The 105,081-nt window shown below is 51.8% G+C and overlaps 5 protein-coding genes, 2 non-coding genes and 3 pseudogenes across 8 annotated transcripts; 4 read left to right on the forward strand and 6 right to left on the reverse strand.

Annotated features, from left to right (window-relative positions):
- Window positions 1–7,819: 7,819 nt before the first annotated feature.
- Window positions 7,820–8,473, forward strand: LOC132597052 (serine/arginine-rich splicing factor 3 pseudogene; annotated as a pseudogene).
- Window positions 8,474–13,315: 4,842 nt separating this feature from the next.
- On the forward strand, window positions 13,316–14,788 carry LOC115865511 (CAP-Gly domain-containing linker protein 1 pseudogene; annotated as a pseudogene).
- A 132-nt stretch (window positions 14,789–14,920) lies between these two features.
- LOC115865509 (thimet oligopeptidase-like) lies at window positions 14,921–16,016 on the reverse strand (annotated as a pseudogene).
- A 5,511-nt stretch (window positions 16,017–21,527) lies between these two features.
- On the forward strand, window positions 21,528–25,892 carry EIF3G (eukaryotic translation initiation factor 3 subunit G). Its single transcript, XM_030879619.2, has 11 exons — window positions 21,528–21,594; window positions 21,734–21,780; window positions 22,281–22,364; window positions 22,476–22,564; window positions 22,715–22,774; window positions 23,764–23,868; window positions 23,958–24,147; window positions 24,874–24,981; window positions 25,095–25,231; window positions 25,318–25,424; window positions 25,775–25,892. The coding sequence occupies exons 1-11, from the start codon at window positions 21,575–21,577 to the stop codon at window positions 25,788–25,790; spliced, it is 963 nt and encodes a 320-aa protein (XP_030735479.1). The 5' UTR covers window positions 21,528–21,574; the 3' UTR covers window positions 25,791–25,892.
- A 10-nt stretch (window positions 25,893–25,902) lies between these two features.
- LOC115865176 (suppressor of SWI4 1 homolog) lies at window positions 25,903–33,461 on the reverse strand. 2 transcript variants are annotated; one of them, XM_030879618.2, is made up of 13 exons: window positions 33,359–33,461; window positions 33,100–33,270; window positions 32,509–32,610; window positions 32,266–32,316; window positions 31,988–32,158; window positions 31,242–31,318; window positions 30,939–31,046; window positions 30,707–30,830; window positions 30,536–30,614; window positions 30,287–30,416; window positions 30,047–30,213; window positions 29,870–29,956; window positions 25,903–27,307 (listed from the first exon to the last, which is right to left on the reverse strand). In XM_030879618.2, exons 1-13 carry the CDS (start codon window positions 33,374–33,376, stop codon window positions 26,202–26,204), a joined length of 2,391 nt encoding a protein of 796 aa, XP_030735478.2. In that variant the 5' UTR covers window positions 33,377–33,461; the 3' UTR covers window positions 25,903–26,201. The 2 variants fall into 2 exon arrangements, with proteins under 2 accessions (XP_030735478.2, XP_030735477.2); XM_030879617.2 differs by lacking the exons at window positions 29,870–29,956; window positions 30,047–30,213; window positions 30,287–30,416; ... (7 more) ...; window positions 33,100–33,270; window positions 33,359–33,461 and adding an exon at window positions 29,179–29,305.
- Window positions 31,125–31,204, reverse strand: LOC115865573 (small nucleolar RNA U105B). The gene has a single exon (XR_004044356.1). It is a non-coding gene; the product is annotated as a small nucleolar RNA U105B (small nucleolar RNA).
- Window positions 32,379–32,464, reverse strand: LOC115865571 (small nucleolar RNA SNORD105). Its single transcript, XR_004044354.1, has one exon. It is a non-coding gene; the product is annotated as a small nucleolar RNA SNORD105 (small nucleolar RNA).
- A 6,045-nt stretch (window positions 33,462–39,506) lies between the features above and the next one.
- ANGPTL6 (angiopoietin like 6) lies at window positions 39,507–43,589 on the forward strand. Its single transcript, XM_060297155.2, has 6 exons — window positions 39,507–39,651; window positions 39,729–40,311; window positions 41,132–41,309; window positions 41,865–42,052; window positions 42,132–42,402; window positions 42,909–43,589. The coding sequence occupies exons 2-6, from the start codon at window positions 39,736–39,738 to the stop codon at window positions 43,097–43,099; spliced, it is 1,404 nt and encodes a 467-aa protein (XP_060153138.1). The 5' UTR covers window positions 39,507–39,651; window positions 39,729–39,735; the 3' UTR covers window positions 43,100–43,589.
- SHFL (shiftless antiviral inhibitor of ribosomal frameshifting) lies at window positions 43,300–47,858 on the reverse strand. The gene is made up of 8 exons (XM_030879615.3): window positions 47,517–47,858; window positions 46,925–47,048; window positions 46,687–46,736; window positions 45,272–45,310; window positions 44,993–45,142; window positions 44,409–44,512; window positions 44,126–44,280; window positions 43,300–43,593 (listed from the first exon to the last, which is right to left on the reverse strand). Exons 1-8 carry the CDS (start codon window positions 47,535–47,537, stop codon window positions 43,388–43,390), a joined length of 849 nt encoding a protein of 282 aa, XP_030735475.1. The 5' UTR covers window positions 47,538–47,858; the 3' UTR covers window positions 43,300–43,387.
- Window positions 47,859–67,115: 19,257 nt separating this feature from the next.
- Window positions 67,116–88,884, reverse strand: LOC115865507 (complement C3-like). The gene is made up of 29 exons (XM_060295595.1): window positions 88,768–88,884; window positions 88,310–88,471; window positions 87,790–87,919; window positions 86,222–86,299; window positions 84,660–84,857; window positions 84,366–84,477; window positions 83,962–84,047; window positions 83,719–83,858; window positions 83,111–83,317; window positions 82,385–82,436; window positions 82,121–82,207; window positions 81,772–81,975; window positions 80,554–80,629; window positions 80,157–80,325; window positions 77,141–77,236; window positions 76,827–76,980; window positions 75,502–75,674; window positions 75,140–75,298; window positions 73,841–73,900; window positions 72,702–72,792; window positions 71,032–71,077; window positions 69,877–69,964; window positions 69,470–69,556; window positions 69,143–69,248; window positions 68,591–68,680; window positions 68,090–68,173; window positions 67,921–68,010; window positions 67,676–67,811; window positions 67,116–67,248 (listed from the first exon to the last, which is right to left on the reverse strand). Exons 1-29 carry the CDS (start codon window positions 88,882–88,884, stop codon window positions 67,116–67,118), a joined length of 3,411 nt encoding a protein of 1,136 aa, XP_060151578.1.
- Between the last annotated feature and the right edge of the window lie 16,197 nt (window positions 88,885–105,081).

Consider the following 105,081-nt stretch of genomic DNA (forward strand, 5'->3'; position numbering starts at 1 on the left):
CAGGCAGAGCCCTTATTTGTTTAAGCATCTGGGAGGTGGGCTTTCCATACTTTCACCCTGACTCAGTCCTACTGAATTCTGAGATGAACGACCCTTTTCTTTGATTTGTCTTTGGGAAAAGACCTGCTATAAAATGACGACAAAGCAGAAGCAGACAAAGACATGTGAGTCACCAGCACACACAACCCAAAGGGCCGCTGTTAGAATGTCAAGTAACACCTGCCCCACCACCTCTACGTGTGCTTTTAGGAAAGCACTTGGTGGCAGCTCAACTGTAACTGTCCATGTAAGTCACGGGTGCCTTAATCATAAGACTAAGGGACTAGGACTTCCCTGGTGGCGCAGTGGTTAAGAATCCACCTGCCAGTGCAGGGGACACGGGTTTGATCCCTGGTCCAGGAAGATCCCACATAACGCAGAGCAACTAAGCCCGTGCACCACAACTACTGAGCCTGCGCTCTAGAGCCCGAAAGCCACAACTACTGAGCCCTCGTGCCACAACTACTGAAGCCCGTGCACCTAGAGCCTATGCTCCGCAACAACAGAAGCCACCGCAATGAGAAGCCTGCGCTCGCCGCAACTAGAGAAAGCCACGTGCAGCAACAAAGACCCAACGCAGCCAAATCAATCAATCTATCAATCTGAAAAAAAAAGACCAAGGGACTAGAGATAATTCAAATGTAAAATTTAAGCTCCTTCATGGTAATTAATATGTTCCCTCTTCTCTTGTAAACGACACTGCACTGAACATCCTTGTATGGACTCTTCCATTGTATCCTTTAAGGAAATATGTAGAGAGCTTCCTGGATCACTGAGTATAAATGTTTTCATATTTCCCTTTCAGGTCATGTGGCTGACCTACCCCCCTGGAGAGGTTTTAATGCTTCTCCCACCAACAGTGCCACCTGGACTTTACCCTACCCTGGCTTTTGCCTCTTCGATCCTTGTCAATGGAATAGTGAGTCTTGTTAGCAATTTTTTCTTTTTTTTTGGCCACATGCATGGCTTGCAGAATTAGTTCCCCAGTCAGGGACTGAACCCTGGCCCTCGGCAGTGAAAGCACTTGAACCCTGGCCCTCGGCAGTGAAAGCGCGTGGGGTCCTAACCACTGGAACACCAGGGAATTCCCTTGTTAGCATTTTTTAGGAGTGATTCAACACTCCCAAGTGTCTGGTGGCCACTGGAATTTGTTCCTTATCTCCGTGGTGACACATGCTGTAACCTTCGTCCTTGCTAGGGGCTGTCCCCTGCTTGTGTTACTTTCATCTTGAGTCATCCTATCTTTGCTGTAAAGAGACTTTATTTTTAGGGATTAGATTTATATTTGTCTGCTCTTCTATTTTTTTAGAGCCTACTCAGAAAGGCCTTCCCTACCCCTAAATCAAACTAGTGTTTTCTTGCATTATTTCTATGACGTCTTAACATATGAATCATTTTTATGTGGCGGGAAATTGACATCTCAACTTATTTTTTCAACAGGTAACGAACGCACATGGTAAACACAACAGCTCGACATGGTAAAGTTCCCCTGTCAGATTTTATTTTTTAGCTATATGTTCTGTTTTGGTTTTTTTTTTAAGCTAAAAACACATGAAAAAGTATATCGTGAGTACAGTGAAAAGTATGCTAAGTCTTCATTCCCAGGCCCCCTGACCAAGACACCAAATCCTTGTCTTTCCAAAGTCCTTCTGTGCCCGAGTGCAGGTGTGTGTGTCTATCTTTGCTACAAATAAATGGTGGCATCGATTATAAGCGCTTTGCACTTTGAAGGTTGTTCTACCTAGGAGTGTCTCACTGGATTCCCATTGTAAACTGAGGTCTAATATGAAATGCACAAGTCCTGGGTGTGCAGCAGCTTATTCCGGTAAATGAATCAGTCTGAGGACCGACATCCTTATCAGACTATAGAATGTTTCCATCACCCCAGAAGTCCCCTGTGTCCCTTCCCAGTTCAGTATCCCCCTTTGCCACCGCCACCAGGCAACTTCTGGTCCACGTCCATCTTCATGGATGACTTTCTCCTGTTGGTGCAGTGTGGGCTTCTCTGGCTGCTTTCACTCAGCCTAATGGTTTTGAGATTCACCCATGTTGCTAATGTATAATCGGTAGTTGGTCCCTCCTTCTCACTATGCAGAAGGAATGCCCTTATTTTAAACCTCATCAGTCTGTGTTTTAAAGTCTTCATACAGATATTACAAGTTTCTTAACTCAATTCCTAGGTATTTAATCCTTTTATTACTAATGTATGCAGGATGTTATTTTCCACAGTGGTCCTTTGCCTACAGAAAGATTATTGACTTTGTATTTTCTATTTTTATATATATATATATATATATATATATATATTTTGTGTGTGTGTGTGTTACGCGGGCGTCTCACTGTTGTGGCCTCTCCCGTTGCGGAGCACAGGCTCCGGACGCGCAGGCTCAGCGGCCGTGGCTCATGGGCCCAGCTGCTCCGCGGCACATGGGATCCTCCCGGACCGGGGCACGAACCCGCATCCCCTGCATCGGCAGGCGGACTCTCAACCACTGCACCACCAGGGAAGCCCTATATATATATTTTTTAACTTAGCCAACTTACTGAATTCCATCATTTTTGTGATACTTTTCCAGTTGAGGTCATCGTTTCAGGTATTCAGTATGCTACCAGGAAAAATCTGAGGAGCACGTTAGCATAAAGAGTGGAAACAGTGTTCTGTGGCTCAGCCCTTGGGTCTCAGCTGGGTGGTGGGCTGTCCCTCAGGGGTGCAGTTCCAGGGGTGGCCCAGGGTATACCTGCCTGTGAGGTATACCCACCTCCATGCACCCCGAGCTCGCTGGCCTGAGCCAGGCTTGTGGACCTAGGGGGTGCTGCTGTGCTTGGGTGGGCCAGAGTGAGGGGACACTGCTGCCAGCAGGTAGCTCCTGCCACCCTGGCCGACTGGCAGGGAAATTGTTCCTTCCATCAGGGTGGAAGTTGAGCCTTTTCTGGGGAGAATAGTGATGGTAGTAGATTGGCGTACATGTACTCTATTTTTGTAAATTGAAGTATAGCTGATTTACAATGTTGTGTTAATTACTGCTGTACAGCAAAGTGACTCAGTTATACATTTATATACGTTCTTTTTTTATATATATTCTTTTCCCTTATGGCTTATCAAAGGATATTGAATATAGTTCTCTGTGCTATACAGTAGGACCTTGTTGTTCATCCAATCTATATATAAAAGCTTCCATCTGCTAACCCCAGCTACCCACTCCATCCCTCCCCCAACCCCCTCCTCTTGTAGACCACAAGTCTGTTCTCTATGTCATGTCTGTGAGTCTGTTTCTGTTTCGTTGATAGGTTCATTTGTGTCATATTTTAGCTTCCACATGTAAGTGATATCATATGGTATTTGTCTTTCTCTTTCTGATTTATTTCACTTAGCATGATAATCTCTAGTTGCATCCATGTTGCTGCAAATGGCATTATTTTGTTCTTACTTATAGCTGAGTAGTAGTCCATTGTATATATGTACCACATCTTCTTTCTCCATTCATCTGTTGATGGACATTTAGGTGAATAGTGACATTTATTGTGAATAGTGCTGCAATGAACATAGGGGTGGATGTATCTTTTTGAATTAGAGTTTTGTCCAGATATATGCCCAGAATTCCTGGATCATATAATTTTTTTTAAAGATTTTTTTGATGTGGACCATTTTTAAAGTCTTTACTGAATTTGTTGCAATATTGTTTTTGTTTTATGTTTTATTTTTTTGGCCACAAGGCATGTGGGATCTTAGTTCCCTGACCAGGGAACGAACCCACACCCCCTGCATTGGAAGGTGAAGTCTTAACTACTGGACCTCCAGGGAAGTCCCAAATTGTAAGTAACCCCCTAGGTAATTCTATGTTTAGTTTTCTGAGGAACCTCCGTACTGTTTTTCACAGTGGCTGCAGATTGGCATACATTTAATCAATGGAAATCCACTGGTGCTCAAAACCTCATTACCGGACTTCCCTGGTGGTGCAGCGGTTAAGAATCCACCTGCCAGTGCAGGGCACACGTGTTCGACCCTGGTCTGGGAAGATCCCACATGCCATGGGGCAACTAAGCCCGTGCACCACAACTACTGAGCCTGCGCTCTAGAGCCCGCAAGCCACAACTAGTGAGCCCACGTTCCACAACTACTGAAGCCCGCGCACCTAGAACCTGTGCTCCACAACAAGAGAAGCCACGCAATGAGAAGCATGTGCACCGCAATGAAGAGTAGCCCCCGCTCACCTCAACTAGAGAAAGCCCGTGCGCAGCAATGAAGACCCAGCACAGCCAAAAATAAATAAATAAAATTAACAAACAAACACACACAAAAAAACCTCATTACCATTTGAGGTGACTATTCACAAATGCCCCCTTTTTTTTTTCGGCCACACAGCACGGCTTGTGGGATCTTAGTTCCCTGACCAGGGATCGAACCCGGGCCCCAGCAGTGAAAGCACTGAGTCCTAATCACTGGACTGCCAGGGAATTCTCAGAAGTTCCTTCCTTTTTTTTTTTTTAAATAGTTTTTAAAATTATTTTTTAAATAAATTTATTTGTTTATTTTTGGCTGTGTTGGGTCTTCATTGCTGTGCGTGGGCTTTCTCTAGTTGCGGTGAGTGGGGGCTGCTCTTCATTGAGGTGAATGGGCTTCTCACTGCAGTGGCTTCTCTTGCTGCGGAGCACAGGCTCTAGGCGCGCGGGATTCAGTAGTTGTGGCTTGTGGGCTCTAGAGTGCAGGCTCAGCAGTTGTGGTGCATGGGCTTAGTTGCTCTGTGGCATGTGGGATCTTCCAGGACCAGAGCTCAAACCTGTGTCTCGTGAACTGGCAGCTGGATTCTTCACCACTGCATCACCAGGGAAGTCCCTCGTTTTTAAAACTGAATAGTATTCCATTGGATGGATGGACCACATTTTGTTCATTCATCCGTTGATGGACTCTGTGGTTGCTTCCACCTTTTGGCTAGTGTAAATCATGCTGCTATGAATGTGGATGTACAAATATCTGTTTGAGACCCCCCCCTTTTTTTTTTTAATCTTTTGGCCATGCCGCATGGCATGTGGGATCTTAGTTCCCCGACCAGGGATCGAACCCGTGCCACCCGCAATGGAAGCGTGGAGTCTTAACCACTGGACTGCCAGGGAAGTTCTGAGACCACACTTGCAATTCCCAGTAGAATTGCTGGGTCGTATTTCTATTCTACAGTAATTCTATTTCTAATTTTTTGTGGACCTGTCATACTGTTTTCCACAACAGAAGGGGTTTTTTTTTGGTCTTTTTTTAAATGAAATAAATATTCAAGGCACAGCGGAAGCCCATTTGTGTAACTCTCGGATCCCCGTCTGCTACTTCCCCAGACACAACCACTATGAAAGTGTTGGTCTGTCTCCTTCCTGTCTATGTTTTCCCACAGTTATCATGTCCCTAAACTCAGTTATTCTCTGTGTGTTCAGAAACATTAGGTTAATCTATTCTACCACACATATCTATCTGCAACCTGCTTTTCTCCCTCAAGCATGTTGGCAGTTTTTAAAAAGCAAGCTATAGAAAAAGAGACACTGAATCTCACGACAGCCAAAACGAATGGTCAGCACTTGTTTCCTCTTTCTGTGTCATGAGGAAGCCTTTCTAACACCCCATCATCACCACAGTGACCATGATCAGGCACATGTGTAATATGCCTGTCAGCTTTGTCCACACTGACATGCAATCGTTTGCAACTACTAATCAAAAACTTACACAGACATCGTCACACAGCCACTGATCTACCGCTGACTATTCCAGTCCTGGTTCCGGGGCTGGGCATGCACGTAGCAATAAGACAGACCAATGCCGCCCCTGTCTGTCTCAAGAACAAGACAGGCAGGCAAACTCCACAACGAACAAGGGGATTTGAAAGAGTGAGAACTGCTACAATCAAAATAAATCAGAGAATTGGGATGGAGTGACTCTGATCTTTGCTTTGTTCCTCTCCAGATTTTATTATTAAAATGCACAGATCTTACATGTGCACCTGGATCTTTTTAAAGGATCTGACCCTTTTATTTTTAAGGGTAGCTGGAGTTTTTATGTGTGTATTTGTCTGTGTCATCAACCGCCCAGATCAAGATGGAGAAAAGTCCCATCACCTGCCTGGAACCCCTCGCAAGTGGGTCCCATCCCCATTAAGAGATGGTCACAGTTCTGATTTCTGTTACTATGCATTAGTTTCGCCTGTCTGAGAATTTCACACCAATGGAATCATATGGTATCTATTCTTTTGTGTCTGTGACATGCATCCATGTCACCGTGCATCAATGTCATTTGCCCCTCTTTATTGCTACGTGGTACTCCATTGTAGAGATGGAACACAGTTTTTTGTCCATCCATTCGTTGATGGACGTTGGAGTTGTGTTATGACCTGAACTGTGTCCCCCCGAAATTCATACGTTGAAGCCCTAACCCCCAGTACCTCCGAATGTGAGTGTATTTGGAGATAGAGTCTTTAAAGAAGTGATTGAATTAAAATGAGGTCATTAGGATTTGCAGCAGCATGGATGGACCTAGAGATTATCATACTAAGTGAAGAAAGAGAAGTACCATAAGGTATCAGTTACATGTGGGATCCAAACTGTGATACAAATGAACTTACGAAACAAAAACAGATTCACGGATATAGAACACAAATTTATGGTTACCAAAGGGGAAAGGGGGTAGGGGAGGGATAAATTAGGAGTTTGGGATTAGCAGATACAAAGTACTATATATAAAATAGATACAACAGGGAATTATATTCAATATCCTATAATAAACCATATTATAGGATATAATAAAACCTCCCTGCCTCCCTGTCTCTCCCTCTCCGGGAGGGAGGGAGGGAGAGGGAGAGACAGAGGGAGGCAGGAGAGGGAGAGAGGGAGAGGGAGGGGCAGAGAGGGAGGGAGGAGAGGAAGCAGGGAGAAATCAGAGAAAGAACACACCATCTACATTTCTGTCAAATGACACCGGGGATCCTTACACAACCAGGAGAAAATAACACAGCGAGGCTCTTTCTCAGCTGGAACTGGAACTGCAGACGGGGCCAGACACCACCAGGCTGGCCACACATGTCCAGCCGCCGCCCCAGCCCCGTGAGACCGGTCACCGGGGCTCTGAATGTCTGTTCCAGGGAGCTGAGGTTCACCCTCTCGCCTGGGAGGCCGGGTGAAGACAGCAGGGCCCCGGACTGGACACACAGGGGGAAAAGCAGCCCCACAGCACAGCTTGTGCGAGCAGATTCAGCCGCCAGATTCCAGAGGCCTGGGATCCCCCTGTGGCCCGTGAAACCCAGGAGCCACGTGGGTCTTGCTGCCCGGGACAGCGGCTTGGGGAACAGAAGTTAGGGCAGCAGAAGTTGGCGTGATGGACCTGAAGCATCTGCCTGGGTCCGCGTGCATCCGTGGCTGTCCCCGAAATCTAGCCGCCCAGAGGCAAACGAGGTGTCACATCTTATGCAGCAGCCTGTTACACAGAAGCGGTGAGGATGCTCAGCCCCGTCTGAACCCCGGGCAGAGCTCACAGGCCGATGCCCACCTGGCCTGGAGTTTGCAAAACTGTCCACGGGGGCGAGATGGAAGCAAGTTTGTAAAAGGCTGAGGAACCGATCAACTGGGAAGGAGCCTGTAGAGGCAGGAACTAAACGCAGTGCCTGAGGCCTGGCTCGAGCCAGATGGGGCCAGGAACATAAAGACTGCCATGGCGGGGGTGGGGTGGGGGGACTTCCCTGGTGGCGCAGTGGTTAAGAATCTGCCTGCCAGGCCATTTCATGGACGACGGGTGTGAGAGAGCATCTGCGGGTGCCAGGCGGGAGGGGACAGGGAAGACCCCGCCAGGGGTGTGTGGATTTGAGCCTCTGCATTTCTAACCCGAGATCTCAAAATGCACCGTGATTCCTGTCCATTGGAGTGTAAAGTTTATGTAGGGAATCTTGGAAACGATGGTAACAAGACTGAATTAGAACGAACTGTAGGCTATTAGGGACCACTCCGAAGTGTGTGGGTAGCTAGATACCCTACCGACTTCACTTTAGTTGAATTTGAAGATCCCCCAGATGCAGCCGATGCTGTCCGAGAACAAGATGGGAGAACATTACGTGGCTGCCTATTAAGAGTGGACCTGTCGAATGGGGAAAAGAGAAGTCTTAATCGTGGCCGCCTACTTCTTGGGGTCGTCGCCCTCGATATGATTATCAGAGGATTCCTCCATCTCGCCACAGATCTCCAAGACGGAGAAGCTTCTCCCGCAGCCGGAGCACGTCCCCTTCTAGAGATAGGAGAAGAGAGAGATCACTGTCCTGGGAGAGAAATCACAAGCTGTCCCGATCTTTCTCTAGGTCTCCTAGCCGATCCAGGTCAAATGAAAGGAAATAGAAAAACCACTTTGCAAGAGGAGTGGTGCACAGGAAATAACTTCATTTGACAGGAGTATGTACAGAAAATTCAAGTTTTGTTTGAGACTTCCGAAGCTTGGTGCATTTTTAAAATGTTTTAGCTGTTCACATTTGTTTGTCTCTTGGAATAGTGACACATAAAGGTGTCATTCTCTATGGTTTGAAATGGATCATATGAGGCATGTAATATGAAGAATTGTTACTTTACAATGTTCCCTTTAGCAAAATTGAATTTGCTTTGAAGTTTTGGTCTTGCCTAGACTGATAATAAAACTCTAACTCCTGCCCACCTAAAGTGTGATGTTTATTATTATGGAAACAACACTGGCAAACATTGAAAAGACTTTCTGTAGCTGGGATATGGTATGCAGCTGTAGTTAAGCAAGCAGTCTTTAAAAGCTGCTGTGAACACAAGCCAGCAGGTAGAAATTAAAGCCGCACCCTTACCCTAGATTAGAGGTTTAAAAATTCCACCAGTCTTCACACCGGACAAGAGGTTGTCCAGTGGGTTTAGAATCTAAGGAGTTTCAAGAAAGTTAGTTTACCTTTGCTTTAGGTCATAAGTTCCTTCTGTGATTGCTGTATATGAATACATAACTCTTTGTAATATTATTCGGAAATTTGAGACTATTCAAGATACCAATGTCCTGCCCGTTTAAGGGTCCATTGTAGAGCTGAACTTTTAGGTTACTGTGCAAGATTTTTTTTTTTTCATGCTGTCATTTGTAACATGTTGTGTGAGAATCCTTGGGGATTAATGTTTTGGTTACAAAAAACAAACAAAAAAAAGAATCCTCCTGCCAATGCAGGGGACAGGGGCTCGAGCCCTGGTCTGGGAAGATCCCACGTGCTGCAGAGCAACTAAGCCCGTGCACCACAGCTACTGAGACTGTGCTCTAGATCCTGGAATTCACAACTACTGAGCCCACGTGCCAAAACTACTGAAGCCCGGACACCTAGAGCCCGTGCTCCGAAACAAAAGAAGCCACCGCAATGAGAAGCACGTGCCCACAACGAAGAGCAGCCCCCGCTCGCTGCAACTAGAGAAAGCCCGCGTGCAGCAACAAAGACCCAACACAGACAAAAATACATAAATTAATTAATTTTTTAAAAAGACCGCCATCGGGACGGCTGGGGGACAGCTTCCCGCTTCCCGAGGGGGGCCTGCACCCGGGGACTCAGGAGGCGCCCTTGTTCCTGGCGATGTGTCCGGAGGCCCCGGCGCAGGAACAGCACACATGGCATCCACGTAGGGAGGCCGGGCCCGAGGAGCACACGGGGTCTCCCTGGTACTATTCTTGCCACTTTCCTACAGGTGTGCAGTTTTCAAAATAAAGCATTCGGGGAAGAGGGCAGAAGCTGAAAAAGCCACCCAGGCCCCAGCCTTTCAAGACCCCACGCCGGGTCAGGTGGGGGAGGACCCTGTGAGATTAAAGAAACATCACAGAGAGCAGGGGGGGGCGGAGTCTCGAGGGACCACTCCCTTTCGGGGCAGAATCTCGGTAGACAGACCACCACATTCCCCTAGGAAGGATCCAGAACCTTGGGACCCAAACAGTCTGAGCACCTCAGGGGAAGAAGGCCCTCCCGGGGGTCAGGGGCACACGGACGCCTCTCCACCCCCGCGCGGGGCCCGCACGCACCCAGCTCCTCGCGAGTGAAGGGCAGGAAGGTGGTGTCCTCGTTCAGGTTCTTGTTGAAGTCGATGCACAGGAGACTCAGCTGCTTCTTGATGCTCTTGATTTTCTGAAGGAAGAAGACGGCCGTGAGATCGGGGGTGGGGGGGTGGTGGGGGGGTGCGGGGGCACGGAGGGGGGTTAAGGGAGAAGAGGCGGATGAGAGGAGGGAGATGGGAGAGAAAGGGCCTCGGGTCCTAACTGTTAGGACCCTCCTCAGGAGTTACCCCAAGGTGACAGCCTAAGCTTCAGCCATTTCAACGGAGCTAAGTTTCTGCCCCTTCAGGGTCTATCTGGTTTGCAGAAACAGGTAGAAATGGACCTGCCTGGGGAAGGGAGCGACGTGGGGTGCAGGGGAAGGTGCCGGTTCCCCGGGGCCCCTGCCGGGCCAGCAGCAGGCGGGGCGCCTCGAGGACCTGCCCAGGCTGAGCGCCCTGCCCAGCCCAGGACTCAGCGCGCCCGCCCCGCTCCCGGGCTGAGCAGACGTGCCTGTCGGAGGACAGGAGGGGCGCTGGGGGACCGTGCCCGCTGGCTCTGCCAGGAGGAGGGGCTCGTCGGGCACGCTTGGCTCAGAAGCAGCCCGAGGGACACCGGGCCTCTGTGGGCAGCAGGCGCCGTGCCGGGTACTGGCCTCCCTGCAGCCTCACGGCCCCACCGGCCACTGCTGGGCAGGAGCACAGGGCGCCCTGGGAGGGCGGGGCGGCACTCAGGACCCCGCCCCGCGCCAGCAGGCCGCCTCTCCTGGGCGCCCCCCTCCACGGGCGTCCCCGTGGTCCCTCCGGCCAGTGGTTCTCAGGTGCCAAGGCAGTCTGCGCAGCCCCACGGTCCACACCCCCGCCTCCCCCAGCCTCGAAGCTCCATGCGCCTGCCGCTCCGGAGGACTTCGGGGCCCCCGTGCCCAGAACCCACCCTGGATGCCAGAGTTCCACAGTCCTCTGAGTCCCGTTTCCTCCACCACAAGGCACAGCACCGGCCAAAGCAGGACAGCATTTGTGTTGAGTAACAAGAACTGTGGCTGAACCCTGGGTTGAACCTTGTACCCGCGTTAAGCGTTAACCGTGTCTTGCATTTTTGACGCAAACCAGCCAGCGCAGGGCTGCACCCCAGCCCCTTCTGTACGGGGCTCCCACACTCGGGGCCACCGTCCCCCTGCGCTCATCATGCCCGGTAGGCCCGGAGCCCCGGGTCATTCTAGCCGATCCTGAGCTGCTCTTACCGGGGACCCACACCTCAGGCTCCAGTCCCCAGCCACCCCTCCCCTCCTTGCTGCTGAACCCTCGTGCTCCCGGGAGGCCCTAGGGGACGAGGCGGGCCCCTGCCCAGGACCGCGAGTGACAAGCTCTTTCCTCATCTGCTGGCCTTACTGTTCTCTGTCCTCCACACAAACCGACTCGGTCAGCGCTCACGACCACCTGTGAGGGGGTCCTCGGGTCACGCACGTTGCAGAGGGTGAACAGGGACAACGGGGTCCAGTGACCGGCCTCCGGGGACCCAGCCGGTTGGTGGCAGAGCTGGGTCTGATCCCGGCCATCAAGACGCGTGCAGCCACGGCGCCACACGTCCCCCACCGAGGTGACGCGCTCGACCGTGGGTGGCTCACCATGCCCGCCCCCCTCCTCACCCTACGGGGCTGCCACCCGGGAGGGGCTGGGCTGCCCATCACCCGCCTGTCCAGGGCGCCGCAGGGACCCTGTCCGGCTGGACCAGGGGTGGGAAGAGCTGAGGGCTCTGGGGTCCACACTGGGGGCAGAGGGGTATCAGGCAGCTGGGAGGACCTGAAGGGACGGGCCCTGGGGGACTGGGCCCACTGGGACCCCACGGGGCCGCAGGGCTCAGCCCAGAGAGGAGGGAGGGGGTGAAGGCAGACGCCACGCTCGTCAGCCTCCCATCGCCATGCAGGAGGAAGGAGACGCCATGCACCTCCATGCAGGAGGAAGGAGATGGGGCCAGGGGCTGGCTCTGCATCCAAGCCACGCTTTCCAGCCGGGCGGTCCGGGAGCCCCCTTCCCTTCCCTCGGCCTGGCCGCACCTGGGTTGGCCTGCTGGACTTGGTGAGCTTGTCCAGAAGCTCCTGGGGGACGGCGCTGCCCGTGCGGTGGTGCTGGGACATCCTGAGCAGCGGCTCCACCTCCCACACCCCGTTCTCCAGCGTCTGCGAAGGTGCCTCCACGAAGTCCCGCTCCCTGTGGCGAACTCGGCCTGCAAAGCGGCCTGTGGAGCTGCAGGAGGGCCCTACCCTGGACCACAGATCTGCCCGGGACACAGTGAGGCAGAGAGCCAGCCGTCCTGCGGGTCACCGTGCCCCCTCCCCACCCACGGAGCCAACAGTCTCCAGCCAAAGCCCCGCGCCCAGGAGGCAAAGGCACAGACACGGAGGATCCGGATGGCGGCCGTTGGCAGGTGCTCGTTGTTCCTCTTGCGTCTGAAATTCTTCCTGAAGACACGGCACCTGATGCAGTGCGGCTGGAACCCAGGCCCGGCAGGTGTGGGTCCACACGAGCCCAGTGACCCCGGCATGTCCTTCCCAGGCCCCAGGGAGCAGGGCAGAGGCTGCCTCCTCACTCCTGGGTCACTCGACCCCCAACTTCTGGTTCCAGCCCCAACTGCAAACAAGCGTCCTTCTCTCGGTCTGCTGAATGCCCCGATGTGTGCATTTTTGTGTTTTCGGGGTGATTTCTCTGCTCAACACGGCTCCGAGCATAGAGCTGAAGTGTTGGCCGGTGTCCCAAGTGCAGGAGGGCGGTGACGTGCTCACGGGGACAGTGCGTGTGTTAGATGAACTTCCTTTAGGCGAGGGTTACAGCCCCGCCGTGACTGAATCAACAACTGCTATCAGACCAGGTGTCTCTAAACAGAAACGCATATCACATGTGACCGCGTGGGGATCGGTGGCGACAACGTGGTGACAGAGGGTGACCCCCAGCCTCACACCACAGAAAACACTCCACCACAGTGGACAAGAACAAAATGAAAAGCTTGACTACAAAACTTCTAGGCAGAAAATTTAGAAGAAACTCTTAGTGCCTCGGGTTAGAGAAGGATTTCTTCCACAGGATACAAAAGGTGCAAGAAAACAGTTTAATAGACTGAACTTCAAAGTCAAAACCTTCTGCTCATAAACATACTAGTAATAAGATGTCCCTCCACACACGGGGACGTCCCTCAGCCACGCAAAGGGGTGAAGCCCTGACACTCGCTGCCACGTGGATGGACCTTGAGAACACGATGCTCAGCGAGAGAAGCCAGACACAGAAGGACACACAGGGTGTGACCCCACTGAGGAGAAACGTCCAGAACAGGCAGATCCACAGAGTCAGAGAGTGGGTTCCTGGTTGTCAGGGGCTGGCGAGGGGACGGAGTGATAGCTAAGGGCGTGAGGGAACATATTTGGGGTGATGGAAATGGTCCAAAACATGGTAGTAGTGACGGCTGCACAGCTCAGTAAACTGTCCCCACGTGCTCCGGTGCAGCCTGTGACAGCATCGCTCTCGGGACGGAGGGCTGACCGCAGGAAGACTGAGCGAGCAGTGGGTCCTGGGCCCAGCCGCTCAGCTGGGGGCCCCAGGTGGGGAAGTCACTGGGACTTGCTGAGCCTCCACCGAGACTGGCAGCAGCCCCAGGGCCTCACTGGGCGCGGCGTTCCCGGCCCCAGAGCCTTCCCTCTGGTTCTCATCACCGGCTGTCACCAGACTTGCAGGCAACAGTTCCTTTCTTTTGTCTTTTTTAAAGGCAACTCTTGAGTACATGTATTTAACATGTAGGGAACTAGCCCTGACACCTTGATCTGGGTCTTCCTGCCTCCAGAACCTCGAGGACATCCATTTCCATTGTTTACGCACCGAGTATGTGGGGTTTGATGATGGAAGCTGACCCACGTGCGGGGTGACATCAGCGGAAGAATCCCGTGGCGAGGGCCTGCCTGAGGACCACGGGCGCCCGGGCCCTCCCCGCCCCCTGCCTGCAGCTCTGCGCCCGCACCGACCTGGGAGCAGAGCAGGTGCATCGCCTGCCGGAACTCGTGGAAGTAGGTCTCCAGCTCATCGTGCTGCAGTAGGGAGGGCGGGTCGGGCGTGGGCCTGGTGAAGTTGGCCACCGTGGCCGCGATGGCGATCTGGCGGCTCCCATCCTGCTGCAGGCAGCCCGGCTGCAGGCTGAAGCAGGCCGTCTGCTGAGACACAAGAGGAGTTTGTGGATGATTTTCAAGTTGGGGAGCGAGTTTGGGTGAATGGGAATAAGCCTGGATCTATCGAGTTCCTGGGAGAAACCCAGTTCGCACCAGGCCAATGGGCCGGGATCGTTTTAGATGAACCCACAGGCAAGAGCGATGGTTCAGTGGCAGGAATTCGGTATTTCCAGTGTGAGCCTTTAAGGGGCATATTCACGGGACCTTCAAAGTTGACGAGGAAGGTACAGGCAGAAGACGAAGCGGACGGCCTGCAGACAACTCATGCTTCCAGAGCGACTTTGCCTCTGTCCACTTTGACAGCCAGCATGGTGTCCTCTTCCCCAGCCACCCCCTCAAATATTCCCCATAAATCGCCCCAGCCAACCGCAAAGGAACCTTCAGCTACGCCTCAGACCAGCAACCTTACAAAAACCACCAGTGAATCTATTTCCAATCTTTCGGAGGCCGGCTCAATCAAGAAAGGAGAAACAGAGCTCAAAACTGGAGACCGAGTAGTGGAGACGCGGGTTTGATCCCTGATCTGGGAACTGAGATCCCACGTGCCGAGGGGCAACCAAGTCCGGGCGCTCTGGAGCCCGTGTGCCACAACTAGAGAGAAGACTGTGCGCCGCAACTAAGACCCGATGCAGCCAAATAAATAAATATTAAAAAAAAATACAAACAATACAAACTTGGACTTCCCTTCCCTGGGGAGGGACGCGGGGTGAGGCCCAGCTTCTGCAGAGGAGCCCCAGCCCATGGCCGGCAGGTTCCCCCACGCACGCACCGACGTAGAGGTCCAGGTAGAACTTGTCGATGGAGGACCTTGCCCGAGGCCGCATCCCGGACCATGTAGAGCCTCACGCCTTCGTGCCACACGGTGGCGCCCTCCTCCAGGTCGAAGGTCAGCCCCAGCAGCTCCTGGGAGATGCCCAGCAGCCCGCGCGTGACCGCCTGCATGGGGAAGTACTCCTTGAGCAGGTTTGGTCCACGCGGTAGCGCGTCTCCTCCCCCTGGTTCATGTAGTAGCGCAGGTCCCAGGCGTTGATGGGGCCGTCAAAGTGCAGGCCCCGCCTCTGGCACTTGGCCTTCTTTAGCTCCAGGATCACGGCCGCTCCTGGCTCCCCGAGGGGCTTCAGCTCCTGGGCCAGCTCATCTGTGGGCGGAGGGGAGAGGCTCGGCTACGTCCCCGGGGCGGTCCCCCAGCCGCCTCCCACCCCGCACCCCTCGAGGCAGAATGAAGGGTCTGGGAAGGTGACCCCCAGGCTGACACAGTGGGTCTCAGGCAGCACCACGTCCGGTCAAGGTCCACCTGACCCCGTCCCCACTGGGACTCAGGGAGAGGCGGGTTTACCTAGGACAGTGGCCACCACCTGGCTGGTCTTGGCCACGTTCACCTCCAGCACGTAATCGGCATGCGTGCGGAACCCCAGCAGGTGGGACTTCAGGGCCTGCAGCCTCACCAGCTCCCCGAGGATCGCGCAGTTCTCCTGGAGTCGGACCAGGTCTCTGCGGGTGGGCAGGGCTCTCAGGCCGCTGGCGGGCACAGCCAATCCCCCTCCCTCCTCCTCCTGGCCCGGATTTCTAGACACTTTGGTGCTGTCCTAACACGTGGTCTTTATAAACACAGGTCCTTTTGGAACCAGAAAGGGCATGAACCGTGATGGGTTCTAAGGCCAAGGGCAGGAAGAAATGTGGCCAGCCTCTCCAGGAGTCACCAAGGGGCCTCCCCGGGCTCAACAAGACAAACTCGGCTGCCATGCAGACAGCAGCTCATCCCCACGGCGCCCGAACACCCAGCGCCTGGACGGTGAGACACCTGTTGCTGCAGGTGGCCCGTGGCTCGCTGGTGAGGCCCGGCCCCAGGCATACGTCCCCTTCTCCGGGGCCACCTCTTCGGTTCTGTGGTGGGGTTCTCCTGGGAGCCCCCAGTCACCACAGGACCAACGTAGCCTGTGTGCAGCCCAAGAAGGCGGGGACACAGGACTGTCCCCGTGCCCCCCGCATCCCCCGCAAGGCCGAGCGAGCACCAGTGGTGTCTGCGGGGAGGATGAAGGGCTCACGCACAGCCCCCATCTACTGAAGATGCGAAACGGGAGAAGCACAGACTGCAGCCACACGCGGTATGGACCAAACACAAGTGTCCATGCAGGACCTGATGTCTGAATGTCAAGGCTGTGCCCGGGCCACAGCGAGAAGGCCCAGCCGCCACGCAAGGCACAGAGAGGGGGTGGGGAGGCCACCTGTGCATCTGAGCTCATCGGGCATCACCCCAGAGGGAGAGGGAGAGGGAGAGAGGGAGAGACGTCTCTCCCTTCCCTGGGGGTTCTCTAGTGCAGCCAAGGCTGAAAACCACTGCATTTCGGGAGATGGGTCCTCGTGGAAAAGTTAAATAGTAGCTCATGGCATTATCGACACATATTAAAAAGGCTCAAATTCTTGGGGAGTCAGGGAGGGTAGCTGGCAGCTGCCTCGTAAGCAAGGAGAGATTGGGCATCAGAGGAGGTGCCTGTGCAGCCCGCCGCCCAGGGCCCCGCAGACCTCAACTCCCAGCGGTGGTCCCGGGCTGGAGGTCAGCGGGGAGGTCAGGCCGTCCAAGCATCAACGTTGACTTCAGGGCTGATCTAAAAGGCGCCTGGTGGTTGTTGAAGCAGAAAGAAGAGAAAGCAGTGGGGAGAGGATGGGAGGGGGAGGGAGTCCCCCTCCTCTGCCCCTCTCCCTCTCTCCCTCCCTCTCTCCCTCTCTCTTTGCTGTACACCTGAAATTAACACAATACTGTAAATCAACTATACTTAACTATATTTTAAAAAATAGATAAGTAGGGCTTCCCTGGTGGCGCAGTGGTTGAGAGTCCACCTGCCGATGCAGGGGACGCGGGTTCGTGTCCCGGTCCGGGAAGATCCCACATGCCGCAGAGTGTCTGGGCCCGTGGGCCATGGTCCCTGAGCCTGTGCGTCCGGAGCCTGTGCTCCGCGATGGGAGGAGCCACGGCAGTGACAGGCCCGCAAAAAAAAAAAAAAAAAAAAGATAAGTAAAATGAGGTCATTAGGGCGGGCCCAAACCAATATGACTGGTGTCCTTATAAGGAGGATGTGAAGGCACAGGGAGAAAACAGCCATCCACAAGCCAGGGAGAGAGGCCACAGAACGACATTTTGATCTCAGATCCCCAGCCTCCAGAACTGTGAGAAAATAAAATGCTGTTGTTTATAAGCCATTCAATCTGTGGTATTTTGTTATGGCAGAAACGAATTCAAATTGTTCCCAGTTTTGGCCATTGTGACTAAATCTGCTATGTACACACTCTAATGCGTGGTCTTTTGTGGACGTGTATTTGTGGCTCTTCTGAAGAATACTGAGAAGTGGAATTCCACGTGGACATCCAGTGAGTCCCCGAAGCTGCTGCTGAATTTCCAAGGGATGGCACACCCCGCATGTCCACGCTCTCCTCCTCATGCCTTTTGCAGGGGTTGCTTCTGCCCTTGTCTTGGCTGCTGTCCTGTGGAGATTCTGGATGTGGAAAGAATGTTTGTGCCATGAAAAGGACCAAAAGAAGGGCTCGGGGACGTTTTTCCTTTCAGTCTTGGACTCAGGCTTCTCCCCACTGCCCTATGCTTCCCTGGGCATATTATTCCTTGGAAAATTCCTGATTTTTAGAAAAAAATAATACACACTTGATGTTTAAGAAAAAGTGTTCCAGGGACTTCCCTGGTGGTCCAGTGGTTAAGACTCCACGCTTCCACTGCAGGGGGCACGGGTTCGATCCTCGGTCGGGGAACTAAGATCCCGCATGCCGCACAGTGCAGCCAAAAAAAAAAAAAAAAAAAGAAAGAAAGAAAGAGAAAAGAAAAAGTATTCCATACAGAAAGAATACTGAAAAGGAAGTACATGCATACCTCAGAGATATTGCAGATTTGGTCGTGAACCACTGCAGTAAAGCAAATATCAAAATCAATCAATGGGGGCTTCCCTGGTGGAGCAGTGGTTGAGAGTACGCCTGCCGATGCAGGGGACACGGGTTCGTGCCCCGGTCCGGGAAGATCCCACATGCCGCGGAGCAGCTGGGCCCGTGAGCCATGGCCACTGAGCCTGCGCATCCGGAGCCTGTGCTGCGCAACGGGAGAGGCCACAACAGTGAGAGGCCCGCGTACCGCAAAAAAAAAAAAAAAAATCAATCAATGGATCAATCAGTAAAGAGAATATCATGAGTCACCGTTTTTTCTTTGGTTTTCCAGTACATATAAAAGTCACATTTACACTGTACTGTAGTCTATTAAGTGCACGATAGCATTATGTCTAAAAAAAAAATTAATCTTAGGGACTTCCTTGGTGGTCTAGTGGTTAGAAATCTGCCTTCCAATACAAGGCATGCAAGTTCGATCCCTGGTTGGGGAACTAATATCCCACATGCTATGGGACAATTAAGCCCTGGCGCCACAACTACTGAGCCCATGTGCTCTAGAGCCCTTGTGCCACAACTAGAGAGAAGCCCGCGCACCGCAGCGAGGAAGATCCCGTGTGCCGCAACTAAGACCTGATGCAGCCAAATAAATAAATATTTTTAAAAACCCTTAATTTAAAAATATTGCTAAAAATGCTAACCATTATCTGACAACACACGGTTCCCACAAACGTTCAACTGGTAAAAAAAAATCTGCAAAGCGCAGTGAAACGAAGTATGCCTGTAAAGATGAGGCCAAACTGAAACACCCAGAAGCATCAGTGTTTAGTGGTTAACGTCCTTCTGGGCAGCCAGAAATGGGCACAGTTTTCCCTCAAGGGGTGGTGCTCATATGAGTGGGGCGACATTTAGCTAATCCCTTAATCATGATGGTTGTGCAGCTTTCAATTTTCCAATCCTTTAAGCCACACTGTGCTGGACGCTTTCTTACAGATAATTTAGTGCACTTGGATGTGTATTTCCTTGGGCCAGTCCTGGAAGAAGAAGTGCAAGTTCCTGGATATGAAAAACATATTAAAATACATTTATATGTTACATCTCACATGTATTACATGAATGTGTGCTATATATTAATATACAAAGTATAATTTTATAGTTATGTATGTGTTTGTATTTAAACCAAAAAACATCACATGATAAAAATTTTAAATACAACAGAAAAATCCGAAAATAAGCTGTTCCTTCCTAATGGCTTCCTCTCAAAGCATCCCTTAGCAACAGTTTGATATTTCTTTTCCAAAAATAGTTTGCATATATTTACATATATATGTGCTATTAAAGATTTACAAAATTGTTTCCTATAGCATTTGCCATTTTATATCTTGCTTTCTCTCCTTATCATATATATATATATATATATATATTTTTTTTTTTTTTGGCCGCACCGTGCTGGAATGTGGGATCTTAATTCCCTGACCAGGGATCGAACGTGTGTGCCCCGCATTGGAAGCGTGGAGTCTTAACCGTCTGACCACCAGGGAAGTCCCTCAGATATATTTTTTAACATGACCACAAAGGGATCTACTTCCTTAAAGACTGCATAGCATTTAATAGATTACAGCATAGCATGTCTTAATCTATTTAAACAGCCCCATGAACGGACAGATAGGCGTTGCTAGTTTTTGTTATCATAAACAATACTGCCCGGATAGCTTATTCTCACATCTTTGCATACATTTACAAGTTTTTCTCACAGGTTGAGTTATTAGCTAGTTCAAAGGAAAATACATATGTGCATTTAAGTTTTAGCAGATGTTGTCAATATTCCATCCAAAGAATTTGCATAATTTCACGGAATAACAAAGTGTCGGAGTGTCTTTTTCTCTACATCTTTGCTACCATTGGGTAAGATACATCTTTTACAGTTTTGCCCATCTGCTACATTGTTTGGATTTTGCATTCCTTGGAGTAAACTTGAGTGAGTTTGCACAAATGTTTATAGGTTCTCTGTACAAACTTTATAATAGTTTCTTCTGTGTGGACACTCTCTTTCTTTCTGTCTGTCTTTTTTTTTTTTTTTTTTTTTTTGTGGTGCTGCATGGCTTGCAGGATCTTAGTTCTCTAACTAGGGATCGAACCTGTGACCTCTGCAATGGAAGCTTGAAGTCCTAACTACTGCATGCCAGGGAATTCCCAACCATCCTCTTTATTTACTTACTTTCCCAGCCTCCTTCCTGGACTCCTGCTAATTTATTCCTTTCCACTCTATCCTCTACAGGCTTCCAGAATAACCTTTCTCACAAGAAAATCTGGTCACATTGGGTCACCACTCAAAACATGTCAGAGACCTCACCCACACCCCGCAGCCTGCAGGATAAAGAGCCTATGCTCTTTAGTCTAGTTTAAAAAGTCCTTTATAATATGGTTCCTCCCCCATCCCAAATGCCCATTAATTGAGCACTAAGTTCAGATACCCTGTGGGTGCTGGGGACCCAGAGATGAATGAAACAGGCAGATGTCTGCTTTCTGCAGCAGTCTACAGCAGTTTTTACTATTTTTTTCATTATTGCCTCTCTATAGGAGAAAAATAGAATTATCTTTAATTTAAATCAGTTTTAATCTAATTACATTTAATTTCTCCCTAACAACAGAAATTAAATGTTTAGGAATAAGATTTTGTCAGGGAGGGTTGGCTTTGGAGGGCCACAAGCCATTGTCATGTCTAAGGTTTTTTTGTTCTGTTTTGTTTTGTTTTCGCCACCCAAGAATTAGTTTTGGCCCTCTTGGGAGCCATATCACTCCCATTGAGAATGCATGCTCTAGAGGGAGAGCTGGACAGTAAACAAGTAAATGGAAAAGATCATTCCAGGGAGCCAAGAATGTTACTGTGAATTCCCTGGTGGTCCAGTGGTTAGGACTCTGCGCTTCCACTTCAGGGGACCCGGGTTTGATCCCTGATTGGGGAACTAAGATCCTGTATGCCCCGTGGCGCAGCTGAAAAAAAAAAAAAGTTACTAAAGGAGGAAGAATGGTTGAGGGAGCCACGACATCTTGATCATTTGAATCAGGAAATCTCTTTCCAGACAAGGAAGACGAGCCTTGGTTTCTTCAGCTGCAAAATGGAAATAATAATTTCTCCCCACAGTTCCTGCAAACAGTGAAAGCTCAATAACTGAGCTTTGTTGTTATTATTAATTTTTAATTTTTTAAAAAACGTAAATGAGATACGCTTCTATTCAGCTACCTAGCAGGGTACCAGCTCCCAACCTCTCACACAGCCGGCGCCTCTACCTCCGTCCGTACGGTGGCGCTGTGGGGCACAGCGGTTGGGCTGCTCTAGGCAGCGGAATCGGAAGTCTCGTGCTCCTCCCACTTCCGGTCTTTGGCCCAGGCTTGGGCTGCGTGGAGAAGGTGTCCCAATGCCGACCGGAGACTTTGAGTGAGTCTGGGGTCATGGAGGGAGGCTTGGGAGGCGGACTGGGCGTTCTAGGGGGTATTATAGAATCTGGATGCGCCGAGGCCGCGGGAGCCGGGCCGCGCCTCATCCAGCCCTCCTCCTGGCCAACTTGTCCCCGCAGTTCGAAGCCCAGTTGGGCCGATCAGGTGGAAGAGGAGGGAGAGGACGGTGAGTCTGCCCTGTCGCCCCCGATCACCACAGCCAGCCCTCCAGGCCGTCACTGCTGCCTGTTCCAATCCCCCACCCTGGCACCGCCGTCTGACCCTGCATCTCCCCTCACGGCCAGCCCCTGCCCCGCGCCATCCTTATCCGGGCCAGCCTATCTCCAATTCCGGACGTTCACCTCTTCCTCCCATGCCACCGCCCAAATCCTTGATCCCAGCACAGCTGCTCCCCTTCTCCGGGGAGGAAGTTGTAACAGCCTCCCTCCTGCCTTTGTACTAGCGCCCGGGTGCCAGGGATCCCCTATGCTTGCCATTGCTGGAAGTTGCTACAGCCAGCTTCGTGTCCCCAGACGGCTATCCCAGGACACTTCCTGGCCAGTCGTCTGCCCTCGGTCCCGCCTTTCTCAACTCTTGGTGCGGACATCATCCCAAAGTTCCCTCCATTTCGGTTTGGGAGCTCTTGCCTCTCTATCTAATCCCTGTTCCCTACACTCCCTTTCACAGACAAATGTGTCACCAGCGAGCTCCTCAAGGGGATCCCTCTGGCCACCGGGGATACCAGCCCAGAGCCTGAACTATTGCCGGGAGGTGAGTGACAGACTCCTCTCCGTCCCTGGGCTGCCTCTTCTCCCCAGCCGCCTTCCTGCCTGGTTCCCGTTCCCCAGGGCTCAGTTCCTCTTGTGTCTTCCCCTCTCCCAGCTCCACTGCCGTCTCCCAAGGAGGTCATCAATGGAAACATCAAGACACTGACTGAGTACAAGATAGATGAGGATGGCAAGAAGTTCAAGGTGAGGCTGGGGAAGAGGTGGGTGCCCTTTGCTTGGGGGCATTTGGACAAGGAGAGAATGATGTGTGTTGGGTGCATTGATAAGGAAGATCCCCTGGCCCCAGGAACCTTGAGGAGCTGGAAGCCCACACGTCTTCCCTTCTGTCTACAGATTGTTCGCACCTTCAGAATTGAGACCCGGAAGGCTTCAAAGGCTGTGGCAAGAAGGAAGGTAAGGACTTCCCTGGCAGTCCAGTGGTTAGGGCTCTGCGCGTCCACTGCAGGACACATGGCTTCAATCCCCGGTCGGGGAACTAAGAGCCCACATGCCGCGTAGTGTGGCCAAAAATAGAAAAGAATAAAAAAAAAAAAGAAAGGGGAGGAAGGTAAGACCCTTCTTCCCCTGTCTTGGGGGCGCCTCCAGGGCTGACTCAGAGAAAAATAGGAATCCTTTTCCCCGGTACCTTTATTTTTAGAAGTGGGGTTTAACTGTTTGCACTTGTTTTACTGGAGCAGAACTGAGGCCTGTTTGTAGTCTGTGGGGGGCCCTGAAAAGTCCAGCAGGTGCAGCAGTGGGTGGGCTTGATTCTTACTCCTCTTGGGTTGTCTACCAGGAGGAACAGAGCCAAGCCTTCCCCTCAGGTGGCTGTCACAGCAGAAGAAGTGATAGCAATAAATACATGTGGCACAATTCCCGGCGTACTTTCTCTGTGTTAGACCCAGGTGCTTTGCAGGAAGTATTTTCTCATTCAGTCCCCGTAGCATTCCTGGGAGGTGTGGGGAGCATTGTGGTCCCTTTTTTTATAGGGGAGGAAGTTGAGGTTCAGGTTGTTTAATTAGCTCAAGGCCCCTGGAAGTCTGGGTGACCCTGCACACCCCTGCGCATCACTCCATGGTGGGGGCTGGTCCGCTACCTGCACGGCCCCCACCAGGAGCTGTTGGCTGTGGAGCTGTTTCCCCCCTGAGCCTCAGTTCTCTCATCTGGAACATGGGGCTGAGAGCTGCCCTTGCCTCCTGGAGCTGGTGTGAAGCTAGGGCCTGGCAGGCACTCAGGGAACAGGAACTGTCATCACCACTGCTTTGAGGAGCATTTGGGGAGGGTGTTGAGTGGGGTTCAAGGCCCAGACACCCTGGAGGTGGCGCTTGTAAGTCTAGGGTGCCAGTGGAGGGGGTCGCATTTGTCCTTGCCTTAACCTGTCCCCTATCCCGCCCTGAGCTCAGAACTGGAAGAAGTTTGGGAACTCAGAGTTTGACCCACCAGGGCCCAATGTGGCCACCACCACTGTCAGTGATGATGTATCCATGACATTCATCACCAGCAAAGAGGTAAGTGGGCCAAGAGGCTGGTGGCCAGGGTGGTGGTGGTGTCGGGGTTGTGCCAGCCCAGTCTGAGCTGCTCTGACCTGCCCCACCAGGATCTGAACTGCCAGGAAGAGGAGGACCCGATGAACAAGCTCAAGGGCCAGAAGATTGTGTCCTGCCGCATCTGCAAGGGTGACCACTGGACCACCCGCTGCCCCTACAAGGACACACTGGGGCCCATGCAGAAGGAGCTGGCCGAGCAGCTGGGCCTGTCCACTGGCGAGAAGGAGAAGCTGCCCGGAGGTGCCAGGGCCCGGGGATGCGGCTGGCAGGCTGTGGGGTGGAGGACAGGGATTGTGTGCGCCTCTGGGAGAGTCGTGGGTCGTCACCTGGTGTCTGAACGGGACCGCCACTGCTGGGGCTGTCGTCTCCCACACAACAGTGTCCGCACTGCAAGGCTGTGACCACAGGCCACGTTCGTTTGTGTGAGAGAGACTGGCAGGTGGGTGCTCTGACTGCTGGTGATGTCACCTGACTCTCCTCACTGGGGGCCGTGAGAGCCGCTCGTGGGCACAGCCGCGTGTGTGACTACATACACCGTGAGTGGTGGGGAGACGGTTGTTCCCCGGGTGTGTCTGTGAGTTTCCTGACTTGAGTGCACTGTGTTTGCACGCCCACACCAAGGAGCAGACTCACCCAGGTGAGCAGCCACTTGTCACCTGCCCAGGGGCAGGTACCTGGGGGCTGTCCCTAACCCTGTGTACCTGTCTTCCCATGTGTTGTGAGGCTGGACATTGCTGTCAACCCCTGTGGGTTCTCTTGCTCTTCCTGTGCCGCCGGCAGGGTGTTGAGGTGGTGTCAGCTTCCTGCATATGACCTTTAAGTCGTGACCACGAGGCTTTGAAGGAATCAACCGATCACCTGTGGTTTGACAGATGGTGCTTGGGCGGGGCCGTGGCTGGAGCCGCCAGCATCCTGGGGCAGGTCTGTGCCGGGGAGGCCTGACTGGGCCTTGCTTTTGGTCTCCAGAGCTGGAGCCTGTGCCGGCCACTCAGAACAAGACAGGGAAGTATGTGCCTCCGAGCCTGCGGGATGGAGCCAGCCGCCGCGGGGAATCCATGCAGCCCAACCGCAGAGGTGAGGTGGCGAGCACCCTGGCACTGGGCCGGCGGGCGGGCACCTCCCTGCACCCTGTGATTATCCCGCGGGTGGGGCCGGCCCCTTACAGATGCCTCTCCTTGCCTGCCCAGCCGACGACAATGCCACCATCCGCGTCACCAACCTGTCCGAGGACACTCGTGAGACCGACCTGCAGGAGCTCTTCCGGCCCTTCGGCTCCATCTCCCGCATCTACCTGGCAAAGGACAAGACCACCGGCCAGTCCAAGGTGGGCTGGCGGCCAGGGGGCGGGGAGGGGTCCTCCATAGGTCCCAGTTGTGCCTTGAGCGTCCCTGACCCCACCCCCTCCCCCAGGGCTTTGCCTTCATCAGCTTCCACCGCCGCGAGGACGCCGCTCGCGCCATTGCCGGGGTGTCCGGCTTCGGCTACGACCACCTCATCCTCAACGTCGAGTGGGCCAAGTGAGACCCCTGCCTTCCCCCGCCCCCCCCACGGTGTCACGGCCCACAGACGCTCAGGCTGACTGCAGGTCCCAGGCCAGGTTAACAGCCGCAAAGGCTGTCCTGGGGCGCAGGTCATTTACTGTCCTTCTCCTCTTACGGAGGGGCGCCCGGCCCATGCGCGGCGGGGCCTTCCCGCCGGTCTGGCTCGTCGTGTGCTCTGCGCTGCCACCCGGTCTCGTCCTGCCCTGTCCCCCTCATCCCCGTTGAGTTCCCTGTGGTGTGGGTGTAGGGTGTGCTCTTGGGATTCCCTTAGGGGTCGGAAGCCCCCATACTTCCCATCCTCAGCCACCTCGTGTTTCTCTCTCTAGGCCGTCAACCAACTAAGCCGGCTGCTGCTGCTCGGCCCCCAGCCCCCGGGACCCTTCAGTGGCAGAGGGCAGCCTCCGGAAGCAGGGGGCTCCGAGGGCAATAAAAGATCTCCACCACCCTGTGCTGTTCCATTTATTCGCAGATGTCACTCACACTGTGGTGGGCGGGGCCAGGCCTCCTCCCCGCCTTCCCCCTCTGTTGTGGGTTTGCTCCCTGGCCCTGCCCAGGGTTACTGCTGCGGGTGGCGATTCCTGCTGCTCTGGCTTGGGCACTCCCTGGTCCCACTGCAGGCCTTTCCTTGGGGAGGAAGTTTTGACTCAGGGCCTCTTGGGGGATCAGAGCCAGGGGCCTGCTGTGCTCTCAGCCTCCATTCTGCTGCTGGGTCCCGGTGTCTCGTGATGAGGAGGGGGCTGAAGATGGGCCAGGTCACGGACTCAACTCAGGGGACTGGGGCCCCGAGGTTTTGGGGGTGGCTGTGACATTGAGAGGCAGGGCTTGGCCGGAGCACTCCATGTTCTCTGGGGCCTGCCCCTGCCCGCAGCCAGGGCAGCGTCGGCAGCAGCAGTCCAGGCTGGGCACCACAGCCATGTAGAGCAGCGGGTGTACGCAGATGGCCAGGGGAACGAGGCCCCGTGTTACCTGATGGGCCACGTACGTCCTCCAGCTCAGTGCCGCCTTAGCCTGGGCCACACTTGCAAAGCCTGGGCAGAGGGCTCTCCAGCGCTGCCGGGCATACACGTTGAGCACCCCTGTGACGTAGTAGGGCACATAGGAACTAGCGTAGAGGGCAATGCCACCGGCCACCAGCATCATCACGTGCAGCTTGTTGGCCGCTGTCATGCCGTGGCTCTGCAGCACGGCCTGCCCGAGGGCGCCGTAGGCCACCAGGCTGAGCAGCAGCGGCAGGCCGCAGCCCAGAGCCACGAGCGCCAGGCTGTAGACCCTGTAGGCCTCAAGCTGCTTGTCATCTGCTGTCCCCAGGCACTTGATGCAGGCAAGGGGCCTGTCCACAGTGCACTTTCCTTCCTGCTGTGGCCCACTCAGGTGGGAGAAGCTGAGCATGGGTGCGGCCAGCAGGGCTGCCAGTGCCCAGCCAGCAGCACTGATAGCCCAGGCGTGCTTGGGCCGCAGTTGGCGGTGGGTGAAGAAGGGGTGGACAATGCCCAGGTAGCGGTTGAGGCTGATGCAGGTGATGAAGATGACGCTGCCCAGCAGGTTGCAGGTGAAGAGGAAGCGCTCCAGGCGGCAGGCAGTCTCCCCGTAGCTCCAGTGTTTGGGTGGGTAGAAGTAGGCGGCCAGTGGGGGCAGCGTCAGGGCATAGAGCAGGTCGCTGACTGCCAGCTGGGCTGAGAAGATCACGGCTGGGTGCCAAGGGCGATGGTCCTGGGTGCAGAAGCGGTACAGGGCCAGGCTGTTGCCAGCCAAGGCCACCAGAAACACAGCCACCAGCATGGGCCACAGAAAGTCTTCCTGGAAACCGCTGAGGATGTGGTCAGCAGCCGCTGAGAAGTTGGCTGGGCAGTGTGTGGGACCTGGGGCAGAGAGCGTTGCTGCATCATGTCTCTGACCATGGCTCCCACCGCCTTCAGAGTCGGAAACACTGTGACACCCATACCGGCTGTGCGCCAGGAGCCCTTTGCGGGGCATACTCCGCTGAGTACTTTTCCACACCCAGGAGAGGGGGGCCAACCACAGCTCCTTCGTACAGAGGGAATCTGTACGAAGAGGCCCAGAGCGGTTAGAAGCACAGTCCTTCATTCAGCCACTCTCTGTGTCCCGCACCATCAAGAACCAGTTGGAGCAAGAAGCAGGGATGCAGGCTTCCCCGGTGGCGCAGTGGTTTAAGAATCCACCTGCCGGGGCTTCCCTGGTGGCGCAGCGGTTGGGAGTCCGCCTGCCGATGCAGGGGACACGGGCTCGTGCCCTGGTCCGGGAAGATCCCACATGCCACGGAGTGGCTGGGCCTGTGAGCCATGGCCGCTGAGCCTGCGCGTCCGGAGCCTGTGCTCCGCAACGGGAGAGGCCACAGCAGTGAGAGGCCCGCGTACCGCAAATAAATAAATAAATAAATAAATAAAAAAAGAATCCACCTGCCAATGCAGGGGACACAGGTTTGAGCCCTGGTCCGGGGAGATCCCACATGCCACTAAGCAACTAAGCCTGTGCACCACAACTACTGAGCCTGCGCTCTAGAGCCCGCAAGCCACAGCTACTGAAGCCTGTGCGCCTAGAGCTGGTGCTCTGCAACAAGAGAAGCCACCACAATGAGAAGCCCGCCCACCACAACGAAGAGTGGCCCCCACTCGCCGCAACTAGAGAAAGCCCGCGCGCAGCAATGAAGACCCAATGCAGCCAAATAAATAAATAATAATAAAAGTAAAGGAAAAGAACCAGGGACGCATGTAACCCGGCAGTGACCACCCAGAGCCATCGGGGCCTGGTGTGGAGGAGAGGGAACCCAGGTGAGTATCCCACCCACTACACAACTCCCAGTCCGATCTGACAGTCGTCACCCCCTTAGTGTCACCCAAGTCCAGCCCCCACCATCTACCTGTTGGCTGCACTCGGGTCTCCCTGCTCTGGCCCTCACCCATCTGTTCTCTCACATCCTCCAAAGGACACCTGAGACAGGTCACATCCCTATCCTCCCAGCCCTCCCCGGCTTCCTCCTCACATGGAAGAAAAGCCAGCGCTCACCTTTTCGCACAAGGCCCTGCAGGAGCTATCCCTCCCACCCCACCAGGGCTCTCATTTCCCACTCCCAGCTCCCTGGGACCGCAGTGTCCTGGCTGTTCCTTAAGTCACAGCCTGCCTCAGGGCCTTTGCACCGGCTGAGTCACAGGCAACAGGCATCCTTAAGGCTGTCCCACTCACCTCCTCCTTGTCTGGTCCTGAGAGAGGACCTGAGATCACTCTAACGTTGTGACTGCACCCTTGGTCCCCTACCCTGCTTATATTTTTGCCACAGCTTGTCACTCCATCTGATCACTGTAAGAAAAATCCCCAGAATGTTCCCTCCTGAGGGTGAGGCAGTGCCCTGCTACTGGCTTCCCAGTGCCCAGAACAGCACCTGGGACTGAGCAGTGCGGGGGGAAGCTGAGCTCTGCAGTTGACCCTTTACACACCCCACTCAGCCTCAACTTTCCAACCTGAGAATTGGCCTGTTCCCAGTTGGTCCAGCAGGCTGGCCAGGAGCTCTGTGCGAGGTGCATGTACCCCTTCCCTGACCCGGTCGGCTACCCCACTCTCACTTCTGCCTTCCTATCCCATCCCTCTGCCCTGGGAGGAAGTCGGTCCAGACGTGATTCTAAACCCCTTCTCCCCTCTGCCCTCCAGGAGCCGGCCGCCTCCACCCCCATGGCCCTGGATGTGTGCCTGGCTCACAGCAGTGCTGGCTCCTCACCTGAGGTGGTGGTGGCCATGGCCCGCGTGGCCTGCCTCTGGGTCTGCAGCCCAGTGTGCTGTGCTGCACACGGTCCTTTGCTGAGCTACTAGCAGCGCTGCTGGCCCTTCCCCTTCCCAGCAGCACCTTCTTCAGCCTGCAGAGCTGGTCTGGGCACACGCCTCACTTCCACCCCCGGTTTCCTTCCTCATGACACCCAATCCTCCAGAGCTGGCCCATCTGCTTGTGGGGGCCTTTGCTAGGCTGGGGGAGGGGCCCAGGATGCCAAGGCACCAAAGCAGGGTCAAATCTGCCCGTCACCCTTGCCTGTGAAACAAGGCCCTGCACCTCCACTGCCCAGGGTCGGGGAAATGGGCCCAGGCTTCGGGCAGAAACCAGGCCCCCCATTTCAAGCACAGACTAAGACTCATGAGAAATCAGTTTATTAGAGGGGGAGGTTAGGAAAACAGTTCTCCTTTATGAAAGGAAACCGAGGGCTGCACCTGGAGGCCCAGGAGATGGGGAGCCCAGGGCAGCATGTCTCAGGCCCCAATCTGGGGCATTCCACCTGCCACCCAGGCTTGGCCTCAGGCTACTCTCTTAGGTGGCCACGGTCGGCCTCGCCTGTGGTCCCGGGCAGCCCCTCTGGGTCCCACCTTGGCCTGGGCCCCTGGGTGTCTGCCTTTGGCCTTTGGAGGCCTCCGGTCACTGCCTCGGTCAGGCTTCCGTTCCTTTACCCGTCGCTTCTTGCCTGGGGGCCCGGCAGGCCGCCTCCACTTGGCTGCCTTTGGGAACATGTCTGTGGGAAGAGACTGTGTCAGGGCCACCAGGGCACAGGGACAGACAAGCCCATGGTGCCCAGCTACACTGACCCCTGCCTGCCACACACCCTCATCAGGCTCCTCGCCCACAGCCTGGCGGAAATACTCGGCCTCATCCTCCTCTTCCTCTTGCTGGCTGACCCCCTCTGCCTCTGCAGGGGCCCCGGGGTCCTCTGCATCACTGTCCCCATCAGCCTCTGCCTGTGCCCGCTTCATGCCCGCCAGGCTCTTCTTCCTGGAGGAGGAACACTGGTCAACGTGGCAGCCTGCGCCCAGGACCCCGCCTCATCCGCCTGGCGACCACACACCTGTGGGCCTCTCGCTGCTCTCGCTTGCGCTGAACGTTCTGGGCCTGCTGGTCCTGCCTCTGGGCCTTGAGCCGCAGCTTCTCCTCCTTGGCTGCCAGGGTGGCCTGCAGTTCCTCCTCTGTTTTGTGCACTAAATGGGAAGAGACAGCCACTGAGGCCTTCACCAAGATCCAGGTGAGCCCCCCAGTACCTTGAGACCCACCTTCGATCAGGCCTCAGACCCCGGTGCCCCTCCAGCCCCGTCCTCACCAAAACTGTGGAACAGCACGTTCCCTTCTCCTACACCCTCCTGGATCTTGATGAGCTGCAGTGTCATCCGAGGCCCGATCTGGAGGAACGGGGAAGGGGGTTGGGGGAGTGTGTGTCAGTCCCTCCTTGAGACTGGGGGAAGCCACCGGGCCTGCCTGGGCGGGGCCTCACCTCGGTGAGCCGCACTGCGCTCTGCTGGGCTGGCATGTTGCCGCGCCCTGCCACGGCCTGGGGCAGCACCGTGATGTTGTGCTCGCCGTCCGGCTCTGCTTCACTCTCGGACAGCCCTGCGCCCCTGTGTGGGGCACACACGGGGCTCAGCAGGGGATCCCGGGCTCCTGGGACAGCTCTGGGGCCCGCTGGCGTGCGGTGGCCCCCTGCCCCCACCCTGAGCCCTCCTCACGTGGCCAGCAGCTCACTGACGTCCTGCAAGCGACTCATGTTGGGGAACTTCTCCTGAAGCAGTTTCTTCATCCCACGACTTGCACCCACAGGGACAACTCTGATGCTACTGCAGGGGTCAGAGCGAGGGAGAACGGGGGTCAGGAGCCATGGGGTCGCGGGGCAGCTCCACCCCCACACACCCTTTCCATGGTCCATCGGAGCGTATACTTTGAAACTACCCAATCACAGAGGCTCAGCAGCCGTGCTGTCATCAGCTGCAGAGCGGGGCCACACCCGCCACCCCACCCCACCCCAGACTCACTAATGGCGGAAATCCAGCTCCTGGGAGTCAGGGTTGTAGTTGATGAGAAGGCAGCGCTTGATGGTGTTCAGGTTCACCTGGAAGGGAGAGAAGAGAAAGCATGGCGCCACGTGAGCTGCACCCAGGCCCCACTGTGTGCTGGAGCCCGTGCCAAGCCCCGGCTATGGCTGCACTCCTGAAACCTCACAGTAAAAGGGCACAGAGTGCTGAGAGCACTGCAGGGATGGATGGGGCTGCAGTTGGTGTCCATGGGCTACCTGGACGTTGGCTAGAAATCCTGGGTCCGAGGCCCACTGAGGCCGTCGACACCGGACTTCCTGGTGACTGGCATCTAACAAGGCTAATTTGAGATCCACTGGTGCCACAGATTAGAAGCAGGGGCTCTGCTGCCAGACAAATTTAAAAATCTGGTCCTGCCTTCTTCTCCCTCGTATCTGACCTGAGACTAGTGACTTCACCTCTGTCAGCCTCAGTTTCCCCCTCTGTAAAATGGAGCCACAATACACGCTACTCTACTTAGACCAGCACTCAACGTGCATTTAGGAAATAAAGCACTATGGGCATAGTTTTCCACCTGCTAGATGGGACGGCAGCTCATGGAGGAAGCCTCTTGCGCAGTGTCACAGAACGCTATGAGTGGGATTCGACCTCAGAACCCGGAGTTCTCACCCTCAATGCTAGGAGGTGAAGACTGAGCAATCAACCCAAGGGCCCGTGCGTGGTAACTGTTGCCTGGCCCAGCCCACCTTGTGCACGTTGATGGAGGGGAACAGGTTCTGGAACATGGTGGCCATGAGCTTCACGTGCATGCCGTGGGGGCCAAAGCTGTTGAGCACCAGGAGAGGAGGGTGGGCAAACTGCTGCTCGTGCATGCGGTGACGTCGCAGCGAAGAAACCACATCACGCACCAAGGTGTACTGCAGGACAGGGTGACGAGTGGATAACTGCCAAGCACACGTGGCTGGGGCAATCCCCAAACCCAGCTCCTACCCCTCGGAGGCCTCATACCACCTCTAGTCCTTACCTTGTTGATCCGGAAGGTTAAGGTAGGGCCTCCCGGGAGGCGTATCAGCTTCTACAGAAAAAAAGGATCAGTGAGGGTCAAGGTGTCCAACTAGGGAGCAGAGGGAATGCGAACCTCTGCCCATCTCTTCAGAGCGTTTACTTTGAAGCCAGAATCACGGCAGCTCAGAGGCACAAGGGGTCATCATGAGAGCTGGGGGAGGAGGAGGGGGTGGGGGAGTGAAGGGTGAGAGCATCCACTCACAAAGTAGACACTGGTCTCCGTTTTGCTCAAGATCAGGAAGTGTGTGACCCCAAGGGGCCCAGCCACTGCCACACAATCTTTCAGAGAGTTTTTCTTTCGAATCTGGAAACGATAAAAAGAAAAAGGGATGATGACTGATATCCCCTTATTGAACAAAGCCTATACGCTTAAGCTGTTATGCCCTTTCTTGCATTTAACCCTCGGAAGAAGGGGGGAGGAGAGAAGAGTGCAATGCTCTTGGCCTCTAGAGCCAGTCAGACTTGAATCTGAGCACCGCCTCTGTCCCTCGACAGCCAGCTGAGGCCCAGACAGGTTAAGTAACTTGACCGAGGCTTTTGAGAGAAGCCAGCTTTGCTGATTCCTGAGTCCCCTCTTAACCACCAGTCCTAGGCACCCAGCCAAGCTGCGCGCGGTTCATCTGCTCGCCCTCGCTGCTGCCACTCAAAGCCCTGAGAGGCAGCCACGATGGTCCCCATTAAGGGCTCCTTTCTCCAGCTAGGGAGACTGAGGCCTCGCGCGGTTTCGAGGATGGAGCCATCCCCACAGAGGACGGGGCCCACAGCGGGTGGAGATGGGCTGGGCGATGCAGACCTGCAGGCGGGTGGCGGTGAGCGGCTCCATGACCCGCCGCAAGTCCAGGCTGAGCTGTCGGACGCTGCGACCCGCGCGGCCCCGAGAGAACACGAAAGAGTGCGGCTGTGCGGCATAGGCCTCGAGGTTGCGGAGGTGCGCCTGGGCGCGCGCCCGCTTCTGGTGCCGGGACTGCGGGGGCGAGAGGCAAGAGGTGAGCACTGCAGCCACCGCCGGGACCCCACCCGCGCTGCCCGCTTTCCCGGCCGCCGCGCCTCACCCGCCCCGACTGCCCCATGCCACCGTCTCTTCCTCGAGGCCTCTTCTGCTGGCTGCTTCCGGCGCCGCACAGCTCACTTCCGGCGCCGGCGAGGCGACTACGTGAGGCGCCGCTGCGTGATGACGTCACCACATGGGCTTGCGCACCAGGTCGCGGGAAACCTCGGAGGGGTTGCTATGGAGACACCTGGTGCCTGTTTCTGTGGAAACCGGGGCGGGGGGGGGGGGGCGGCACGGTTCGAAATGAGCCATGGGTTCGAATCCCGCCTCGGCCATTTCCACCAGCTGTGCGACTTTGAGGCACACGTTCTCCACTCCAAGGCTCCTAAAGTATCCCAAAGTGAGGATGATCATCATTTCCTCTCTGACCCGCGAATTAAGAGAGATGATGTATGCACAGTACTTGGCACACTGGCGCCAGGCACTTGGGGACCCGAAAAGGGGATAGCACCTTGGCAGTTACTCATTTAGGCCCCAGGTCCTGAGGACCAGCTGTCCCCCGCGGGGGCCCTGTCTGCGGACGGGCTGAGGGATGGAAATTCCACATCACCTTCTGGAAATTCAGAGCAAGGCGGTAGCTTCGTGAATAATTCACCCCCTCCCAGTTTCCGCTCAAAGCCCCAGCCTTGGCCTCAGGCCTCTGGCTTCTTCCCCAGAACCTTCGGGTGGGGGGAAGAGATCCCCCAACATCTCTCTCCCTGTTCCATCTGTCTCTGTCTCCCTCTCCCCAGCTTTGAACTTGCCAAAAATTGTCTCCTTCGTCATCTGTAAGTTTCCATCTTTCTCCTCTCTCTGTCTGTCCCTATCCCCATTTCTCTCTTCTCATCTCTATCCCCATCTCCCATCTCTCTCCCGATCTCCCAGACGTTTCTCCTTCTCTGTCTCTCTGACTCTCTCTCCCTCCTGTCATCCCCTCTCCTTGACTTAGGAGGTTTCTTCTCTCTCTGCTGCCAGTGGGGGAAGCTGGAGGGGGCCCAGCGTGGTGGTGGGGGGGGCGCCAGCCCAGGCCGGGAGCCCAGCCTGGCAGCCTCTCTCAGATCTGGGACGACCATTTCCTCCTTCAGCCCGGGAGGCCACTCGGGTTACGAGTTCAGGACTGTAGGAAATGGGAGGAGACTGCTAGTCGGGGAGGCCTTCTTACAAGTCGGAGACCCTAGCCTGGTGGGGGCTCTACGTGAGTCACTTTGTTCTGTCTGTTTTCGGCCCTGCAGGACCTGACCTGTGTGAGGATGTGAGAGTGTGTGTGGGAGATAAATGGAAACTTGCGCTGGGCTGTGGGCGGGTATCAGGGGCTCGCCGTGTGCCTGATTTGTGTCTCTGCGCTTGCCAGTGTGTGACCATGTGTACCTGGGTGTGTACATGCCTGATGCAGATTTACAGACACGCTCAGCCCACGGGGTATTTTCCTTTAAGTCGTGGTGTGTGCGTGTGTGACCGCATTTTGTTTTTAGTTTTTGTTGTTTTTTTAATTAATTAATTTATTTTTGGCTGCGTTGGGTCTTCGTTGCTGCGTGTGGGCTTTCTCTAGTTGCGGTGAGCGGGGGCTACTCTTTGTTGCGTTTCGCGGGCTTCTCATGGTGGTGGCTTCTCTTTGTTGCAGAGCACGGGCTCTAGGTGCACGGGCTCTAGTAGTTGTGGCACGTGGGCTCAGTAGCTGTGGCTTGCGGGCTCTAGAGCGCAGGCTCAGTAGTTGTGGTGCACGGGCTTAGTTGCTCCGTGGCATGTGGGATCTTCCTGGACCAGGGCTCGAACCCGTGTCCCATGCATTGGCAGGTAGATTATTATTATTAATTAATTAATTAATTAATTTTTGGCTGCGTTGGGTCTTCGTTGCTGCACGCAGGCTTTCTCTAGTTGCAGCGAGTGGGAGCTACTCTTTGTTGCGGTGAACGGGCTTCTCATTGTGATGGCTTCTCTTGTTGTGGAGCACGGGCTCTAGGCGCGCAGGCTTCAGTAGTTGTGGCACGTGGGATCAGTAGCTGTGGCTCGAGGGCTCTAGAGCACAGGCTCACTTGTTGTGGCACACGGGCTTAGTTGCTCCGTGGCATGTGGGATCTTCCTGGACCAGGGCTCGAACCTATGTCCCCCGCATGGGCAGGCGGATTCTTAACCACTGCACCACCAGGGAAGTCCTGTGACCACATTTTGAACACATAGTTGCTTCCTAAATCTGTGCTATTTCCAGTTGTGTCTTTATTTATTTATTTTTTTTGACTGTACCACGCGGCTTGTGGGATCTTAGTTCCCAGACTAGGGATCGAACCTGGGCCCCAGCAGTGAAAGCGCTGAGTCCTAACCACTGGACCCCCAGGGAATTCCCTCCAGTTATGTTGTTGTAATTGTCTGTGCCGGGAAAATCCACGGACACACACACATACACATACACACACACAGATTCCATCTGTCTATCTTTGCTGCTTTGTGCAGTGGTTTCCATGTCTCATTGGGTATCCGTGTGTGTCTTTGTGCTCTACTGTTATGTGCACACACAGAGGTGTGTGTGTGACTGTTGTGGTATATGTGTGTGAGTTCTGGAGCCATGTTACCTGGGCCGAATACCATTGCCGATCCTTTCTTTGGCTGTGTGACCACAGGCAAGTTGCTCACCCTCTCTGAGGCTCCGTTCTCTGCTGTAAAATGTGGCTACATACAGAAACCAGCTCTGGTTGCTAGGATTAAATGAGATACAAAATGTAGAGTTTAGAGTCATGCCTGACAGGCTGCAGGTGCCGCTGATATTCGCTACTGTTGTTCTCTGTGGGGTGTGTGTGTGTGTGTGTGTGTGTGTGTGTGTGTGTGTGGTTGCCTGTCTATGTCTGAGGCTGGGATCCATGCAGCCTCCCTGGGCCTGCAGCCTCCCACGCTCTGTGCTGTGCTGTGGGGGGAACGTCCAGGGCGCTGAACTGTGTTATCAGGCTCTGGTGGCCTGGGCAGGAGGGTCTGGCAATTCTGCCTCAGTTCTCACATGGGAAATGCTAAATATTTACAGTTTGGAGCTCCTGGGCTCAGCATCACCACTCTAGTCCCAGGCTCTGGGTAGTTACCAAGCCTCCTCCCTCCTGCTCTCCCACCAGCCTATCCCCTTCTCCAGTTCAGAGGCCCTGCTGGACCCTCAGCTCCTCCTCGGACTTCTTGTGTCTGCTGCGGGCCTTGCTGAACTCAGGGTCTTGGTCGTGAGAGGTGAGAGCGCAGGAGGGTGGGAGGGCAGGTGGAGGCTGAATCTGTCTGTTGGGAAACCTGGGTCTTGGCTTGGCTGGGGGACTCCCCAGACCTCCTCTTTACTCCAGGCTGAGATCCTGGAAGGCAGTGGATGTTACACACACACTGGTTCAAACGGGTTTGGTCCATCCCTGTTGTGGAGGGCCTGATGTCTTCGGGCGGGGGGCGGCAATGAGAGGTCCCTGCTCTGCCCTTGGTAGCTAGTGCTTGGGGTGTGAGTACAGTAGTGAATATGCCTTTCTCCAGCACAGAGCCCTCCAAGATTCCCACATGACTCAGAGTAAAACCCCAAGTCCTCCTCAAGGTTCACAAGGCCCTGCACACTTTGCCCCCATCACTTCCTCCTGCTCTCCGCCTCACTAATTCTGTTGCAGCCTTACAGGCTTCCCTGCTATTTCTTGGGAATATCAAGTAAGGTTCAACCTCAGGGCCTTTGCACTTGCTGTTCCCTCTGCCTGAATGCTCTTCCCTTTCTCTCTCTTCCTTCAGGTCTTCACTCAAGTGTCATCTTCTCAGTAATGTCTGACTCCTCTATTTAAAATGCACCCCCAGCCCAGGTCTCCCACCCCCTTCCCTGTTTTTCTACTAAGCACTTACCTCTGGCCTACCCACCATCTGTTTTCCCAACCTGCTCCACAAGGGCAGGGGTTTTGTCTGTGTTGGTCACAGCTGTGTCCCCATCTCCTGGAACAGCTCCTGACACACAACAGGTGCTCAAGGAATGCTTGTAGAGTGTGTGAACAAGGCAATGTGTGTGACAATGAAGCCTGCAGGACATGCGCCTGTGTGGCCACCAGGATGTGTGGGTTTGGAATATGGTGGATCGTGGCGCAGACAGGGCCAGCATGTGGACATGTGGAACATTTTCTTAATGTTGGCATGTGCACATGGGAGGGATGTGTTTCCCCATCAGACAGCCTGCAAGTGTGTGAACCCCAGGAATGAAGACAATGGAGGCCCGCGTGTGGATCCTGCAGGGCCGCGGGTTGGTGGCCACAAGTATACAGCTCACCTGTGGGAGCCAGGGAACACCTGGCGGGGGCGGGGCATGTGGGCAGATCCGGGGCATGTGGGTGTTGCGGGGTGTGTGTGATGCCTGGCACTGTTTTAGGCGCTGCGGACAGAGCAGTGAACAAAAGCCAGGCTCAGCCTCTGGGAGCTTATGTTTTGGTGGAGGAATTCAGATCATAAACAATGGCAAACAAACAAGGCAATTGCAGAGTGATAAATGCTAAAATGAAATGGACGGACTGTGCTAGGGCGTGCCCAAGCAGGGGCGACTCTAAATGGGGTAGTCAAAGAGGGCTTCTTTTTTTTTAAATTTATTTTTGGCTGTTGGGTCGTCTTTGCTGCATGTGGGCTTTATCTAGTTGCGGTGAGCGGGGGCTACTCTTCGTTGTGGTGCGCGGGTTTCTCATTGCGGTGGCTTCTTTTGTTGCAGAGCACGGGCTCCAGGCGCATGGGCTTCAGTAGTTGTGGCACACGGGCTCGGTAGTTGTGGCTCACGGGCTCTAGAGCACAGGCTCAGTAGCTGTGGCACACGGGCTTCGTTGCTCTGAGGCATGTGGGATCTTCCCGGACCAGAGATTGAACCCGTGTCCGCTGCATTGGCAGGCGGATTCTTAACCACTGTGCCACCAGGGAAGTCCCTCAAAGAGGGCTTCTGAGGAGGAGACAGCTGAGCTGACACCTGAATAAGGAGAGACAGGGAGCTGTGATAAATTCAGGGAAGAATATTCCAGGCTGCGGAAACAGCAAGTGCAAAGGCTCTGAGGCTCGAGGGTCCCTTGTGTGTTTGAGGAACAGCCAGGCCAGGGTGCCTGAAGCAGAGTGAGCGCGGTGGGTGGGAGGATGAATGGGAGGAGGGGAGGGCAGGGAGGGGCCTGGGCAGAGCATGCAGGGCCTTGTGGGCTGCAGGGAGGACTTGGGCTTTTCCTCAGAGTGAGGAGGAAGCCACAGAGGTCCTGAGCAGAGGAGGAGGGACGTGACCTGTCTTGGGTGTTCACGGGTATCCTCTGGCCACTGTGGGAGAAACAGAGCAGAGATTGAGGATGGAAGCCTGGAGACCTGGCAGGCAGCTGCTCTAAGGAAATCCAGATGGTGTCTTGAGCTGGGATCATGGGAGGGAGTGAGAATAGGGGGGAATGTGGAGGAAGTCAGGGTCTAAACACAAGAGCTGATAGGCCTGGCTGATGGTTTCCATCTGCCATGAAGAGACATGAATGACTCTGGAGTTTTGGTCTGAGAACATGGGAAATAGGGTGTCCGCTACTAGACTGAGTTAATGAGACTTTCTCTTCATCTCCCCTCACCCGCCCCCCCCCCCCACCTGTTTCCCCATGGCTTCTGCTCCAGTTTCCTCCAGGTTCCTTTAATACATCAGGCATGGTCCAACCTCAGGGCCTTTGCACTTTCTATTCCCCCTGCCAGGGACCTCTTTTCTCCCAGATACCCCCATGGTTTCCTCCCTCACCTCTTTCAGGTCTTTGTTCAAAACTGTCACCTCTTCCAGGCCTTCCCTCCTCTCAAATTGCCCCTGCACATATCCGCATATCTCTGTCTTTTACTGTTTTTTTTTTTTTTTTTGGTAGTTGTTTGTTTCTTTGGCCGCGCCGTGCAGGTTGCGGGATCTTAGTTCCCAGACTAGGGATCGAACCCCGGCCCCTTGCAATGGAAGCCGGGAGTCTTAACCACTGGACACCCAGGGAATTCCCCTCTGTCTTTTACTAAAAGTACCTTTTATCTTTAGTACCTAGGGCTGTCTAATACACTCAATTAATTCTAAGTTTATTTGGTCCTTGCTCACCAGGGCAGGGATTTTTGTGTTTTGTTCCCAACTGTATTCCCAGCGCGTAGAACTCAGGCCAGCACACAGTTAGCACTCAGAGAATGCTTGCTGAATGAATGGACGAGACACACTGACCCGCAGGGAGCCTGGAACTCAGTGGGGAGGCCAGAGCTGGATTCTATTGGCGTATCTCCAGCCTCGGGACAGGGAAAGGGATGGAGGCGGGCGTGTGTGGACCCTGATCTACGCAGGTGTACACCTGTGCATTCCCGCGTGGGACCACATAGGTATGGCCCAGCTTGAGAGTCGGGGGTCGAGCCTGCGTTCCGGGGCCCCCTCCTTCCCGTTCATCCTCTGCCTGCAGGTCCGCCATGTCGGCACCCCGGCTGCTCACGATGCAGCTGTTGCTCTTGCTGGACGCTTGGTGGGCGCGCGCAGCCGCCCCGCGCTGCACCTACACCTTCGTGCTGCCCCCGCAGAAGTTCACAGGCGCCGTGTGCTGGAGCGGGCCGGCGGCTCCGCGCCCAACTCCGGAGGCCGTGAACGCCAGCGACGTGGCGGCACTGCGCGTGCGAGTGGGCCGCCACGAGGAGCTGCTGCGCGAACTTCAGCGGCTGGCGACGGCCGACGGCGCTGTAGCCGGCGAGGTGCGTGCGCTGCGCAAGGAGAGCCGTGGCCTGAGCGCGCGCCTGGGCCAGCTGCGCGCGCAGCTGCAGCACGAGGCGGGACCGGGGGCGGGGCTAGGCCTGGGGGCGGAGCCTGCCGCCGCGCTGGCGCTGCTTGGGGAGCGTGTGCTGAACGCCTCGGCCGAGGCGCAGCGCGCCGCCGCCCGCTTCCACCAGCTGGACGTCAAGTTCCGCGAGCTGGCACAGCTGGTCAGCCAGCAGAGTGGCCTCATCTCCCGCCTGGAACGCCTGTGCCCGGGGAGTGCGGGCGGGCAGCAGCAGGTAACTCTGAAACTATCTCCCTCCCCAAATAGCAGCCACTTCTTGTGAGCATCTTCAGTAGATGGGCCCCCTGAAACCCCGTGCCCTTTTTTTTTTTTTTTTTTGGCCGCGCTGCGGGGCATGCGGGATCTTCGTTCCCCGACCAGGGATCGAACCCGTGCCCCCTGCAGTGGAAGCACCGAATCTTAACCACTGGACCGCCAGGGAAGTCCCAACCCCATGATTCTCAGTTCCGAAATACAAAAAGCTCCAAAAACGGACCCCTACCTCTTCCCCAGTAACTCATTTGGGTCAAAACGCAACTGGTAGCTACTTGAAGTCTTTACTTATCTACCTAATATGAATACTCATAGGATCCTATAATCAAGCATATTATTAATATGTGATAAAGACCAAAGACCTCGTTGGGGGTGTTAGGTAATATAGAGGTAGACCCTGCATTACTGTTTCTAACTCCTGCTATATTATTCTAAATTCTGGATTATGTCTCACCTTAGGTTTTGAATAAGCAATTGTTGCTTTGTGACAGTACCTAACTTACAGGGTGGTTGGGAGGATTCAGTAAGTTAGTAATATTGGATGTACTCATATTATCCCTACTTCACAGAAAAGTTTGGAGGCACAGATCGGTTAAGCTATTAACACCAGAGCAGGAGTTTAAGCCCAGCTCTGTCTCTTCTTGACTACTAGAGTTAGGCTTGGGAAGATCAATACACGCCCCTGCTTGATCTTCCCATCTGGGTGCTAGGAGATTTACGAGCCCAGAGCGTCCTGGGCTAAGGGTTAGTGCAATCACATCTAACTCTCTTGGTTACCCCAGGTCCTGCCACCGCCCCTGGTGCCTGTGGTTCCAGTCAGTCTGGTAGGTGGCACCAATGACACCAGCAGGAGGATGAACTCAGCCCCAGAATCCCAGAGAGACCAGACCCTGAGACAGCAGGGGCCCTTGGCCTCTCCTGTGCCCTCAGGGCACCCTGCTGTCCCTACCAAGCCAGCAGGTAAGACAAGGGCAGGCCTGTTGAGGGTGTGAGGAGCCAGGAGATTCCCAGTGCAGCATGAATAGAGGGAAATATGAGTCAGGACTTTAATGCCAGATTCCTCTCATGCTGGGGGGCCTGGAGGAAATGATGCTTTTATCCTGATAATGGAACAGGGAGATATGGCTCTTACTTTGATAAACACCAAAATTCTTACTATGGTGTGAAAATAAGAGAGGTACTCTTACTTTGACAAGAGGGCAGGGGATTCAGGACTGCTACTTTGGTGAGAATTTGAGGGAATTCAGAGGGCCATGTTCAAGACCTCTATTCTGATGAGGAGACCATAGAAGGAGAATTTAAGAATCCCAGGCTCCACATTTGCTTTAGTGAGAGAAGAATGACTTAGAGTCTTATTTAGGTAAGAAAAGGGGTATTGGGGCTCTTATTCTGGAGAGGGAATAGGAGAGGCAGTTCGACTGTTCTGGTAAGGGGACCAGTGAGAATCAGGACTCTTACTCCAGTAAAGGGTTGACTGGTCCAGGTTGTGCCTGTCCCATATCCCTGTGCCCGCAGGCCCATGGCGGGATTGTGCAGAGGCCCGCCAGGCAGGCCATGGACAGAGCGGAGTGTATGAGCTACGAGTGGGCCGGCATGTGTTGTCAGCATGGTGTGAGCAACAGCTGGAAGGTGGAGGCTGGACTGTGATCCAGAGGCGGCAAGATGGCTCCGTCAACTTCTTCACTACCTGGCAGCACTACAAGGTGGGCACAGGTGGGTGGGGCAAGGCTGGGCAGGGGAAGGAGACCTGCTGCTGACTCCCTGACTTTCCTGCCCTGCCAGGTGGGCTTTGGGCAGCCTGATGGGGAATACTGGCTGGGCCTTGAACCTGTGCATCAGCTGACCAGCCATGGGGACCATGAGCTACTGGTGCTCCTCGAGGACTGGGGAGGCCGCGGGGCACGTGCCCACTATGATGGTTTTTCCCTGGAGCCTGAGAGTGACCACTACCGCCTACGGCTTGGCCATTACCACGGAGATGCTGGAGACTCTCTATCCTGGCACAATGACAAGCCTTTCAGCACCGTGGATAGGGACCGAGACTCCTATTCTGGTAAAGAGCTCTCATTCTGGTGGTGGTGGTGGGGAGGGAGTAGGAGACTGTTAGTGAGGAAATGAAAGGGGGTGGGGTAAGACTTTCCTCTGGTAAGGATCAGGATAAACAGGAGAGTGGAGGACAGGACTCTTATTCTGGTGAGGGGGTGCGGAGTCCAGATTCATTCTCTGATTAGGCAGTAAGAGTCAGGATTCCTGCCTTTGTGAAAGGTGGTGGGGGGGTGGGGGGAATAGGGGGAGGTATGAGAGCTAGGACTCTTATTCTAGAAAGGAAGTAGAGAAGGTTGTTTTCCCTGATAAAGGAATGAGAGGTAAAGCTCCTAGTTTGCAGAAAGGGTGGAGAAAATGTGGCTTGTACTTTGGTAAGGGGATAAGGAAGGAATTAAGGCTATTACTCTGAAGAAGGTATGGGGACAGAGGATGCCTGGCAAAAGCCTTGTACTAATGAGGTGCTGGTAGAGGCTTTTATTCTGGTGAGAAGACATGGATTCTCTCTTCCCTCAGGTAACTGCGCCCTGTACCAGCGGGGAGGCTGGTGGTACCATGCCTGTGCCCACTCCAACCTCAATGGTGTGTGGCATCGTGGTGGCCACTACCGTAGCCGTTACCAGGACGGCGTTTACTGGGCCGAGTTTCGTGGTGGGGCTTACTCTCTCAAGAAGGTTGCCATGCTGATCAGGCCCCTGAGGCTGTGACCATCTGTTCATCTGTCCCCCAGGTCACAGGGGATGTGTGTCCGCAGGAGCCCAAGTTGTCCTGGCCACACCTCCTTTGTGACTCAGTGTGGGCCGCGTCCCACAGACCTCTTCTCGTTGTGGATCTGCTCCCCAGGACCCTGAAAACAGCACCCAGGAATCCCCCTGCCAGCATCTTGGACCCAGACGGCTCCCCAAGGGCATTTAGATCTCCATTTGAGCTCGTATTTTATAACAACACAAAATATGCACAGACCGTGTCTGGTTTGCATCTGCACCTGGCAGGGGTCACTCCCCGTGACCGCCCTCGTCCTCCTCCTTCAGGTCCTCCAGAATGAGGTTGTCCAGGTCTTCCAGGAGGCCCCCCTGGCTCAGGCAGGTGGCCACAGTGGAGCCACTGCTGATGTGGAGGTTGCTGGGGTGCAGGACTTTGGGCAGGTGGTTCTGCTTCCGACTCTTGGGGTGTGCGCAGGACGTCCCAGGCACGTGGGGCTCTGGGGAGGGAGAGGTTCTGAGGTCGTGGGGCTTGAGGCCACGGGGAGCTCTGGGAAGGGGAGGGGCTGAGGCTACAGGCTCTGGGGCCAGAGCTACAGGAAATTCAGAGGTGAAAGTCACAGGTGTTGAAGCCACAGGAGACCCAGGGACATGGGCGTCACCTGAGACTACAGAGGACACAACAGGAGCCAAGAACACAGAGACCACAGGGACAGAGTCCACAGGACACTGGGGTGTGGGCCACCAGAGTGAAACCACAGAACTTTATGTGAGGAGACATGGAAGGTGGATGACGCCATGGGAGGTGGGTGTTAGGAGGGGCAGGGGTCCTGAGTGACCTGGAGGTAAGGAGGCTGGAGGCCCGTGGAAGATGTGGAAGGAGGGGCCATTGCAGTGGGAGATGAAAAGGCCTCCAGGACGGAGGCCTTAGGAGGTATGCGGAAGAAGCAGGTAGAGACCTTGGTTCTTAAAGGCTCAGAGGTGTATGCCCGGAATGGGGGGGTAGGCCATGGGGACGCGCCAGGCCCTCACCTCGCCGATTGTAGCAGTCCTCAGCCGAGCAGGAGTGGGTGTGGGTGCTGCGGCGATCTGTGTCCCGGTCCCAGCGTGGAGGGAGGATCCGTGTCAGATCCACGGGGAAGCCGCACCCGTAGCAGGGGGACCGGGACCCCATCTGTGCCCAGCCCCTGGGGGCGGGCAGGGCCGTGAGGGTCCAAGGGCCAGCTGGGCCAGGGTGGGGCCGGGGCAGGGAGGGGCAGGGCTGGGGTGGGGCAGGGCCGAGGATGGGAGGTGGGGGTGGGGTCAGCGCCCTCACCGGAAGTTGTGCCGACATCTCGGGCAGTGGAACTCAGCCACGCCCCACATCTTATCACTGGGCACCGGCTCGTAGCGCTTCCGGCATTTCCTGCATCTGGACACCTGGGGGTGCGGAGAGAGGGGCAGGCTTGCTGTCTGAGGTGAGCAGTGATAGCCTGATGTTAGCCAGATCGAGATTTACACTATGGAAATTGGCAAACACTGTAAATCTGGGGGTGCCTCCGCCCCACGAGAGCCGGTTATTAGGCATTTACCAGAAGCATACCACTGGTCAGGGGGTTCAGAAGCCAGATTTGGGGTTGTGGTTTGGGGGTCAGGTTTGATTTCTGTGGTAGCTGTCAAACTGTGTAGTCAGAGGTCAGGCTCTGGGATAAGAGTTGAGCTTCTCAAGTTGAATGTCAAGTTGAAAAGTCCAGCTCAGTGGGTTGGGGTTAGGGTCTGAGATTGGGGTTGATCTCTGAGGTTGCAGGTCCGGGGTTGGGCTCTCAGAGGCTGATGTTCTTGGGTCAGAGGTTTGGACACTGAGAGTGGGGCTTTGGAGTGGAGCCGGGACAGAACCAAGGTCAGAGGTTGGGTTATCACCTCCTTCCGCTGGGGCACGCGGCGCCACCAGACATGGTCACAGGAGGAGCAGGCGAACTGCCGGTCCACGGCAGGGATGAGATCTTCCTGGGCACGTTGGAACATGCGTAGGTTGGCTTCTGTTAGTGGCAGGAGCGAGGTCGCCACCGCCTGCAGAATGGAGACGGTGGTCAGCCCTCTTCTCCCCTTCCTGCCCCTACAATGTCCCTCCTCCTCACCTATGAACACCCCCATGGATGTCCTCCCTGCTTACCTCCCTGTCCCACATCCTGGACTCACCTGGATGTCCCGGTCCTGCTTCATGTCCTCTGGGGGGTCCTGGGTGGAAACACCAGGGGCAGAAACTGGAGATGTGGTTCACGCCTCTTTTCTGGGGGCGGGGCTTCTGCACGGGGAGGCAGGGTTCTGGCCCCATATAAGAGTAGAGTGTCCCTAACTCAGGAGGAGTTGATTGAGCAGCATACACTTCCTGAGGGCAGGATGTGTGACCTCAGTTGTCCTTATAGCAACCCTGGGAGGTGGGCACACCTGTCATCCCCATTGCTCAGACGGGGATACTGAGGCCCAGAGCCGGGAGAGGGCTTGCCTGAGATTACCCTGAGTGAGCATGGCGGAACAGGCTGGACCCCATGCTCCCTTCCTGCCAATGAATGCCACACACTTGCTGGCATTGTGACAGGTCACCTCTTTGAGGCCATGCTGCTTTAGGTTAAGTGCTTGAGCTCTGGATTCAGATAGATGCAGGTTGAAACCCTGGCTTCATCACTTCCAGCTGTGGGGGTGTGGCCAAGCCACTCCTCCTAATGAGGGACATCTAAGAGCCCAGGTTCTGACTCTTGGTGGCCTGGGTTCAAATCCCAGCTGCCACCTGCATTCAGCATGAACCTGGTGAGTGACGTCATCACCCTGTGTCTCAATTTTCTCATCTGTAAAATGAACGTGATAAGTAATAGGACCTGTCTCACAGGACCTGTGGCAATGAAATAAGTCAACAGGTAATATTCCTGGAGTCCTGCCGCAGGGGAAGTGCTCAATCAATGATACTCTTGGCTATTTTTATCATACTCATTATATGTATAACTGTAAATATATAAATGTTAAGGGTATAATACGTACTTTATTATACTCTTTAACAACTCTGTGCTGGGTCTTTCAGGCAGGCCAACCGGTACGCCAGCCACCAAAGCCATCTAAGGGGCAAAGTGGCCATGCAAAGCCTTTCATTCATTCATTCATTCATTCACATGGGTTCCCCTGCCCCTCTCTCCTCTCTGATCTCCTGCTCATCCCAGCCTGTCTGTATGTTCCTTTTGTCATGCCACCCCTCTTCCAGGAAGACCCTCTCCAACCCCTCCCCTTCCCAGAGGTCACTCCTCCTTAGTCTTGAAGAACTTGGTACCACCTCCTCCAGGAAGCTTTCCCTGATCTCTTTGGCTCCTCTATAATGACAATCGTGATTCGTTTCACTGCTTAGTTTCTTGTCTCTGTCTTCTATTTAATACAGTCAGCATGTAATGAGCATCTACTGTTTACAGGCTCCCTGGCCAGATACACGACTGAGAGGTGCATAAGTGAATGAGGCTAGACCATGAGTTGTGGACTGACAAGGCACAGAGGGGGCTCACCATGGATGAGCCTGACCCTTCTGTTCTCCCTCCCCTTACCACATCCTTTGAGGGGAGGGCGCAGTTTACCTGGGCATCCAGGTCATTACTCAGTTCCTGTCCATCTTTCTGCTTTACCCCTGGTGGGGAGAGTAAGTGTAAGTGAAAGGCCTTTGAAAGATCTTGTGGGAGTTTCTGGGCCCCGAACCCGATACAGACCACCCCCCAAAGAGATGATCTCATCGCCTCTTCCTACCCTCAGCAGAGACCACACCCCCTCCCCGCTCCCCAGCGGAACCCCCTGCAGGCAGGACCCCCGCCTGCTCACCGTACACGATGGAGCGCCCCACTCCGGTATGGTCGCTGCCAAACTTCCTCATCAGAGTCCCCGCCTTCTTGGAGGATACCTTCCCATGAAACTTCTCCCGGAGGCGCCGGACGCTCTTCTCCAGCTGGGGTGGGGAGACAGGGGCTCAGATGGAGGAAGGAGAGGCGCGATTGCCCCTCCCCCATCCCTAGGCATCCTTTTTTCACGGCCTGAACTTGACCCTTGGTTTTAGCCTCCGCACCCCCCCCCCCCAATCCCTCTACTGCATTTCCTGGAAAAAGCCAAAGTCCCCACAGGGCACTGGGGGAGGGAGCGGACTAAGGCGAACGTCCCACGCTAAGGGAGGAGGCCGGCTAGGTAACCCCTGGCCTCTGACCCTTGACCCAGCAGCCCCCGCTTTTCCTCGAGGAGGCCGCATTTCGCTCTGGGGCATGTGGCGGTCACTCTCCTTTCTGAGGGAGACGAGTGCCAGCCTGGGGGAAGGTCTAGGTTTCGGATGGAGTCCCCAGGAACTGCGAAGCCCCCTCCGCGTCCCCCGGCTCCTCCCCAGCATCTCTCGCGGGCCCCCGGCCCAGTTGTAGCCTTCTCCTACCTCCACACCTTCCTGAGACATGGTGGCGGCGCAGGTCCCGGCGAGGGTCCGCACTGGGCGCTCAGCGCCCCCCTACCTGGGTGCGCCCGTCTGTCCAGCTGCCTCTCAGGGCAGGGGGCGGGGCCTCCAGGCCGGCTCCGCCCTTCCTTTCCAGCCCTCCGTTTCGCTTTCGATTGGAAAGAGGGGGGACGGGGCGCGCTGGCTCCGCCCTGGCTCCACCTCTGCTCTTGCGCCCCAAACCCAGGCGGGCGCCCCCGATCTGCACCCTGCGGCGGAGCGCGCAGACCTCGGGCGGGGGAGGCGGCGCGGCCTCTGCAGTCGGTCACATGTCCCCACGCTGCGCGGGGTCCGCGTCTTCACGTCCCTCGTGGGGGCGGGGCCGCATCTGAAGGCCGCGGTGTGTCTCCCGGTCCCCGCTAGCTCGTGCTCCCCCAGTTCATCGCTCTGTCCCCTCCCCTCCCGTCCCCTCCTCTCCCCCAGGAATCAGGCGCTAATTAGGACCTGGACCCCTTTCTCACTTTGAGCCTCTTACCTCGCCACGTCCCCTCTCTGAACCTCAGTTTACTCCTCTGTAAGATGGGGATGATGATAGTGGCTACATCCTGGAGTGTGTGTGTGTGTGTGTGCCCGCGCGCGTGCGTGTGCCAGGATTCGAGTCCCCGGGTAGAGCACTTAGTAGCTCCTGGCATGCTGTAGACATTCAACTAGTCCCTGGGCCACCTACTATGTGCAAAATATGAAGGGGCAGGCAGTTGGCGGGAAGGAGGAGGTGCTTGCTAAAAATACTGATTCCTGGTCCCTAGCCGTTCTGCAGAATCGGGCTGTCTAGGGGTTCCAGGGGATCTGCACTGTAAAACGTTAAGGTTGAGAACCCCGGGGGGCCAGGACAATTTTAACCCAGCAAGCGGGGGAGGGGCTCTGTCCCAGCCTTGCCGCATCAGAAATGTCTTCTTGGAGGAGTCCTGGAAGTGTGACGGCTCAGCAGGTGAAGAATGGAGTGGGGGAAGGAAGCAGCTAGCCGTGCAAAACCCCCAGAATCAAGAGAGTCTAGCGCTTTAGGCCAGGGCTTCTCAGCCTCAGCAATATCGGCATTTTGGGCTGGATGGTTCTCTGTGGTGGGGGCCTGCTGTGTGCATCGTAGGATGTTTAGCAGCATCCCTGGCCTCAACCCGCTAGATGCCAGCGGCACCCCTGCCCCAGTCATGACAGCTGAAAATGTCTCCAGACGTTGCCAAATGTCCTCTGGGGGTGGCAAAATTGCATTAGGATAAATGACTCCTAAAACTTTTTCAACATGCACCTCTATCAGTAAAAATGTTGAAGCTCAACCCCCAGAGGGATATTTGTTTATAAGTTATATACAAATACAGTTATACTGAGAGATTCTGTAGATCACTTTATAATAATGTATTTATTACATGATGATATTCCTTAGCAAACTTAACAAAAAAGATTAAAAAAATGTTCTAATGTTTTCTACTTGAACCCCAAAGTTTTGTTTGTGGGGTCTATGCAGCCCTCCCTGGGGTGCATGTAAACAGTTCATGGTTCTTTGTGCTGAGTGGTGGGATTTCGGGCAGGGAAGGGGGGGTGGTATAGGCAGCACAGAGGACCTGGGATTTTATCCTGAGGGAAGTGGGGAGACATGGAGGGGCTCTCCCAGTATAGTTGCCAATTACTACTTACCCAGTGGAGGGGGAGGTCACAGCTATGTCCCACCCCTTGGTCAGGGTGGGCACAGAGCAGGCAGGAAACAGGTGGGAGTCTGATCCAGCCCCCACACAACTCAGGTCTGCTAGATTCTCATCCTAATGGCCACCACAGTGAGAGCTTACTCTGTGCCAGGCACTGTTCCACTGTGGACGCAGCATCAAAGAAAACAAAGATCCCTGCCCACATAAAGCTAGCATTCTAGTGGGGGAGACAGACAAGAAACAAATATGTAATAGGATAGGAGAGAATACATGCCAGGATGAAAAATGAACTGGGGCAGGGGGATGGGTAAAGGGAGTTTAGGGAAGCCTGCAGGAAGTAACATCTGAGTGGAGACCTGAAGGATGTGGGAGAAGAGAGTTCCAGGTAGAGGTGGGAGCCTGGGACTCTTGTTACCAGGTGTTGTAGTTCTCTGTTGCTGCATAACAAATAATCCCCAAATGTTATGGCTTAAAACAATAAACACGTATCAGTTCCTACGGTTTTTGTGGGTCAGGAATCCAGCAATGGCTTTACTGAGCTTTCTGGCTCAGGGTTTCCATAAGGTCGTAGTCAAGATGTTGACTGGGGCTGCAGCCATCTGAAAGTTTGACTGGGGCTGGAGGATCTTGCTTCCGTGGTGGCTCACGCACATGACTGGCAGGTGGGTGCTGATTGTTGGAGGGATGCCTCAATTCCTCCCTACTTGGGCTGTTTGTGCTTGATACTCCCAACCTGGCAGCTGGCCTCCACAGAGCAAGCAACCCAAGAGAAGGAAAGCCAGGTGGAAATTATATATTTCCAAGACCTCACCTTGAAAGTCACGTAGCATCACTTCTGCCGCCACATCCTGTGCGTTAAAATTGAGTCACTAGATCCAGACCATGTTTAGGGAGAGGGGAATAAAGACCCTGCCCTCTCTCCCCTCCTCCCCTCCCATCTCCTGCTGGAGCCTCTCACTGGCTGCACCAGCAGGCAAGGAAGGTAAGGGAGCCAGTCGTGCAGTTAGCCTGTCAGGGCACAGGGCAGGGGGAGAAGGGTGAGAGTCAATTCAGAAGGACAAATAAAGATACAACCTGAGTATTCAATTTTGGCATTTGTAGACGATCAGAAAAACAGATTCCCAGGGAACACATGGGGGCGCTACCTACCCACCAACAGTTCTGTTTGAGCTTTGTGGCCATCTTGGTCTGTCGGGCCAGATGTAGCTTGGTTGTAGTGAGTGGTGTGAACATTTCTGCATTTTATCCTTTGTCTTTATAAAAAGGTGTGGAAAGGGAGAAAATGGATGTGCTGATAACAGTGATAAGAAATGTAGCCTCTGACACTTTAGTATAATTGAGTCAAAGATGGAGCCCATTTGATCCATCCATTCATTAATTTGACAGACATGCATCAGGTGCCTCCCATCTGGCAGGCATGGTGTCTGGCACCATTTCTGCCCTTCTGGAGTCATGGTCTTAATGGGAAAGAGAAACATGAAGCACATGATATCACAAGTAGTTATTTAATTATATTTATGATATGTACCAAAAAAGAGAAATTGAGAGATCCATGAGAAAGGACAACACATGGGACCCTGAACTGGGTAGGGTGGTCAGGGAGGGCTTCATGGAGGAGGTGCCTCTTGAACTGAATTTTTTTTTTTTAACCGCTCCACGTGGCTTGCAGGATCTTAGTTCTCTGACCAGGGATTGAACTGTGGGTCACGGCAGGAAAGCTCTGAGTCCTAACCACTGGACCTCCAGAGAAGTCCCAATGAACTGAAATCTTAACACTTTCTGAAACACTGTGTCAAGTGTTTTGAACTATGTATCTCACTTGATCCTCATAGCAATCCTATAAGGGGGATAATATTATTACAAAAGGGAAGACAGGTTCAAGAACCTGCTCAAGGGGGGCCCTCCAAAGGATGAGTAGGAACTAACTAGGTGAAGAGGTGCAGGGCAGAAAGAGCAGCAAGTGCAAAGGCCCTGAGGTGGGATGGGGCAGGTCTATTGCAGAAATCTATAGGCCACCATGGCTCTGGCTTAGTGAGCAGAGGGGAGAGTGGAGGGAGGGGAAGCTCATGCCCAAAGCAGCAAATCTTGATCTTTAGTTGAACCTTTTGAGGCATATGCTGGGTGACCATAGGTTTAATTGTGGAGGAAGTGGACCTGATTGGAGCATGTGTGTACTTTTTGCAACCTAGTCAATTTCCCCCTCAGTTTAATTAATTAATTAGACCATGCTGCGTGGCATGCAGGGTCTTAGTTCCCTGACTAGGGATAGAACCCATGCCACCTACAGTGGAAGCGAAGAGTCTTAACCACTGGACCGCCAGGGAAGTCCCCCCTCAGTTTAGCCAAATGAAGAAATTTGGGGATGCCCAGAATTGGAGATGTTGGGAAATGGGAAATCTCCAAACCGTTGGTTGGAAAGGGCATCCCTTGGTAGAACCTTTGGAGAGGGCAACTCGGCAACACTTACTAAAGCATTGTGTGCTATTTTTTTAAATAACAAAATATTTTTATTAATTAGCTATCAGACATGCCTCTCCAAACTTTTCCCCCACATTTTATGGATATGTACTCTTCTTTTTTATACATTTATTTATTTATATTTTTTATTTTTGGCTGCGTTGGGTCTTTGTTGCTGCGCGTGGGATTTCTTTAGTTGCGGTGAGTGGGGGCTACTCTTCGTTGCGGTGCGCAGGCTTCTCATTGCGGTGGCTTCTCTTGTTGAGGAGCACGGGCTCTAGGTGCGTGGGCTTCAGTAGTTGTGGCACGTGGGCTCTAGAGCGCAGGCTCAGTAGTAGTGGCACACGGACTTAGTTGCTCCGCGGCATGTGGGATCTTCCCGGACCAGGGCTTGAACCCATGTCCCCTGCATTGGCAGGCAGATTCTTAACCACTGCGCCGCCAGGGAAGTCCTATGGCTATGTACTCTTTAATTGACTCTTCATATGACAATGATTTGTAATGTTTTCTATAGAGAGAATACAAAGATAATTTATCTTTTCTCTAGCATGGTTGATCAGTATTTGTTTTTTATTATTAATAACAGAAAAAATTTTTTCATCCTCGTAGTTCATTATTCCTGTGTGTGTGCACGCGCCCATGAAATTTCAGAAGATTGTGTGCTATTTTAATTGTCTCTTTCAACTTTCGTATTCTGATGCTTTGACAGCTGGGGCCTCGCTGATGACCCTCCCTGGGCACACACACAAACCATTTGTGTGCATTTCTGCATGTGGGTCTCCACAACACCTTTACTTTCCACATGGCATATTATTTCTCTAACAATCAGATTTTTGGTTTTTTTTTTTTTTTTTTTTTTTTGCAACAAGCGTCCATAACTTTTGTAATGAGAACCAAGAAAATACACAATAAGACAAATCCAATTACGTTTTAAAATAACATGTACGAAACCCTGGATATCTATCTTTGACAATGACACCTAAGAGGTGAGAAGTAATTTGGGATTTCATAATCTGTGCAGTCCTTAGTAAATGGAATGTCCTTTACAGCACAGAAATCTATTGTTCAAGTTTTGCGAAGTCACATTCAAACATGTTTCCAAGAATGCATTATGTACAAAAGTTGGGTAGCTTGTTTGGGACTCTGCTCAAATGAATTTGGTGAGTGGAGAAATCGCAGCGGCTAAAAGAGCCTGAGTGTACCCAGGGGCCAGCTGGGCGCCAGGCTCTCTATGGGGTGTCCTCCAGGCTTTAGGCTATCAAGTCATCCCTCAGCCTTCTGGCTAGGTGCCAGTGTCCCTTTTTCAGATGAAGAAACTGCATTTCAGAGCAATTAAGCAAATCATGCAGGTACCTGGCTTATAGGTGGCGCAGTCAGGACTTGAACCCAGGCCAGCTAACCGCAATGCTCCTTCCAGCTGGAATTGACGATGAGAAGTATAGAGGTCAAGAGGGCACACGTTGGAACCAGACAGTCTGGGTTTGAGTCCATTCCTAGCTCTTTGAGCAATTTCTTTGCCTTTCTGGGCCTCAGTTTCCCCATCTCTGAAATGGGAATAGAGTTATTGTGAAGGTTCCATAAGTTAATATAGATAAACCGTTTAGAACTGGGCTGTCTGAAAGGGTAGCCACTGGTCACATGTGGCATTTGAGCTCTCGAAACGTGGCAGGTCCTAATCAGATGTGCCGTCAGCGTCAAATGCACGCTGGATTTTGAAGATTTATGTGAAATAACACATCATTGACTTTTTGTACTGATTTCATGTTGAAATGGTATTTTGGATATATTGGGCTAAATAAAATTATTATAATTAATTTCACTGGTTTTGTTTTGCCTTTTTAATGTGACGAGTAGAAGATTTAAAATTACATATGTGACTTGCATTATATTCTGATGGGATTTAGAGGATGCAAAACATAGTAACCCTCCACGGAGCTTGTAGCTATTTTTATGACCACACCACCTTGGTTATGTTGCTTTTCCTAAGGCATTAACTGTGGGAAAACAGTTCTCTGCTCCAGCCCTGGGCCTGGTGGCCCCGTGTCTGCTCCTGGCAGCAGAAATACCCACAGTTAATTATTATTATTATTATTTTTCCACAGTTAATTATTGATCCCACGTTCTGGAAAGTTCACAGGGAAAGTTCATGAGGTACCCTTAGCTCTGGGAGCTGGGGTGGCCAGGTGACTTCATTTCTTTGTATTTCACATTTTGAAATTTCAAATTTGTGGATAGCCCCCTCTAAAAACACAGGACACTCTGCCTTTTTTTTTTGTTCTGATTGCAAAAATTAAGTGTGCTTGTTCTTAAAAAAAAAGTTAAACATTAAGAAATATTTGTTTTAGAAAGAGGAAGTCTTTATATACATAGGAAAATAAAACCTTAAGTTATAGTTTTGCCTGTGGCCATAGAGGTGACCATAAACTGCAGGAAAGAGGACACAGGGTGTGCAAGCAAACCATGGACAGTTCTGGTTCCTTGCGGGGGAGGGGGGATTTGGATGGGGCATCACATTTTCTATCCCATATGCCTGCCTTTTGGGGAATCTGTTTGCTAGATCTTCATGTATGATTAAAAACAACAACAACAAGAAAAATAATAAAGGAAGGGATGGTAACTCCTCATTGCCTTGCTCCTAGGATAAGTCTCATTAAATTTGATGTATTGGATTGGCCAAAAAGTTTCTTCAGGTTTTTCCATAACATCTTACGGGAAAACCTGAATGAACTTTTTGGCTAACCCAATATATTTTTCCAGATCTTTTTCCTTTGAGCTACTTATTTTTCTATCTGACTTCACGATGGTGATATCTGAAGAAAAACAGTAACTTAAAAACATCCAGATTTCCAAACAGAGTTCAGAATCAAAAGAGAAACTTTGTTGCTAGGTACTCAAGGAAGATATGCACCCTTTGGGTGCCTTCCTTTTCTCATTTAGGAAAAGGGAAGAAAACAGTCCTCATTTCCTAGAGTTGCTGGGAGAAGAAAGGCATTCATGTGTGTGAAGTGCTTAGATCAGAGCCTTCACGTAATAGGTGCTCAATAAATGTTTGTTTCGACTCTTGTTACAAGATGCAGGTTCAGACGGATACCGACCAGTGGTCTTGGCCTTCCCCAATCAATAGAAATGGACTAGAGGCCAGACAAAAAATTCAGGCAAGGCTTTATTGGGGCCCCTGCTGCAGCAGCCGGGGCAGCAAGAATAAGCAACAGGTCCCCTTGCTTGCTTGCTCCCTGAAGGGGGGAAGCTTGTTCTTATATGCAGTGAGGGTGAGGGTGTGTCCAGGGGTCGAGCTGGAGGGGTGGCTTAGGTGTTTTGCCCACCCCTCTGGCGGTGTTGTGTGCAGGGGGCATGCTCAGTCCCCTGCTTTTGCTCCCAATGTCCTGTTTTTGGTCCAGGCTCTTCAGAAGTGGCAGTTGAGTCTTTTTAGTCTTTTCTATCTTTTTGTCCGTAACTTTCCCCAACTGCTCATGCACGCAGTTATTTTTCGTCCCATATAGTTTCTTTGTATTTTGTTGCTCGAGGTTTGTCCAGATTTAAGCACTGCAGCAAAGGGTCCCAGGTCCCAGCCCATCTCAAGACCAGAGTCCCAAGATACCTCTCTGCCCATGGCTGACCCCACTTAAGCCCTTTGTTGGCTCATCTGTAAATGGGATCATAGCACTCATGCCTATTGTAGGATTAAGTGAGAGAATGAGACACAGAATATACCTGCTCTGCCTTCAAGGATGCCTCAGGGGCACCAGTAAAAAATAAGCAATCGTAACGCTCCCTATAGATGTCCAGGTTGGGGGAGGACGGAGCATGTGGGCAGTATTCCAGAAGGAGGTGGTACGTGTGGCATGAGAACCTATTGGCCCCGAGGTTGGATGGGGAAGGGGGGAAGAACTGAACTAGGAGTTCTCAAACTCTCCAGAGTGTCAGGGCCTCACTGGGGACTTATTAAAAGGCAACTTTCCAGTGTCCACCCCAGACCTATTAGAGGTGCCCAGGCAGTGAGAAGACACTGGTTCTTGTCTATTCAATAAATGCTGAGCGCCTGGCATTGCTCTGGGAGCAAGGAAAACAGACACAAATTCCTTTCCTGCAAGGAGCTGACATTGTAATGGCAGAGAGAGTCATGTGAGAGTTTATTGTTAGTGGCTGCAAGACAATGGAGACAGTGGCAGGTATGTGGAGAGCAAGAAGGAAACTATGATTACCATTCTTTTTTCGGCCGTGCCGCATGGCTTGTGGGATTCTAGTTCCCCGACCAGGGATTGAACCCAGGCCCTCAGCAGTGAAAGTGTGGAGTCCCAACCACTGGACCACTGGTTATTATTCTTAAGACATGTCTCATTTTTGTCTCCTACCATATCTAGAGAAGCAAGATGCATGACCAAGCACTCAAGATCTGGAGTGAGACAGTCCTGGGATCAAATCCTCCCTTCTTCACCTACTCATTATGGGCCATTGGGTGACCGATATAACTTGGCCATGCTTGAGCAGGACAGTGAAATCAGATCTCTGAGGAGAGTAAGGAGGGAGATAGGTTCATCGAGAGGTCTTAAACAGCCCAGAGATGTTGGACAGGACCCAGGTGGTGGCACACTCTTTTCCAAATGTAGCCACTGTATTAGCTATCTAGTGCTGTGTAACAAGTTGTCCCCATATTTAATGGCTGAAACAGCAAGCCTCTATTATCTTGTGGTTTCCTTGGGTCAGGAATCTGGGCATCACTTAACAAAGTGCCTTTGCGTCAAGGTTTCTCACAAGGTGGCAATCATGATGTTTGCTGGGACTGTCATCATCTCAAAGTTTGATTTGGTTGAATTTAGGTCTACCATTTTATCGTTATTATTATTATTATTTTGGCTGTGCTGAGCAGCATATAGAATCCTAGTGCCCCAACCAGACATCGAACCCAGGCCCTGGCATTGAAGGTACTGAGTTCTAGCCACTGGACCTCCAGGGAATTCCCTACCATTTTATTGTTTATTTCTGTTGGTCTCCTTTGTTTCTTTATTCCTCTCTATTTTTTTTTCTCTCCTGCCTTCTTTTGGATTACAGGCATACCTCGGAGATATTACAGGTTTGGTTCAGGATCACTGCAATAAAGCAAATATCACAATAAAGTGAGTCACATGAATTTTTTCGTTTCCCAGTGCATATAAAAGCTATGCTTAGGACTTCCCTGGTGGTGCAGTGGTTAAGAATCCGCCTGCCAATGCAGGGGACACAGATTCGAGCCCTGGTCTGGGAAGATCCCACATGCCACGGAGCAACTTAAGCCCGTGCGCCACAACTACTGAGCCTGCGCTCTAGAGCCCACAAGCCACAACTACTGAACCCATGCACTATAACTACTGAATCCCGTGCTCTGCAACAAGAGAAGCCACCACAATGAAAAGCCCACACACCACAACGAAGAGTAGCCCCTGCCCACCGCACCTAGAGAAAACCCACGCAGAGCAACGAAGACCCAACACAGCCAAAAATAAATAAATTAAAGAAAAAACTTCTAAAAAAAATACAGGGACTTCCCTGGTGGCACAGTGGTTGGGAGTCCACCTGCCAATGCAGGGGGCGTGGGTTCGGTCCCTGGTCTGGAAAGATCCCACATGCTGCGGAGCGGCTGGGCCCGTGCGCCACAGCTACTGAGCCTGTGCTCTGGAGCCTGCGTGCCACGGCTGCTGAGGCCTGCATGCCACAGCTACTGAGGCCCGGGTGCCTAGAGCCCGTGCTCCGCAACAAGGGAGGCCACCACAGTGAGAGGCCCGCGCACCGCGACAACGAGTGGTCCCTGCTCACTGCAACTAGAGAGAGCCTGCACACAGCAACAAAGACCCAACACAGCCAAAAATAAATAAATAAAAAATAAACTAAATTTATTTAAAAAAATACTAAACAAACAGAAAACAATTACAGTAGTAATATCAAAGATCACTGATCACAGATCACCATGATAAATATAATAACGAAAAACTTTTTGTAAAAATTTGATTGATTGATTGATTGATTGATGGCTGTGTTGGGTCTTCGTTTCTGTGTGAGGGCTTTCTCTAGTTGCAGCGAGCGGGGACCACTCTTCATCACGGTGTGTGGGCCTCTCACTGTCACGGCCTCTCGTTGCGGAGCACAGGCTCCAGACGCGCAGGCTCAGTAGTTGTGGCGCACAGGCCTAGTTGCTCTGCGGCACGTGGGATCTTCCCAGACCAGGGCTCGAACCCGTGTCCCCTGCATTGGCAGGCAGATTCTCAACCACTGCGCCACCAGGGAAGCCCAAATAATGAAAAACTTTGAAATATTATGAGAATTACCAAAATGTGACACAGAGACATGAAGTGAGCAAATGCTGTTGAAAAAATGGTGGCAATAGAATTGTTCGACACAGGGTTGCCACAAAACTTCAATTGGTAAAAAACACAACATCTGCAAAACGCGATAAAATGAAGTACCATAAACAAGGTATGCCTGTATTTGAATATTTTTGAGTATTCCATTTAAATTTAGCTCTTGAGTTTTTCACAACCTCTCTCTCCTTTTTAGAGATGGCTCTATGGATTACAGTATACATACTTACCTTTTCACAGTCTACTTAGAATGAATACTTTAGCACTTCAAGTGGAGTGCAGAACCACTGTTTAGTTTCCTTTTTCCTCCCCTCTCTGTGTTGGAATTGTCACATGTGTTACATCTACATACACTGGAAAACGTCATCAATGTTTTAATTCTTGCTTTCAACCATCAAACATTTTTTTTTTTTTTTTTTTTTTTTTTTTTGCGGTACGCGGGCCTCTCACTGTTGTGGCCTCTCCCGTTGCGGACCACAGGCTCCAGACGTCCAGGCTCAGCGGCCATGGTTCACGGGTCCAGCCGCTCCACGGCATGTGGGATCTTCCCGGGCCGGGGCACGAACCCGTGTCCCCTGCATCGGCAGGCGGACTCTCAACCACTGCGCCACCAGGGAAGCCCCATCAAACATTTTAAAGAGAAGGAAAATAGTGTATTACCAGAGATTTATCATTTCTGTTGGTCTTTGTTCCTGAAGTTCCGACCTTCCTTCTGGTATTATTTCCCTTCTATTTGAAGAACTTCCATTAACCATTTTTTCTTTTAAAAGAGAGGATTTGCTAGCAACAAATTTTCTTAGTTATCCTTCATTTGAGAATGTCTTTACTTCACCTTCATTTCTTCATTTTCATGGGGAATAGAATTTGGGGTTGACAATTCTTTCAGCACTTGAAAAATATTATTTCCCTGCCTTCCATCCTGTATGTTTTTTGATGAGAAATCCATCATCATTCAAATCATTGTTTCTCTGTACACAATGGATTGTCCCTCTCTGACTGCTTTCAAGAGTTTTTCTTTGTTTTTAGTTTTCAGCAGTTTGATTATGATGTGTCCAGCCATGGGTTTCTTTGAGTTTGTTGTGCTTGGGATTTGCTGAGCTTCTTGAATCTGTGGGCTTGTGTCTTTTGCCATTTGGGGGAGTTTTCAGCTATTATTTCTTCAAATATTTTTTTCTGCATTTTACTTCTTTCTCCTCTCTTTCTGGGACTCTCCTGACAGGAATGTTAGACCTTTTAATATTGTCCCACAGCTCTGTCGTTGATACTGGATAATTTGTATTGCTCTATTTTCAAGTTCGTTGATTCTTTTCTCTACCATCTCCATTCTGCTATTTAGCCCATCCAGTGAATTATTAATTTTGGTTATTGTATTTCTCACTTCCGAAATTTCCATGTGGTTCTTTAAAAAAATATTTATTTCTCTATTGAGACTTTGTTTCCATTAGTTCAAGAGTGTTTGCTCTTACTTCCTGGGCATAGATATAATTGCTGCTTTAAAGTATTTGTCTGATACTTCCAACATCTGCATGATTTTAGGGTTGGCATAGGATGATTTTCTTTTCCTTTGTGAGTAGTTGGAAATTTCCTACTGTTTCACATGTTGAATAATTTTGGATTGTATCCTGGACATTTTGGACATTATATACAACATATTGTACTATTATATTATGATACTCTAGGTCTTGTTTAAAACCCTACAGAGAATGTTGATATTTATGTTTTGTCAGGCAGTCAACTCAGTTAGGTTCAGATTGTAGGTTGCAACCCACTTTCTCCAGGCAGTGGTTCCAATATCATTTCAGTTTTCAAAGCTATTGCAGTGCTATTTGGATCTGTTCTGTGTATGTACCACCACTCTCTCCGACCCACAGGTCCTCCTTCCTTCCCTGCTCATCAGACCAGTAAGAAAGGGTTTTTTAAAGAGCCCTTTCTGTCTACATCCAGCGTGCAGTTCTGGGTTTTGGACTGCCTTTAAGTCTAGGCTGGAAAATACCAGAGGAAAAATAATAAGGAGGGGCAGGACACCAGGCAGCTTCAGAGAAAGGAATTATTACATTTATCTATGCACTCAGATGTATAAGTGTAACCTTTTAGTGCCCTGATTCTTATCTCCTTGGCCTACCTGGATTTCAGCTGCATTTGTTGTGGACAACTCCAATATGCGTAGAACTCCTACCTCAAGAATGCATGTGTTTTTCTATTTTCTCCTTCAGGGTCTTTGTGGCCCCCAGCATGTGCAGCTGTTAATGCCCTCTGGAGCAACTGTCAACCCTCAGCCAGACGTGATCTGGTGGGTAAATAATACCAACAAACTGAATCCAACAGTACATTAAATAGATCGTACACCATGACCAAGTGCGATTTATCCCAGGATATGTTCAGGCATTGGAAAACTCAAATGGGTATTTGTATGCCAGTGTTCACAGCAGTATTATTTACAATAACCAAAAGGTCAAAACAACCCAAGCGTCTATCAACAGATGAATGGATAAACAATGTGGGGGACTTCTGTGGTGGTGCAGTGGTTAAGAATCCGCCTGCCAATGCAGGAGCCACGGATTCGAGCCCGGGGTCGGGAAGATCCCACGTGCCGCAGAGCAACTAAGCCTGTGCGCCACAACTACTGAGCCTGTGCTCTAGAGCCCGTGAGCCACAACTACTGAAGCCCGCGAGCCACAACTACTGAAGCCCGCGCGCCTAGAGCCCGTGCTCCTCAACAAGAGAAGCCACCGCAATGAGAAGCCCGCGCACCGCAACGAAGAGTAGCCCCTGCTCGCCGCAACTAGAGAAAGCCCGCGCACTCAGCCAGAAAAAAAAAAAAAAAAGAATTAAAAATAATCCACCTCCAAAATGTGGTATCTCCCACACACAGTGGGATATTATTCAGCCATAAAAGAAACAGAGAACTGTCACATGCTATTAACTTTGAGGAATCTTGAAAACATTATGCTAACTGAAAGAAGCCAGACATCAAAAGTCCCATATTGCATGAATCCTTTTTTATGATGTATCCAGAACGGGCAAGTCCATGGAGACAGAGAGCAGGTTCGTGGTTACCAGGGGATGGGAGGTAGGAGAAAGTTGGGGATAATTACATAATGGGTACAGGGTGTTTTTCTGGGGTGATGAAAAAATTTCGAAACTCGAGAGAGGTGGAGACTCCACATCTTGTAAAGATACCAAGTGCCACTGAATTGTCTACTTTGAAATGGCCAATGGTGTGTTCTGTGAATTTCACCTCCACAAAAAATAAAAACTTCAATCTATGGTGGAGTGGACATCTAAACTGCCCAAACTCTTAGGATCTAATTTAGTAATGCCCATGAAAGTTTAAATGTATTTTCTAGCAGCCAACTGCAAGAGCTCCCAGTGGTCAAACTGGAGAGATTTGCTCATGAAAATCAAGTAGTATTGGATTATAACCCGAAGTATAAAATAAGTATTCATGAATCCATATGGATATAAATAAAGGATTGAATAAATTAATAAGTGGGGGGAGAAGAGACAAATTTCTCACGGTGAATTCCAAATAATCAGTGTAGGCGCTCTGCCCTGGAGGAAGGGGAGTACAACTCCCCGCCCCTTTTGTATGGACCCTGCACAGAGACTTCCTTTCAAAGAGTACGTTATGGAAAAGGGAGCAGGGAGAATAATTTTGCAGTTAAGAAACCTGATAAACTGTACTTCAGCAGGTTGATCAAGGCAACATCAATAGTCATAAACCACGTTGATCATATATACCCTTGATATGATATGATTAAAGCGGCATTTTAGGGGAATTCCTTGGCGGACCAGTGGTTAGGACTCTGCGCTTCCACTGCAGGGGGCCCGGGGTTTGATCCCTGGTCGGAGAACAAAGATCCCGCAAGCCACGCGGCACAGCCAAAAAATAAAATAAAATAAATGGCATTTTACTTCTGTGATATACCTCCCTCAGCCCGTAACCCGGTAAGCCTAATCCTGAGAAAACATCAGGTAGATCCCAATAAAGTGTCATCCTACAGGATTCATGACCAGTCCTCAGGACTGTCAAGGACATCAAAAACAAGGAGAAGTCTGAGACATTGCCTCAGTTAAGTCAAGCCTAAGGAGACACGACATCTAAATATAATATGACGTCCTCGATGAGATCTTGGAACAGAAAAAGGATATTAGGTGAAAACCAAGGAAATCTAAACTGTGGACTTCATGTAATAATAATGTATCCATATTGGTTTACTAATTATAACAAATATAGTGATGATAATGACGATGTTTATAGGAGGGGAAACTGTGCAGGGGTATATGAGAAGTTTCTCATACATGTACAATAGTCTCAATTTTTCTGTAAATCTAAAACCGACCTAAACAATGAAGTCTATTTCAAAAATTTACCCACCTTTTGCCATTGAAGGACACCTGTATAGGGCGGTGAGGGCACAGACTCTGGATCCAGATTGTCTGGGTTCAAACCCCAAGCTCTGCCACTTACAGGTTGTGGTCGGCAGCCTGCAAGATGGCCTACAGTGATCCCTGCCTGTTGCTTGTCATGTCATGTGTAGCCCTCACCCACACGGACTAGGGCGTCCTCATGTGACTGATAGGAGGTTGCAGAAATGATGATGAGTGATTTCTGAGGCTAGGTCACAAAAGGCACTGTGGCTTCCCCTGTGCTTTTTCTCTTGGGTCACTCACTCTGGGGAAAGCCAGCTGCCATATTGTGGGGAGACTTGAGGAAGGTTCCACATGGTGAGAAACTGAGACCTCCCACTAACAACCATCGCCAACTTGCCAGTCGTATGAGTAAGGTACTTTGGAGATGACTCCTCCAGCCCGTCAAACCTTCAGATGATGGCAGCCCCAGCTGACATCTTTTTTTTTTTTTTTTAATTGGAGTATAGTTGATTTACAATGTTGTGGTTTTTAAAAATTTTTTATTGGAGTATAGTTGATTTACAGTGTTGTGTCCAGGGACTTCCCTGGTGGTACAGCGGTTAAGGCTCTGTGCTTCCACTGCAGGGGGCATGGGTTCGACCCCTGGTCGGGTAACTAAGATCACACAAGCCCTGTGGTGTAGCCCCCCCCGCCAAAAAAATGCAATAGTCAACAATGTTGTGTCCAGCTGACATCTTGATTATAACCTCATGAGAGACTGCTGCACCAAAATTATGCAGCTAAGTTGCTCCCTAACAGAAATTGTGAAATAATAAATATTTAGTGGTTTAAGCTCCTAAGTTTGGGGGTAATTTGTTTCATAGCAATAGATAACCAATGCACTAATTCAGGGGTAGGCACACTTTTTTTCCCATAAAGGACCAGATAATAAATATTTCAGTCATTGCAGGTCATGTACAGTATCTGTCAAACATCCTTCTTTGATTTTTAAAAATCCTTCTAAAATGTAAAAAAACATTCTTAGATCAAGGTCTGTACAAAAACAAGCCAGAGGGCTTCCCTGGTGGCACAGTGGTTAAGAATCCACCTGCCAATGAAGGGGACACGGGTTCGAGCCCTGGTCCGGGAAGATCCCACATGCTGCGGAGCAACTAAGCCCATGAGCCACAACTACTGTGACTGTGCTCTAGAGCCCACGAGCCACAACTACTGAGCCTGCGTGCCACAACTACTGAAGCCCGTGAGCCTTGAGCCCGTGCTCCGCAACAAGAGAAGGCACCACAATGAGAAGACCACGCACTGCAACGAAGAGTAGCTCCTGCTTGCCGTAACTAGAGAAAGCCCGGGTGCAACAACGAAGACCCAAAGCAGCCAAAATAAATAAATAAATTTATATATATAAAAAAAGACAAGCCAGAGCCTCCCTGACATCTTTCCTTTCATCCTTTCTACTTTCCTTCCTTCCTCCTTCCCTCCCTCCATCACTCTCTTCTTTTTTTTTTTTTTTTTTCGCGGTACGCGGACCTCTCACTGTTGTGGCCTCTCCCGTTGGGGAGCACAGGCTCCAGACTCGCAGGCTCAGCGGCCATGGCTCACGGGCCCAGCCGCTCCGCGGCATGTGGGATCTTCCCGGACCGGAACACAAACCCGTGTCCCCTGCATTGGCAGGCGGACTCTCAACCACTGTGCCAGCAGGGAAGCTCCCTTTTAAAAAAATATTTATTTATTTATTTATAATTTATTTTTGGCTACGTTGGGTCTTCGTTGCTGCGCGCGGGCTTTCTCTAGTTGTGGCGAGCAGGGGCTACTCTTCGTTGAAGTGCACGGGGTTTTCATTGCGGTGGCTTCTCTTGTTGAGGAGCACAGGCTCTAGGCATGCGGGCTTCAGTAGTTGTGGTGTGCAGGCTCAGTAGTTGTGGCGCACGGGCTTAGTTGCTCCGCGGCATGTGGGATCTTCATGGACCAGGGCTCGAACCTGTGTCCCCTGCGTTGGCAGGCGGATTCTTAACCCCTGCGCCACCAGAGTAGTCCCTCTTCCTTTCTTTTTATCTCTCTCTCTCTCCCTTTCTTTTTTTTTTTTTTTTTGGTGCGGTACGCGGGCCTCTCACTGTTGTGGCCTCTCCCGTTGCGGAGCACAGGCTCCAGACTGCTCAGGCTCAGCGGCCATGGCTCACGGGCCCAGCCGCTCCGCGGCATGTGGGATCATCCCGGACCGGGGCACGAACCTGTGTCCCCTGCATCGGCAGGCAGACTCTCAACCACTGTGCCACCAGGGAAGCCCTCTCTCTCTCCCTTTATCCCTCCCTCTTTTCCTTCTCTCTCACTGTCTTTCATTCTTTTATTTATTCAGTCCTTCATTCAGCAAAATGAACAGCTACTATGTGCCAGGCCCTCACTGAACTGCTGCAATTATATCTGTGACCAAGACAGCCTCCCTGCTCTCCTGGGGCTCCCAGTCCAGTAGGGGAGACAGACAGCAAAGATGTAAGGAAAGAATCTAATTTATCATTATGCACTGTGACGTTTCGTCGGAAGGAAAAAATCAGGTTGCAGACAGAGATAACTTCAGGGAGGGATGCAATTTCATCTAGTGAGGGTGCTTGGAGAAGGCCTCTCTGATGGGAGACTTGAAGGGTGAGGAGAAAGCAGTCATGGGAAAAGTGTTTTGGGCAGAAGGAACAGCTTATGCAAAGACCCAGAGGCAAGAAACAGCTTGGAGTTTCTGGGAACCATGAAAGACGGCCTGTGTCCTGGAGTGGAGTGAGTGGGAAGCTGGGGGACTTGGGGTCAGGGAGGTTGATGGGGCCACATTGCAGGGCCTTGAGTGCTGCAGTGTCAGAGCAGTGGGAACCTGGGAGGGTTTTGAGCAGGGGTTGCTGTGGTCTGACTTTCTTCTCTGATTGTCGTGTGGATTCCAGCAGCTTTACTCCCTCCCCAAGGCCTCTTGTCTGGCTCATTGATAATTAGGCCAGTGAAGGTTTATTGAATAATTACTATGTGCTGGGTACTCACAAGAACTCTCTGAGGGAAGTAATGTTAGAGGTGAGGAAACCGAAGCACAGGAGGTGAGTAAATGGGCTAATGTCACACAGCCAGGAAGAGGTGGAGGCAGAGTTAGAATTCAGGTAGCTGCTGCCATGCCATCCTGTGGCCCCAAACCCCACCTCCTCTTCAGGTCTCTTGCCATCAACTCAGTTTCTGCCCGTCAGTCAACTGGGCCTTTCCACTTCAGAGCTGGTCAATTCCTCTCCTGCTCAAACACCTTCCATGGCTCCCTACTGCCCTTGATAATGACTAAGCCCTCTAGCCTGGTGTTCAAAACCCCATCTTTCTTTTTCTCCCTCTCACCTTCAGCCCGTCCTTGACCTCCCAAGTTCAAGACATCCTGGATGCCTTGCAGTCCCTCCAGCACTCCCTCAACCCCCACGGGCTGCTGCATTGGAGTGGCAGTCCCCTGCTCCCACTCCAAGCCACATTGATGAAACTCATTCACCCTCCCCTGCCCCTTGTCTCCTTTCTCCAGTTGCCTGGGGTTCCCGGTCAAAGCTTACATCAGGACCAACTGCAGAGTGGGTGCTACATTCATTCATTCATTCACTCATTCATTCAACAATCATTCCTTGAACACCTACTATATACCAGCCCCTGCTATAGGAACTGGGAGTACCACAGTGAACAAGACAGACATGGCCTCTGGTCTTAAAGAGCTGATATTGTGGGGCAGGAGAAATACCCAATTAACTAACAATCAAACCAATAAATATCACATACAATATATTTTTAAGTGTTACTGAGAGTGGTGGGAGGAGGTCTATTTTTAGGTATGTTATAAAGCAAGTATCTTTTTTTTTTTTAAAATATTTATTTATTTATTTGGTTGTGCCAGGTCTTAGTTGCTGCATGTGGGCTCCTTAGTTGGGGCATGTGAACTCTTAGTTGCAGCATGCATGTGGGATCTAGTTCCCTGGCCAGGGATCAAACTCTGGCCCCCTGCATTGGGAGCTCGGGATCTTAGTCACTGCGCCACCAGGGAAGTCCCTAAAGCAAGTATCTTAAAAAAAAAATTTTTTTTTAATTTTATTTTTGGCTGCATCAGGTCTTTGTTGCGGCATGCGGGATCTTCGTTGTGGCATGCACGCTCTTTGTTGAGGCATGCGGGTTTCTCTCTAGTTGTGGCGTGTGGGTTTTTCTCTCTCTAGTTGTGGCTCGTGGGCTCTGTACTTTGTGGCTCACGGGCTCTCTAGTTGAGGCGCGTGGGCTTAGTTGCCCCGCGGCATGTGGGATCTTAGTTCCCCGACCAGGGATTGGACCCACATCCCCTGCATTGGAAGGCGGATTCTTTACCACTGGACCACCAGGGAAGTCCCCAAAGCAAGTATCTTTGAGGAAGTGACATTAAAACAGAGTCCAAATAAGGGAAGTGTTCAATCCATAAAGACATCTGGAGGAAGGTGTACCTGGTGGAGGGGACAGTGTGTGCAAAGGCCCTGAGGTGGGAATCAACTCAGGTGTTGGAAGGACACAAAGAAGGCCAGTGTGATTGGAATGGAGTAGGAGTGAGACGGAGGATGTAGGTCCAAGCAATGTCAGGGCAGGTTCTGCAGGGCCCCTGCTGAATGCTGAGGCAGGAACACATGTCTGGAGTTTGAGTATGATATTCCTTGCTCTTTATTTGCGGTGAAGCCCAGGGACCTGGGCATGCTTGGAGACAACCCCCTGAGAGCAGCAGAGGCCTCAGGGTCTCAGGACTCGCAGCCATGGGTGCGCATATATTCTGAAAACCCCTCCAGCTGGTCCAGCAACTCCTTCTTGCCCACTGCCCCATCCACTGGCCAGTGCATGAGGAACGTCTCCTTGCCCAGGACATGGGTGTATCTGTGGGCAAGAGGTGGCCAGGATGGTGAGGCGAGCCGGGTGCCTTGAAGGTGTGGAGACCTTTCTGACTTGCCCCTCTGCCCTGCCTGACAGACTCTCAGAGCCACAGCTTATAGCGTCCACTCCACCAGGCCATCTCAGGTCCCCCCACCTCTAGCCCATACTGCTGGGGATTAGAAAATGCTCCCCTTCCTCTGACTCGTTCCTGCCCTCTGTTGGAAATTTACAACTACATTTACAACATCTCCTTATGAATGGTGTTCCCTGGAGTTGTGCAGTGCACAGCCTGCACCTCCATTCAGGGCAGCCCTGAAACCCAAGACTCGTGTTGACAGGTGCAGTAGAAACTTTGACACCAAGGACTGGACTGGGGTAGGGAAGGGGGCCCAGGCCTGAGTCCCCAGGGCAGCAGGAGCCCCCCACGCACTCAGATTTGACTCTCCACAGGTCTGATGTCTGGCCCATGATGAGGTATGTCTCGTGTTCTTGCAGCCCCAGGGAGTCATGGCAGGTGGCGTGAGTGACGAATTTCTTCATGGTGAGGGGCTTGGCAGAGTCCGTGCCTGGAGGAGAGGAGAACCAGTGTGTGAGCTGGCATAGGCCTGGCCCTCGTCCGCGTTGGGACCCCTGGGGTAGGCCCCCACGCCCCCACCTCTGCCACCTTGGACATACCACTCTTGATGATGGCTTGGAGCTGCATGTTGTAGTAGATGTAGGGGCTGGAGGCGGAGGTCTCCACAGACTCCAGCCTGGCCTTGTACACTGGGGGAGGGGTCCAGGAGGGTGTCGTGTTGGTGTCCAGCCTGCAGGTGGGCCGCCCCCTGCCCCTCCCCACACTCACCAAAGTCCACGCCAACCTCACAGGCTGCTGCCTGGAGCTGCTCCTGCTGCAGGTGGTCGCTGTCCTTTGGGGATGGGCACTGTTCTGGAAGGTTGGGGGAGGGGGGGCGGCTGTTCTAGCTGCACTGGCGCAGGGGCCTTCCTCCCATCTGACCGCCATCTGGCCCCAGGCGGCAGCCGCTGGCTCTCTGGGTCTGGCCTTTCCGATCTGTAGGGTGCTCTCTCCTCCTTTGTCTCTCCGTTTGGTCTTTTTCTTTTCTGTGTCTCTCATCTGAGTGTCCCTCCGTGTCTGTGTCTCTGATTCGCCTGATCTTTGGCTGTGCCTGAGTGTATGTGTCATTCTCTGTCTCCTTTTCTCTGTCTCTCTTTGTCTCTGTCTTGCTATCTCTCTGTCTCTCTCTCTCTCTGTCTAAACTCAGCCCAGAAGGCGCCCAGGAAGTGATGAAAAGCTCTTGAACCCCTAGCCTGGCAGTCCCAGCCCTCCGTAGCCCCATGACCTCACCCTCGGCACATCTGCACACGTCTCTGTGGCAGATCTTCCTCAAGGAAGCGTGCTCTGTGGGCAGGTTGTAGAAGGAGCTGCACCTCTGGGCTGTGAGAAGAGGCGAGTGACCGGGGTTGGCTCGGGCCAGTGCTCCTGGGGGCTGGGTGCACGTCTGGCTCCGCCCCCAGCAGGCCCCGCCCCACCTGACCTGCCCAGCCACCCCTTAACAGGTTCCCTCCTCTTTAAAGAGCCTGCCCACTTCTTGCCCACCCTTACCCAGCGGGCCACGCCAAGTCCCTTCTCAGCTCTGCCACACCCGCTTCCAGGCCCCCCCGCCCCTCCCCGGGGCCACTTTAACCACTAAGGAAGGCCACGCCCCTCATCACCACGCTCCTTGGGTCCCTTCCGGCGCCCTCTTGGCCACCCCTCCCACGGAGCCAAGGACCCCCTCTGCCACGCCCCATTCCCTCTTTTGGCCCCGCCCCTCACCCCTCCCTTTTTTTCTGGCCCAGTCCTTCTCAGGCCCTGTACCCTCCCGGGATAGCCCTCCACCCCAAGGCCCCTGCTCACAAGGCTCGTAGTAGTCGTAGACCATGACCTGGGCAGCCTGCAGGAACTCCGCCTGCAGCATCCTGTGGACGCGGAAGCCCAGCACCGTGTCTACCTCGTGGGAGAGCTGGAGAAGGGAAGTCCTGTCTGAGCTGATCAGGGCCACGGAGCATGGGGTACTGACCACAGGGCCTTGGCCATAACCACTGACCGCGTGGCCCTGAATACTGAGTAGCTGACTTCAGAGGGCATGGCTCTCGGACAACACTGACCAGGGTGCTGATTGTGGTTTCTCCGCCCATCCGGCTGCCCACGGACCTCTGGCAGAGGACACCTGGCCTTCCTCACCTTCTCCAGGTAAAGGACAACAGTGCTGTCGCTGGAGGTCGTCTTGGTCTCATACTGGAAGGCGTACCTCTCCACGTCGCTCGTGAGCTGGGGCAGAGGGTGAGGAATGCGCGTCGGCAGAGATCCTCCAAGGCACCCAGCCCCGGGAGCTCCAGTTAGTGTGAAGCAACTCTCAGAGCTCCCGGCCCTTGTCCAATCAGCCCCACTGTTGGGGAAACTGAGGCACAATCAGGGCAAGAATTTAGCTAAGGTCATACAGGGAGTCCCCCAGAAGTGACCATGGCCGCTGACCTTGGGGCAGGGACTGTGAGGCATTACCCTGGGGGTCTTGACCCAGGTAGATGCTGTTCTGCGCCCACTCGGGGAATGTGGGATGTTGCCAGGGCAATCCCCGCCCTGCTCATCACCTGTTTGAGGTCATCCTGGTTGGGGTAGAAGCCGGTGAGCAGGGAGACCTCCATGATGGTCATTGTGGCCTCTCGATGACCCTGGTACCTGGGGATTTCACAGCACCAGTCTCTTCCCACTGTCCCCTTGCCCCTCTCCCACGCTCCCACTGTCATCACCTCTCGCCTGGACAAGGGCAGTAGCCTTCTCCTGTGTCTGCCTGTCGCTCCTCTGCCCCCAAGAGGATACAGCTTTAGCAAACAGAAATCTGGTATGTTGCCTCCTTGCTTAACTTCCTTGCTTTACCAAAACACCTGGCCTCATCCTTTCACTTCCCCTCCTTCCCCTCTGGCCTCTGATTGATTGCTCTGAAGTGTCAGTCTCTTGCCTGCCACTGGACCTTGGCACATGCTGTTCTCTCAGCCTGGAATTCTTCCTCCCTCTTTGCCCTGAAAAATCCTGTCGCCTTTGCAATTTCAGCTGATGCATCACCCCCTCTGGGAAGCCTTCCCCAGCCGGCACACCAGATCATTCTCTAATTTGCCCTCCTGTGGCTCCGTGGACCTCTCCTTTGCCACATTTAATCACGGTTGTCATTTTGCCTTGATTCTGGGTGATTATTCGGTTATTGTTTGTCTCCCCTGATAGTCTGTGAGCTCCACCAGGCAGGGAGGAGCTGCCTTTGCTCACAGCTGTGCCCCCAGCTCCTAGAACAGAGCCTGGCACCAATTAGGTGCTCAATACATTTAAAAAAAAAAATCTGGGACAGACCTGGGTGAGGGTATTTGGGAGACAGAGCCAGACTGGGGTGGGGGCTGGAATGTCTGGAGAAGATGAAGAGAGGGGAGAGTCATGGGGTTCAGAGCTAGCCCTGGGCATCTGGGTCATGGTGCATGTTCACCGTGCAGGAGCCCGCCTTTCTGGGACAGGGAAAGCTGGGGGGCAGGGTTGGGGTAGCAGGATGGTAGGTAAGCATGGAAGGGTGGGGTAGGGGGCAGGAAGGGGGACAGGCAGGGGAGGGCAGGAGGAGAGGTAGGGATGAGGGGGCAGGCATGGAGAGGCAAGTGTGGCTGGTTCCCTCCCTCCACTCAGTACATAGGGAGAGATGCTAAGGAGTCTGGATTCCAGGAAGTGGGTCCTTCCTCCTGCCCAGTCCACGATCCTGGTGACCTGACCTTGTTTCCATCCGGAGCTGAAAGGTCGCTTCCCCCTTTTTATTATCTGCAGAGAGAAGGCAGGAATTTAGAGGCTGGGTGACACAGCCTCTGGAGCCAGCTTCCTGGGTTCAAATCCTGGCTCTGCTATGACTTTGAGCAAGTTGTTTAACCTCTCTGTGCTTTGGTTTCCTAAACTGTAAATGGGGATCATAATATTCCCAACCCAGCTGGTTAATTTTAAGTGAGTTAATACAAGTAAAGCATTTAACATAATGCCTGATTAGTGCTTGATAGCTGTCAGTTATTATTACTATAGTATTACTACCATTATCATATTACTACTACTACTGCTGCTACTACAATTAAGAAATGGGGTCCAAACCAAAGTCTTGGTCACTTTTAGTCCCTAAAAGTCTTGGGACTGGTAAGACTTGTTTCCCCCTACCCTGACAGTGAGCTCCCAGTGGCAAAGTCCTGTCTCTTCCTTCTTGGTACCCCAGACTGGAAACTCTGGAATCCATTTCTGATCATCTCCACAGCCCCTTCCCTGGTCCGGCCCCATCATTTCCTGCAGGACCAGTGCAGTCACCTCTTCCTTGGTCTCCCAGCTCCCACCTGTGCCCTCTATAGTCTGTTTCCCCCACAGCGGCCAGGGGGAGCCTGTGCGAACCTGTGCTAGGTCATGTCCCTCTTCTACTCAGAACCCTCTCTGGCTCCTATTTCACTCCAAGCAAACGCTAGAGTCCTCACCATGGCTTGTAAGTCCCTGCCCCATCTGCCCCATCACCTCTCCAACTCTTTCAACGAAAAATCTACCCCTTGCTCCTCTGTAGCCACACTGGCCTCCCTGCTGTTGCTCAAACCAGGTGAGTTCATTCTTGCCTCAGGCCCTTTGCACCTGCTGTTCCGTCTGCCTGGAATGCTCTTCCCTCAGATCCTTCCTGGCTCACTCTCTCACTTCTTTCATGTTTCATCTCAAATGCCACCTCCTCAGAGAGCTTCCCCTGGACTTCCTCCAAGTCTGTAGCACCTTTTCCTACTTTATTTTCTATGGTACTTATCATCACCTGCTATTATGCTTCATATTTATATTTTACAATGCAGATTCACTTATGTTATAAATAAATAACAATAAAAGTATAATATACTGTTATTGTATTGTTTGCGTTATTGTTGTATTGTCTGCATCCTTCTACTAGAATGTGGGCTCCAGGAGAAGACGGGATAGTTTTCTTGTTCATGCCTACGTTCCCAGGGCCAAGAAACAGGGTGCAGCACCTAGTAAATGCTCAAAGAATATTTGTTGGGGAAGGGTAAGCTGGGACGAAGTGAGAGAGTGGCATGGACATATATACACTACCAAACGTAAAATAGATAGCTAGTGGGAAGCAGCCGCATAGCACAGGGAGATCAGCTCGGTGCTTTGTGTCCACCTAGAGGGATGAGATAAGGAGGGTGGGAGGGAGACGCAAGAAGGAGGAGATATGGGGATATATGTATATGTATAGCTGATTCACTTTGTTATACAGCAGAAACTAACACACCATTGTAAAGCAATTATACTCCAATAAAGATGTTAGAAAAATATTTGTTGAATGGCTGAATAAAGCCATAGAGATGCTTACTGAATGATAGCTAAAATAAAGTAATAAAAAAGAAGAGCTGGGTATCCCTGAGTCCAGGCTCACCTTTCGGGGCTGTGTGAAGAGTCACATTCAGGTGGTACAGGTTGCAGGTGTCCTCCCAGGACTCTGGAGACCTGTGGTACATGGTCAGGATCTGTCGGAGGGGGAGGTGTCAGAGCCCATCCACACTAACTCCTTTCCTCCTTGCTTCATTCCTGCCTGCCCAGCTCTCTGCCCCATGGGGAATTCACAGCGAGGTCTTTCCCGTTCAATCCATGTGTTCAGTGGCCAGAACACCCTATATAGTCTAGGCAGGCCAGCTCTGTAATAGAACTTCCCGCAGTGTTGGCAATAGTCTCTAACTGTGCTGTCCGTGTGGCAACCACTAGACACGTGGCTTTTTTTTTTTTTTTGGTTGTGCCGTGCAGCATGCGGGATCTTAGTTCCCCGACCAGGGATTGAACCCATGCCCCCTGCGATGGAAGCAGGGAGTCTTAACCACTGGACCGCCAGGGAAGTCCGCACATGTGGCTATCGAGCACTTGAAGTGTGACTAGTTCGACCGAGAACTGAATTTCTTATTTTATGTCATTTAAAATTAGCTGAAGTTTAAGGTGGAGTGTGACTTGCCTGAGGTCACACAACAAAGGCAGGGATTCAACTGTGGCTCGATTGCCTGAAACATGATAGCAGGCTACCTTGAATTTGGTGACAAAGAAGGCTGTCCTCCTGGGTCATAGGGCATAGGGCCAGACGATGTAATGTGTGTAACAGTGTCTGACACACAGTAAGTGCTCAAAATAGCCTTCAGATATTGGGGGAAGGGTGGGGTTGTTCTCTGGGTTTTGAGAGGCACCCTGGCGGGAGAGTCTTTCTTTTAGGGGGCAAGGAAAGAGACCCCTTCAGGGATTCCACATAGGAGGGGCAGAGGGGTCCAAAGATCTCTGGCCTCTGTCTTCCCTGACTCTTGACTTACTGAAAGTGAAAACCTCTATTTCCCCACCCGTCACATGGAGCCCATATTTTTACCAGCTTCTCAGGGGGGTTTTGAGGTGTCCTTAGATTGATGCCTAACAAAGGGTTGCGTCCTAAATGGTAGCTAAGGTTATTGCTTATTTCAATCTTGTTTTGGAGTCTATATGTGCCTCTATTTCCACCAACTGGGGGAGCCCTGGGCTCTAGCTAAGGAACACAAGACCTACCGAGATGGTGCCTCTTCCACTGCCGCTGGCTTTGATCTCTAGGTCATCCTGGGCAGAGAACTGAAAAGAGAGGCGAGAAGGATTTGAGGGGAGAAGAAGCAGCAAAACATGGCTTACACGCAGTGGGGATGGAGAGGAAAGAAGGCACGGGCACTGGGGTCTCAGTTATATCCCTAACTTGGCCTCTAGTTAGACTCTCCCACCTCTCTTCATGAAGATGGTTTTACTTTTCCTTCTTTTTTTAAAAAACTATTTATTTATTTATTATTTATTTATTTAGGCTGCACCAGGTCTTAGTCGCGGCACGCGGGATCTTCGTTGTGGCACGCATGAGGGATCTAGTTCCCTGACCAGGGATCAAACCCGGGCCGCCTACATTGGGAGCGCGGAGTCTCACCCACTGGACCACCAGGGAAGTCCCTGCATCTGCTCTTGTTTCCCTCATTCATTCTTCCCTCAGCGGCCAGAGCAAACTTTTACAAATTCACATGCAATCACATCACCCCTGCTCAAATCCCATTGCTGTTCTTAGAACACTCTTGCCTCAGTGCCTTTGCACTTGCTGTTTGTTCTGCCTAGATATCCACAAGGATCACATCTGCCTTTCCCTAAGGTCTTTGCTCAAATATTACCTTCTTGGTGAGACCTTCCCTACCCAGCCTAATTACAACTCCTTGATGTTCCCACCCCCTCCCTGCTTAATTCTTTCCCATAGCACTTGCCGTCATTTAACACATTACATATTCTACTTATTCACATCGCTTTTTTGTCTATCCCCACTAAAATAAAAAATTCTACAGACACAGGGATTTTTTTTTTCTGTCTTGTTCATGGCCATATTCCCAGAACCTAGAACAGTGTCTGACACACAGTAAGTGCTCAAAAAGGATGATTGAATAATTGAAGGTGACTATCACCTCCTTCATGGAGTAAGGTCATGGAGGTTACCTTACTCCCCATACCCAGGTTATTATGTCCTTTACACACTTATTTCATTCCCCTGTGTTCTGAAAGCTTAAAGTGGAATGTAGAATTATATTTATTGTCTTAATTTCTCTCTAGACTGTAAGTGCTTTGAGAATAGGGACCACAGATGTTTCATAATGTAACCCAGGAGAATGCTTGGCACACAGTAGGTGCTCAGGAAATGTTTGTGGAATGAATGAACCAATACATTGATAGTATAGCCAATGGTGATTGGATAATATTGGTGAGGGGAGATTTCCAGGGACAAGACTCTTGGTCTCATCTCCAGTGCAACTTCCGTGTGGACTTCCCAGCTGCCCCTTAGCTCCATACCTTTGCTGACCGCAGCTGGTAGGCATTGTTCTCATCGATGAGCCATTCCATATTCAAGGCTCTCTTGGGGGCTCTGATCTGGACACGGAGATCCTGGACACCGTCGAAGGGGACAGCTTCCCGGAAGCGTGTGAGGGCCTCTATGGCCACGACCGTGGTCTGGGTGTTGGGATGGGGGCCTCGGATCAGCACCACTGACAGCGCACCGGAGCCCCGTGGGGCACGAGCACCACGGACAGCTCCTTCCGGCGGGCCAGTAATGTCAGCACCTCTGCTAGCGACCCCCCCTCCCCCTCCCCCCTCCCCCTTCCCCCTCCCCCCTCCCCCTTCCCCCTCCCCCCAGTTTCCGAGGCTGCAGTCACCTGGGTGGACTGGAAGCCTCCTCCCAGCTCCCGTTTCTCCAGTAGCCACTTGGCGATGGCGTGCGTCTCATTGTGCCGACCCAGCTCCAGCTTCTGCATCAGCGCATAGGCCGTGGCCTCAATGGTGTAGAGGGAGTCCATGTCCAGGTCGTCCACTGGCCAATGGGTTTTGTCTAGAAGATGGATGCCCACCTTGTCACGCAGATCTGGGCCCACCTACCTAAACCTGCCCTCTCCTCGTGTCATATTGCCCAGTTTTTCTCATCTGCTATTTTATTGAGCACCTACTTTATGTGAAAATCTTTGCTGAGGAGACGTATGGACATTGCATTTTTCAGAACCACTCTAGGAGACAGGGACACTATTTAGAGTTGGGGAAATTGAGGTTCAAAGAAGCCCCTCCACATTCCTCTCGGTCCCACTGCAAGTGAGTTTTTCTACCTCCACTCCTCTTGACTTGGGGAATGGAGAGGATGGGATCAGGACCCTCAGGGATGGGATAGCGCAGGCCACGGGAAGCAAACCCCTCTCAGTTACCTATGTTTTATGACCTTCTTTCCATTCTCGAACATACCAAGCACTTTCCCACTTCAGAGCATTTGCACGTGCCATTCCTTCTGCTTGGAATATCCTTGGCCTTTCACGTAGGTGAGCGTTCTCATCTTTCATTCCAGCTGAGGGGTCCCCTTTTCACAGAGGCCTTCCCAGTTCTCCAGTCTATACTCCCCTCCCCTCATCATCGCTCCCACCCACCTTGTATGTTATTATCTCAGCGCCTGTCTCAACTAGTAATTCTCTTTTGATCTGTTTGTCTTCCACCTGCCTCCCTCAGGAATGCTGGGGACTTTTTTTTTTTTTTTTCTGGGATGGAGATTAGTTTCTTCACTTCATGATTCATCAGTCGAAGAGAAAAGGTTTTGCATCTATACATGTCTATCAGCGGTCTGGCTGTTTTCAATCACTCAATCAACAAAACACTCAACCGTAAGTAGGAGTCCCTCCTCCCTGTGCCTTGCCTCCCTCCCATACTCCCCCCTGCCCCTCTGCCCTCCCCGCACCCCCCATGCCTGGGCTCTCAGTGGATTCTGGTTGGCTGCTGGGCTCATTTCCTGTGAGCCGGCCTGCGCTGGGGACTTTTGAGGGCGGGGACCACATCAGTCTTGTTCACCTTGGTTTCTCAGGGTCTGAGCTCAAGGGTGGGCACACCATAGGTGCTCATAAATGAAGAATCACATTTTGCTGGATTTGAGATCATACAATCCCCCTCTCTCTGCCCCCGTGACTGTGGTTAACACATAGTTGGTTGAAAAGTGACCCCCACCCACCCTGACTGGCAACGCTGTCCAGGCGGTCGTTGGCTCGGGAGCTCCTGGTGAGGGCCAGAGCATAGGAGACTATGGCTACGGCAAAGGTTGTCTGAATGTGGGGGAGTTTTTTCTCCAGGAAGTCACTGGCTTGCTTCATGCTGGCAGCCAAGTTCTAGAAAGTCAAGAGAAGAGGCTAGAGGGAGGTGATCAGAGGAAAGGGGTCTGGGAGTTAGAAGGGAGGAAAGCAGTAAGAAGGACATGAGGGCAGGGGAGTCCGCTGCGTGCAGGGGGCGTGGCACCCTGCAGACCCTGCCCTCGTCTTTGGGTCCTACCGGTATCTTCTGGTTGCACAACTCCTTCCCCTCATTCAGAGCGATCAGGACGAGAGCTGTGAGGGATACATTTGCCTCCGAGCCTCGGTAGCCACCCTGTGGGGATGCAGAACCACAGCCATAATCTCTTTACCATCTTGGAGACACCTTCCCCAATCTCTCCTGACTGACCTTGAAAAGCTCCCAGGTGCTCAGCTCTGGGCTGGATGATGCTGAAAGCAGGATGAGGAAAGGGGTAGAGGAAGAGGACCTATCTTGAGATTTGCCTGTGTGGGGTCTGCTTTACTATAAGAAAAGTTGACAGCCGTGGAGGGTGCTGTGCTAAGCTCTCTATGCTAGCTCAAAACATTCTTGCAGCAGCTCCATTCTCCTGATGAGCAAACTGAGGGTCAGAGGGTGAAGTGTCCCCATTGCTAGTAAATGACCGACAAGGTTCAAACTCCTCTTGAGTCTCCCAAGTTCCACCCTCAATCCCTGTACTGGACTGAATAATTTCCCCCAAAATTCTTGTCCACCCAGAACCTCAGAGTGTGATCTTATTAGGAAATAGGGTCTTTGTAGATGTAATGAGCTAAGTTAAGAATAGGTTATACTGGATTAGGGGGACCCTGTATCCAATGACTCGTGTCCCTATAAGAAGGCACACACAGAAGGAAGAAAGCCATGTGAAGATGGAGGCAGAGATTGGAGTGATGTGGCTGTAAGCCAAGGGATGCCGAGGACTGCCAGGAACCGCCAAGCTAGAAGAGGCAAGGCAGGATTCCCGCCCCATGCCCCAACGAGCCTTCAGAAGGAGCATGGCCCTGCCGAGACCTTCAGCTTGGACTTTTAGTCTCTAGAACTGGGACCAAATAAATAGATTTCTGTTGTTTTAAGCCACCCAGTTTGTGGTCCTTTGTTACAGCAGCCCTAGGAAACTAATACATACCCCAAAGTCTCTTCTTCTCACAGTGGCCAGTGAAGCCTGTGAACTCTTGAATCAGTTTACATCCGTCCTCTGCTCAGAACCTTCTGTGGCTCCCACCTCACTCAGAGGAAAAGCTCAAGTCCTCCCTTTGGCTCACAAGGCCCTGCACACTCTGTCCCATCACCTCCCTGCGCTCCCCTCCTCCCCCTCTCCCCTCGCTCACTCTGTTCCAGCCACACTGGGCTCCTCACTGTTCCTCCAAAATATTGGGCACATTCCAGTCTCAGGACCTTTGCACATGCTCCTCTCTTTGCTTAGGACACTCTCTCCTTAGTTATCCACAGGACTTGCTCCCTCACCTCTCCAGTTCTGTATAAATATCATCTCCTCAGGAAACCTTCCAAAATGTCAGCCTTCCCACCTTGATCCCCCTTTCCCTGCATTTTTCCCGTCTCACTTACAACATGCCACATCACTTATGTCTCTGTTGAGCTACTTGCCTGTCTGTCCTCCACTAGAATGTCTGCCCCATGAGGACAGGGATTTTTGTCTGTTTTGTTTGCCCTGAGCCCCCAGTGCTTAAAGCAGTGCCTGGCACATTATAGGTGCCTGATACATGTTCGTTGGTGGAAAGAAGCTCAGATCTGTGAGCCTGTCTTACTGTGACTGTGTTTGTAACTCCTTTAGGTACCGCCTTCCTGTACCACGTAGGGCTTTCACTCACACAGCCCTCCCTTCTTTTGGGGGTGCATTCTGTCTTTGCTGGTTCATTCATCCATCCAGAGTTTCATTCAGCATCACTTGCTGACTATGATGAACCAGACCTGCTTTTCTCCCTGGAGGACTCACAGTGTAGGAAAAGAAAACCCTGACCAGACTATTGCAAAGCCCCACAGGCTTCAGGACCTGGCGTCTTTCCTCCTTCCTAGGCCTCGGGATGGATCACCTCTTTGCCATCTTTGGGCTCTGATGACACTGGTCTCTCTTCCCCGTCCTCAAACATGCCAGAGCCTCAGGGCCTTTGCACATGCTGTTCCCTTTGCCTGGAGCTCTGTTTTCCATTCTCTCCTCCGCTGTCTCCTATTCCTTCTTCAAGTTGCTGCTTTACCGTCACTTCCGCCTGTAGGCTACCCCTGACACCCCCAGCGCTGGGCATGGCCCCTATTAAATCCTATCTCCTGCTTTTCTCTCCCATGGAACTCGGCGCAATTGTGACTTAAACAATCACTGGTTATAATTATTTGGTGAACTTCTGTCTGCCCCCCACTACCCAGCTTGTCAGTTCTATAAGCAGGGGCTGTCACTGTCTTGTTTACCTCTGTGTCTCCCCTCTCCCCAGCACAAGGCCTGGCACACAGCAGTTGCTGGATGAATGTTTGTTGAATGAGTGAATAAATCACATCCCTAACGTGATAGGTGCACAGGACAGGGCTGGTATTCGGGGAAGACTTAGGGGAGGTGGTGTCCAATCTAAATCTAATGAGAAAACATACTTTGGCTAGGTGCAGGGGAAAAAAGGGATGAGGTGTGACTATACCATGCAGAGAGAGCAGCCTAAGCAAAGATACGGAGGTGAGTTGGAAGGACCTGTGAGCAGGGAGTATTGAGGGGTGAGACTTGGGAGGAGATACAGAAGAGAAGGACATAGTAGAGAGATACCGTTGTAGGTGACTGTGTTTGTCTGTAGGTGACTGCCACAGAAGATGTCTGAGCAGGGGAGAGACCTCCCAGGCTGTTTGAAAGCTGTTTCTGGAGGCTGGTGTGGAGGAACAATTGGTAGGGATGGGTGTGTTGGCTGGCGGAACATGGAGGACTCAGACCCAGAGAGAGGTGGGCCAGGACTGGCAACTCCTTGAAGTAGGGGTGGGGGGATAGGTCCCAGATGTGCCCAGCCTCCCCACATTGTAACAGTTGTGCCCAGCCTCCCCGCATTGTAACAGAGTGCAGCACGGTCCAGAGCAGGGAGATGTGATGCTTGGTGCCGGACCTCAGCTCTTTCCTGTTCTCATTCTACCTGGGAACACGTCAGGGGGCTGAAATTCCCCTCCCAGTGTGCAGAGCCCTTGGGTTTTGTTTGAATGGCTCAGGCGGTGGGGGGGGGGTGGGCACCTTCATGGACCCCATGACCACAGGGCTTTCCTCCAAGAAGCTCCCGTCCTTCGCCTGCCTCTGGGTGACGATCCAGTTGGCAATGGTGCAGAGAGACTCAGGGTTGAACGCCCCCATTGTCATGGTAGGGTAGGCCAGGGCGAAGACCCGGAATACGTAACTTGTGAGCCTGTTGGAAGGGAGACGGGGTGGGTCATGGCTGGCAATAGTCACCAAGGGGGTTCTAGGACAGGGGCGTGTACACTATGGAGAAGTCTACCCCAGAGACCACGGCAACTTGGAATGCTGCTGGCTTACAGGCTGCCTGCCCCAAGACCCCTCAGTGGGGATACTTCTGGGGTCATCAAGCCCCAGGCTGGTCCCTCAGGCTTCCTCCTACCAGGGTCCTCATCCTTACCAGGTGCTTCCTGGGTTTCCCTTGCTGGTGTGGTAGGTGCTATCTGCGCTCCGGTGGGTCAGCATCCGGCTGTACCCTGGGAAAACAGGTGGATGGGAATTTACCGGGAGAGTTGGTGCTTGAGTGTGGCTGTGAAGGGGGGGGGGGTTAGTTACCAGGCATAATCTGGGGGGCAGGGTGTGGGTGGGACTTAGGGGTGCATCATATCTAGATGTAACCTGGAGGAGGGGACTGGTCCAGGTGCCTTAAGGAGGGAGCTGCAGGGCCCAGGTGTACATGAAGGTCACGGCCACATGTGACAGTGGGAGCCAGGGTACAGCTGTATCTGGGGGTAAACTGGGAAACTGTGCCATTGGGGTGTGACTGGGGATTACTGCTGAGGAGGAGTGTGACTGAGGAGGGGTGTGACTGGGAATTACTGCTAGGAGGGATCATGGACGGTGAAACCCAGGAAAGGGCGTATCCTGAGGGGCCACTACCTGGGTGTTTTCTTGGGGGTTGTCTCTTGGCTGTAAACTAGAGATGTCAGTGTGTCTGTGTAGTCAAAGGATGTTACTCCTGGGTGTATTTTGGAGGAGGTACCTCTTGGGTGGATTCTGAGCATTGCTGCTTGGGTATTACCTGGAGGTTTACTGTTTGGGTTTAACACTGGGGATGATAGTGTCTGGGTGTTACTTGGATGGAGAGCTGGTGTCTGTGTGTAACCAGGGAGACGGGGTCAGCGTCCAAACTAACTGGAGGGTCTCTGTCAGGGTGTAACCGGGGTGTGTATCTATGGTTGTTACCTGGGGGGTTTGGATGTAACCTGGGAAGGTATTAGCATTCAGGTGTAACCGGAGGGCCACCACCTGGGATTATGCTGGAGTTTTCCCACCTGGATGTTCCCTGGGGGTGTAGCCCAGGGCGTGGAACTTATTGGCTATAACCTGGGACAATGTCTGAATATAACATAACCTGGGAGGTTGCTGCTTTGGGGTTAACCAGGGTGTCTGTTATGAGACTTGTAGCCTGGGAGAGGGGTCAGGGTGAAGGAATAATGTGGGGGTCACAATTGGGGTCACCTGGGGGACCTGGTGTCAGGTTGTCATCTGGGAGAAGTCAGAGTTTGGGTGCTATTGTCTGGGAAGGTCCAGTGGGGTACCCCAGGGATACCTCAGCCACCCTCCCCAAGAGTCCCAGACACCCTCATCGAGGTCCCAGGAGGGGATCCACTCTCACCGCTGACAATGTTCTTCATCACCTGCTCCCTGAGCTCTACCCCAACCTTGTTCCACTGGCCTGTGCTATCCAAATAGCGTGCCAGGATGATCACGGGTGCCAGGGAGCTCAGCGTCTGTTCGGGGCAGCCAGTGGGGACCCTCAGCAGCCGCCTTGTTTCTTTGGGTGTCAGGCTGCCCAGGATGGTCTCTCCAAGGATGTCACCTGTCAGGGGGGCATGGTCTAAGTTACCATGGCTCCCCGATGGGGACCATAGGTCCCCCCAGCCCCTCCTGCCCCTGTGCCCAGGCAGGCTCTGGAGGAACCGGCCCCTCCTCAGCCCCCGCAGGAGCCAGCTCTGTCTAGGCACCTTGAATGCTGACAAACACTTCTGCCTCTGTGTTGGGCATCTTGTTCAAAAAGTCCTGTTTTGGCACCAGCTCCATCTGGGTGTGACCTGAGCAGGCACAACCTTGTGTGACAAGCGGGTTCTGGGACTGGGGAGGTCAGGGTTCGACTGCAGACTCTGGGAGAATCTCAGACTGCCCCCTTGACCAGATCCCCTCATTTCAGCCCCTCCCTCCACTGGCGCATGGTTCCAGGATCCCACGTGCTCCCTGAAGACCCCACAAACCTTGGGGGTTCAGGAGGATGCTATGGGATATTTGCTGTATCTGACCCCCTGCCTGTAGGATGCAATGAAGAAGGAAGTTAAAAACAATAGTCATAATGACAGTCATAATGACAGTAAGAGGAAGTATTGCTTAGCTATAAAGAGCACAGACTCTGGGACCCAGATATCTGGGTTCAAATCCCAGCTCTTTTGCTTCCTAGCTGCATGACCTCGGGCAATTTACTTCACCCGCTCTGTGTCTCAGTTTTCTCATCCATAAAAGGGAGAGTACAGTAGTTCCGACCTCATAGAGTTGTTCTGAGGGTGCAGTGAGTTAATATTCTTAAAGTGCTATATCCTAAGTGCTAAAAAATGTGTTTGTTAAGTAAATAAAGTATTACTGATGGGTCATGCACTGGTCTTGTGTAATTTTCACAGCTCTCTGATTACTCGTGGGTATGAGGATTATTCCCATCCTGCAAATGAGGAAACAGAGGCTCAGAGAAGTTAAGTAACTTGCCCAAGGTCACACAGAAGAGACAAGGTTTGAACCCGAGCCTGACTCCAAAGGCCCGAAGCGGGGACTCTGTGACTGAGTTTTCAGATCATTGTCTCGCACCTCACTCCTGTCCTGGAGGCCTGTTCATTGATCTTGGGCCCACCTGCCCCTCCCGTGATCACACAGCCTGGAGCTCAGGAGAAGCCCCACTCGCTGCACTGGCAGCAAGGGCTGGGGGTGCCTATTACCTGGACCAGGAGTGTCTTCCTCACGTGGTCCTGGACCCCAAAGCCCATGACCTTGACCTCCACATCCACTTTGCCTGTTTCAAGTGGGAGAAGCACGAAGGGCACCATCTTGGAGGAGGTGGGGGGCACGACAACCACCTGGCGGGAAGGGGCTCCTGGCTTTGCCGCACTGCACAGTGGCTCCTTGTGGGGGAACTCCACTCGGACCTGGGGCAGGGTGGGCAGTGAGAGGGTCCTGATGCATGAGGAGGCCCAGGACCCAAGAGTCACAGTCTCCTCCCTGCCCCCACCCTGAGAATCCTGAGTAGGTGACAGTGTAGCATAATGATTGAGAGTAAAGACCCTGCCTGGGTTCAAACCCCTTCTGTCACTTAGGTGCTATGTGATCTCGGGAAAGCCATATAAGTTTCCTTATCTCCAAACCAAGAACAGTCATAGCAACCATCTCCTGGGGTTCTTGTGAGGCTTAACTGGGAAAATGTCTTAGAAACTTTTTCAAAAAGGCTGCCACTTCACTGCCTCCTTCGAATAATGGACACACTCCATCCCCCTTATAAAACACACTGACAGACATTTTTGGGGGGAGAGGGGAAGGCTGGGGGCTTCACCTTGACCGGGTGGACCCTGAAATTGTACAGCACAGCTTGGATCTGGACCTGCTCGTTCCTGATCACGGAGAAGGGCAACTTAAGGTCCACAAAGAATGATTTCATAACTGTCAGCTCAAAGGGGTCAGAGACGCAAAGACCTAGAACCAGGAGGGCGCTTGACGTTAAGCAGAGGCCAACTGCCCTGGGGCTGGCCAGGGCCACTGTGCTCCTATTCCTTCAGCGCTGGGCTTGTGGGGTCACCTTGTCCAGCCTTGACACTGACGGCCACAAACTTCCATGTGGTGATGGAATCTGGCACGGTCACACGGGTGCTGTAGTGCGAGATGCTGCAGAACGTGCAGGGTAGGGGGAAGGGAACATAAGTGAGTCTGTGCTGCCTGGACAGAGCCTCTGATCGAGGGTTACTGTCTTGGGCTTACCATCGCTATGAAGGGGTCAGTGGGTCACCCAATTAGAGAAATTATCACGAGAGGGACATCATTTGGGGGGACCCACTGGGATCTTTATCCCCATCCAGGAAGTTTCCTGTCATGGGACAATGCTGAGAGCTCCCTGTCACTCCTGGGGGCATTGGCCATGATGGATGGCCCCTGATGCATGGACGGGCCAGGGACCAGAGGCTGGCATGGGGGCCATAGTCCTACCCCGATTCACTTTTGGGCAGAGTAATCTTCTTCCAGAACCAACTTTCAGGGAACAAGCTCCGGACAGGCTGGTCCTCCTGGAAGATGTCATCAAAGTCCTCGTCTTCATCCACTGTAGGGAGGAGATGTGGGGCAGGGTTTCTTTTGCATGTCTCCCAGGACCCACCAGACTCTTCAGTGGGGTCCTCCCACCTCATCCCTCCATGACACATGTCACCCCTTGACCTGTCCATGACACTCCATGTCCCTCAGTGGAGCCCCCCGACCCTGTGCCTCCTGCCGTGGCCCCCTCACTTGTCCCCAGAAGCAGCTGCTCCTCTCGGGCCTCCCGACTCAGGGCCTCAGACACATGGCAGCAGCTCAGGAAAGCGGCGATGCAGACTGGTCCATAGCGGACATGATGGGTCCTCTCCACACACGATAGTCCCACTGGGCTCTCCCGGAGCCCAGCCTCACAGCACTTTCGCTCCAGCTCTGTCTCGAACTTGTTCACTGCAGGCCAGAGTTAGTGGGACAGAGGAGGGGCTGGGTAGGACCTGAGGAAGCAGGGACCCATCCACCTCAACGCCATGTACACCTGACCTCTGTTTAGCCATATCTCTGGCAATGCTGTCCCTAGAACTTTGCCTGTATCTTTCCCCTGAAGCTTCACATTGAACTCATATGATGAGTTCTGATGAGGAAGCTGAGGTACAGAGAGGTCAATTCACTGGCCTAGGGTCACACAGCTCACAAGTGGCAGAGCTGGGACTGGAATTGATGCTGCTGCTTCTTGTCCTTCTCCTTCGTTTGGGACAGGGATTGGCAATGCCATGTTTATTTATTGAAGTTGGGATTTTGACTCCTGGTTTTCGTTGTGTGTTTTAAAAAAATGAAAACACAAAACTTGCTGTAGAGCATGATGTCAAGTTCAATGCTTCTAAATTAGCGAACCGAAGGAATGCACTTAAATATAAAAAATATTATAGCAATTTAATAATCTTATTGTCTGCCATATAACATGATTAGAACATCTATAGTTAAGTGATTGTTACCATAAATAAAATAACAGTTTATATTATGTACTGTTCTCAGAAGGTTAGCATGATTTTCGATATTGAAATTAGAGTTAGGGTTTTATCTCAATTTTTATTAGATTTCACTTATTTTCCCTTTATTTAGATCCACAAAGTCATTAGTGCTGCTTTAAAAGACTGACAAATCTAATATTCATAGAATCCATGCTTCTAACAATACCCAGTGCTGCCTCTCATCTTCCTTGAACTCTAGGCTTCTTGGTCCTGTCCACGCCCTGGTCTTGGTCTACATATTATCCATCTCCCCTTTCATCTACCTTCCTTCCGGTATCACAGAAGCTAGACATCTAAAAACTACATTTCCCAGACTCCCTTGCTGCTAGGGTCCTGGATGGGATGAGAGTCTGCCACCCAGACGCTCTTGTATAGAATTTGGAAAGTGGAAGAGAGGTGGAGACCATTTTCCCTGCAACGGTGGTAGCTGATGGGTGGGCTCCAGTCTACGTGTTTTTGTAATAGGCAAAATTCTGTGTTTCACTATCTACCTGCCAGCTTCATGAGAGATATTGGCAGAGTTTCCTGAGATTCCATGCACTGAAACCTAGATTTCATGCATCGTAAGAACTACAATGGAGTGATCTTGAGTCTCAGCAAGCAGCCTTCCAACTTCCACTCCTAAAGTTCAGCTAATGATTTTGAAAGCACCAAACTCACATCATGAAATCACCTCCCCTCCCCGTCCCCCGACTGGAGTACCTAGAGTGGTTTCAGTTTTCTGTTCTAAGCCCTGATGAATACAGGTTAGGGAGCCAGGAGGGCACATCCAGCTTTAGCTCTGACCTGCATTCCTCTTGGTCTCCAGGCTCTTCAGGGAGCGGCGGTGACGGCTGGGAGATGGGCTCTGGGGGCAGTGCCAGTCTGGGGATCAGAGGGAAGAATGAGAAAACAAGTGTCAAGATCATTATCAACATCCTTTATGCATCACCTCACTTTATCCCACAGCCTCTTCGTAGTCAAGATTTGCCACTTAAAAGTTGTGCAGGGCTTCCCTGGTGGTGCAATGTTCAAGAACCCGCCTGCCATTGCAGGGGACATGGGTTCAAGCTCTGGTCCGGGAAGATCCCACATGCCGCAGAGCAACTAAGCCCGTGCGCCACAACTACTGAGCCTGTGCTCTAGAGCCCACGAGCCACAACTACTGAGCCCACGTGCCACAACTACTGAAGCCCGTGCACCTAGAGCCCATGCTCTGCAACAAGCCGCCGCAATGAGAAGCCCACGCACCGCAACAAAGAGTAGCCCCCGCTCGCCACAACTAGAGAAAGCCCGCGTGCAGCAACGAAGACCCAATGCAGCCAAAAATAAACAAATGAAATAAATTTATTTAAAAAAAAAAGTTGTGCAATCTTCAGCAAGTCACTTAACCTCTCTGGGTTTTAATTTCTCCAGCTATGTAAAATGGAATAATCATAGTTCTATCTATGAGATAATGCATATAAAAGTACTTAGCACAGGGTCCAGCTTGTAGTAAATAGAAATTGTTATTTTTAAAAAAATATTTATTTATTTGGCTGCGCCAGGTCTTAGTTGCAGCACTCAGGATCTTCATTGCAGCATGTGGGGTCTTTTAGTTGTGGCATGTGGGATCTTTTATTTGTGGCATGAGGGATCTTTAGTTGCAGCATGCGAACTTTTAGTTGCGGCATGTAGGATCTAGTTCCCTTACCAGGGATTGAGCCCAGGCCCCCTGCATTGGGAGTGTGGAGTCTTAGCCACTGGACCAGCAGGGAAGTCCCAGAAATTGTTATTAATAACACTATCTATAGCTGAAAGAAGACCCTCCTAGTTGTCCCCAAAATATCCATTCTCCCCTACCGTTTGGGGCAACTAAACTTCCATCTTTTATGTATCACTCAGAATGAAGACTACATTTCCCAGTCTCCTTTGTGCCTAGATAGGGCCATGTGACTGAGTTCTGGCCAATGAGATGAGAGAGAAGTGTACTAGTCTTTCCACTTCCCTTCATCCTGGTGCCTGGCAGGAGGTCCTGGTGAGACTTCATCTTGGAATATGGCAGAGCAACAAGCTAGAAGGAGCCTGAGTCCCAGAACGACCTCTGGACTGTTACTGAGCAAGAAATAAACTTCTACCTGTTTAAGCTACTGTTAATTTGTATCCCTGATACACATGGCCAAAACTACATCTTAATTAGCACACAGTAAGTTACTTCTATTATTACGTACATTTTATGGAGAGATAAACTGAGAATCAGAGAGGAAACATGACCGGCCTATGGTAAGTGGCAGGGTCCTAGATTTTAGCTCATCTGTTTCACACCAAAGTCCATGTTCCTAACCACTAGATAGCACTTCCCCCACCCCTGCCGTCTTCCTGCCCCCCTCATGTACCTGAGCTTGCCAAAGTGTCCATGCCTGTGCTCATCTTCATGTCCAATCCAGCATCCTTGAACACAGCAAGTCTGTCTTTCCCACTGCCTGCTGTGCAGCCAATGTCATGTTCCTCCACCGTATCCCAGACCTGAGGGTCAAGAGAGGAACCTGGGGCTTCCCTGGTGGCGCAGTGGTTGAGAGTCCGCCTGCCGATGCAGGGGACGCGGGTTCGTGCCCCGGTCTGGGAGGATCCCACATGCCGCGGAGCGGCTTGGCCCGTGAGCCATGGCCGCTGAGCCTGTGCGGCCGGAGCCTGTGCTCCGCGACGGGAGAGACCACAACAGTGAGAGGCCCGCGTACCGCAAAAAAAAAAAAATTCACATAATCACCCATTTACTGAGCCCTTACTACCTGCCAATCTCTATGCTGTGCACAGGCTCCTTGAATCCTTGCAACCACTGATGTTGTTCATTTAATAGGTGAAGAAACTGAGGCTCCAGCTAGAATCTCTTTGGGTCCAAAGCCCACATGTTCTTACCTTCTTCTGTGTGAGCTTGTGTTTGCTGTTCAAGATATAGACAGCCTTGTCCACGGCCACCAGCCCCACTGTGGCCTCTGCATCACCTGTCACCTTCAATTCCACCTGGCTGCTGGGCTGTACAGGCTGGAGGTATCCTTCATTCTTCATGCCAACCTTCAGCTAGGCAAGGAAAAAGAGATGTCAGTATAAGAGGCTCATAGGTCACCAAGGGGCTTCCCCAAGTCCATTTTCAAGTCCATGCTCCCTCGGCTCTGATGGAGCATCTGGGAACTCCACCAGGCCAATCTCAACTCTACATATTTACTTGCATCTTCTCCGCCTCTTAAGTTGAGGTTTTAAGGCCACATCGTTTCTCCTTCCTCTCCTCTGCCTCTAGACTGAGAGCCCTTGAATTTGTACAGACCATCTCCCAAGCATTATGATGGTGGTGTACAACTTCAAGGAGTTTGACTCACCTTCTCTTTGCATTTGTCATTCACAGGAATCCAAATGGAATCAGCCACCAGTTCAGGGTCCTGCCCTGTTCCCCTTGGCAGTAAATAAAAGGCCAGGATGCGGAAGGAAGGAAGCATCTCTGAAGTCACGTCGATAATGGCTGACGTGTAGATACTCCCATGACTTTTTAACTGATGTTTGGCATACACGATCTGGCCCTTACTCAGGACCTTGGAGACAAAGGAGACTGTGGATGAGAAGGGATGAGAACCAGCCCTTCCCCTAGGCTATCCCAGCCCACAAGGGAGCCCCCTAGTCCCTTTGCTTCAGCCCCTATAGGTCTGAGTCCATCCCAGATGGCTCCCACCGGCTCAAGTCCTGGCCTGACCCCTCACCAGGATGGTGAAGTGAGTGATCCAGTCCTTGGCTTCAGGATTTTGATGCTTTGTGTTGAGACTCAGCTGGATGTTGCTGCCAACCTCTGCGCCCAATGTCTTCACCTCAATGTGCAGGAAGTTCCCTGACCCATCCTGGGTTGCGTAAGGCCAAGCCGTCATCCTGGCTGAAGCCTGCTCCTCTGGCTGGAGAGGTGCATCAGTTTCCACCTGGAGAGCATGATGGGCAAGTAAATCCCTAATAACCCTTCCAGCTCACACAGTCCCAGCCCCACTATCCCTGCCCCATAAGGTTGGTACCAGGATAGGGAGCTCCTTCAGATCTCCGTTGGTGTTGATGGTCAGAGTGGCCACCCCACTGGATGAGGTATGTACTTTGTGGTTTTGGCAGCGGACGAGGACTTTGGAGGCTGGGGACCCATCAGGATTTGAGACGAAGACCTGCGGTGGAATCTGGCATGAGATCATGGACAGGCCTGGGGGTGGCCTGGTGTAAGAGGTGGGAACTGGGAATGCAATCTGGATAGGACTGCCTTGTACAGCTGTACAGGTTGTGCACTGAGCAACACCAGGGGCACCTCTCATTTAGAGCCTATGAGTGGAGCCCCTAGAGTTTTGCAGAGTACAACCGTATGTGGCAGCCCTGGGTGTTGGTGTACCGGGGGGTAAGGGTGGGGGGAACTGAGGGTGAAAAGGGTAGGAGAAGACGTGGAGGGCTTGGGGAAAACTTGGAGTAGGATTGGCACCAAAGGATGTCTCCAGCTTTTCTAATGCTTATCAGACATTTCAAAGTGTCTCCAGCTTTTCTAACGCTTATCAAGACTTTTCAAAGTCACCCCAAATGAATGTATGTAAAAAGAGCATGCTTTCTGGGCAAATGTAGCCTTAAGATAAACTTCTAAGCATCACTTTCCAGCCTGACTGTGATCCCTGACACCCCCAAAGAGAAATTCTGGAGCCATCACTGTGCTTTGGGGGCACCTGGTTAAGACTTGAGGGAACCTTGGGATTGGTCTGGAGGCATGATGGACTCAGCTCTCAGACAAATGAGCTCTGGGAGGCAGGTGAAACCTGTGTGGGTTTTTGTCTCCTGGGAAGGTCTGTTTCAGGGAGGGGCCCAGAGTCCCTGCGTGGAGTGAACCCAGACTCTGACCCTAAAGTGGAATGGCATCCCTGGCTTGAAATACTGGGGTGTCCTGGTGAACTTGATGTTGTATGGGCTCTGGACAATCTTCACCCCGGAGGTCTCGGCCTGGACCATCTCACCCCCTGGAGAGACAGGAGGATCGTTAAGTTCTGCGGCAGAGGTTCAGTTTCCTGGGGAAAGAGCAGGCTGGTATGGGAGGCCCATCTTGGTGAAGGTAGGAAAAGACAGTAACACGATTTCAGTTCCTCCCAGCCCTTCCAGCATTTCCCCATTTCTCTGATGAGGAAACTGAGGCAGGAGGTGGCCCAAGGTCACATGGGTGGAGTGTCTGGGTTGGGAAAGGACACAGTGTCCTGACCTCAGCCAGGGCCCTGGGTAAGGGTGGCACCTGTGGAGAAGACAGTGACGTTGACAAAGATTGAGGCCCCAATGAAGTCCTCTTCCGGGCCTTGGAATGTGGCCATCAGTGTGCCCTTCTGGAGGGAGACGTGGCCAAGGCCTTCAAAGATCTGCTCTCAGTGCAAGAGAGAGGAGGGGAGATGGTTTCTTGGGAAATGGGCGATAGCAGAGGAAGGGGAGGTGGGGAAGGGGGAAAGAAGGGGGAGGAGGTGGGGAAGGAGAGACAGGGGAGGGGTGGGTCTCAGTCACCTCCACCTTCTGCAGGGAGCTTTGGATGGGGATCCGATGGGAATCCTGCTTCACCCCAAAGATGGCCAGAGCGTGTCCATCCACTGGCTTGTTGAATATATATCTGGGGGATGGACAGCCATCTCACTGGCTCTGAAGCACCCACACAACCTCATGTATCTGCAGAGACAGCCTGTGTAATCTCATGGGGCTGCAGAAATGGCTGTAACACTTTGGGAGGGGCGGAAGTGGCCCTTGGTAACTTAGATGTTTCCATTACTGACCAACACAAGCCTGGGAGGTGACAAATATGTCCCTTAAGGCCTTGTTGGGTTGCAGATGAAGCCTGTGCAACCTCACAAGATGGTAGAGGTAGGCTGTACAGCCATGTGGAGCCACAGAGAAATCTGAACAAGGGCTTCACTGGTGGCGCAGTGGTTAAGAACCCCCCAGCCAACGCAGGGGACACAGGTTTGATTCCACATGCCGTGGAGCAACTAAACCCGTGCGCCACAACTACTGAAGTCTGCATGCCTAGAGCCTGTGCTCTGCAACAAGAGAAGCCACCGCGATGAGAAGCCCACGCACCACAACGAAGAGTAACCCTTGCTCGATGCAACTAGAGAAAGCCCGCACGCAGCAATGAAGACCCAACACAGACAAAAAAAAAAAAAAAGAAAAGAAAGAAAGAAATCTGAACAGCCCCTGGGATGGCAAGGGTGACCTATGAAGCCTCGTGAGGCAGTCTAGGTGACCTGTATAGCATGATAGAGCTGCAGAAATGGTCTGTATAATGGGAAGAAGTGGCAGACATGGCCCTTACAACCCTAGGTGGACAATATGGCCCGTACAGCCTGGTAAAGTTGTGGGGATGGTCTGTAAATCCCATAAGGCAACATATGTGACATTTGCAATTTCATAGAACTTCAGAGATCGTCTGGACAACCTCACAAGATGGCAAAGGTGCCTATGCAACCTCGTGGACCTTCAGAGATGGTCCAAACCATGAGAGGTCGTATAACTCCATTAGGTAGATAAGGTGGCCTGTGCAACCCCAGAGACCTGAAGGGATGGTCTGCATAACCTCACGGGACAAGATTGTGTCATGGGTGGCAGAGAGTGCCTCTCCTATACCCTAAGAGCTACAGAAGTGGTTCATTTCTCTCTGACCATTCAGTTTCCTGGCATTTCTGGTCCTCTGGCCAGGCTGGGGGTAAAGGAACTCACCGGGCCTGGATATTCACACCCAGAGCCTCATCGTTGAGGTAGAAGAAAGTCTTGTTTGGTGTCAGCTGGACCTCAAAAGATGGGAGCGCTGGGTGCAGTAAAGAGAGAGTCACCCTCAGCGTTTCACTGTCACCCCCCCACATCCCCTCCCTGCCCCACTCGCTCCTTCCTCAGTGATTCTGGCAGCCCCCAAGGGCTGCAACACATAGTCGTCAGGCCCCGGCACACAGTAGGTGCACTGTGAGACCTCCTTTGCATTTCCAGCCCCGGTCCTGGCGAGATCCACCTTGCCCACCCTGGCACACCCTTCTCACCAAACTCCTTCACTTCAAAGGTTGCCTTGAACTTCTGCTTGGGTGCACTTTGGTATCTGGCTTCGATGCTCCAGGTCCCAAGACTGAGGCACAGAGAGTTAGGAGAGATGGAGCCTGAGAAGGAGAACCTCCCTCCCTCCACCCCTAGGGTTCCCAACAGGGTACCTGATGAGCTCTGGGAGGTGGAAGGAGTTTGCGAAGACACTGTCCCTGGCCAGGAAATCCTGGCTGATCACAGTGATCCCCTCTGGGTTCTGCGGGGACACAGGGGGTGGTTGGCTCATGCCCCAGGCCGTCAGCATGTGATATAACCCCAGTGCCTGGGATCCACCCGCCCCTCGGGAGAGATCACCTTGATGTCCAGAGTGAATGTCCTGGGCACAGGATCCATCCTGTGGTTCACGGTGTACACCCGGTATTGAACTGGAGGAGGAGGGAAGGCTCTGAGCAAGGGATAGAGTTTGGAGGGGGGGGGTGGGTGTAGTCATTAGGATCTTGGGCAGTGGGGGGACCTTGGACAGAAGGACACCCTGGTAGGTGGAACATGTGGGCATGGGGGAAACTGGGGATGAGAGTCAGCACCTGCCCCAGGCCAAGTGCCTGGGGGCTGTACCCAGTTGCTCAGGAGTGTAGATGGTCTTGTCTGTCTGGATGAAGATGTAGCCAGCGTGGGGAGCCACCAGCACCAGCTTCTCCATTAATGCGGAGGCCGAGGTGGGTGCCCAGGTTGCCTGGATGATGACATACTGCGTTCCTGGTTGTGGTGGGTAGACCAGGCTCTCGGGAATCTGGGGAGAGATGCCCACACTCCTCAGGGCCTGCTGGGGTCTCCATCCCTGGGGGCAAAGCCCTGGACCAAATCTTGGAGAAGCAATTGAATGGGAGCTCTCTGGTTCTGCCCTTGGGAGCAAGGCCCCCACGTGTGCCGCCCAGGTTGCTGCTGAACAAGGGTATCCAGCCTAGCGCGGGGTGGGGGGGGTGGGGGGTGGGGGGTGGGATGCGATCCCGTTTAGGCTCAGTTTCCCAGACTACCAGCAGAGGGCGCCTTTTATTAATTCGCACAGAGACGCTACACGGACTAATCAAGGCCTTTCTCGGAGCCCAGACCTACGGAACTTTGAGTTTCTGAATGGATAGGACATGCAAATTGGTGTATATAGAATGCATAAACAACAAGGTCCTACTGTATACCACAGGGAACTGTATTCAGTATCCTGTGATAAACCATACGGGTAAAGAATAAGAAAAAGAACAGAGGAATGGATAAAGAAGATGTGGCACATATATACAATGGAATATTACTCAGCCATAAAATGGAACGAAACTGAGTTATCTGTAGTGAGGTGGACGCACCTAGAGTCTGTCATACAGAGTGAAGTAAGTCAGAAAGAGAAAAATAAATACCGTATGCTAACCACATATATGTGGAATCTAAAAAAAAAAAAAGCTCTGAAGAACCTAGGGGCGGGATAGGAATAAAGACACAGACGTAGAGAATGGACTTGAGGACACGGGGAGGGGGAAGGGTAAGCTGGGACGAAGTGAGAGAGTGGCATGGACATATATACACTACCAAACGTGAAATAGATAGCTAGTGGGAAGCAGCCACATAGCACAGGGAGATCAGCTCGGTGCTTTGTGTCCACCTAGAGGGGTGGGATAGGGAGGGTGGGAGGGAGATGCAAGAAGGAGGGGATATGGGGATATATGTATATGTATAGCTGATTCACTTTGTTATAAAGCAGAAACTAACACACTATTGTAAAGCAATTATACTCCAATAAAGATGTTAAAAAAAAGAATAAGAATGTATATGTATGTATAACTGACTCACTTTGCTGTACAGCAGAAATTAACACAACACTGTAAATCAACTATACTTGAATTTAAAAAGATGGATAGGACATAAGAGAAGCAGTAACTATATCCAGGCCTTGCATCTCTCTTTTTTTTCAAAAAGATTTTTTTTTGATGTGGATCATTTTCAAAGACCTTACTGAACCTACTACAATACTACTTCTGTTTTGTGTTTTGTTTTTTTGGATGTGAGACATGTGGGATCCTAGTTCCCTGACCAGGGATCGAACCTGCACCCCATCCAGTGGAAGGTGAAGTCCCAACCACTGGACTGCCAGGGAAGTCCCACAGGCCCTGCATCTCTTCTCCAGTGTGCCGCTTGGGAAGTCCCTCTAGAGTCTGCCCCTCTCTATCCTTGCTGCTGACCCGGAGATTCCCTTTATGGCCACCCAACCCGGCCTGTCACCCACCGTCACTGGTGCCTGGTCCATAAAGTGGTTTTCTGATGATAGAATGAGCTGAACCCTAGCCACTGGCATCTTCTTCATGGGGAAATCCCACACGGTGAGGTTCACCTTGAGGGTCCTGGTGAGGGGCTCTCTGGAGTCCGAGTGAGCCTGCACGTGGATGTTCTCCGGGCTGCCGACCCGCAGGACCCGGGGGGTCACCAGGATGTACCTGTCAGCAGACAAACATGGGGGCACAGGGGGACTCTAGAGGTGGAAGTGATGGACGGGGGTCACATGCAGGGAATGATAGAGATGGCAGATGTCCCCTCACTTCTCCAGACTCACAGCGGCTCAGCATGGGCAACGGGGCTCCCCAGGAGGAGCAGAATCAATCCTAGGAGCCAGGGCACATCCATGGCGGTGGGAGGACAATGTAGGGCCACAGGGCACAGATGCCTGTCCTCTTGTCCACCCCAGGTCTGGTCTGTTTGCCTTGGCTTACCCTGGCCGAGTTAATGTCTAAATGAACATGGGGAGGAAATTCCCATAAATCCAATGGGTGACGAGGGGGCTGCTCCGCCCTCCTCAGCCAGTCCTCCGCAGGGTGGGGGGCTGGGGACAGTTGCATTGAGAAGTTTTCCAGGCCCCACCCACGCCTTGGGGGCCAGGGTGTTAGGAGGGCTGCCTTTCCCATCAGCCATGGGATCTCATCCTGAAGGCCTCTCCTCCCCCAGCAGGGAGCCTGGGCCATGTGGCCCTGGGCATGCACTCAAGGCTTGGTTGGGATTGGCCGGTAGGGGCAGAAGGAAAGAGGACTGTCCCCTCCTCTGCCCTTGTGAAGCTGGCGAGAGTTTCTGGGGTAGTTGTTCCAACTGGGGCAATGCAGGCATTACGTTTTCATTTCCCAATCACAGGCATGATCAGCCATATGGCGTTTAGCCATCTGACCGCGGGGACCCAGTGTAGTGGAAGCTTCTGGGAAATGCATGGGTCAAAAGCTCTTACCGAGTTTCAGATCTTTGTGAGCCCAGCATGCACTGCATGGCTTTTCTCCTTCCTTGCAGGCACCGATTACCCTTGGTAAATGGTCCCCTGTCTATTGTTCCTAAATCATGCCAATCTCTCTGGGCTCCTTTTCCAACAGGCAAATTATACATATTAAACCAGGGAGGAAAACACATCTTGCTTGAAGCATTCCTGGAAGAAGGCTTTCTCTGGCCTGAAATAATTCTCACTGGCTGTTTAATGTGCCCTATTAAAGACGTTGAACCCAATCTGTGGTGTCTGCCCCTTCGAAGCAGGTGGGGCTGCAGACAAGTTTGTCTGGTTCTTTCTTCTTCAGTGAAGTCAGTACTGCCGGCTTGGAGAGTCTTGCCTATTGGAGGGACCCAGACCTCCCCAAACAATGACAATATACATTTATCCCACAAAAATTCATTAAATATTTACTACAAGCTTGGCCCTACTTAGCATGCTGAGGACACAGCAGTGACCACAATAGACAAAGTTGCTGATTGTGTGGAATAGACTTTTTTTTTTTAATGAATTTATTTATTTTATTTATTTTTATTTTTGGCTGCGTTGGGTCTTCGTTGCCGTGAGGGGGCTTTCTCTAGTTGTGGTGAGTGGGGGTTACTCGTCGTTGCAGTGCGCGGGCTTCTCATTGTGGTGGCTTGTCCTGTTGCAGAGCATGGGCTCTAGGGGTGCGGGCTTCAGTAGTTGTGTCACATGGGCTCAGTAGTTGTGGCGCACGGGCTTAGGTGCTCCACTGCATGTGGGATCTTCCCAGACCAGGGCTCCAACCCACGTCTCCTGCACTGGCAGGTGGATTCTTAACCACTGTGCCACAGGGAAGTCCCTGGAGTGGACATTTTTTGAGAACTTACTTTCTCCTTAAACCTCATAGCCTCCCGTGACTTGGGTTCACTGTGTGCCCACTTTCCAGACTCTTATCTTTGTAGAGATTTGGGAAACCGAGTGTGTCAGACACAAAGTGGGTAGTCATTTATTCCTCAGGCATTTATCGTGCACCTACTGTGGGCAAGACACTGTTCTACATGCTCTATGTACACTCACAGAAGTCTCACAGCTGAAGTAAGGATTACCACCCATTGTACAAATGAGGAAACCGAGGCCCCGAGAGGATGAACAACTTACCCCGGGTCAGGCAGGTGAACCACGAGGATGGGTAATGCTCTTAAGTCTACGGTAAACAGTCTCTTACGAAGAAAAAATCAACAGAATTGAATTAAAGCCTGGATCAGGGATGCAGGTGAGACCTAATTTAGAAAGTTCTAGAACACTGGTGTCCATTTGGTGTGGCATATTCCACCATTCTCCCAGGCTCTCAGGGAACCTCCAGTGGTTCTGTTCAGCTCTCTCTTGGCTGGGGGTGAGCTCCCCCCCTTCACATCTTCATTCTTATACCAGGTGTCCACATCCCTGCCCCCAACCCAGGGGCTCCCAGGTGTCCAGGACGGGGGATATCCAAAGGTGAGGGGCTTGAGTTTTCTTGAGTTTCTTTTCTTTCCTTTTTAATTTTTTTTATAGCAATAAGCAGAATTTATTATTTATTTATTTATTTTGTGGTACGCGGGCCTCTCACTGTTGTGACCTCTCCCGTTGCGGAGCACAGGCTCCGGACGCACAGGCTCAGCGGCCATGGCTCACGGGCCCAGCCGCTCCGCGGCATGTGGGATCTTCCCGGACCGGGGCACGAACCCGCGTCCCCTGCATCGGCAGGCGGACTCTCAACCACTGCGCCACCAGGGAAGCCCCTATTTATTTATTTAGACCACACTGCAAGGCTTGTGGGATCTTAGTTTCCGACTAGGAATCGAACCTGTTCCCCCTGCAGTGGAAGTTGTTAGCGTCCTAACAACTGAACCATCAGGGAATTCCCTTGAGTTTCTATTTTGACTTGGAGGTGGGTCCAGGAAGGGAAAACTGCCCTTGGGTACCAATAAGCAGCAGAGGAAGCAGGAGAACAACTAGTGTGGGGTCCTTTGGGATACAGCCTTGCCACCCAGTGAACTAATGGATGGAGTCAAAAATGGATGCTAAAAAAAAAAAAAAAGAAAAGAAAAGAAAAAAAAGGGCTTCCCTGGTGGCGCAGCGGTTGAGAGTCCGCCTGCCGATGCAGGGGACATGGGTTCATGCCCCGGTCCGGGAAGATCCCACATGCCGCGGAGCGGCTGGGCCCGTGAGCCATGGCCGCTGAGCCTGCGCGTCCGGAGCCTGTGCTCCGCAATGGGAGAGGCCACAACAGTGAGAGGCCCGCGTACCGCAAAAAAAAAAAAAAAAAGAAAAACATGGATGCTGAGTGAATGAGTGATAGCAGGAATTCATATCTCATGCACCTGATCCCTCCACCCCACCCCAGTCCAGGTCCCCCAAAAGAAGAATGATAAGCATTTGCTCAATAATTAATAATGAAATAAATAAAATAAATTTGAGCACCTACTGCATGGCTCGCTTTGTTGCTGGGGACACAGCAGTGAACAGGATGGAAACGCCCCCTCATGGAGTGGGTATTTACTGTAGCCACGTTCACCTGGACTCACTCTTTGAATCCTCTCAGCACTATAATGACCCACTGACCCATTTTGCAAATGAAAAAATCACAGAATGAAGTGTCCTGCCCAATACTGTACAGCTAGGTAACTGAGGCACAGAGAGGTTAAGTGACTTGCTCAGGGTCACACAGCAGGTAAAGAGATGGAACTGAGCTTCTGAATCCAGGTTTAAGAGGGAGCCCAAATTAGCAGATACAAACCATTATATATAAAATAGATAAACAACGAGGTCCTGCTGTATAGCACAGGGAACTACAGTCAGTATCCTCTGATAAACTGTAATGAAAAAAATATGAAAAAGTATATATATATATATATATATATATAATCACTTTGCTATATACCAGAAACTAACACAACATTGTAAATCAACTGTACTTCAATAAAACAAAACAAAACAAAGAGGGAGCTCAAAGAGGGTAGGAGGTCGGGAGAGTAGCTATGGGCTCCACCAAGGTTTGCTGGCCGCTGTCAGTGGTCAAGTCCAACCTCTTGAACGTGGCCACGAGAGGGCGCCAGCGAACCTCCGGCCAGACGCAGAGTAGCGCTCGGCCTCCTCCCGCAAGAATGTCAGTGGAGAAGGGAGGGGACTTTGGCCTCTAGCTTAGAGCAGCTGCTGCTGCAGCTCAGATTCCGTCCGCCTTCCCCTCCCTGGGACAACAGGTTTGCAGCGAGCCCGGGGCGGGCGGGACGGCCTTGCAGGGATGTGTGCCCTCTGTTTTCACCCCATACTCCTGGGCTCCCAGCCCGAGGCTTCCCGGGAAAGGCTGGGCAGGACCCAGGTGTCAAGGAATAACACCCATAGCCACATAACAGCGAACGTCTGTCATTGATGGTACACCTACTAAGTTCCTGCACTTACTGGGACTTTCTCTCCATCAACTCTTCCATTCTACGGATGAGAAAACTGAGGCTCAGAGAGGTACAGTTGATCGCTCTGGTAGGAGGTGTCAGGAGCTTCTTAGCATGTACGGTATGCCGGGAGGTGCCCAGTTTGGTCACTTCCAGTCCCAGCCACGGCTCCTTGGGTCATTTCTTGGTTTCCTCAGGGCTTCAAGAACTGGCTTTGCTTCCAGATTCCTCAGGGAATCGCATGCCTCCTCTGCGGGTCAAAGGAGGTTTCTGAAGGCAGTGAGAGTTTTCAAGAGAAGCTTATTGCTAAGAGGGGATAAAGAATAATTTAGCAATCATGTTTGGGGTTGATTACTGGGTCTGAAAGCACCATGGAATTTCAATGATATGTGTCCCCACAGAGCTCACAGCCGGGCCAGGGAGAACTACCCATAAATAAGAAGCTGCAAGGGCCCAGAGGAGCCTGCTCATCTCATCTAGCCTGGGGAGTAAAGGAAGGCTTCCCGAAGGAAGCGTTATTTAGGTTGAGACCAAAAAGTTTCAGTAAATTAAGAATAATTGGATGGGACTTCCCTGGTGGCGCAGTGGTTAAGAATTCGCCTGCCAATGCAGGGGACATGGGTTTGAGCCCTGGCCCGGGAAGATCCCACATGCCGCGGAGCAACTAAGCCCATGTGCCACAACTACTGAGCCTGCACTCTAGAGCCTGCAGGCCACAACTACTGAAGCCCACTTGCCTAGAGCCCGTGCTCTGCAACAAGAAAAGCCATGCAATGAGAAACCCACACACTGCAACAAAGAGTAGCCCCCACTCACCGCAACTAGAGAAAGCCCGTGCACAGCAACGAAGACCCAACACAGCTAAAAATAAAATAAATAAATAAATTAAATTAAATTAAAAAAAAAAAAGCAGGTTCAGGGGATAGAGAGGGGGCCTCTCTGAGGAGGTGACATTTGTGTCCCTATGTCAGTTGAAGGAGGGAGACATGTGGATATCTAGGAAAAGTATTCTAGGCAGAGGGAAGAGCAAGTGCAAAGGCCCTGAGATGGAAGTGTGTGTGGAGTGTTTAAGAAACAGCAAGGAGGTCCGTGTTCTGGGAATGGATTGACTGATAGGGAGAGAGTGGGATATAATCTGAGCTGAATATTCAGGGATCAGATCGTGTAGGAGGCCACATCTTTGTGGATCTGAATCTAAGTTAGAGAGAGAACCAGTGGAGAGTTTTGAAAAGGGGAGTGACATTTTCTTTCTGTGTTAAAAAATTAGTCTGGGGATGTCCTTTGTTCCTATGACTCAAATCCAAAAGTAACAACGCCGAAAAAGATGAATAATTCCACAGCATAAAAATAAGACCAAACACCACCACAGAAAAGTTTAAAAAAAAACTGAGAAAAAGTATCTGCACTTCCTACTATAGACCCCTTAATGTTCATAATATGTAAAGAGTTTCTAAGAATTAATAATAAAATATAAACAATTCCATAGAAAAAAATTGAGCAAAAGTTGTAGTCAGAATGTCCACAAAAAATGAAACACAAATATTCTTTAACGCACTAAAAGACACTGGGCTTTACTCATGATAAGAGCAATGCAAGTTAAAATAAGAAAAATGTGAGATACTAATTTTTATGCATTAGATCAGCAAAACTTTGGAAGATCAATGATGCCCAGTTTGGTGAGGCTGTGGGGAAGTAAGCATGTTCACATGTGGACATCAGTCCTCCCCAGTAGAGGTGAAATTGATGATGTTCATAAAAATTACAAATGCTTAGTTTCTTTGGCCAAGTAATCCCATGACAGAAATGCTTGCACATGTGTGAAACGAAGTATAAACACAAGGTTATTCATTGAAGTCATTTCTATCATAGCCAAAGATTGGAGAGAGCCCAAAGATTCATTACTACAGGATCAGTTGCATAAATTATTGTCCATCTACACAGTGGAATATACTGCAGCTGGACCAAAGAACGAGGAAGTCTTTTCGGGCTGCTGTGAGAAACTCCTAAGACGTATCACTCAAGGAAAGAACCAAAGTTCACACTTACGTGTATAGTATGTCGCTTTTTGTGAAAAAGTTAAAAAAACTGAATATTCATGTTTTTCCACTCCCAAACTAAAGTTCTGTCCCCGTTAAACACTAACTCTCCATTCCCCCTTCCCAGCCTCTTTGAACCACTATTTTACTTTCTGTCTACGAATTTGCATACTCTAGGTACCTAATATAAATGGAATCACGCAATATATCTGTCCTTTTATATCTGGCTTATATTGCTAGGCATAATGTCTTCAAGGTTCATCCATGTTGTAGCACATGTCAGAATTTCCTTCCTTTTTAGGGCTGAATACTATTCCTTTGTGTGTATATACCACAGTTTATCCATTCATCAGGGTTTTTTTTCCTTGCATAATCAGAAAGAAAACCTGGATAAATAACTCATGCAAGTTATAACAGGCAGTGGTGGGGGATCAGGAATTGGGCAGTTGAGGAAAGATGAAGGTAAGAGAATTGTTTAACAAATATTTCTTCATATATATTTTTTATTTTTAAAAGCATTGTGAGGGCTTCCCTGGTGGCGCAGTGGTTGAGAGTCCGCCTGCCGATGCAGGGGACACGGGTTCGTGCCCCGGTCCGAGAAGGTCCCTCATGCCGCGGAGCAGCTGGGCCCGTGAGCCATGGCCGCTGAGCCTGCGCGTCCGGAGCCTGCGCTCCACAACGGGAGGGGCCACAACAGTGAGAGGCCCGCGTACCGCCCTAAAAAAAAAAAAAAGCACTGTGAATGTTTTACCTCTTTGAAATATATTTTTATATCTATAGGCAGGGAGGAAAATGCAGAAGAGGAGGAGGCTGGTGCGATATTCCAGGCGAGAAATCATGGCGGTTGGAGTAGGTTAGGGGCCAAGAAGGTGTTTTGAAGTGGTTGGTTCTGAATATACTTTTCAGGTCAGGTGAAAAGGATCTCCTGATAGATTAGCTGTGAGGTGTGAAAGAGAGAAAGTAGAGACGACGCCAAGATTTTTGGCTTGAGCAGCTAGGATGTAACGATGAGGTGGGGGGGGGGGCATGAGTGTAGAAATAAAGAGTCAGGGCTTCCCTGGTGGCGCAGTGGTTGAGAGTCCGCCTGCCGATGTAGGGGACGCGGGTTCGTGCCCCGGTCCGGGAAGATCCCACATGCCGCGGAGCAGCTGGGCCCGTGAACCATGGCCACTGAGCCTGCGCGTCCGGAGCCTGTGCTCCGCAACGGGAGAGGCCACAACAGTGAGAGGCCCACGTACCGCAAAAAAAAAAAAAAAAAAAAGAGTCAAGGGTTCGCTTGTTATTATCACCTTCTGAGCTTTGGCCAATCTCTGCTGGTCACCAGTAGCATCCACCTGGAATTTAATAACAGTATCCCTCCCCACACTGCATTTGTTTTTAGAGTTGCCACCTGGATTGATGATGATTCTTCCTTATATGCAACAGAAACTGACTCAGTGTGATTTAAGCTGCAAAGGAATTTCTTGGGTAGATCCTGAGGGCTCACAGAATCACCAGCCTTGGAAGATTGAAAGGGGACAAAGTGGCAGCTCAGGGCAGCAGCTAAGATCCCAGCTTAAATCATCCCCCTGAAACCAACCAGAGGCTCTGGCTTTTGCTGCCAACGCTGGCAATGCCACGCTCCTGTCCCTTCTGCTACCTCCTCTTCCTGACCCCTTCTGTGGGTGGCCAACTCTCAATTCTAAATCCTGTGCATCTGCAGAGTGGAATCAGGGTCACATGCTCACCCTCTAGCTGCAAGAGAAGCTGGGAGAGAAGGCCTGGTGTTTTCTTGCACCAGGAGTCTATGCGTAGGGGGTTTGGAATACTGTACGCGCCATCTGCAAATAAATATCGAGTTCAGCTTCACTCATGGTGGGTATGATGGCCTTTTCTTCTTGGTAAGGAGATAAATGTGTCTTTTAAAATAAATTATTTAAAGGAATTTTTAAAATACATTTTCAAATTTAATTTTTATTTTTTATTGGAGTATAGTTGATGTACAATGTTGTGTTAGTTTCAGGTGTATAACAAAGTGATTCAGTTATGCATATACATGTAACCATTCCTTTTCAGATACTTTTCCCATATAGGTTATTACAGAATATTGAGTAGAGTTCTAAAGGATTTTTTTTTTAAAAAAACAAGAGAATGCTGGACATAAAATTCAGGACAGTGGAGACCTTTGGGGTGAGGCAGACAGTGAATATCGATAATGTTCTAATGGTAGAGTCTGATGGTGGGCTAGTGTGTATGCATTTTGCTCCTCTGCTCTGTCAAGTGCATATGTTACATCAGTCAGCACCTTGGATGGAAAGAGACAGCACACTCACAGTGGGTAATTTGGGAAGTGATGAAGACAGGAACAATGGTTAAGGGAAGGGTCGGGGGTAAGGAGACGTGCCGCCCTGCTGGCAACTGTGGGGTCCCATCACCATCTTTAGTTGAAAGGGGCAAAAGGAGGGAGTGGTTCTCAGAAACTGGAGCTGGGGCTGAGATAGAGGGATGCCGCGAATCCACAGTGACCTGCATGGAAGGAGCGTGAGGGACAAACGCCGTGGCCTTTCCCCTCCCACTGGCAGAACCCAACGTAACCCGAAGCCAAAGGTGGAGGCAATTGATTGATGTAATCCTGGGGTGAGCCTCCTGGGTAAAGACCTCTTGCACATGTGCATTTCATCTATTCTTTTAAAAAATTAATTTAATTTAAAAATTGACACAGGGAACTCTACTCAATACTCTGTAATGACCTACATGGGAAAAGAATCTAAAAAAGAGTGGATACATGTATATGTATAACTGAATCACTTTGCTGTACACCTGAAACTAACACAACGTTGTAAATCAACTATACTCCAAAAAATTAATTAAAAAATCAATATTCAGGTCATGTGAAATAGAATGACTGGGATAGACTCCAAAAAAATAAAAAAATAAAAATTGAGATATCATTCATATACCATAAAATTTGCCCGGTTTAAATGCACAATTCAGTGGTTTTTGGTGGATTCATAAACTTGTGCTACCATCACCACTATCTACTTTCATATATTCTTTTTCAGGTATTACAACATTGCTTCAAAAGTCCAGTATGGGATAGGGGAAGGGAGGAGTTGATTTGAAAAATTATTAAATAGCCCCCATTATCTCTGCAATGACTCAAAGAGACCTCTTCTGAGGGTCCTGGACTCAGTTTCTCTTTTCTTAGAAAAGATCACAAGAGATCCCTAAAGACCAGCATAGACTGAGTTGGACAGCCCCAGACTTGATTCCTGCCCCTTCCCCTCTGCCCCTGGCAAATGGGGATGTTCTGAGTGGCTTCATCTCATAAAACTGCAGAGCAAACATAAATTAAAAAACTTTGCCCAGAGCTTGGCATTCTAAGGTTTGAACACAAACCACAACAAAAACTGCAAGTGAAAGGAAACAGTCCAGAGGACTTTCGTTTCAGCACTGTTATTGCTAACCCTGCTTGGTAGAAGATGACATCAGGGGAGTCACCTGCCTGGGGCCACCCACTGAATGAGAAGAAGAGCCAGCATTTATGCCCAGAGTCCATTCACTTCCGAATTCTCAAGAGGAGGGCCAAGAAATTTAGGGACACTGTCTCAGGGGTTCAGATGAGACCCCTATTGATTTAAATTTTTAAAAATTGGGCTAAAATACACAGAACACAAAATTGACCATCTTCACCATTTTTAGGTGTACAGTTCCTTAGTGACAAGTACCTTCACATTGTTGTGTAACTGTCACCACCATCCATCTTCAAGAACTCTTTATCTTGCAAAATTGAAACTCTGTCCCCATTAAACACTAACTCCCTGTTCCTCCCTCCCCCAGCCCCTGACACCCACCATTCTACTTTGCCTCTATGAATTTGACTCCTCTAGGGACATCATATAAGTGGAATCATACAGTATTTGTCTGTTTTGTGTC

Source organism: Globicephala melas, chromosome 3 (assembly GCF_963455315.2).
Source record: "Globicephala melas chromosome 3, mGloMel1.2, whole genome shotgun sequence".
Taxonomy (NCBI): domain Eukaryota; kingdom Metazoa; phylum Chordata; class Mammalia; order Artiodactyla; family Delphinidae; genus Globicephala; species Globicephala melas.

What these genes read in the sequence shown, in the direction of transcription:
- EIF3G (XM_030879619.2), top strand. Translation starts at nt 21,575, where the DNA reads ATGCCGACCGGAGACTTTGA. An exon ending in ATGCCGACCGGAGACTTTGA is followed by an intron (nt 21,595 to 21,733) that starts GTGAGTCTGGGG and finishes TTGTCCCCGCAG; the next exon opens with TTCGAAGCCCAGTTGGGCCG. An exon ending in AGGATGGCAAGAAGTTCAAG is followed by an intron (nt 22,565 to 22,714) that starts GTGAGGCTGGGG and finishes TTCTGTCTACAG; the next exon opens with ATTGTTCGCACCTTCAGAAT.
- ANGPTL6 (XM_060297155.2), top strand. Translation starts at nt 39,736, where the DNA reads ATGTCGGCACCCCGGCTGCTCACGATGCAGCTGTTGCTCTTGCTGGAC. An exon ending in GTGCGGGCGGGCAGCAGCAG is followed by an intron (nt 40,312 to 41,131) that starts GTAACTCTGAAA and finishes TGGTTACCCCAG; the next exon opens with GTCCTGCCACCGCCCCTGGT. An exon ending in GGACCGAGACTCCTATTCTG is followed by an intron (nt 42,403 to 42,908) that starts GTAAAGAGCTCT and finishes CTCTTCCCTCAG; the next exon opens with GTAACTGCGCCCTGTACCAG.
- SHFL (XM_030879615.3), bottom strand. Translation starts at nt 47,537, where the DNA reads ATGTCTCAGGAAGGTGTGGAG. An exon ending in GGGGCGCTCCATCGTGTACG is followed by an intron (nt 46,737 to 46,924) that starts GTGAGCAGGCGG and finishes TCTCCCCACCAG; the next exon opens with GGGTAAAGCAGAAAGATGGA. An exon ending in GTAATGACCTGGATGCCCAG is followed by an intron (nt 45,311 to 46,686) that starts GTAAACTGCGCC and finishes GTTTCCACCCAG; the next exon opens with GACCCCCCAGAGGACATGAA.
- LOC115865176 (XM_030879618.2), bottom strand. An exon ending in CGGAGACCAGTGTCTACTTT is followed by an intron (nt 32,317 to 32,508) that starts GTGAGTGGATGC and finishes TTTTTTCTGTAG; the next exon opens with AAGCTGATACGCCTCCCGGG. An exon ending in CGTGCTGTTCCACAGTTTTG is followed by an intron (nt 30,417 to 30,535) that starts GTGAGGACGGGG and finishes CTTCCCATTTAG; the next exon opens with TGCACAAAACAGAGGAGGAA.
- LOC115865507 (XM_060295595.1), bottom strand. Translation starts at nt 88,884, where the DNA reads ATGCTTCCTTCCTTCCGCATCCTGGCCTTTTATTTACTGCCAAGGGGA. An exon ending in GGAGACCAAGAGGAATGCAG is followed by an intron (nt 84,858 to 86,221) that starts GTCAGAGCTAAA and finishes TCTGGCCTGCAG; the next exon opens with TGAACAAGTTCGAGACAGAG. An exon ending in TTGTCCTTTACCTGGAGAAG is followed by an intron (nt 69,249 to 69,469) that starts GTGAGGAAGGCC and finishes TCCCTTCTCCAG; the next exon opens with CTCTCCCACGAGGTAGACAC.